This window comes from Helianthus annuus, chromosome 13, assembly GCF_002127325.2.
Source record: "Helianthus annuus cultivar XRQ/B chromosome 13, HanXRQr2.0-SUNRISE, whole genome shotgun sequence".
NCBI classification, from domain to species: domain Eukaryota; kingdom Viridiplantae; phylum Streptophyta; class Magnoliopsida; order Asterales; family Asteraceae; genus Helianthus; species Helianthus annuus.
This window is the reverse complement of record NC_035445.2, coordinates 128,206,947-128,349,540: the sequence shown is the minus strand read 5'-3', so window position 1 is coordinate 128,349,540 and position 142,594 is coordinate 128,206,947. Positions and strand designations below refer to the sequence as shown.

At 37.2% G+C, this 142,594-nt stretch overlaps 1 protein-coding gene, 2 long non-coding RNA genes and 1 other non-coding gene across 12 annotated transcripts; 3 read left to right on the top strand and 1 right to left on the bottom strand.

The window, feature by feature from the left end:
• Window positions 1-25,823: 25,823 nt before the first annotated feature.
• On the top strand, window positions 25,824-33,982 carry LOC110899262. 7 transcript variants are annotated; one of them, XR_004877629.1, is made up of 4 exons: window positions 25,824-25,971; window positions 26,737-31,587; window positions 32,353-32,437; window positions 33,582-33,982. It is a non-coding gene; the product is annotated as an uncharacterized LOC110899262 (long non-coding RNA). The 7 variants fall into 7 exon arrangements; XR_004877628.1 differs by having other exon boundaries at window positions 32,353-33,502; XR_004877626.1 differs by having other exon boundaries at window positions 32,353-33,684; window positions 33,761-33,982.
• Window positions 33,983-43,810: 9,828 nt separating this feature from the next.
• LOC110901647 lies at window positions 43,811-100,087 on the bottom strand. The gene is made up of 19 exons (XM_022148459.2): window positions 100,024-100,087; window positions 98,716-98,895; window positions 98,396-98,584; window positions 98,063-98,299; window positions 97,522-97,945; window positions 97,331-97,427; window positions 91,038-91,182; window positions 89,996-90,693; window positions 89,473-89,869; window positions 50,143-50,264; window positions 47,644-47,934; window positions 46,874-47,161; window positions 46,630-46,803; window positions 46,278-46,562; window positions 45,780-45,902; window positions 45,498-45,695; window positions 45,084-45,337; window positions 44,175-44,688; window positions 43,811-44,098 (listed from the first exon to the last, which is right to left on the bottom strand). The coding sequence occupies exons 1-19, from the start codon at window positions 100,085-100,087 to the stop codon at window positions 43,811-43,813; spliced, it is 4,968 nt and encodes a 1,655-aa protein (XP_022004151.2).
• A 16,737-nt stretch (window positions 100,088-116,824) lies between these two features.
• LOC110898643 lies at window positions 116,825-122,641 on the top strand. Of its 3 annotated transcripts, none has more exons than XR_002569529.2 (7): window positions 116,825-118,805; window positions 118,915-119,345; window positions 119,438-119,549; window positions 119,635-119,732; window positions 120,437-121,698; window positions 121,805-121,964; window positions 122,035-122,641. It is a non-coding gene; the product is annotated as an uncharacterized LOC110898643 (transcript). The 3 variants fall into 3 exon arrangements; XR_002569528.2 differs by having other exon boundaries at window positions 116,826-118,805; window positions 120,437-121,690; XR_002569527.2 differs by having other exon boundaries at window positions 120,437-121,964.
• Window positions 122,642-128,413: 5,772 nt separating this feature from the next.
• On the top strand, window positions 128,414-129,539 carry LOC110902972. The gene is made up of 3 exons (XR_002571561.2): window positions 128,414-128,544; window positions 129,249-129,366; window positions 129,440-129,539. It is a non-coding gene; the product is annotated as an uncharacterized LOC110902972 (long non-coding RNA).
• The last annotated feature ends 13,055 nt before the right edge of the window (window positions 129,540-142,594 follow it).

Sequence of the window (142,594 nt, the reverse complement as noted above, 5' to 3'; positions counted from 1 at the left end):
TCGACGAAACAATGAAGCCGATGAAACACTCAGGAGTTTCGTCAAAGGGAGTTTTGCCAATCAGGAGTTTCGTCAATGCAGGAGTTTCGTCATCATCAAAAGTAGGAGTTTCGTCAACAACAAGATATTCAAGAGTTTCGTCGGACCTTTCAGGAATAACGAGCGCACCTTGATACCTGTAAACAATCAAGCAGGACCATCAAACAACAATCAAGCTCTTGTGGTACAAGTCGATGAAGGTTGTGACTGGTCAATGCAATTAGGCATTGGTGATCAGGATGGAACAGCTTGTTTCGCTGAGGTTGTCAAGGATCTGAGGCACACCAGTGGTGGAGAATCTTCCGCCAGTGGTGGTGAATCTTCTGAAGTTGAAGACAATTCTGGGTATAGTAGAACCTCAGATGAAGAAATCTCAACTTCAGGCGATGATCTTTTAGATGAAGCGTCAAGTGTGACAGTCGATGCATATGATGATGAATTGTTGGGAGGAGCTGAAGCAGGGAATCATAGAAGATCAATCTTGGTGGATGAAGCTGCTTATTCTTCTTCTTCTAATCATTCAGCCTTTATGGCTAATATTGGCGGTTCATCAAACCAGGTATGTGTTGATGATCCAACTTCTGATAAATGTGATAAATGTGTTAATTTAGGTGATAAATTGTCGGACTTGCAAAGCAAATATGATGATTTGCAAAGCAAGTATGACGTGACATATATCCACAATCAAAAGTTGATAGTGGATCTTTCGAAATGCATAGAGGCTAACATGTTTTATGAAAACCATGAAAAAGAGTTTAAAACGGTTGTTGAAAATTTAAGAGAAGATAAAACCGAGTTAACTAAAATGGTTTCAAGAAAACAAAATGACATAAACTGTTATATCAATCGTCTCGAGGACATGCAAAAAGAGTTAGCCTGTGTAAAGTATGAAAGTGAGGCGATCCAGCTTAAGTTAGATAGTTATTCAAATTCTAGGTATGTGCTAGATCACATCATTGACATACAGAAAGAGAAAAAGGTTGTCACGTGCATTGGATATAAGAAGTGTCCACCACCTGTTAGACACAATTATGACGCAATGCCTGATGAGGTGAATAGAACTTATTTTAAGCAATCTGTTCCTTTAGACATTGAGGAATTTGCAACCGTACTTGGATACAAAATGGAAATATCATCAGATTCGGATGTGTCAATAGTTACAAGTATGTCAACAGCTGAACAAAATCAGGATCCTCTAGTTGTTGTTGAGAATGCTGATTCTTCAGATGATGAATCCAAGGACACTAACTCAGCACAGTCTGATGCAGTGATCAAAGAGGACAGACCTCTTGAGAATCATATTCTATGTGATCCTCCCGCAAAACCTGCTAAGACTGTTCTGGTCAAGTCCACTTCCTCACAAGAGTCTGAGAGTGTGAGTTTTCTGTACACTCTTGTTGGTGATGATAAAATCTATTCTGACAAAGATTTTTCGATTAAAAATGTAAATAAATCTTTAATCAGTAAAGTTTTTGAAGATTCGACAGGTAGGTTTTTGGGAACGTCGGGTTCACACGTTGTGGTAACACAGTGCCCTTCGATTCCAAAAGCTGAAGTTCGAAAACAACATGGAAATCAAAGATTGCCAAAAGTGAAAAGCAGCAAAATCATACCAAACCAAAAGGTAAATCAACGACTCAAGGTCGAAAGGAACCGAACCAAAAGAAGAATCAGAGGGTGAACTTTGTAAAATCAAAGGGAACGGATAAATTGGAAACTTTTGCAAATAAATCTAACTTAGATCATGTCAATCAAGTTAATTTTTTTAAAAGAAATGAACAAAACAGTTTAAGACCAAGTACCTCGGGATCACAAAGTTCATCAACAAGACACTCACATGATACTTCGGGGTTTGTAGAATGAAGATCATGTTTCAAGTGTGATAAAGTTGGACATATTATTCGAAAATGTATCTTCATAAACTAAAAGCCAAAGTTGATGATCCCTGTGAACAAAATTACCGAAAGCGATCTGTTTCTTCAAAACAAGATCCCCATCTTGTAAAAGAAAGGGAAAAGAAATAGAAACGCCAACAAGTCAAGGTAATTGAGAAAGCAATTAAAACCGACGTGTTTCACAAACAACCTGTTTCAGTTAAACCAGAAATTTCTAACACTTCTAATGATCACGAAGTTAAGATTTCAAAAATTCAAACTAGTAAAACACAACAGACTTGGAAACCAAAAACGGTTACTAATTCAGGGGGAGCATCATAATTTCCTAACCATCAAGAAATTGAAATAACTTTTGTCGATGAAAATGGAAGACCCAAGACCACAAAGGCTTGGGTCCCCATCTCCAACTAATCATGTGAGTTCATGTGCAGGATGGTCCAGGAGGAACTTTCAGCAGTCATTGGATTGTTGATAGTGGGGCATCCAGGCACATGACCGGCAACATGAAGCTTCTCTACGACGTTAAATCTATTATAGGAGGTTATGTTGCTTTTGCTGGAGATAAAGGCGGATATATTACTAGTGAAGGAATGGTATCTAACGAAGTTGTAAGCTTTGATAAGATCAACTTTGTGCAACAACTTGATCACAATCTTCTCAGCGTTTCACAAATTTGTGATAAGAAGTTTTCAGTACACTTTGATGCAAATGGATGTTATGTGCTGAAACCCAGTTTCAAGATCCCCAAAGACTGGATTCTCTTATCTGCTCCAAGGATTAATGATTTGTATGTCCTTGATATGAGCCAAGCAATTACAACGTCTGCACAAGCAACCTGTTTCGTTTCCAAAGCCACAGAAAAGGATTCAATCTCTTGGCACAGACGGATGGGACACATTCATTTAAGAAAAATGAATCATTTGGTGTCAAATGAATTAGTGACTGGTGTTCCTCTTAAAAATTTCCATCTTCAAGATGTCTGTGTTTCATGCCAGAAAGGGAAGCAAAGAAAGAAGTCGCATCCTACAAAGAAGATCAACACCGTGGCAGTTCCGCTTGAACGTTTGCACATGGATTTGTTCGGTCCTGTCAAGCATAAAAGCATCAGGAATGATCAGTACTGCCTCGTGGTGACTGATGATTATTCAAGATTTTCTTGGGTGGCGTTCATGGCACACAAAAGTGATACTTTCCAAATTATCAAAAACTTGATCACAACGATTGCGAATTTGTATACTTTGAAAGTTAGACGGATACGCAGCGACAATGCAGCTGAATTTAAAAATCATGCAATGGCGGAGTTCTGCACATCCAAAGGTATTCTTCACGAATTCGTGCAAATTACACTCCTCAACAGAATGGCGTCGCTGAGCGTAAAAACCGTACATTGATCGAAAGTGCTAGGACTATGTTGGTAGAGTCCCAGTTCCCCATTCCATTCTGGAGTGAAGCTGTGGCCTCTGCATGTTACACAATGAATCGAGTCCTTACAGTTAAAAGACACAACAAGACCTGCTTTGAGCTTCTTCACAAATAGAAACCAGATTTACAATTTCTTGAACCGTTTGGAGCTCCTTGCACAATGATCGATCCTAATGGAAAGTTCGGGGCAAAAGCAATTGAAGGATACTTTCTTGGGTATGCCACCCCGAACTTAATAGTCTGGAATCTAGAGACAAAGGGTCGAGGAATGGTCTGAAGTCAGAGTACAAAGGCACACATTGCCAGTCAAATGTCCTGGTCTGCCTTGGATGTTTGAGTACGATGACTTTTTCAATTCGATCAATATTGAAGAAGTTGCAGTAGATGCTGCGGCACAAATGTTTTTCGAGAGTGACAATGCAACAGATTCACCGTTGGTTCGTCCAATTATTGTCAACAATCAAGAACCATCTTCAGTTAACAATAATGCTCTCGACAATGAGGATTTTCATGATGCGACTGAACTGACGAATCTTCAGAGGATGATAAATTTCTCGATGCAGACCAAGAAGCTGTTCATGGTACTTCAGAGGCTACACCTCCAGTGGACGCCCCCAAAACAGCTGAAGCTACTGCATCATCCTCTTCGCTAGTTCAGGGTATTGATTTGGTTGTTGATCTCAACTTCAACAATCTGGGTACAAATATTCAAGTTCCAGATAATCCAGAAACAAGAATTCATAATACCCATCCTCAACAAAACATCATTGGTAATGTACAAAGTGGCGTTCAGACAAGAAACCAGTTGCGAAACAACAACAATGCGGGCTTGTATGCAACTATTCGAGAATCGGGTTTGCAGAATGATTGGTCCTTCGCGTGTTATGTTTCACAAGAAGAACCAAAATCTTGGAAAGAAGCTTTGAACGATAATTCTTGGGTGGAAGCTATCAGGAGGAACTGCAACAATTCCAGAAGCTAGGTGTCTGGAAACTCGTTGATAAACCTGATGATTACAAGAAGATTGGTACCCGTTGGGTTTATAAGTGCAAAAAGGATGACCGTGGAGTAGTCATTCGAAACAAAGCAAGGTTAGTCGTTCAAGGTTTTCGTTAGATTGAAGGGATAGACTACAATGAAGTTTATGCACCTGTTGCACGTCCTGAAGCAATTCGAATCTTTCTAGCCTATGCTTCCTTCAAAGGATTCAAGGTTTATCAGATGGACGTGAAAAGTGCATTCTTACATGGTGTGGTTGAAGAAGAGGTGTACGTCGAACAACCTCCAGGTTTTGAAGATCCTATTCACCCTGATCGGGTTTGGTTGCTCAACAAAGCTCTCTACGGATTACATCAAGCACCGAGAGCTTGGTATGCAACCTTATCTAATTATCTGCTGGAGAATGGATTTCGGCGAGGTCTTATCGATTGCACTCTATTCATCAAAGAACAGAATGGAGATCTTCTATTGGTTCAGGTATACGTGGATGATATTATTTTTGGTTCTACTAACGATGTTTTGTGTAGGAACTTTGAGCGTGGTTATGCAAGAGAAATTCGAGATGAGCGCCATGGGGGAAATGACTTTCTTTTTGGGCCTACAAGTGCAACAAACGAAGTTTGGGATATTCATCCATCAGACTAAGTACGTCAGTGACATCTTGAACCGATTCCAGATGTCCGAAACAACGCCCATTGGTACCCCACTTCAGCAAAATCAAGGAACTAATCCGGACTTGTAGGGTGAAGTTGTTAACTCTTCATTTTACCGCGCCATGATCGGATCTCTTATGTATCTCACAGCCTCAAGACCAGATATAGTGTATCCTACGTGCCTACTTGCCCGATATCAAGTCAACCCGAAGGCCTCACATCTTGTAGCTGTGAAAAGGATTTTCCGCTATTTGAAGGGATGCCCAGACACTGGTCTCTGATACCCTAGGGATGATAGCTTTGACTTGACTGCTTTCAGTGATTCTGATTTTGGCGGATGCAAAATCGACGGCAAATCCACAACGGCTGGATGTCAGTTTTTAGGAAATCGCCTAATCACATGGCAGTGCAAGAAGCAGACTTGTGTCGCTACATCAACATGCGAAGCTGAATACATTGCTGCCTCAAGTTGTTACTCCCAAGTCCTATGGATCCAACAACAAATGCGCGATTATGGTTTTGAATTCCTAACTACTCCTATTTTCGTTGATAATTCTGCTGCCTTACAGATCACTAGAAATCCTGTGCAGCATTCAAAGACCAAACACATCGAAATTAAGTATCACTTCATACGTGATTGCTTTGATAAAAGGCTTATCGATGTTGTTAAGGTCCACACCGATGACCAACGTGCCGAACTTTTTACCAAAGCATTTGACAAATCACGATTTGACTTTTTATTATTGGTAAATGGCATTAAGGTTAAGCAAGAGTAAAACCGACATCGAAATATCGTTTTTGTAAATATCTTTGTGTTTTTATTTTATCATAGTTTTTATATTTTAGAGGGGGTAAATCCAAATTTAAAAAATTCAAAAAATTGAAAAATTTCAAAAACACAAAAACAATAGAAAAACAAAAATGAGTTTCCTGGCGAGAAAAAGAGAAAATAATAGTACATCAGTGGTCTGTCGAAACCTCTTTAAACCTAAAATGAAAAACGATAAGCAGCTTTATATAAGATGTATCGGTAGGCTCACAATCATTTTAAAGTGTGCAGGGTGACATAAACTTTAATCGATTGAAGACTGTGTGGGAACCGCTCATTGGCATATGGTCTTAGTACCGAAATTTCGTTTAAGAGATTGTCGAGGTTCTGAGATATGTGGTCTTTATGCTGTTTATCATCTGGGTATCATGGTTGTTTCTTTTACCGAAAAATAACGGAGACGAAGTCTAGATTTTCCATGATACTATACATACGTGTACATATTGCATACGACCTCAATAAGTGATTAACAATCACATGTCCAAACAAAATAAGTGATAATATATCACAACTTTTATGTGGGAGTCAAGTTCGTCTCTTTTTCTGTACGATGGTACTAACCTGTTCACGGACTTGCTCATGTGCCCTCATGCATCTGAAAATCAAGTTCCTCATCAATAAGTGATTCTATCACATAAGGCTTGTTTTCAATAAAAAAATAATTGAGTATCTCACATTTTCATACGTCAAAACAGATGATAAATGGTATACTCACCAGTAAGATGAACTCTCGTGCATACCTTGATACGGGAATGTGTCGTGTGTGGATGAACACCGGTCGGTAAGTATAAATCATACACTAATCGTATCCCCTCGCCGCGATTACATCTGATAAGTTGAGCTTAAGTGGACAACAATACCGATAATCGTTATAGGATGCTTATCTAAATGTTAACTAACTGACTAACAAGAGCGTTTTGGCGTGACCGTACACTGATATGATTCTCTTACCCTCGAAACTCGCAGAAAGAATGTCTGTAAATATTTATTTAATGCTTTCAGTTTCTGCATCTTTGTATATATTTATTTACTGCTTTCTGTCTTTACATTTGATATATTCAAATTTCCAAAAAGAGTTTAAGTGTGTTTTAATATAAACTTTATTAAAATCAAAAAGATTTTATTTCTAACTTATTTTTGATTAACCGATGTTGGAACTCGAGTCTTCGACACCTGAAATCTGAATAAAAACCAAAACAACTGAATCTTCATAAATGGTAGAAATGTGAAAGTTTTGAAAGTTAAAAATCAAAATTGAACAATTTGTTAAACTTTTAAACTGTCGGACGGTAGTTGATTGAAAACTGGTCACATGTGTGTCGTTTGTTTATGTTAACTATATTCCAAGCATGTGTTCTCATTACGTGTTTAACTTTCTTGTATGTGCAGATGCGACATTCAATTCAGCTAAAGACGAAGAGAACGTGTTAGATGAAAGGCTTCGGAATGAAGACACGACATGGAAGTACTCAGCTAAAGACGAAGAGAACGTGTTAGATGAAAGGCTTCGGAATGAAGACACGACATGGAAGTACTCAAAGGATCAAGATGATCGAGTTGCCGCTGACCACTCATCAATGCCACAAGGATCTAAAGTGCTGAAGATCAAAAGATTCACGAGAATCAATTAAGGGGAGTTTGTTGATACACTCCCTGTTTGCGACACGAAAAGACCTTTAAAGATCCGACAATGTGAAGAATGAACCATCACGAGCAGCGTCCAAGGGGGAGTTTGTTGATACACTTTATGTGGACGCGACTCGGTTCGGTTCGACTCGGTTAGGTTCGGCTTAATACCGATGTCGCAACATTCCTCCGTCGTGCGCCCCAAAGATCGACACGCGAAGCACGAAGATCCGCAAGCTGACATCACCATGACATCACCATGATGATGTCACCTAATATCATAATAGAACTTTGCATGTCTACCACATGTACGTAGAACATGTATGTGAGATCATGGGCCAACAGATGTCAACATAGATCTATTTGAGTTTGGGCCATTTGTTTCTGTTGGGCCTGCTACATCATGTGACGAAGTCTGTATGACGAAGACTGATCCCATGTTTACTACTACGAAGTCTCTATTGTGGACGAACACTCCTTTGTTGACGAAGACTCATCATGTGACGAAGATCTTCATGACGAAGGTCAATCTTCGTCAAAGATGTGTATGTGACGAAGGTCCCAATCTTCATCACTTGGATTGTTCGTCAAAGGCTAACGACGAAGAGCCATGATCTTCGTCATCTTGTAGTCTTCGTAGCCATACTTCGTCGCTGCAGGAGGTTCGCCGAACCTGTTGCTATATAAACAACAAACAGAAGGAACATAGAAAGAAGTCTGAACAGACTAGAGAGAGTTTAGTGTGAGAGCTTTATATTGTATAATCTTGTAACCTGAACTCTGCTAATATACAAGTGTGAGACTAGAGAGAAAACACACTGTATGAACACACACACACTGAGAGTTTACAGAGATTGTAAACACTGTTTTGTAACGGATATTTATTAATACATCGAGTGTTAATCGTTGAATTGTGTTTGTGTATTTCGTGTTCTAACTTGGTTTAACTTACCCGTTTGGATTCCGCACTCTCGGGTTCGTCGGAAAACATGGAATAGGTTGTACTCGATCCTCCGGGTGGACCTACACACCCAATTCCAAGTCATGGGTGGTGTAGTTCTTTTCGTGCACCTTCAGTTGACGTGATGCATAGGCAATAACCTTGCCTCTCTGCAAAAGCACACAGCCTATACCCGTGTGCGACGCATCACAATACACGGCAAATTCTTCTATCCCTTCTGGCAATGTCAACATAGGAGCATTGCTTAATTTCTGTTTAAGAACCTCGAAAGATTCTTGTTTTTTGGGGCCCTAATCAAACTTCACATTCTTGCGAGTTAAGGAAGTCAAAGGTGCAGCAATTCTTGAAAAATTTTCGATGATACGCCTGTAGTAACCAGCCGAACCTAAGAAGCTGCGAATTTCTGTGGGCGTCTTAGGTGCTTGCCAATTCATAATTGCTTCTATCTTAGCGGGATCCACCTGGATACCACGCTCACTTACCACATGTCCAAGAAATTGGACTTCTCGAAGCCAGAACTCACATTTAGAGAACTTTGGTAGAGCTTCTCTTGTTGCAAAAGTTTAAGGATGCATCGGAGATGTTTTTCATGATCGGCTTGACTCTTTGAATAAATAAGTATGTCATCAATGAAGAAATGACAAACTTGTCTAGATACGGCTTGCAGACACGGTTCATGAGATCCATGAATGCTGCAGGTGCATTAGTGAGCCCAAAAGGCATCACTAAGTGTCACACCCCGATATTTACACGTTTCACCGGTGGGCCCGGTGGAGGATTATCGTGACGTAGTTGGTAACATTACAGTCAAACAACACAATATGTAAATGCACAGCGGAAGCAAAAGATAGATATATTTCAACCGAATATAATTGTAATATCAAGTATCACAAACAGTTGAAAATAATCCACAGGGGATAAAAAATAAATAGGAAACATTGTTCAACAGTTTGACATCCAAGCTTGCGAGACTTATTGTGGACGCTAGGAGAAAGCCAACCTAGTTCGCATAGTACCTGCACTTAACCTTTTTGGAAAAATACGTCAGTTTACACTGGTAAATACATTCAACCGACACTTTTGAAAAAGGTTTAATAAATTTGATTTGAATGCTCGTGGCACAAAATCTTTATAACTTGGGATAATTATTTGAATATAATACTTGTAAACGAATTACATGTTTCTTATGCGTTCAGTAGCCCGATCCGTAGACCGGGTTAAAGAGCAATAGACACACCACGTTATTTATTTATTTATGCACTGGCGGGTGTACGCCTACACCCCGTGCTCAGGTCGTGGCCATCTCGTAAGATGATGCCAAGGATATCCGGGACATGGTCATTAACCCCCAAAAGGCTTTAAGCAAACAAAACATTTCGAAACGAATCATATCAATGATTTAATCTCTATTCGATTAAAGATTCAATGCTGGACCAAGCGGTATTTTATATACCGTACCCCAAGCCCGTATAAGGGAAATTAAGTTAAAAGTATTTACCTTTGCAAGTATCAATCACAAATAGCAAGTGCGTGTAGCTTTTACCGGGTCTCCTATTCTGGAACGAAGGTTTATAATAACCTATTAGAATCCTAACGGGTCTTTAATTTAGCCTAAGCTTAGACCGGTTAGTTCTTAAAGAAAGATACGGTTCGAACGCAATGATTAAGCGAAGACCGGAATAGAATGTGATTTAGACCCGACAAGTTTGAAGACTTGTATAATATGGGTAATCCAACCACATTCTGGATTTTGAGATAAAAATGACAAGGTTTGACCCGTTTCGGCTAATTTATGTAAACTAGTTACATAAACCGAACCGAACGCGTAATTAGCGTAACGGGTAACCGTAAGAGTCCTATACAGGTTTTCCTAAGTCAATATGCTCTAAATATGTTGTGATATCAGTAGGATACCTTCCATTATGCCCAAAACGAGTTTAATCCCATACTACGCCCCGTAGGGGTATTTTGGTCATTTTAAAGATTATAAAAGCGATTAATTTAACTCCTGTGATTCGGGTCTGAATAAATCAGTAAAATAACTTAATTTATCAGGGTAAATCAGTTGGTGTTAAGTCCTATGTGACAAAATGGTTACAAACCCAAACTATGCGTTTAATACGCGTATAAAGTCGTTTTAAGCGATTTACGGGTTATGCAGGAAATCTGAGTTTTCTGATCAGGTTATAAAGTTCAAAATACTTTATTTATTATTTAAAATCAGTAGCAATTGGGTTTGTGTCAAAATGTTATGTAGAACTCGTTTTATGCCCGAAAAGGGTATAATCGGTATTTACCGAATCAAGGTCATAACCTTGGGTAATGAGCAGGTTAATAATAATTAAAAATCTTTAAAAATCTCAAAATATTATATTACATCAGTGGGCAAAAGGTTTGGTGTCAAAAGTTGGGTTTAGATAGGCTTTATGCTAAGTGCGCCGTTTAATTAAGAAAAGTTTTCTTAAATGCGTTATTTAGCATAACTCCTATTCTAGACCTCTAACTGACATGAGATTTTAGGGACATGTTTATAAATCAGTAGCAAAGATTATTGTCCTCTCACATTTCCAAAATTCTCGTTTTATAGTCAAAAGGGCGTTATGGTCAACATTAAAGCATTTAACGGAAATGTGCAAACGACTCGGACAAACAACGGACCAGTCACAGAGGGTCATACTATCATGTAACGTGGTCCTAAGGGAGTCCTAAGCATTTCTAGATTCTACTAAAACGGGTCAGAACTGAAGTCAAAGCAAAAGTCAAAGTTTTGCGACTTTCGGTTCCGAACCGGGTCAAAACAGAAAATTGTCAGATCAAATAAGCTTAGACCAGTTCTTATACTTATTACCAAGTTATATGAGTGATAAAATAGGTTACAAGCCTTCTACATTGTTAGTTATGCGTTAATCCGAAAATTAAGGTTCTGTTGACTTTTTCTAAACAACTTTGACCCGACATTTGATATAGTTAGAGTGGGAATCAGAGGGTGCTCTTTTGAGGGTTTAATGCCCACATGATTATCAACTTATAACTACCTTTGATTCGACTAATCACTGGACCATTAATGATTAATCATTAAGTCAACCGTTAATTATGACGGTTTGACTTCTAAGCTATAACTAAGCAAAAACTCAACTAAGAAAGGTTAAGCATACTTACTGAAGTCCTATGCACGATTAGGGATGCTTGGGGACTGCTCTTATGCTCCAGGAAGCTCCAAGAAAGCAGAAGAAATGAATGATCAATTGTTACAACATGATTGGCCTTTTATAGTGCTTTTGATCCTTTAAGATCATGACAAACAACTCTACCAACAGTCCCTGATCATCAACACATGTCCCTAGTGCCTAGGAGTCATTTAGGGGTCGCCCATGCTATGAAATTATCATTCTAAGTCGGTTAAAAGGCTGAACAGTGCTGCTGTCAACATTTTCTGTATCTGGGAGTCTGACGCGGCCTGCGTAAGGCCTTAACAAGGCTTACGCGGCCCGCCTGAATCATTCTGACAAATTTCAAATCTTTCAATTATTACACGTTGGCTCTTGGCTTTTTCGAAGGGGTAACTTTGCATTATGAGCCCTTCTTACTTACGTACAAGGGCCTTGAGATTTTTACCCATCTTGTTAAGTCCTCGGTTACTTTGTCATTACCCGAAAAGTCATAATTTTCAACGTTGATGCTTTTAACCCCTCATGTACGAATTTGATCATAACTTTCTCATTTTATAACGAAACTTTATGAAATTTTTATCGTGCATTCTAGTGAGCATAATTTACCGTTATGAAGCTTCGGGTTTGCTAAATGGTCACTCAGAGGTATAACTTAAAAATGTTGACAGATTTAACCACTGTAGTTTGTAATATCTCACTTTCTTGCACATTTAGCTCCGTATGATCCATGATTTATTCGTTTGAAGGTATGAGCATCATGTAGGGTTACTGTAAAGTATATTTATCCCTTGTTGACATTTTGAACCCCTGAATTCATATACTTTCCATGTTTGTCAACTTTAGTCCCTCTAGAGTATTCTTTCTCATGTTCAAGCTTATGACACGTGTCAATACATTATAGGACGTAAATTTTCGAGGTGTTACATCCTCACCCCCTTAAAAGAAATCTCGACCTCGAGATTTACTAAAACAAATGAGGGTACTTTTCTTTCATTGTGGATTCTACCTCCCACGTGTACTCGGGACCTCTACGGGCATCCCATTTAACCTTTACAATTGGTACATACTTCCTTCGAAGCTTTTTAACCTGTCGGTCCTCGATCGACACAGGTTTTTCAACAAACTTCAAGCTCTCTTCTATATGTACATCTGTATGCGGTATGACTAGTGATTCATCAGCGAAACACTTCTTCAGATTGCATATGTGAAATACATTTTGAATACCACTGAGCTCTTCATGTAAGTTTAACTTATAGGCAACTGATCCGACACATTCGATGATCTCGAATGGTCCTATGTATCTCGGGGTTAACTTGCCTTTCTTACCAAATCGCATCACTCCTTTCCAGAGTGATACTTTAAGCAGTACTTTGTCTCCTACCTCGAAGTTAAAAGGTTTACGCTTCAAATCTGCGTAGCTTTTCTGCCTATCGCGGGCAGCTTTCAGACGGTCTCGAATCTGGACAATTTTGTCCGTCGTTTCAAAGATTATTTCGGGTCCTGTCAGTTGGACATCTCCAACTTCCGCCCAGCAAACGGGCGTTCTACACTTTCTACCATACAAGGCTTCGAAAGGAGCAGCTTTAATGCTCGTATGGTAGCTATTGTTATATGAGAACTCGATTAATGGCAGGTGGTTATCCCAACTACCACCTAAGTCAATCACACATGCACGAAGCATGTCTTCCAAAGTCTGGATTATACGCTCACTCTGTCCGTCCGTTTGAGGATGGTAAGCTATACTGAAATTTAAGCGCGTGCCCAAAGATTGTTGGAAACTTTTCCAAAAATGTGACGTGTATCTAGTATCTCTGTCAGAGATAATAGACACAGGCACGCCATGTAGAGATACAATCTTATCTACGTACAATTGGGCTAGCATGTCGGAGCTATAAGTCTCCTTAATGGGTAGGAAATGTGCTGACTTAGTCAACCTATCAACTATTACCCATATCGTATCATTTCCTTTCCTTGTCTTTGGTAACTTGGTGATGAAATCCATTGTCACCATTTCCCACTTCCACGTGGGAAGTTCAGGTTGTTGCAGCAAACCTGACGGCTTCTGATGTTCTGCCTTGACTTGCGCACATGTCAAACATTTAGCTACATAGGTAGCTATAGACTTCTTCAATCCTATCCACCAAAAGTTTGCCTTCAAATCCTGGTACATTTTGTCAGCTCCAGGATGAACGGAGTATTTGGAACTGTGGGCTTCCTGGAGGATAACATCTCGTAGTCCTCCATAAACTGGAACCCATATTCGTCCATTCAACCTTAGAATACCGTCCTTTCCATAGGATAACTGTTCTTCAGTTACTCCTAGCTTTTCATTAGGATAGTTAGCTTCCAGCACAGCTTCCATCTGCGCAGCCAACAACCTTTCATTCAAACTATTCTTTATCTCAATGCTCTTGGCATTGATTCTTATAGGCTTCACCCATTCATTTCGACTCAAGGCATCGACGACTACATTCGCTTTGCCAGGATGGTATCTTATCTCACAATCGTAATCGTTTAGAGTCTCCATCCATCGTCTCTGCCTCATGTTCGAATCCTTTTGGTTAAACAGGTGCTGGAGGCTCTTGTGATCAGAATAGATGACACACTTGATGCCATATAAATAGTGCCTCCATAGCTTTAGTGCAAATACACCGGCACCCAACTCCAAGTCGTGGGTGGTGTAATTCTTTTCATGCACCTTTAACTGTCGAGAAGCATAGGCAATAACCTTGCCCTTCTTCATAAGCACACACCCCATCCCGGTGTGTGATGCATCACAATATACCACAAACTCTTCTATCCCATCAGGCAATGTCAACACAGGTGCATTGCTCAGCTTTTGCTTCAGGATATCAAAGGACTCCTGCTGCTTAGGACCCCAATTAAACTTAACATTCTTTCTAGTCAAAGAAGTTAGGGGTGCAACAATCCTTGAAAAATTTTCAATAAAGCGTCTGTAATAACCTGCCAATCCCAAGAAGCTGCGAATTTCTGTGGGCATCTTCGGCTCTTGCCAATTCATGACAGCTTCCACCTTAGCGAGATCCACTTGGATACCACGCTCACTAACCATATGTCCAAGGAATTGGACTTCTCGAAGCCAGAATTCACATTTAGAGAATTTGGCGTAAAGCTTCTCCTGTTGAAGTAGTGAAAGAATAGATCGAAGATGTCTCTCATGATCAGCTTGATCCTTTGAATAAATCAGAATGTCGTCTATGAAGACGATAACAGATTTGTCCAAGTATGGTTTACAGACACTGTTCATGAGATCCATGAATGCCGCTGGTGCATTAGTGAGCCCAAAAGGCATCACTAGGAGCTCATAATGACCATAACGAGTCCTAAATGCAGTCTTGTGCACGTCTTCATCTCTAACCTTCAGTTGGTGATAGCCTGACCTCAGATCGATCTTAGAGAAGTAGCTTGCCCCTTGAAGTTGATCAAACAGATCGTCGATCCTGGGTAATGGATACCTATTCTTGATAGTGACCTTGTTAAGCTCATGGTAATCGATGCACAGACGCATCGATCCATCTTTCTTCTTGACAAATAGGATTGGTGCGCCCCAAGGAGACGAACTAGGTCTAACGAAACCTTTGGCTAGCAATTCATCCAGTTACGTTCTCAATTCCTTCATCTCTGTTGGTGCCAATCTGTAGGGTGCTCTACCAACAGGTGCTGCTCCAGGGATAATGTCAATTCTGAATTCTACTTGTCTATCTGGTGGTAAACCAGGTAGTTCTTCCGGAAAAACTACAGGGTATTCAGAAATGACAGGGATATCCTCAATCTTGGGTTTCGGCTTATCAATAGTTACTTGTGCCATGTAGATGACACAACCCTTCTTCAAACATCTAGAAGCCTTGAGCATAGTCACTTGCTCAGGCAGTCCATACTGGGTATCTCCCTGAATGGTAAGTGATTCACCAGACGGAGTCTTGATCACCACTTGCTTCATATTACAGATAATCTGGGCCTGGTTATGAGATAACCAGTCCATACCCAAAACTATGTCGAAACCGACTAACTTCAAAGGAAGTAGGGATAGGGGAAAAGAGTGGTTCTTAATGGATATGAAACATCCATCTAATATGGTTGAGGCGGTTTCTAAGGTGCCATCTGCTAACTCCACCTCATACCTCACACTTAATGTTTTAACAGGTAAATTCAGCAATTTGCAAAACTTATTGTCCACAAAAGATTTATCAGCTCCTGAATCAAATAGTACTCGTGCATAAATATCATTTATAAGGAAGGTACCTGTGATCACATTGTCATCCTGCACGGCTTCCTTTACATCCATTCTGTGGACTCTAGCATTGGTCTTCTTTCCTTCATCAGCTTTCTTTGCATACTTTGGGCAATTTGTTTTGATGTGCCCCTTTTTGTTGCAACTGTAGCATGTTGCGTCTTTCAGCTTCTTGCATTCTAGGGTTTTATGTTCCGTGGATTTGCAAATCCCACAAGGCCTTGACTGAGATTGGGATCTTAGGTCAAGTCTGCACTTCCCAAAGTGGTATTTCTGACAAGTCTTACACTTGGGCTTATCTCCAGATTGATGCCCATCCTTCTTTGAACTAAATCCCTTCCTGTGGTCATTGTTTCCTCGGTGCTTCTTATTTGATCGATGTGAGTTGTCATCATCATGCTTCCTTTTCTCGGCATCCTTGTTCCTCAGCGATCTCTGCCTGACCGTGTCCAGTGTGAGGGATAAGGATATATCAGCTGCAGACCTGAAAGTAGCTGGCCGAGAGGCTTTTACACTTGCCTTTATCTCTGGGGCTAAACCCCCGATGAAACGAGCTATTCTTTTGGGTTCCGGGGTCACCAGATAAGGAACCAACCTTAACATTGTATTAAAGCTCGTAAGGTAAGCTTGGCAATCCAGATTCTGCATAACTAATGACAGAAAATCTGACTCAATCTTCTCTACCTCATGCTGAGGGCAGTAGTTCTCTCGGATGAGGGCAACAAATTGTTCCCATGACATACTGTATAGTGGAACCTTCCCTGTAGCCTGAATCAACGATCTCTACCAGGCTAAGGCCTCACCTTTGAACGATTGAGACACAAACTTTACTACATCCTTCTCAACGCACCCGCTGATATCAACCACTGTGTCCATCTCATCCAACCAAGTCATGCAGTCTATTGCTCCTTTCTCCCCCGTAAAATCCCGGGGCTTGCATGAAACAAAGTATTTGTAGGAGCAACCCTTATCACGGGGTCCTTGATTCAGCACGTTTCTTTGAGAGGGGACACTATGATGGTTTGAAGAGTGACGATCGTCATCATCTTTCTTTGGTTCATCTTTCTTGGTGGGAGGCTTGCTATGAGCCTCAGAATGAGTCTTGGGTTTAGAATGCGGTGCGGATAGGGTCCTACTCCGAGTATTGCTCGATTCGCTATACTGCCTATCCAAGGCTTTTGCAACAGCATTGTCAATTAACGCTTGCAGTTCAGCACCCGCTATATTAACCCGAGCATCATTCTGGTTCTCCTTTGGGTGACTATTTATTTCATCCGAATCAACCATTGTATCTTGAACTGTTACATAAGAGATTGGCAACATTTATTTGGGAGTTTATTATGGAATTGTCTTTTTATGGCAATTCATTAACCATGGTAAACACAGATCATATTTGGTTATTTGTTACTCACATTTGTTTAGGATTTTAATAATATTCTAATTACACAACAGTAATAGTATTATTAGCACAAAAGGCCTAGTCACAGGGACATTTCAATTCATAAGCCATGATTTTAGAGAATCAAAGCATTAAGGTTTGAACATAGTTCTTTACCTTTTCTGACAGGGAGTCATAGACTACTACTGTCTCTTGTCTTAGATGACAATGAGTATGGCCCGTAGGCACTACATCACTAATGGATGCTTGACATGTGATCATCTTAACTGATGATTTTTAAAACCAATGATTTATAGATCATTAAGTTAGGTTTAGGAATCTTTTATAGAATCCTTATATAAGAAATGACGTGTGTGATTCTTAACGACTGCCAGGAGTGTTAACATGTTTACAGAGGTTAACAGGAATTTGAACCTTTTAACCAGGTCTTACCATCTTGGCCAGGTCTTATAATGACACGAAGGCTAGGTTATACCGTTAAGATTCTTAATTAATATTTGGTAGGCAGATTATTTTTAAAAGGAATGATTTTGAATTATTTATTTCATATATAACGTATTTGTGCATATAATGACAAAATGAAATTTATAAACTTAGCATTCCAATATATATTAAAAGGGATTACACATTGCCCTAAACGGGACTTTTAAATAGACGAATTACCTATGCAGAGGTTAAACTGAAACACAAGTTCACACAGGGACCAAATACTAAGATAGGTGTCCTCGCAGGGACTGAAAAGACAAGTCCACACAGGGAGTGAAAGACAAGTCCACGCAGGGACTAATACACAAACAAATGTCCACGCAGGGACTTGATTGAAATAGGAAATACAATAATACATATAGGGATTAATGATCCCTCTTCTTCCTTCCTTTTAACAAGCTTGCCAGGCCTTTGAGGAATCCACGGTTGTTCTTACGCTCTTCTTCAAAATCTCGCTCCACCCTGTTTAACCGGTTGAGAATTTCTTCTTGCTTCGGTGGGGAAAAACGTGGTGGCTGCGACGGCTGCTGAATCGGAGGTCTAGCAGGTATTTGATACCCATGAGCTGGGTATCCCACTCCCCAGGGAGTTCCATATGGTCCTTCTAGATGAAGGGCGTTATAGTTGACCACTACCAAGTATGGGTCGGCTTCAGCGTAGTTATAGTTGGTGTGAGTCGGCAGCTCAAACGGGTTATATGCTGTGGAACCGGCGTATGTAGGTATCGGGTTATCATAACCAAATGGTGGTAGCGGTGGTGCAACTGGTGCAGAATTTGCCTCTTGATTTGGGTTTGAAGGTCCACCCATCTGTGGGTCTTCATGCAGTGGCGGATAATGACTGCCACTGGAGTGTCGAGGGGTGCTAAAGTGAAAATCCCCTCTTCGTGCCGATATCCACACGCCTGTTCTCCTACGCCTTGCTGGTTCTGGAGGTGCTAGTTGTACTGGCGGTGGTGGTGGCGTGACTGCCACGAAACGCGAATCCTCGGAGGGATCCTGCTGCTGCTATTGTTGCTGGTGAGGCGATGAATGGTGAGAGGGTGTAAAGTACCACTCACACTGGTTGAACCTTGCTTGGTAACTGTCTGGACCCTGATAGGGTGTTCCATGGAAGGATGATCCATCAGAGATCTCGATGGGATGGTTGGGGGTACCTCTTGCAGGCTCGACGGGATCCGTGTCCTCGTCCATGTCCATTGCATTGTCTTCTGAGAAATGGTCCTCCGGTCCCAACGGGTTAAAACCCACTGGTTCTTGGATAAAGTTTGCCGGGTTGAACCGGCCCTGAAAGACAGGAGTAGGGTCGCCAAAGGAGTGGTGCGAAAGGGATCGCTGGAGAGGTATGTATGAAGGTTGAGGGTTATCGAGCTCGTTTTCCGAGTACGGCCCAAGAGAGTGACGGTAAGAAGGTGTTGAACTGTGTGAGACAGACCGTCTAGCGGGCTCAAAAAGGTTCCTCCTGTTTCTCTGAGGTTCGGCACTCATCGTAGTGGAAGGAGTTCGCAGGTGAGAAGGCCCGGCCTCATGGTCGTTGTGGGTAGTGATTGGCCCCTTGCCTCTTCCTCCTCTTTTGAATCTTGGTGGCATATTTCCTGATTAAACAGTTGAAATGAATAACAAACAATAAATGACAAACTAAAGCAACAATTTGGATTCGTCCTAAGTTGTTGTCTAGACTCGATTATGTGCAATTGTGTCATTGAGATTAAACACAAAAGGCTAGTGTTTAATTCACTCAACGTTGGCTCTGATACCAACCTGTCACACCCCGATATTTACACGTTTCACCGGTGGGCCCGGTGGGGGATTATCGTGATGTAGTTGGTAACATTACAATCAAACAACACAATATATAAATGCACAGTGGAAGCAAAAGATAGATATATTTCAACCGAATATAATTGTAATATCAAGTATCACAAACAGTTGAAAATAATCCACAGGGGATAAAAAATAAATAGGAAACATTGTTCAACAGTTTGACATCCAAGCTTGCGAGACTTATTGTGGACGCTAGGAGAAAGCCAGCCTAGTTCGCATAGTACCTGCACTTAACCTTTTTGGAAAAATACGTCAGTTTACACTGGTAAATACATTCAACCGACACTTTTGAAAAAGGTTTAATAAAATTGATTTGAATGCTCGTGGCACAAACTCTTTATAACTTGGGATAATTATTTGAATATAATACTTGTAAACGAATTACATGTTTCTTATGCGTTCAGTAGCCCGATCCGTAGACCGGGTTAAAGATCAATAGACACACCACATTATTTATTTATTTATGCACTGACGGGTGTACGCCTACACCCCATGCTCAGGTCGTGGCCATCTCGTAAGATGATGCCAAGGATATCCGGGACATGGTCATTAACCCCCAAAGGCTTTAAGCAAACAAAACATTTCGAAACAAAGCATATCAATGATTTAATCTCTATTCGATTAAAGATTCAATGCTGGACCAAGCGGTATTTTATATAACGTACCCCACGCCCGTATAAGGGAAATTAAGTTAAAAGTATTTACCTTTGCAAGTATCAATCACAAATAGCAAGTGCGTGTAGCTTTTACCGGGTCTCCTATTCTGGAACGAAGGTTTATAATAACCTATTAGAATCCTAACGGGTCTTTAATTTAGCCTAAGCTTAGACCGGTTAGTTCTTAAAGAAAGATACGGTTCGAACGCATGATTAAGAGAAGACCGGAATAGAATGTGATTTACACCCAACAAGTTTGAAGACTTGTATAATATGGGTAATCCAACCATATTCTGGATTTTGAGATAAAAACGACAAGGTTTGACCCGTTTCGGCTAATTTATGTAAACTAGTTACATAAACCGAACCGAACGCGTAATTAGCGTAACGGGTAACCGTAAGAGTCCTATACAGGTTTCCTAAGTCAATATGCTCTAAATATGTTGTGATATCAGTAGGATACCTTCCATTATGCCCAAAACGAGTTTAATCCCATACTACGCCCCGTAGGGGTATTTTGGTCATTTTAAAGATTATAAAAGCGATTAATTTAACTCCTGTGATTCGGGTCTGAATAAATCAGTAAAATAACTTAATTTATCAGGGTAAATCAGTTGGTGTTAAGTCCTATGTGACAAAATGGTTACAAACCCAAACTATGCGTTTAATACGCGTATAAAGTCGTTTTAAGCGATTTACGGGTTATGCAGGAAATCTGAGTTTTCTGATCAGGTTATAAAGTTCAAAATACTTTATTTATTATTTAAAATCAGTAGCAATTGGGTTTGTGTCAAAATGTTATGTAGAACTCGTTTATTGCCTGAAAAGGGTATAATCGGTATTTACCGAATCAAGGTCATAACCTTGGGTAATGAGCAGGTTAATAATAATTAAAAATCTTTAAAAATCTCAAAATATTATATTACATCAGTGGGCAAAAGGTTTGGTGTCAAAAGTTGGGTTTAGATAGGCTTTATGCTAAGTGCGCCGTTTAATTAAGAAAAGTTTTCTTAAATGCGTTATTTAGCATAACTCCTATTCTAGACCTCTAACTGACATGAGATTTTAGGGACATGTTTATAAATCAGTAGCAAAGATTATTGTCCTCTCACATTTCCAAAATTCTCGTTTTATAGTCAAAAGGGCGTTATGGTCAACATTAAAGCATTTAACGGAAATGTGCAAACGACTCGGACAAACAACGGACCAGTTACAGAGGGTCATACTATCATGTAACCTGGTCCTCAGGGTGTCCAAAGGCATTTCTAGATTCTACTAAAACGGGTCAGAACTGAAGTCAAAGCAAAAGTCAAAGTTTTGCGACTTTCGGTTCCGAACCGGGTCAAAACAGAAAATTGTCGGATCAAATAAGCTTAGACCAGTTCTTATACTTATTACCAAGTTATATGAGTGATAAAATAGGTTACAAGCCTTCTACATTGTTAACTATGCGTTAATCCGAAAATTAAGGTTCTGTTGACTTTTTCTAAACAACTTTGACCCGACATTTGATCTAGTTAGAGTGGGAATCAGAGGGTGCTCTTTTGAGGGTTTAATGCCCACATGATTACTAACTTATAACTACCTTTGATTCGACTAATCACTGGACCATTAATGATTAATCATTAAGTCAACCGTTAATTATGACGGTTTGACTTCTAAGCTATAACTAAGCAAAAACTCAACTAAGAAAGGTTAAGCATACTTACTGAAGTCCTATGCACGATTAGGGATGCTTGGGGACTGCTCTTATGCTCCAGGAAGCTCCAAGAAAGCAGAAGAAATGAATGATCAATTGTTACAACATGATTGGCCTTTTATAGTGCTTTGATCCTTTAAGATCATGACAAACAACTCTACCAACAGTCCCTGATCATCAACACATGTCCCTAGTGCCTAGGAGTCATTTAGGGGTCGCCCATGCTATGAAATTATCATTCTAAGTCGGTTAAAAGGCTAAACAGTGCTGCTGTCAACATTTTCTGTATCTAGGAGTCTGACGCGGCCCGCGTATGGCCTTAACAAGGCTTACGCGGCCCGCCTGAATCATTCTGACAGATTTCAAATCTTTCAATTATTACACGTTGGCTCTTGGCTTTTTCGAAGGGGTAACTTTGCATTATGAGCCCTTCTTACTTACGTACAAGGGCCTTGAGATTTTTACCCATCTTGTTAAGTCCTCGGTTACTTTGTCATTACCCGAAAAGTCATAATTTTCAACGTTGACGCTTTTAACACCTCATGTACGAATTTGATCATAACTTTCTCATTTTATAATGAAACTTTATGAATTTTTTATCGTGCATTCTAGTGAGCATAATTTACCGTTACGAAGCTTCGGGTTTGCTAAATGGTCACTCAGAGGTATAACTTAAACATGTTGACACATTTAACCCCTGTAGTTTGTAATCTCTCACTTTCTTGCACATTTAGCTCTGTATGATCCATGATTTATTCGTTTGAAGGTATGAGAATCATGTAGGGTTACTGTAGAGTATATTTATCCCTTGTTGACATTTTGAACCCTGAATTCATATACTTTCCATGTTTGTTAACTTTAGTCCCTCTAGAGTATTCTTTCTCACGTTCAAGCTTATGACACGTGTCAATACATTATAGGATGTAAATTTTCGAGGTGTTACACTAAGAATTCGTAATGGTCATATATTGTTCTAAACGCGGTCTTGTGTACATCTTCGGTTCTGACCTTCAATTGATGATACCCCGACCTCAAATCAATCTTTGAAAAGAAACTTGCCCCTTGTAGCTGATCGAACAGATCATCGATCCTTGGCAATGGATATCGATTCTTAATTGTAACTTTGTTCAGCTCAAGATAATCGATGCATAGACGCATTGAGCCATCTTTCTTCTTCACAAATAGAATAGGCGCTCCCCAAGGAGACGAGCTAGGTCGAATAAAACCCTTCTCCAATAAATCATCCAACTGGGTCCTTAATTCTTTCATTTTAGTCGGTGCCAAATGATAAGGAGCTCGGGCGACTGGTGCTGCTCCAGGTATATATAATATCAATTTTGCTAATAGTTTAATATATTAATGGGTGAATATAGTGGATGACTGACATATTCTTGTTAATTCATTTGTGAATGTACTACCACAAGCCTTCTAGGCATAGTCTAGTGTATTTATTGATGTATAGATTATGTAGATCTTGAGTATAGTTTAGTGGATCTCTGGTGAATTCAATATTGAATTATTACTTTAATGTATTCACTACAATATATTAGTTTTTTTAACAAAATTTGGTGCATATACTGTAAATATGTTGTATGTGCATTATTCATATAGTTTAATGTATTCACTCGTACATACACTTTGTCTGGATTTTGACAACTTTAGTGTATTCATGAATACACTATGTGGTGAGCTCTTATTTCAACATAGTCTTTTTTATATCTTATTCATTATTCATTGTTTATTGTTTTCATTGTTCTCTTTTGATTTGTAATCGTTTTTCGTGTTCTTTTTCATTGTGTTTCACCAACGTATGAAACATCTTGAGTTTGACTTACATTTCATTCATGATATGCTGCTCGCACATATTCGTAGTGTTTGATATGTTCCGACTGCAGTTTCGATTGTTGACCTCCTAACCAAGGGGCTATCTTTATCTTGATTTAATACTTTCTTGGCCAAGCTACACATTGATATGATGATATACTTGAGAGGACATTTACAATAGTTTGTTGATAGTCGTATTTTTGTTTAAAACAACAATTTCTTTGCTAGTCAGTTATGTTGTTGATTAACAATTTGTTGGGTTAATCGAGTTTGTTCACGGGTGTCATGGTTCAATTCGGGTCAGCATGTTGATTAAGTGAGCAAATAAATAAGGTGTAAAAGGGTCATTAAGCATGTGTTTTCCATACGTAGTTGAGGCACGAGTAAAGAGCATGACCGAGTAAATTGGAGAAATAAACGTGGGTTATTGAAGAATATAATATTATAAGATCATGGAGGAATGAATATGCTAGAGTTTACGTGGGTTTGTTTCTGTTTATTTTTCCTTCTTTTATGCAAGTAGTATAAACAATAGAAGTTTGTATTGAATCAAGATACTATTCTCATTATTTACAAATCAATATATAGTGGTACAAAAGTGAATACAATAATTACAAGAGCTTGATTCTAGGGAGAGAATTATGCAATGGTTACAAATCTTCTAGGGAGAGAATTATGCAATGGTTACAAATCTTGTTGACTAAGAATAATTGCAATTAATGGTGACTTAATTTGTGGTGTTGATACGCCCCCGGAAGATGGAGGATCCATTGGAGACTCCAATCTTGGACCGAAAAAGTAGGAAAGGTGCCCGTGGAAGCGGTTTGGTGAGGACATCCGCAAGTTGGTCCTTTGAGCTGACATGAAGAACTTTGAGTTGCCCGAAGTTAACTTGTTCCTGTACAAAGTGATAGTCCAGGACGATGTGTTTCATGCGTGAGTGGTAAACAGGATTGGCACATACATAGGTAGCTCCGGTGTTGTCACAGTAAAGCAAAGGAGTGCTCACATTTGGTAGACCCAGTTCACCGAGTAAATTTTTAACCCATGAAAGTTCAGCTGCGGCATTAGCAAGAGCTTTGTACTCAGCTTCGGTGGATGATCTAGAGACCGTTTTTTGTTTTGCAGATTTCCAAGAGATGATATTGGACCCAAGGTATAAAATGTATGCTGTAGTGGATCGTCCCCAATCATTGATACCACCCCAATCTGAGTCCAAGAAGGCTTGTAAGGTAAGGTTGGTATTGCGCTTCAAAAACAACCCGTGATGTACCGTTCCTTTCAAATATCGGAGTACCCGTTTGAGAGCTTGCCAGTGTGATTATTTGGGTGAATGCATGAATTGAGATACTTTATTGATGGCAAAGGAGATGTCTGGACGGGTGAAGGCTAGGTACTGCAGAGTACCTACCAGTTTTCTGTAGGGTGTGGGATCGACTAGAGGAGAGGAATCATTAGAGGAAAGCGGGTCAGAAACGCTTAAAGGAGTGAGAACCTCTTTTGCACCATCCATTTTAAAGGTGGTGAGGACATCTTGAATGTGGCGATGTTGAGAAAGAAATAGACCATTGGGCGTAGGAATGACTTCGATTCCTAGGACGTGATGGAGAGGGCCTAAGTCTTTGATAGAGAATTGTTTGCTTAGGGCTTGAACAAAGGAATCCATGAAGGGATTATGATTTCCCGTATGAACAATGTCATCGACGTACACAAGGAGATAGCAAGTGATATTATTGAGGTTGTAGACAAAGAGAGAGGGATCAGAAAGACATTTTTTTAAAACCAAAGCTAATGAGAAATTTGGTTAGTTCAATGTACCAAGCATGCGGTGCTTGCATAAGGCCGTAGAGATATTTTTTGAGTTTGCAAATGTGTAACGCCCCAAAATTCAAATTATCTAGTTGTTAATATGTTATTACGTTTAAAAGAAGGAGATGCAATAACTAGGTTATCAAACCAAGTTAAATGCTTGGTTTAAACAAATAAGAATAGGAATTGGGTAAATTATGAACAATGGTAAACATGAGGGGTTGATATGGACAAAAGGAAAAGATAGAATATAAAAAAAAAGTAATGATAACCCTTAAACCACACACCTGGGCGTGTGTTCGATCAGAAGAAGAGAAAGAAAGGGGTCAAACACTAGAACACCAAAATCTATCAAATTGAAAGGGGAATTGAAGCCTAGTTGAATGCATGAACTAAGAATGGTGATCATCTAAGCATACCCAACATCAAGTAAGTCGAAATTTGCAATTTTGTGATGTTTGATTTTGTGGGTCTAGTATAATTCGGGTATGTAATGCAGAAATTTGGTATGAGTAATGGTTGCTAGGGTTGTCAAAACATCAAGAGATGTTAAATTTTGAATATGAGCATGGATTAGGCAAAACCCACTTAATCTAGTAGTTTGGTGATCTTGTAGTTCCATAGATTGAATATTATGATGATGAATGTATGAGTACTAGTAAAATTGATGAACTCCTAGGGTTTTACTATGAATGAATTATGTGATTTTGATTGATAAAAGTTGTGAAGACTACTAGAGAAGTTATGCATAAAACACTTGTACTTAGTGCTAAGGTTGTTATATGCACACCAAGTGTTCGATTAAATGCTTGAATGGTTAATTTTATAAATTTTGAATGAATTAGGAAGTCTTGTGTTGTATGTGGAAATTATGGAATTGATCTTTTGTAAAAAGTGTTATGGAATGCAAACTATATGTGAATGCAATAGTTATGTAAGTGAATGGCATAGTTTAAATGAGAGTGGATTATGTATAGGATTGAAGTTAAAAAGGTAAAAGTCGTATGCGAGAAACTATTGCATTATGAACTTGCTAGTTGATGTGTTATGTTCGGTAGTAATAAAGTATGATGATACATATCCCTTATATGCGTTAATAAGCTAACGAAAGTCAAATATTGCATGATTTGAAAGCCGAATGAACGAATGTTTGTAAGCTAACCGTGTTACAATTATGATGACATGTATGGATAGGAGTCATGTCAATAGAGGCACAAATATGGAAGCGCTACGGGTCGAAGGTAAACACGGAAGCTATGTGTAAATTCGGATGCACGAGGTAAGTAAACTCCCCGACTCCTTCCTTAGTAGTAAAAGAGGTTATTTGTATGATAAATGTTAGCAATTATGCAAGATGCTTTATTGACATTGGTAACAAGTAAGGAGCATTACGGACGTGATTTCTGAATCACTTCCTACACCATTTTAGGAAGGCTATATGCGAGTCACTTAAGTATGGTAATCTAAGTTTATTTAGGATTCGGTTATTGGAGGTTATGGTATTCGCTAAGAAGACCGAACGGGTTAAAATAAGAGTATATTAGTGTAGTTTTTATGCATATAAAGATGTGAAAACAATGCAGAATTGTGCAGTAATTTGCTAGAATATTGGTGTAGTTTGTATGCATATCAAGTTGTCAAAATAGCGCGGAATTGTGCTGTTAATTGTTGTTAAAATAGTGCAGTTTTTATGCATTTTGAGCTGCCAAAATAGTGCAGAATTTTCATGTTAATGGTTATTAAAATAGTGCAGTTTTTATGCATTTTGAGCTGCCAAAATAGTGCAGAATTTTCATGTTAATGGTTGTTAAAATAGTGCAGTTTTTATGCATTTTGAGCTGCCAAAATAGTGCAGAATTTTCATGTTAATGGTTGTTAAAATAGTGCAGTTTTTATGCATTTTGAGCTGCCAAAATAGTGCAGAATTTTCATGTTAGTGGTTGTTAAAATAGTGCAGTTTTTATGCAAATTGAGCTGCTAAAATAGTGCAGAATTGTCATGTTTATTGTTGTTAAAATAGTGCAGTTTTTATACATTTTGAGCTGCCAAAATAGTGCAGAATTGTACTGTGTATTGCTATTAAAATAGTGCAGTTTTTATGCGTATCGAGCTATTAAAATAGTGTAGAATTGTGCAGTTTATAATGTATGTACGTGGTCTATTTGTATGGAAGCTTGTAATCAGCATACCTTAGTAAACCTTGGGATGATTTAAGTGATTTATAAGGGTTGTACGTTTGTACGTGGGTACGTAATCACGTGTGGAAGTTCACGTCTATGAATACATGTGTGTTTGTGCCTGCGTTTGAAGTAGGATTCATTGCTTATGAGCGAACGGAACTTGGGTATGTGTTCGTACAACTTAAATAAGTGGAAGCGTTAAGTTACTAAACCGTTGACTTGAGTATGAAGAGGTGATTGCAGGTACTCTATTAATGTCTTTACCAAGGTTAAGGAATTGAAGTGCACGAATGTACATGGAAAGCATATTCGTAAGGATCAGTATGGGAAGAAGGAACGCTGACTGGTTATTGATCATGTGTGTTTTGTTTAGGAATGATGTCATTAAATCTAACCGATGCACATGTATGTGGTGAATGCAGGTTGCGTGGATTTAGCATCATTGTGAAGGATAGAAAGATTGAAGATCGAGTCAAGAGCAATGGATTGTACGGGAAGGATCGGTCACATAGTTTAACAAATGTAGGTCCGAAGTATTAATGTAATGGAACGTGGTAAATCCTTTTTAATGAGTGTATGACATTTGGTATTCGAACTTTCCTGTAAGTACCATGTCTATTAAAGAACGAGATTTTGGGTTCATATTTTCCGCTGTGTTGTATTTTTAAGTTATTACAAGTTAGTCTTACAGGGAATTGTTCATAATAAGAACGGGTCATGCCCGGTTTTTTGTTAAATTATAGTATGATAATATCTCATTTAGGAAGGTATAAAGGTGGGCGTAACAAGTTGGTATCAGAGCCCTGGTTTGAGAGAAATCAAGTATGAGAAGGTAGTACTTTAACTCAAACCTGTGTGCTCGTGTGACAAGGAACCCGTACAATCTAGGACTCGATCAAGATCTAAGGGCAGAAGCGAATGTAAGTATGTATTTATGCATGTGAATGAAGAAACTAACGGTTTTGTATATGCAAGGTAAGCATAAGTGATTGAAGGGGAGGGTCCGTGAATGCAGAATAGGATGAATGCTAAGGCGGGCAAAGATGCAAATAGGCAAATTAACCCCAGGTACACGCTACTAATATGTATGGGTGCCGATGTTAAAAGAAAAAGGAAGAGATTTCCTTGGGAGGGTAATTATTAAACGAAAGACAACGATGTGGTCTTGGGGAAGTTTTAGAAATATGCACGAAACTGAAACCCATTTCTTGGACATAAGGCGATGATTACACGAAGGCACGAAACTAGTACGTGGATTGCGCACCTGGCCAGTACGCAAGAAGCATATGACGTTCGTGAGACCGTGGTAATTATCGCAGGTATGTCTGGTAGAACTGGGTAGCAGGTGGGCGTGCAGGTGGAATGGGTAATAAGACTCTCGGGAAACTGAGGATACTACGTAAGAGTAAAAAGTATAAGTGATGAGAATGAAGAATGTTGAATCCGTAAAAAAAAGAGTACGGATCAACGAGACATGAATGCAAAGTTTGAATCCGCGAGACGGATTCAAGGAATGAAAGATATGAATGATGCAAATCCCTTGCGGATTTGGTTATGCTAAAGAAGGTTATGATAAGCTATGCAAGTCGACTGGTTCAAGTTGAACAAGTCGAGTAAGGATAAGGTACCATCCGTTTAGAACGGGTGGTCATGAATGCAATAACAAATGTATGAAGTTCAACCCGTTATACGGATAGAACGAAAGATTTATGTTGAAAGCAATTAACCCGATGTTACCGGGTCGTAAGTGGTATGCTTGAATCTCATTATGAGAGTATATGCCATTACCCATTTAATTGGGTAATCGAATGCGTAAAAGAAATGAAAGTATATAAGCGAATGGAACTAAAATGTTGGTATTGTAAGCGAAATAAATATTATGACTAACCTTTAAAACGGGAAGGGTAAGTGTTTGCAAGAAAACACTGGAACAGTGAAGCTATGAGATCGTAAGCATGTTTGAATTGAAAAGGAGTACAAACGTGTACTTCGATACGCATGTAGATAATAAGAAATAAGTGGTAGTTGACCTTGAAAAGTCAAACTGCAGAAGCTGAGAAATAATTTAGTTTCAAACTAAGGGAGTGCTAGAGAAGAAAGGAAATGTGTAGTGTAGTACACCAAATGAGTTAAAGAATTACGAAATAATGATTATGTATTTACCCGTCAAGAATGGGTCAAACAATGAGAATGATATATTAAGAAATGGTCATGTATTGACCCGTTGTGAATAGGTCTAACACATTAGTGCTTTAAAAAGAATCTTGAAAGTAGTAATATGTAAACAAGGAGAAGTAATAAACATCATGTTTAAATGAATTTGAATGAAATGTGATAATCCCCAATCTTATAATGAGTATGGCAGATATCATAGTGTGATAAACCTATCAAGGTCAATGAAAGAATGTTCATAAGCGAAAGCTCGTCACACAGATGAACGAGGTCAATACGAAACATGGTATGGATGGTGACGAAGAGGACCGACTCGTTGTTGCATGTTCAAGTACTGCACCAAGGTAGTAAGGTTAGAAAATTATTTAATACATGAATGTACGATGCTCGAATCTCTCAAACCTACGCTCTCGTGAAAGTGTGTTCGTTTCTAAGCGCCACGCAAGTAAGTGATTTAAGGATTTCGAGCTATGCTTTTAGATGAAAACGGAAATGGGTTATGGATAAATTACTATTATAACATGGGTTGGGACGTTATGGGATGTTATGGAAGGTTTCGTGACTGCCCGAGACCATTTCAGGTTGGAAAAAGGACCCGGGAACAAAAATTTTGGTCAAACAGCGTCTGCACACCAGAGAGCCCGTCGGCGACGGCCTTTATGCCGTCGGCGACAACACCCCTCCACCCGACGCGCTAACTGTCTGTCTACGGGCAATGTTCAGCGACGGGACCTTCCCGAGCCCGTCGGCGACGGGACCCCCTTATCTGCTTATGCTGAAATTGTTTGTTTATTAGGCTAAGGTCCTTAATTCAGTTCTAGCATTCATTAAACACTAGGAACACCCCAAGTTGATTATGAAGCTAAGAAATTCAAGACAACTATCATGTTTTAATGATGAATGTGTGGGAAGTTATGTATGCGAACGAATGAAATAAGTAACACATCTAGAATATTTGTAAGGAAAGATTGGATGAGTTTATGAAAATTTTACGCAATCACTGAAAAAGTACCTCCATATGAATAGGTACGATATGTTTAATGTGTACGAGTGAACGAGATTGTATGCGGAAATGAATAAATTAATGATGACTAGGGATGGGTTTTCGCAAGGAAATTTAAAATCTTGATAAGTATAAATAATATGTCAGGATGCTAGTTTCAAATTACGGACTATGGGATGTGTGATTAGCCAATTCCTCACAACATACTTATGTAAGTCGTCCAATGTAACTTGAATGAGTGGACGAACGAAGAATAAGACTAGACGGATTGTAGAAGAAAAGAAAGAGGTTTCGGGACGAAACCTTCTTTAAGGGGGGTAGATTTGTAACGCCCTAAAATTCAAATTATCTAGTTGTTAATATGTTATCACGTTTAAAAGAAGGAGATGCAATAACTAGGTTATCAAACCAAGTTAAATGCTTGGTTTAAACAAATAAGAATAGGAATTGGGTAAATTATGAACAATGGTAAACATGAGGGGTTGATATGGACAAAAGGAAAAGATAGAATATAAAAAAAAAGTAATGATATCCCTTAAACCACACACCTGGGCGTGTGTTCGATCAGAAGAAGAGAAAGAAAAGGGTCAAACCCTAGAACACCAAAATCTATCAAATTGAAAGGGGAATTGAAGCCTAGTTGAATGCATGAACTAAGAATGGTGATCATCTAAGCATACCCAACATCAAGTAAGTCGAAATTTGCAATTTTGTGATGTTTGATTTTGTGGGTCTAGTATAATTCGGGTATGTAATGCAGAAATTTGGTATGAGTAATGGTTGCTAGGGTTGTCAAAACATCAAGAGATGTTAAATTTTGAATATGAGTATGGATTAGGCAAAACCCACTTAATCTAGTAGTTTGGTGATCTTGTAGTTCCATAGATTGAATATTATGATGATGAATGTATGAGTACTAGTAAAATTGATGAACTCCTAGGGTTTTACTATGAATGAATTATGTGATTTTGATTGATAAAAGTTGTGAAGACTACTAGAGAAGTTATGCATAAAACACTTGTACTTAGTGCTAAGGTTGTTATATGCACACCAAGTGTTCGATTAAATGCTTGAATGGTTAATTTTATAAATTTTGAATGAATTAGGAAGTCTTGTGTTGTATGTGGAAATTATGGAATTGATCTTTTGTAAAAAGTGTTATGGAATGCAAACTATATGTGAATGCAATAGTTATGTAAGTGAATGGCATAGTTTAAATGAGAGTGGATTATGTATAGGATTGAAGTTAAAAAGGTAAAAGTCGTATGCGAGAAACTATTGCATTATGAACTTGCTAGTTGATGTGTTATGTTCGGTAGTAATAAAGTATGATGATACATATCCCTTATATGCGTTAATAAGCTAACGAAAGTCAAATATTGCATGATTTGAAAGCCGAATGAACGAATTTTTGTAAGCTAACCGTGTTACAATTATGATGACATGTATGGATAGGAGTCATGTCAATAGAGGCACAAATATGGAAGCGCTACGGGTCGAAGGTAAACACGGAAGCTATGTGTAAATTCGGATGCACGAGGTAAGTAAACTCCCCGACTCCTTCCTTAGTAGTAAAAGAGGTTATTTGTATGATAAATGTTAGCAATTATGCAAGATGCTTTATTGACATTCGTAACAAGTAAGGAGCATTAAGGACGTGATTTCTGAATCACTTCCTACACCATTTTAGGAAGGCTATATGCGAGTCACTTAAGTATGGTAATCTAAGTTTATTTAGGATTCGGTTATTGGAGGTGATGGTATTCGCTAAGAAGACCGAACGGGTTAAAATAAGAGTATATTAGTGTAGTTTTTATGCATATAAAGATGTGAAAACAATGCAGAATTGTGCAGTAATTTGCTAGAATATTGGTGTAGTTTGTATGCATATCAAGTTGTCAAAATAGCGCGGAATTGTGCTGTTAATTGTTATTAAAATAGTGCAGTTTTTATGCATTTTGAGCTGCCAAAATAGTGCAGAATTTTCATGTTAATGGTTGTTAAAATAGTGCAGTGTTTACGCATTTTGAGCTGCCAAAATAGTGCAGAATTTTCATGTTAATGGTTGTTAAAATAGTGCAGTTTTTATGCATTTTGAGCTGCCAAAATAGTGCAGAATTTTCATATTAATGGTTGTTAAAATAGTGCAGTTTTTATGCATTTTGAGCTGCCAAAATAGTGCAGAATTTTCATGTTAATGGTTGTTAAAATAGTGCAGTTTTTATGCAAATTGAGCTGCCAAAATAGTGCAGAATTGTCATGTTTATTGTTGTTAAAATAGTGCAGTTTTTATACATTTTGAGCTGCCAAAATAGTGCAGAATTGTACTGTGTATTGCTATTAAAATAGTGCAGTTTTTATGCGTATCGAGCTGTTAAAATAGTGTAGAATTGTGCAGTTTATAATGTATGTACGTGGTCTATTTGTATGGAAGCTTGTAATCAGCATACCTTAGTAAACCTTGGGATGATTTAAGTGATTTATAAGGGTTGTAAGTTTGTACGTGGGTACGTAATCACGTGTGGAAGTTCACGTCTATGAATACATGTGTGTTTGTGCTTGCGTTTGAAGTAGGATTCATTGCTTATGAGCGAACGGAACTTGGGTATGTGTTCGTACAACTTAAATAAGTGGAAGCGTTAAGTTACTAAACCGTTGACTTGAGTATGAAGAGGTGATTGCAGGTACTCTATTAATGTCTTTACCAAGGTTAAGGAATTGAAGTGCACGAATGTACATGGAAAGCATATTCGTAAGGATCAGTATGGGAAGAAGGAACGCTGACTGGTTATTGATCATGTGTGTTTAGTTTAGGAATGATGTCATTAAATCTAACCGATGCACACGTATGTGGTGAATGCAGGTTGCGTGGATTTAGCATCATTGTGAAGGATAGAAAGATTGAAGATCAAGTCAAGAGCAAAGGATTGTACGGGAAGGATCGGTCACATAGTTTAACAAATGTAGGTCCGAAGTATTAATGTAATGGAACGTGGTAAATCCTTTTTAATGAGTGTATGACATTTGGTATTCGAACTTTCCTGTAAGTACTATGTCTATTAAAGAACGAAATTTTGGGGTCATATTTTCCGTTGTGTTGTATTTTTAAGTTATTACGACTTAGTCTTACAGGGAATTGTTCATAATAAGAACGGGTCATGCCCGATTTTTGTTAAATTTTAGTATGATAATATCTCATTTAGGGAGGTATAAAGGTGGGCGTAACAAAATGTGACGAGGGAATTCTGAATTTGTGAATCCGGGAGGTTGTATCATAAAAACATCTTCATGAAGGGTCCCATGAAGAAACGCATTGTTTGCATCTAGTTGACGTAAAGGCCACCCTTTTGAAAGGGCAATGGAGAGAACGGTGCAAATGGTAACGGGTTTTGTAACAGGGCTAAATGTTTCATGATAGTCTTTTCCATATTGTTGGTGAAACCCTTTAGCAATAAGACGTGCTTTGTATTTGTCAATTGTGCTGTCGGGTTTGCGTCTGATTCGGAATACCCATTTGCAACCAATAGGAGTTTGGGTTGTGTGAGGTACAAGTTCCCATGTGTTGTTATGGATGAGAGCATTGTACTCCAGATCCATGGTGTGGCGCCAATCCGGATCTTTCAAGGCTTGAGTATAAGTGGATGGTTCAAGAGATACGGGTAGAGGATGAATGGTGGTGGAGTTAACGAAACTTGAGTTGTAGTATTTTGAATTGGGTTTGGGTTGTCTGCGAGTTCGTGGAGGATGGTTGTGGGTAGAGTCCATAGGGGAACCGGGTTGGTTTGTTTGGGATTCGGGTGAGATGGGTGTAAGAGATGGGTTGGAGCCGGTTGGTGGAGTGGCCGGTTCATCAGGCTGAGGTAGTGGGCCGTTGTGTGGATCAGCGGCGTCAGTGGGTAATGAGTCGTTTGGAGATACAAGGGGAGGGGAGGATGGTGTAGGTGGCTGTGTATCTGGGCTTGGAGTATTGGAGTTGGGAGTTGGGCCATTGCGATGTAAAGAAGGGTGGGTTGGGCCGTGTATAGGAGGGGTGGCAGCGATTTGGGTTTCGGGTGTGGTGGGCAGTTGGGTAGAGTGTGGATGGTGTGTGGTTGGTTGAATGTTGGGTGGTTGTGGTTGAGAAGGGTGAGTGGTGTTAGGAGAGGGAGGCGTTGGTGAGGAAATTGGAGCCGAGGGTTGTGGTGGTAAGAAAGTGTCGAATGACACATGTTTGGGATTGGAATTGGTGGCTTGAGATGGAAAGATGTGCGGAACAAATTGGACATGGCGAGAGTGGTAGAGTTTGTGATTAAGGGGGTCATAGCATTTGAATGCCGACTTGGAGGATGAGTACCCTAGGAAGATGCACGCCATTGAATGTGAATGTAGTTTGGAAGTGGCGTATGGTCGTAACCATGGGTAGCAAAGGCAACCAAACGGTTTGAGTTTGGAATAACCGGGAGTGGTTTTGAACACATATCATAGGGTGATTTGTTGTGAAGGGTGGGTGTAGGTAAGCGATTGATGAGATGAGTAGCGGTTTGAAAAGCATGAGACCAAAAATGTTGTGGTAAGTGGGAGTAGTGGAGTAATGCGAGTCCGGTTTAAACAACGTGTCGGTGACGTCGTTCGGCAATACCATTTTGTTCAGGTGTGTGAGGTGGTGTCGTGTAATGGGAGATACCTTGAGAGGCAAGATATGGTGAGAGACCCACATATTCACCCACATTATCAGTGAATAACTGATGTAGGGTAAAATATACACATTTGTCCCGTGTAAATTGTATAATTTTTGTACAGTTTTTATTTGCTTTTATTTAGTTTTAGTATATTATTATATTATCTTGTGTTTGGCTAGTTCCTGGTGCAAATGAAGCGAAAAGGAGTAATAAGAAATTAACCAGCCAGTTGGGCAGAGTGAGGCGCCAGTGACTGAATTGAAGTTGCCGCTACTTTCCTTGATTGGGCCGAGGCTACTTATCTCTTGTTATTATTACTGGAGGCCATATATGAATTATCTCTATGTTCAATATATACATATATATTCGAAAAGGAAAAAGGATGCCATATTGTGAATAGTGTGAGATCGATCAGAATAAAAAGGAAACATATTACATTATTGTCTTGGAGATAATTAATATTGAAAGAATGGGAAGGCGGCTGCTGGACGTAATCACATCAGACGAAAATATTAGAGGCACAAACTAAAAAAGACTATTGGTAATTATCATCATATGGGCCGAGCCCATGATTTGAAGGAGGTTTAGCTTTTGTAAGGCCACTTTTTGGGATAAATAATCAACGGCAGCAAGAGAACAAGGGAGATATACGCAACATCGACATTAGATATAAGATCAGAGGCAGTTGGACGAATTTGAAGGAGATCTTTGGCGAAAGAATTCAAGGCTAGGAATCATTGGAAGTTAGCGGGTTTGAAGCTTACGGGTTCTATCTTCTCAGTTTCTTTTGTTTTCTTAGTTCTTTGTTCTTTAATTCAATGAACTCAGTTATGCGACTTTGTTTATTTGTTTTTAAGACCATGATTCTTGGCTAAAATTTTAAGCCACCTAGATTTGATGAATGGATTAACTTGAAGATTTTACCGGTTTTATTAATTGCATGATTGTTATGGGTTGATTGTGTTTAGTAAGCAGTTTGATTTAATGGTTTGATGTGTATGCATACTTTAATTTGGTTTATTATTACTATTTGCTTCATATGATTCTTAGTGACGGTCTATATCACAACATAGAGTCATATTAGGGTTTAGGATTTCGGTGAGTGTCTATATCACGTTAGAAAACCTTAACTCTTTAGGATGAAATTACGCAATAACCCCTAGAAGTAATTGATAATAATTTGCTAAGTCTTAGTGTTCTACTAGTCCTAATACCTGGGAAGTGAGGGGCTATTGGTAGGTCTTACCCGGCGAATTGCTTTAGATAGTCCTTGGAAAAGGTCATGTCTTGGTTTACCTGTCGGTTTTATTAGTCTATCAAGTCAAATTGATTACTTCAAACTACCCTAGATCTATGATTGGAAAAGAGTAGGTCAACATTAGGGTACTTACACAATAATTAGACAACTGGGAAGGCGTCTAATAACCGGTAGGATTAACGGCCTAGGTAGTTCCACAGGTTTCTCCTTGAGAAGGGTCGAGGGGCTTAGTTGGTTCTTAATAGGTTTAGTATCATATGATCCCGGTTCCATAACTCGTGCATTTAACTTAATCGGTAATCTCTTAAAAACGATCCAGTATTCTTGTCTAGGTGGTCTCGCTCTCTATATAAGAAAAGCCCTTAGCCTTCATTCGTCTTTAGTCTAGCTTTAGTTAATTTAGTAGTTTAATATAGATTTCCTTAGTTTTTCCGTAACCCCCCTCCCCCCAATCAACAGTTGGAGTCCGTGTCAGTCTAGGTCTAGATAGAGTCTAATTAGCGTAATCAGAGAGTCTCGTGGGTTCGATACTCGGACTTACTTAGGCTATACTGCATTGACCGGTACACTTGCCGGTGGTGTGGTCTAGGTTTTAGAGAGTCTGTTTTTTATAAATTTAAAACTTAGAGTGTCTAATTTAGGGTTAAAATTAGTTAGTTTAATTAGACCACTTTTAGCACATCAAGTTTTTGGAGCCGTTGCCGGGGACTCTTGGCGATTGCGTTTATTAGCTTTGATTAGACCTAATTGACAAATCTGTGCTATTTGTATAGTTGTGTAATTTTTTTAGTTAGTTTTCTTTTTTTTTCTCTCTACTTTTTTCTGCTCTTTCTACTCTTTTAATGGCAGGTAATCCTATTGACCTGGATGTCTCTGATGATGAGTCTTATCCCACCGAACCAATATGGGATTTGTCAGATGAAGAGGATGAGGAAAGTGAAGATGAGCTGCTTTGGGAGAGAGAATTTGCGGATGAGTTAGAGGGTTTGCCTGTAGATGAAGAAGTAGGTACATTTGATCCGGAGGGGGACCTTGCATATTTAGAAGCTTTACTTGCAAGAAACCCAATGACGGACATCAAAGAAGAAGAAGTGGTGGTAGAAGAGGAAGAACACCACAGCTGGCCCGTGGTACTGATAGCGAATGCAAGTAAAAGTTCAAAATCACGGGAGAAGGCAATGAGAAGAACACCTGGGATCGTGTTTCAGCGGCTCTTGCCAGGTAAGTTCAAATTTTGGCGTTTCAACCCGGTTAAATATTTAAAATTCTTTTATAATTCCACCGTTAAAATTTTAAGTGTTTATGAGGATCGGGTGGAATTAAATGGGTTGGACCGGGTTCAAGTCAAGGAAAAGCCTCCTGATTAAATTTAAGTGTGGGGAGGTTTTGTAGTGTTTGTATAGAGTCGTAGTTTTTGTATATTAAGTCTAATTTAGTTTATCGAGTCGTATTTTGTTTAGAGTCGGTACTGCTTTGGTTTTTGCTTGTTTTTGTTTATGCAGGTTTGAATTGTACCACCCGTACTCAATCTCCATTCGGGTGAGTTTGAAGCTGCTTTTCGAATATCAGGCATTTACCGAGCATGTCAGTTGGAGTTAAAGCCGATCGCGACCGAAATGCTATACGATCGAGCTGGATTGGACAAGAGTTTTGGAGCATATGCGCTAATATAACCAGCTAAGTCCTTTCCGATTTGCCCATTTTTTATTTCTTATTTATTTTTAGTCTTTTGAGTCGGTTTCCATCCTACATTGAGGGCAATGTAGAGTTTAAGTGTGGGGATGAGAAACATCGTTTAGTGTTTAGTTATTGAGTCTTGAGTCATAAAAACTTTAAAAAAATTAAAAAAAATAAAAAAAAAATTGAAAAATCAGAAAATGTCTTTTGAGTAAAGAAGTTTGCAAAATTAATACGGAAAATGATAGAAAAGATGAATTTTTATTCGGGTTCAAATAATAATAATATGAGATTAAATAAATTGAGCTTGTGTCTAGTTAGGGATATGTGGATAGGCCCGGGTTTGGTTTTAAGTCTCTTTGAGCTAATACACCTTAATTGTCGGTCTGCTAGTGGGTTTTCATCTGGGAAATATGGGAAATTCAAACTGACAATAAGAGTATAAGGGACACCGTTATAAGTTACAACCGTTAGAGTTTGTGATCATGCAAAAAAATAAATAGAATAAAAAAGTGAGCTAGAAACTAAATGAAAGTAGTGCATTCCTATGTAGTCTGGGCTGGGGATAGGGACTCTACAGCCGGATTACCGCTAGGGTGTGTGAAATCGACCGTGCAAAGAAAAGGAAAAAAAGTACCGAAGCTTAAGTAATCTGGGTTGGGGATAGTGACTCTACAGCCGGATTGCCTCTTGGTTAGGGAAAGCATCGTCTACGCTCATGAAAGGAAAAAAAAAGAAAGAAAAATGAAAAAAAATAGAAAAAGAAAAAAATTTGATTGTAAATTCTCTTGGTTTTGATATAAGACGGTTGGGAATTGGTCTAGTGATCGTTCCTTTAGTTCTATAAGCTTGAGGCGGGATTAGGTGGACCATAGATCCTAGCGTGAGACCCTAGGTAGATTGACCGCACCTAAACTAAATTCACATGATAAGGGCTTAAGACCGGATTTGGGTTTAAAGGGACAAATATATTTGCAATCGCGGCTAACGCAAGTTTTGATTTTAATAAAATATAAATAAGTTTTTGACCCGAGTAATTATTTATCTATGATTCCGTTGCATAATTCTTTTTCGGGGATGAAAAAAGAGTAAGTGTGGGGATATTTGATGTAGGGTAAAATATACACATTTGTCCCGTGTAAATTGTATAATTTTTGTACAGTTTTTATTTGCTTTTATTTAGTTTTAGTATATTATTATATTATCTTGTGTTTGGCTAGGTTCTGGTGCAAATGAAGCGAAAAGGAGTAATAAGAAATTAACCAGCCAGTTGGGCAGAGTGAGGCGCCAGTAACTGAATTGAAGTTGCTGCTATTTTCCTTGATTGGGCCGAGGCTACTTATCTCTTGTTATTATTACTGGAGGCCATATATGAATTATCTCTATGTTCAATATATACATATATATTCGAAAAGGAAAAAGGATGCCATATTGTGAATAGTGTGACATCGATCAGAATAAAAAGGAAACATATTACATTATTGTCTTGGAGATAATTAATATTGAAAGAATGGGAAGGCGGCTGCTGGACGTAATCACATCAGACGAAAATATTAGAGGCACAAACTAAAAAAGACTATTGGTAATTATCATCATATGGGCCAAGCCCATGATTTGAAGGAGGTTTAGCTTTTGTAAGGCCACTTTTTGGGATAAATAATCAACGGCGGCAACAGAACAAGGGAGATATACGCAACATCGACAATAGATATAAGATAAGAGGCAGTTGGACGAATTTGAAGGAGATCTTTGGCGAAAGAATTCAAGGCTAGGAATCATTGCTAGCGAGCGGGTTTGAAGCTTACGGGTTCTATCTTCTCAGTTTCTTTTGTTTTCTTAGTTCTTTGTTTTTTAAATCAATGAACTCAGTTATGCGACTTTGTTTATTTGTTTTTAAGACCATGATTCTTGGCTAAAATTTTAAGCCACCTAGATTTGATGAATGGATTAACTTGAAGATTTTACCGGTTTTATTAATTGCATGATTGTTATGGGTTGATTGTGTTTAGTAAGCAGTTTGATTTAATGGTTTGATGTGTATGCATACTTTAATTTGGTTTATTATTATTATTTTCTTCATATGATTCTTAGTGACGGTCTATATCACAACATAGAGTCATATTAGGGTTTAGGATTTCGGTGAGTGTCTATATCACGTTAGAAAACCTTAACTCTTTAGGGTGAAATTGCGCAATAACCCCTAGAAGTAATTGATAATAATTTGCTAAGTCTTAGTGTTCTACTAGTCCTAATACCTGGGAAGTGAGGGGCTATTGGTAGGTCTTACCCGGCGAATTGCTTTAGATAGTCCTTGGAAAAGGTCATGTCTTGGTTTACCTTTCGGTTTTATTAGTCTATCAAGTCAAATTGATTACTTCAAACTACCCTAGATCTATGATTGGAAGAGAGTAGGTCAACATTAGGGTACTTACACAATAATTAGACAACTGGGAAGGCGTCTAATAACCGGTAGGATTAACGGCCTAGGTAGTTCCACAGGTTTCTCCTTGAGAAGGGTCGAGGGGCTTAGTTGGTTCTTAATAGGTTTAGTATCATATGATCCCGGTTCCATAACTCGTGCATTTAACTTAATCGGTAATCTCTTAAAAACGATCCAGGATTCTTGTCTAGGTGGTCTCGCTCTCTATATAAGAAAAGCCCTTAGCCTTCATTCGTCTTTAGTCTAGCTTTAGTTAATTTAGTAGTTTAATATAGATTTCCTTAGTTTTTCCGTAACCCCCCCCCCCCCAATCAACAGTTAGAGTCCGTGTCAGTCTAGGTCTAGATAGAGTCTAATTAGCGTAATCAGAGAGTCTCGTGGGTTCGATACTCAGACTTACTTAGGCTATACTGCATTGACCGGTACACTTGCCGGTGGTGTGGTGTGGTTTAGGTTTTAGAGAGTCTGTTTTTTATAAATTTAAAACTTAGAGTGTCTAATTTAGGGTTAAAATTAGTTAGTTTAATTAGACCACTTTTAGCACATCAATAACGCAACAATGTTGGTTTTTAAAAATTTTTCAACAAGAGATTTAGATTGTGGAAAAAGAATTTTGACATCAGATTTTCGTTTTTCGTTTGATTGGGTATAACCAAATGTATTTGGAAAAATAGTCGACAAAAATGACATAGTATTTAAAGCCATCTATTGACGTTTTTATGGGACCCCATACGTCGGAGTAGAGAAGTTGTAGTGGTTGATTAGCAACAAAAGAATTTTTGCCAAAAGGTAGTTTGTGGCTTTTTTTTAGTGAACATGAAGCACAATGAAAAGACTCATGGGTCACCTTATTAGTATGAAGTCCTAATTTAGAAATTAAAGACTTAAACACTTGAAGCGATGGATGTCCAAGTATGTGGTGCCACATGAGAAGAGAGTTTGTTTGGGTGTTGTTGATTTGAGGAGACAAGGAGATTGGTCCATAGTAGACATCATTGATGTTCACTCCCCGCATGAGACGCGCCCCCGTGCTTAGATCCTTGACAAAAAAATGATAGGGAAAAAATTCAACAGAAACACGATTAGTACCACAAACTTTGGCAACGGAAATAAGATTATTTCGAAGATTAGGAGCAATTAAAATGTTATCTAAAAGAAGTGGGCGAGATTGAATAGTTGTTTGAGCAATATGAGTTATAGGGAGAGTTTTACCATCACCTAGCACGATCTTATCGGGTCCTCCGTATTCGGAAAGAACGGGAAATTGTTGGTTGTTGTTCGTGGTGTTGTTGGACGCACCGGTGTCCCACATCCAAGATGAGGTTGTAACCGTTGGGTGAGGGGTGGTGTAGTTAACCACCGGGGTGTTGTTATTTTGAGGCGAGACATTGTGTTCTCGTAGGAAGTGAGTAAGTTTGCGACAATCTTTGGTGTCATGTCCGGGAATGTTACAATAGTAACAATAGGTGTTGTTGTTGCGAGTCGGGCGAGTGTTGGTATTGGCAGTTCTAGATGGCCATTGGTTTCGGGTTGTGGGTGGATTTGGGTTGCGTGTTGGGCGATTGGCATAAGTAGTGGGTTGACGGTTGTGGATGATTGGTTTGGCCATGGTGAATCGAAAGAAAAAAAGGGAAGCGGACAGAAGGTGTCTGTCGAGTTTTGGATCGGAGATGGCTCAAGGGAGCTTTTAGGCTCTTGATACCATATAAACAATAGAAGTTTGTATTGAATCAAGATACTATTCTCATTATTTACAAATCAATATATAGTGGTACAAAAGTGAATACAATAATTACAAGAGCTTGATTCTAGGGAGAGAATTATGCAATGGTTACAAATCTTCTAGGGAGAGAATTATGCAATGGTTACAAATCTTGTTGACTAAGAATAATTGCAATTAATGGTGACTTAATTTGTGGTGTTGATAAGTAGCAGATAGGTTTGTTTCTTTAAAGTTCTTGTTATTAGTTTCCATTATATATACAACAATAGAGTCCGACTCTATTTTTATAAATTTTAGTTTGATATTCTTTTGTCTTACATGATGTGACCCGGCCCACTATGAACTGATATTTTTATACAGCTAGGGGCCTAAAATCTTTGAAAATATTCCGCACCACCAGGAAAAAATTCCTGGGTCCGCCACTGTAGAGTCGTTCTAGTGTGTGTTTTTTTGAATGACAAGGAACTACGTGCCAACTACCGTGACATCGGGCGCTGTGGTCAAGATCGAATACTTGACTGCCGCTAGCCCGTTGGCTCTCCTAGATACGCGGAACCCTGACCTCCATCCTCCCGAAGACACGAAAATAGAATAATCGGTAAAACCTCACCTCCCATCCAAGATGAACTGGCACCACCCGTATTCGCCCTTCACTATGATGTTCTCTCCATATCTTTTACTTTCTATAACTTACAACTCCAAATATATGCAAGGTTAAGTATAAAGAGTTAGTCAAGATATGAGCGTTAATTTGTTTGAAAATTTATAAACAAGGCTAAGAGTGTATGCCGCCATTATTTATGCCCACTGTTTTTGTAACCGCATCTAAGAGTCTACTTGTCACATTAGTCAGTCAGTCTGGTTTTAAAACCGGACAAAGTAATAGTAATTAATTTAAATATAAAATATATTCAACTGACTCGAAACATGATATGAAACAATTTAATCATTTGTTGGAACGGAGTCTGAATAAGTGAATGAATCACTAAATGTGATTCTGAAAGGAAAAAAATAAAATAAGATTGAAACCCAGTCCAACTAATTAACCAGTTTTGTTCACCTGTTCACCCTGTAACCAACCGGTTAAAATGAAGTTGGTTCAAATAGACTCAACTGAGCCGGTCTGGACTGTCGATATGGTTCTGAAAACATTGGTTCTACAATGAAGTCGTCCAACGTCTTTTTTGTTCTTCAAAGCTCCCTAACACAGCTGACTGTTTCCTTCTAACAAGATGATCTGCAAAAATATCATAGCATGATACATGACTAAAACCCTGCAATACTTTAATCCCTTTCTTTTTACGTTTGTTAAATATTATTTCTCCATCTCTAGATAGCTGCCCTTTTGCATAGATGTTCACATGCTTGATTTCGAAAGTAGAATTCAAAACTTTCTGATTGTTGGTAGCGACAATGGCAGCTAAAATCTCCCCCAAGAACATATCCTAAAATTGATTTAAGTGAGAAAATTTGTAACATGAATTGTAGAGGTAGTAAATTAAGGTAGTTCTAATGGCATACCACATGTCGATATAGTTGATGCTTTTGGTGTAAGTGATGAAGCCTCATCAACAAACGTCGAGTGAAACTTGTCTCAGGTGTTGTGCTATTTGATTGCAATCTTTTTATCATCTCTGGAAACGCGTAAACTTTGCGTTGCATATGAAGAGGGATGAGTGTGATCTCTAGTGATGAATCAAATACTGTCTTGGCAGACAAAGGGTCGAGAAACATGTTTAGTTCCGCATATTTGTTTGATGGGACATTGATCACATTTCCTTTCTCTTGGTTGTTTTTGTAGTTGGTATGTCCTCCAAGTATAAACGCTTCCTGTATGATCGAACTAGAATTAAGGTCGGAAAGTAGGATGTTTGCTAAATTTGTTAACGGTCCGTTCGACAAGAATGTAACTCTTGATCCATCATCAATAGACGTCACTAATGATCTCCAAACTTCTAATGCTAATGGTTGTTTAAGCTGAGGGAAATCCGTGTTACCAGGAGCTCCAAACTCAATGGAGCTCGCCGATGTATACCTACAAATGAAGTCACATTTTAAGTTCGAATAGAGGTGACAATATGGGTGGGTGGACATAACGAAATTGAAGCAAAATGTTTAGGTCAAGGATGGATTAAAACAAACCATTTCTGGTTGGGTTAACCAAGAACACCTTGGCATCCATTGTTTTAACTTTAATGAATAAGTAATTACACTATTATTAAAATAGTGGTAAATATGTGGAAAACAACTCATGTGGTTTGCATGCAATAGAAATAGACTGTTAACGAGTTTCAATGTGATTACTTTTGGCAAATCTTTTTGATTTGATAAATTTGACCTATTTTAGATAAAACACAATCCTAGTTACTTGATTTATTATGTAAATGGGTTGAAATTATAACATTTAATTGTTACATTACAAGCGATTACCTTCTTGGGCTCCTTGGTAGATCACGTGCAAGACCATATAGTGTATCGGAGTCCAATCGACCCGCGCTTCCATGTGGTATGGCCTTTGAATGCTTACAGTCGCCAACATTTGGGGTGTGTGGATATGATTGGTTCAAACCAAAAGAATCGCCTAAACCAACATCGATATCATCACGGCCCATCATATGTAACAAATCATACACCACGTCTATTGTTGCCGCGTTTGCCCAACCACTTCCGGTTACTAATATCGCCTAAAATAAAACAAACACCGATTTGTTTACTTATGATGACAAAAATAATATTACTCCACTATATATTTAGATATTTGTAGAAAAACAATTTAATAGGCGGTAATATTTAAAATAGACTGTGGACGACTTTCAAACTGTGTGACTACCAGAATCACATTACCTTGAGATAAATTTCTTCGACGGGTACTTTAAGTAGATAAAAGAGAGCCAAGAAATCTCCCACACTCATATCCATATCAAACACGACGATCTTCCCAAGTTTTTTCCCTTTGAAATCTGGTTTGTAGAAAACTTGTTTGTAATAAGGGAATTCGGATGTGAAATTGAATCGCCCTTTTTGCTGAGCGCGATTTAGTACCTAAAATCATACCAAAACTCGTCGAATTAGTAGTTCAAAACATAGGTCATACATAGGATGAGCTTCATTTTCATATCCACTTACATCGAGAAAACTAACGAAATATTCTCTATCCAAGGAACTCGTATTGTCGTGATTAGGTTTTGCTCGTGTAGCAACTCGTATACGTACTGAATCCGGTCCGGTGACTTCTTCGGTATAACCATCCTATGTAGTTTAAAGGAAACATCATTAGAATGCATTCAAGATCACACCAACATTATTCTCGTGTTCTTGTACCTTTTTTCTCCCAACTATTTATTTTTCTATCACTAGTATAAAATAGGGTATTTGTGATCGAATTTTGCGACAACTCACAAGATAGTGACGCATTTGTGACTGTTGATTTTTCGTTTTAATTTGCCTCTAAAGCGTGACAGAACTTATATTTTTGGCTAGCGTAGTAACATATTAACAACGGATATAATTTCTGTCACTAATTATCAATGTAAGTCCGTCGCTAAAATTGTGACGAAATAGCAACGATAGTTAAATTAAATTTTGTTCTTTTGTGGATTCAACATTTTGCAATTAACTAGTTACCTTACATATCCCTGTCCGATTCTCACGAAGACAAAATGGATCTAGAATGCCTGTTTGGACATGACCACTATGAACTCCATTTTTCAGCAAGTTGAATTTCGGGATCTTATCGTCATCAAAGAGTGTATTCGAGCCATCAGATATCCCATACGGTTCGTTCGATGTAATCACAGTAATATTCATGTACACCATTTCCGCAAATTCATTTTCCTCGTGTTTTTCGTGTATGTTACGCATAGTGGATGTCGCAACACCCGACATAAATGAATCCCACATAAAATAGTTCTGTGAAAACATCAACATTTATAAACTCATCAATGAGCAAAAATGTCAATAATAAATGTTTACATACCTTAAAGGAGTCAAGAGACAAAGTATGAAGGGCCACCTTTAGCGACTTAAAAACGTATTGCGCTTCGTATGTATGCTGATTTTGCTCAAATGCTTCAAAGAAGTCGCGGGTAACGGGAATCGTGTTTGTTGCATCTAATGGAACAAGGGTGATTGGAATCCCGGAATGAATAACCTGCAAACTTGGATTAGATTGACGAAATTCGGGCATTTAGTGACAATTTTTTTTTTTATTTTTTTGTTACCTGGTACGCAGCAAAAGGGTCGCTAAAGATGTTAAATTCGCCGTATGGATTACTTCTATAGGTTGTAAACATGTTACTATTGTGGCTTGTTGGATTATTCAACCTCACAGCACCACCCATGATGTAAATATGATCGATATTTCTCTTTAAACTCGGATTTGTCATAAGAAAAATTCCTAAATTTGTGTGTGCTCCTGCTAGGAGTACGCTAACCGGGTCTTCGGATATTGTCTTGATCAATATTTGTTGTGCAGTCGGTTGTCGAAGAGGAGAGTATCGTCGACTTCCCTAGTAATTAATGAACGCGATAAGAAAAAAATAACTTCAATTGTAGGGGTGTTCAGTGTCCGGTTCATGTTCAAGCAGTGTTGACAAAAATAGGCTAAACCGCTAACTAATGTTCTGGGAAAACGACAAACCAAACCAAGCCAGCCGAGTTGCGTAGGTCTGTGGGCCGACCGGTTTTAGCCGTTTCACGGTTTGAATCTATTTTTTTTTTCTTCTCAAAATTGTTATTTTGTGCCAAAAAGTTTATAATCAAAATTGTGCTTTATGAATTACTTCATATGCATAACTTCATATTTAAAAAATAAAAAATAAATAGGAAAGGCTAACCAGTTGGTTCCAGGTTCCAAACCCTCAATAACCAAACCTTATAAACAAACCGGCCTCTATCCGATTCACTTGTTTCGAATTGCATGTTTTATTGGTTTCAACAGTTATTGAACACTGACCCTAAGGTCTAACGATAACAAAAATGCTCGAAATACCTGTGGAAGAAAGCTTCTTCGCAAGCCGAAATTTGTATCAACATCCAGTCTTCCTCTACCTCCAACCGGAATAGCTTGTCTATATCTACAAGGTCCAGCAGTGCCGTTTTGCTGGTCTATTATCGGAAGATAGCCACCGACATCGGGTAGTATTGTACCATTTTCGAGTATTCCACCCTCGCCTCCTACACCAACATCAATATCATCTCGCCCCATCATGTATAGTATATCATATATATGATTTATTGCATGTCCAGCATTTGTCCATGAATTCGTGTTCAATGTTATCGCCTGAATCATAATGTTATAATAAATATACATACTGTTAGCTGATGTAGAAGTGGTAAAATAACTAGTAATTAATTATCAATCAAACTATCTTTATATAAAACCAAATGGAACTCTAATGAAAAACAAATTAGTATAGTGGAGAGTTCTTCTAAAAAGAAAAACAAGAAATTTCAACCAATAATAATATTTTATTTAATTCATTTAATATAAGTATTAAATGTTACTATAAGTTTACATTGATAAATCTACATAGCTCATTAATTTGTATTCTTCCTCTTTAATAGCTAACTACATTAAATCATTTGTAATTTATCTTCAAAATATATATTTTTTCAAAAACAAAAAAAAAATCTAAAGTGTATGATAAATTACGAGTTGTGTAGGATAAATTTCAACGTGTATTATAAATTTCGAAATATGTAGGATAACTTTTGATGTGTGTAGGCAAAAAAAGTTAGTGTGGAGGATAATAGTCTTTATGACTAATTAATTAGTAAAAAATGATAATAAATGAGATAAGTAAAAAAATTATTTAATGTTTTACAAAATTACCCTTTTCTTTTTCTTCTCAATTAAATTTTTTTCTCAAATGAACCTTCCCCCAATTAGTATATTAAAATGAAGGAAATATATTGTTTTCTCTCGACATTCCGTTATAAGTTTGTTAAAAACAAAGTTGTAATCAAAACAAAGTATTTATTTGATATTATAATATGGTACGGTGATCAACTAGACCGTGCTAACGGGTTGGCTTTCTAAACCACATACTTTAATTTTAAACACATACTTTAATTTTAAATCACGTTTGTTTTACATTATCATTTGCTCGCTTTCAACGCAACGTGCGACATAAAAAAACCCAGTGTTTATAAAACATAACATTGTGAATCTGGCAATCAAAACAACGTAAACGAAAAAAATTCTTAAAACTAATGATACATATAATAATATAATAAAAAATATACATTAATCTTATATAACCTTTTTTCTAAAAAGAAAAAAAGAAATAAACCGTCATTTATTAAATACAACATTTTATTTCATATGGAAAGTTGAAAACCGGGTTTAAAGATTTGGTTGAAAATTTAAAATTAATAATACAGTATAATATATTAAAATACATATGCTTATGGAACAACATACATTAAACCAAACTTTAAATTTAGTATATACGACATATAGTAATTTATTTAACATGGACGAACGAAAGTATAAGTTCTTTTTTTTTTTTTTAAATAAAATCACTAATGAGTAAAATGCTAACTGAGTTAGTGACAATAGAAGTATCAAAATAAATTAAATGTAAAAATAAATTAAAATCGTTAAACAATGAATCCACTTTGAGAAAGCGATAAAATAGTGTTGCAAAAATAAACTTAACAAATTATGTAATTTTACGGTTTTCCACAGAAAATTAAATTATATTATTAACCCGATTGATGCTATCCAATTAAAATGTAAGAATAAAAAAAATTAAACTATCCCACCAGACAAATTTTACCCTTTACAGACATTGCTTTCAATATTTTAATTCGTTAGTGAAACACACAAAGTATTAGTTTATAAAGGTCGTTATGTTTTTCCAATTAAAATACCACCTAGTAAACTAATACTTATTTATAAAAGGCAACAAAATTACCATTACAAAAATCTGTGGTTTAAAAGTTAGACTTAAATAACGAGCCCACACATCCTTATACATAAAAGACATATCAATTTGAAAATGAATGATGTGTATTCATGTTGATCGTATCATCATGTAAAAACGACCACATTTTATAAATCTCATAAAATATATATATGTTATAAACTAAACTAAACTAAAATTTTATAATAAAACTGAAGCTTTGTAAAAACAATGGGTTGATGGATATGACATAGAAGGCTAAAGTTGAATGTACAAAAAGTTTTATAAAATTCAAAATAACTTTTATAAAAAAATATTACATTATAAATATAAATGTTGAATGCAATAACACTAAATTATTATTTGCCATTTAGTACACTACATTGTTAAACAAGTTTTATAAAATTCAAAATAATTTTTTTTCTATGTACTGGGATAACCTTTAACTTTTATGCTCACAAACAAGACATCCTAATTGATATCATAAAGAATAGTGAAGTCAACAATGATGTTCATCAATCACAGAACAAACAGAAAAACAAACTCTTCATAAAAATAAGTTGAAAGCGAATGAATTAAACCTGTAAATTAAATTCAGACCGATTAAGCTTGAGTAGATACAATATAGCAAATAAATCATCAACATCAACGTCGGTATCCAAGAGAATCCGATAAGGAGTGCCCCCATGAACCGTGGATCTAGCTGTTGCAGTTATAGCCATGCATACAGTGCACAGAAATATTGACCATAGCCATAACATCTTCATTTCTCCTTACCACTCACCTACCTTATGGCACCTACAATTTACAAATCAAATCTTGTAGTTAGTAAAATGTTGTCTAGATAAAATGTGTTTTCAGATATGAAATATAAAGAGGTTCTGTTATTTTTTTTAATTGCTGATCAAAGAACAATTTGAATGATATTAAATGCTTGTTTTACCATTTTAAGACAAACGAATAAAGTATTACCTTTTGATGTAGGATTGACTTATAAAAGTTCAAATTACAAAAAAAAAGTTAATTAAATGCTAATATGATTTGAATACCATTCACTTTATTTACAAAACTGTATTTATTATAAAGAATTGAAAACGAAAGCACTAATCAATGAAATATTGCTTTTTTTTTTTGAAAATTAAATTTTATTAAAACAACCTCTGACCCAAACGGGCAAAAGGCCAAACAACCAGCAGCACCCCCGACTCAAACGGACAAAAGACAAGGAAATTACAACATATATAACGGGCATTTACACCATTCTGTCCACCTAATATAATTACATGAAAATCTATTATTTAACCAAGCTATACATAACAATAGTTATTTGTTTAAATAAATAATGAATTATAAACAATCTAATATTACTACTTATAACATTATAAATGATGGCAGAAACACAGATAACTATTACATTAAATTTAAAGTATCACACATACATCAAAATTCTTACGAGGCGAGCAGTAAGTTTCGCTGATTAGTTTCACGAATTTAGGACAACTTAGGTTGTACAGTGCAACCTTGTCTGTGGATTGAATCAATGCCTTCCACCAAGTTAAAGCATCCTCCTTGAAGGATTGGGACACGTATCCTTGGTAGCACAGCTGCTTATGTCAATAACAGTTTCCATCTCATCGAGCAATTTTAAAGCATCAATGGCTCCTTTCTCACCCGTAAAGTCACGGGGTTTACACGAGACGAAATGCATATAGGTGCACCCCTCCTTAGAGTTACGGGGCTCAGTTCTAAGAACATTCTTAACGCTTTGCTCACTCTTAGTCGAGGAGTAGTGAGACTTTTCAGTATTGGAATGAGGTTAAGAAACATATTTTTGCTTTGGTACTAATGGCTCCGACCCTTTAAATGTAGCTATGAATTCAACCATAGCTTTACCGACTTCAACTGCAATAAAGGATCGAAGATTATTCTCGTCAGCCGTACGGTCTCGGTGATCACAGTTTTCACTATCGTTTTTTAGTTATATTGCCAATATTCAGGCTTGCAATTAGTTCAGTCGGGAGCTATATAGCCATCAGTAAGATTTTGAGATATTAGTAGCAGATTAATTAAACAAATGGAAAAGAAACTTGAAATTGGATTTCATTAAATCGACAGATTACAATAATTGTCCTATAAGGACTTTTGGAATTGAAGATACAAAAATTGTCGATAGGTGGACTTTTTGGAAAACAAAATTCAGTAATGAAAAAGAGTCTTCAGTGGTCCCTTTTGTCATTCTCGCTAGTCCTCTTCTTGTTTCACCTTGCTTGGCGAAGTGAAGGGTTTAGCGATTGGTTAGACTTTTCTAGGTGAGGATTTGTCAAAGAAGCAGACCTAGCGGGTTCCAATGATAGTGAATAGTAACGGTCATGAATTGTAAATTGGCTCGTGCATGTAAGGTTCGAAATTTTGAAGTTAGGAGGTAGAAAGTATGGATCGTCAATGTCCACTGATATAGGTTTTGATGTCCGGTTTGAAGGTTTATCGGTTTGGGGTTCTATAGGGGAAACAATATACTGGTCGTAGGAGGAGGGTAAAGAGCTCATCCTCACGCCCGGTCATACTGACATCCTCGGTGCGAAGCTCCCGTTGTTGTGGCTTCGTCTAGAATTTTTTCGTGAAAGGAAAAAGTATGGGATTAACATCAGCAGTCTCCTTTCCGAGAGGCATCTTCCTGAAAATTTTATAAAATCGATAACTATATTTATATAATGAGAGGAGTAGTCCTAAGTTCAGGTCTAGAACTCGGAATAGTCTTATAGAATCTGCATTTGTGATATTTGGGTTTAGACACAAAAGGCTAGTGTCTAATTCACTTAATTTGTAGCTCGGATACCAACCTGTCACACCCCGATTTCCAGTGGGCCCGGATGAGTAGGGTTTAAGCGTGACGATTGGATAACAGTATCACAATTTATAATGCAACGCAAGTATTGGAGTAAAAATATTCATTCAATAATTGAATATAAATAAAATTTATACAAGTGTTCAAGCGCAAGCCAACAGGCAGGATCTAAAAAAAGAGCTTTAGACATCATAGGCCTTAAGCTAGGAGTTGCAAATTCCATAACCTTTATCATAGCTGGCCCAGATTCCTAGCCTAACATCAAGGTTCGGTACCTGCAGTTCAATTATCTTTTGAAAATACGTCAGCGATAAATATAATTAACTGACTCATTTTGAAAACAGTTTTTCAAAAAGGATTTTTTATACATAGAGAAAACCCGTAGGTAATCATTTAATATTTCTTGGGATTTTATCTTGTCACCAGATTTACATACTTGTCATACAATGGGAACCGGAGATCAAAGCCAGTCATTTTTAGTGTTATGATTAAGGTACACACCAAAGTTAAATAAACGTGTCTTACAGTCGATATGCCTACCCCTGCACGTTATTCCGTATGGCCATTATAGTTCATGAGTCCGGATGCCCTGATACGGTACCAATAACCCCCAATTGTTTCAGTTGTCAAGTAAAACAGATTAAACATAGTTCTTATATTTATGAGCAAATCATAGGTGGCTCATTTATATAACTAGGTTTAAAGAAGTTCGGCGAGTTGCGGCGAATTTCTTTTGTTATTTAGTCTGTGTTTACATGTGTTTTGAAATCACTACGAGCGTGTTGCGAACAGAACTGCTGACAAGAATAAATAGAAAATGTAGAAAAAAACACTAAAAGATAACAGAAAGAAAATCAACCAAAAAGTTGTATGGTAACGATGTTGTTCGTATGAAACCCGTGGTCAGAGATGAGCAAATTGTTCTAGGTACCGTTATCAAATTTGCCGAACCGAAAGATCTTAAGTACCAATTCGGTACCGACTTTTGGCATTCCTGGTACCGGTTCACTACCGTTTTTTACCTTCATATACCGGTACTGTAACCGGTATTTTCGGTATCAGTGCCGATTCTGTATCGGTTGTCACCGAGCTCATCCCTACCCCTGAAACTAAAAAAAGAAAAAATTAAAAGTTGAAGAAAATCAACAAAAAAAAGTTGTACGATACCGTTGTTCGTACGGTAACCGTGATCAGGGATGAGCAAATGGTACCGGGTAGCAGCACTGAATTTCCCGAACCAAAAGATTTCCAATATCAATTCGGCACCAACTTTTGACGTTTTCGGTATTAGTGTCGGATTTTACCTTCATGTACTGATACCGAACAGGACCGTCCCAGTATTTTCGATACCAATACTGGTTTGATACCGGTTGACACCAAGCTTATCCCAACCCCTGATATGAAAAAAAAAAGATTAAAGTTAAAAAGTAAAGAAAATAACTAATATTATAATAATAAAATAATAAAAGTATTAAAAAAAACTATACATTATTATAATATTAAAATCACTATTCATTTCATTTCCTTTAGTAATATATAGTAATAATAGTAATAATACCCGCTCCAAGTGGCGTATTCGCCATACCCAAAGTTTTAAAACAAAAAAGTTATGACTATTTACCTTTTTGCTAGCTTCCAACCGATAATGGTTTTAATATAGCAAAAGCCGTAGGCCAAAGTATTAAAACTCAAGTCCGAATTTTTGGGGGGTTTTATAGTCCGAAGTGAACAAAATAAGTTATCTGTTAGAATGTATACGAGTCATAGGTTAGTTCCTTAGACACGATCCGTTAGTTAAGAATATGATCAGTTCGCTAGATTCAGCGTAGACCGGATAGAATGTGGTTTATACATATTCGAGTGTAGGACTCATTGGATAAAAGTTCATTAAACCAACATTCTAATTTTGAAAGGTTTTGAGAGATTTTGACCCGTTACGTCACTAGTGGCATCCACACTAAATGCATCAACAACTTTCAAAATTTTAAAAAGAGTTAATTACTGTTTTCGTCCCTATGGTTTGTCAAAAATCACTATTTCAGTCCATTAGTTTAAAAATTGCGATTTCAGTCCCTGTGGTTTCACTTTCGTAACCATTTCAGTCCACCTTATAACCATTTCAGTCCCTGTACTAACAGAATAAATGGATTGAAATGGTTACGAAAGTGAAACCATAGGACTGAAATGGTTACAAAAGTGAGACCACAGGGACTAAAATCGCAATTTTTAAACTAATGGACTGAAAGAGTGATTTTTGACAAACCACAGGGACGAAAACAGTAATTAACTCTTTTAAAAAACTTACCTTTTTTAAAAAAATCTAATTTTACACTATAAATACAACCCACTTATTCATTTTTAAATTACAAACTCCACCACTTCACCCAAAAAAAAAAAAAAAACCGAGGATCGCAGCCGTTGCATGGACCAAAGAAGAAGATATTGCACTTTGCGAGTCATGGGTCGAAGCTTTGAGCCACCACACGCTGGGTAGGCGCTCGAGCAGTCCTTTTTGGAGGACAATCCGACAACACTTTCAAGCCTATATGGGTGAGAACAACCGAACCGTCGACTCCCTCTCGTCTTGTTTTAGGACGATCCGTCTTGATTGCGAAAGATTCGAGACGATCCACACCGTCGTGATGATAGATTTGCAAAGTTGAATGGAATAAGTGATCTTGCGCGTCTTATGGTTGAAATGGAAACACATAGTTCTTGTCCTTTGGTTTATCGGGTAGTGGAGCTAGCTTTTGTTTTACCAGTTGCAACCGCAACCGTTGAAAGATGTTTTTCTAAATTGAAGCTTGTCAAAACGGATTTATGCAATCAAATGGGCCCAGAATTTTCGAACAATGTCATGTGTAACATCCGTCAAAATGGGTTCCCGAAATCCGACCCGTTTTGAAATTCGGATCCCGACTTTGAAACCTCAGAATTTTCGTGAAATAAATAACCGTCGAATTAATTATTCTCTAATTTAATTCCGTATCGATTTAACTATTTACTATTTAATTACTGGTTTAGTTTATTTAACTGATATTTCAATTAAAACTATAAGCACGGTAATATAACCTGGTTAGTTCGGTTGAGTCTCAAAGAAAAGCTTTAAGGTAAATAAGTTGTTAGTCAAATTGGAGGAACTATTTATGTATTTACTTGAAAGTATAAAGGAAACTTGGCTTCAAAAATGAAATATGAACAACGGGGACTTGTTTGTAAAATTAGTCAAGTATGTAAAACAAATCTTATATTCTTGTTACATTGAGTCTTGATTTTAAAAACAACTTGCCGCCAAATACATAGACAACTGTGCCTTCTTCTCGGGACTCAGTATCATTTACACGTTTCTTGTTTTTCAAGAACCTCATAAATTCAGCCAAACCCCTTTATGCCTTTCAAACCATACCATAAACCTCCTTTTTGCACAACAATCCCACACCCTCATAACCATTCGCATAGCTCTCACCTCTCTGCTTCGTTAACGACTCGCCGGAGAAACCACAAACCATCGGATCTCAACCGGAGTTCACCGGAGCCGCCCGAAGTTCGCGACGGTATCACGACGTCCATTGTTCGGCAACGAAGAAGATGATGACTATTATCGATCCGTTTCTATTCGGAAAGTTTAACAACTTCGCTTTTTATAAGAAACCCGAGATTGTATTCTAAAGTTCTAATAAATATCCTTTTCTTCACACTCGAAGACATCTACTGAGGAAACAAGACTTCTGGAACAAGAACCATCTCGCCGGAGATACGAGAACGTCGCCGAAGGAGATCGGAGCTTACGAAGGAACAATACTCGACTTGTTTCGGTATAGCCTCTGTTTATCCTTTTTATTTTGCTTTGTGTTCGGTATATGTTTCTTATTCCTTTTGTGTGACATCTGTGCTTGTAATCATTGTAAACAGTTCAGTTATCAATGAAATAAAGTTATTTGATCCCTATGTTTGTTTGTTTATGTTTGATGTTTTTCATGTTTTGACTTTTATTCGATTTCAAACTCTATATCGCTTTCTGGAGAATTATACACAAACTGGTGCGTAAACGTAATCAGTTAAACACGACAAATACTCCGGAACATCAATTTATGCTTAACATACCTTAAATAACCTTTACATAACTTAGAAATAAGTTTTGAAGGCTTTGGTATGGCAAAATCCAGTTAATTCGCTTACATGGACTAAAATTGACAAACTGCGAAAGTATGCCGATTTGAACTGTAACGAACATTCCGGAACATGATCATAAGTTAAACACACCCTAAATATCCTTTACATAGCTTAGAAATAGGCTTTGAGGGGTTCGGTGTGCTAAAATAAACTTTTGGGTCATTCAGGGACTAAAAGCGTCAAAAAGTGCATAAGTTTGCATTTTCGCGCATAATTTACGTTCTGAATACATCCGGACATCCAAAAATTTATGTAAGCATTAAAATATTATGTTTTAATGTTTGGCATGAGAAAAATCCATTCGTCTCGCAATTTGGATCGTTTTTCGCGCTTATGCGCATTCCGTCGTAATTAAGCAAACATCGCGATCGTACGGCCAAAGGAACCGACATCCGAGATATTTTTGAGCACATTTTAAGTTCCCTATACTTTAACTTCATTTTTGAGCTTTGAAATGGGGTTAACGGGGCTTAAACGTGTCAAAAATGGGCCGAAATGCATGTTTCTCAAGTGCATGGACCATTTTGCAATTTCTGGAAAGTATCAGACCTGCAAGGTCCTTACGGACCGTAAGACCTACTCCATACGATCTGTAAGCAGGTCCCAGTTCAGCAGAAATCGTTTTTAATAAAACCCAGCTGCTCCTTGGTTTTGCAAATGGTTTTAAGGTTCCTATGGGCTGGTTTTAAGGTCCCATGGTTTCATAAATCAGTGGGCATGAGGTGTATGGCTAAGATTGAAGCTCGGTTTTCGATAAACGATCCTAACGGTTGTGCGAAAACTATAAATACCCCCACCCATTTCATTCTTTCCCCACTTGAATTCTGAGATTTTCTCTAAGTTGAAGTGTAGAACACTTCATACCTGAGAAATACTTGGAATATCAATCTTGCGGGGACCTCCTGTAAGTATTCTTTCGCGTTTTTCGTTCGTTTTAGCGTTAAAGTCAAACTGCGTTTGACTTTCTGCATTGACCAGTTTATGGTCAATGCGAGGTTCGTTTGAACTTCATAACGTGAGCGTAATCACGATGGTTATAGTCCCTAGCGACTATACCTACTGATTACCACGTTATCTAGGCTCAGTGACGAGTCGTAGTTTCGGCCAAAATGCGTTTTCTCACGTATTTTGTAACCAAACTACTCTAGGGTATTAAAACCATTTGTTTTAATACCAAACCTGTTTTCTAACTTTACTAAACATGTTCTAGCATGTTTAGCTCGTCGCTTTTAGATTTGTGCTTGTTTAGGGTCGTAAAGGTAAGCGATCTAATCAATCGCTTATGCTTACGAACCCGACCCATTTGGTCGATCATTAGGATCCGACCAAACATTTTAGGTGACCATAGTTGTGTAGGGAATAACCTTCCGAGGTTATACCTTATGGTCACGACGTTTAAGTAGTTGTATGATAAGTAGTTCTTATGCCTTAGGTAAATTACCAAAATACCCTCTTTGCGCCAAAATTCATTTTAAGCCTATGTAACATAAATTTTGACATCTAAACTGATTTAGCAACAATATTAAGCATGTTAAGGCATAACTTGCTTGTCATAGGACTAGTTAAGCATTCCGAACGCGTTTTACGCGAGCGACGCGTTAAAGTAGCATAAGCTACCTAAACGGGTCGTAACGGGTCAAAAGCACTTAGGATAGGTTTCGTTTTAGTACGTAGGCTTTGTTAAACCATGTTACATAAGTTCCCCTACTTATTTGGTTTACGAACCCTCGTACTACCCGATCCTCCGATAGGTCCGTTTATTAATGTAGATACCTATATAGGTGCCGTTTGATTCCGTGATCTTCTAGCATTGCTTGGTGGTTATCCTACGACTTCTAAGCAATCACAAGTGAGTACATAGACCCCTCTTTTACTGTTTTTCAAACATTTTGGGGTGAAACACATGTGCCTACTTGTTACTTTCATACTTTCCATGTTTTCACAACTTATACTTGCTATGTTCATTAGTACACTATTAGTACATGATTTCATTATGTTTTGCTATGTATGTTTACTTAACATGCTAGCACATTGATTTACATTACATTACTTTGCGATATATGTTCACATGGCATATTAGCACATTGCTTTTCATGACTTTTCTGCTTTGTATGTTTACTTAGCATACTTAGTACATTGTTTTCACATAACTTGTTTACATTTGGTATAACATTTGGTTTGCATAAACGGTTCTTTACTACATTCATTAACATTAGCTACGCCGCTCGGTAGTAAGTAATGGTACCATAGGACTTGACAAATCCCGTTCCTAACATCCTGGGTTGGTTTGGATGAAAGGAATGACTGAATCCGAAAACATTTTACTTTGATAACCTTTACTCTAAGGTTATCCTGCTGTCTCAAGGCTTGAATGTAATGCGTTAACTTACCACATAAATGTTTGTATCAATAAAACAAGCTTTTACTTGGCAAAACATAACTTTTTGATTTATTCAAAATAATTTGTTTTGTTCCTTTTTACTTATGGTTAAGTATTCTCATTTTGTTACTTACCATACATAACTTTTGTTTACACTTAACTACATGACTACATTTTGGGTTTTAAACATTGACAATGGTTTAGACAAGAACATTTGATGATTGGTTTGAACATGAACTATATGCTTTGGTGGTTTGTTTAAGTGACTTAAGTAACGATATGTGTGTAGTATGCTACAAGCATGGTGGATACGCCGCTGGTACTTCCTATATATAAGTGCTTGTATTATATTACATGACATACCGTTATTTAAATCATTCAATTTTGGACTTATACATTTTTGCAAATAACATATTTTTCACAAGACTTTGTTTTACAAAATAATTTATTCCATACAACTTATTTTTACTTGGTTATTCTTTTAACCATACATCATTCTTTTATACATACATATTAACTGATTTGTTATCGCTTTTCAAACATTTTATAAGCAAACACTTAAACTAGATTCATGACAAGTTTTCATTAAACATTTTCTTAAACCTAAGTCACGAATCCTATTTTCATAAAACCTATGTTACTCACAGGAATTTTTATGCTGACGTACCTATTTTCACATGTGTTTCAGGAGCTAATGCATAGGATGATCGTGACACGCTAGGGTGGACTTGGGCCTTAGTGACATAAAACAGAGCTAGACTTAGTTTAATTACGTTATGTACTCCTTAAATTCTGTGGTTTTAAGACAATGTAACATGTTGGTTCTTGTTTCGAACGATGTATTCCACCCTTGGGTGATGAATAAAATATTATTTTAATTACCTTGGTTGTGGAACAATAATTCTGTTACAACACTCCCCGACGTTTCCGCCACGATTTGATGTTTTACGTGGTCGGGGTGTGACAGAAGAGTTGGTATCAGAGCCAATGGTTATAGGGAATTAGGTTATTAGTAATGCTTTGACCTAGACTATAACCTTTCTAGGACCCCAACACAAGTTGTCTTGTGTTTAGATCTTAAAACATGCACTTCACCTATCCTTAGGTGATCACCAAAACAAGAACCCAGTTTTCTAAAACGATTTTTGAAAAACAATCCTCTGTTTTCAAATGATTTATTATATGGTTTTGAACCCTTTTGATTTTTCAAATTGATTTTGAAATTTTATCATTTGTTTTTGAATTATTCTTTTGGGCCTTGTGCCTTCCAAGTTTTCAAAATCTCGTCAAAGTTTTGGGTTCTAAATAGTGTGAACACGTGCAAACTGGAAGGGTGAATGCCTGTACCCTGGGTTTTCTGTCTAAGGTTAGAGTGTTCGTACAAATCCACATAATCGGACCAGTCACTCTTACCTGGGAACCCTTGGGGTGAGTGTTCACTTATAGGCGAGCATGTCTTCGCTAAGCATTATTTATGGACCCATTTACTTTGATTAGTCACTGTGTGTCATTTGTTTGGTTTGTGATACGGATGAATGACCACCATCCTTGCTTTGTTGATTTTGTTTCGTCTCGTTCTTTTCATCTAATCATCTCACTCGTTTCCTCTCATGTTTTCCTCTTTTTAGCATGCCTCCTCGACGCGAAAATCAGCTACCGAATGCCGAACTGGCAGAAATCATCGCACAGCATATGGCTGCTGCGTTCCCGAATCTTATTGCTCAGTTTAACCAAGCCAACATCAATCAGAACGCTCCTTGTAACTTCAAGAGCTTCAATTCGGCTAAACCACTCAAGTTCAGTGGTACTGAGGGGGCAACTGGGCTCCTTCAATGGTTTGAGAGCATTGAGAATACTTTTCGTCATGTTCAGTGTCCTTATAATCGCAAAGTCGAGTTTGCTTCTAGTGTTTTTCAGAAGAGGGCGTTGACATGGTGGAACGGGGTCATGAGGGATCGTGGTGCTGAAATTGCTTTAGCACAGACATGGGCTGAGTTGAGGACTCTCATGATGAGTGAGTTTTGTCCTCGTCATGAACTGCGAGCATTGGAAAGGGAGTTCGATGATCTGAAACAAGTAAGTGGTGAGCACCAGGGGTATACTGATAGGTACGAAGAGTTGAGTTTGTTATGCCCAACGATGGTTACCCCACTTGATAAGGCTATCGAAAGATACATCGATGGTCTACCTGACTCTGTGCAAGACATAGTTACTGGTAGTAAACCTACCACTGTTCGTCAGGCAATCGAACTATCTGCAACGTTGACTGAGTCGCAGATTCGAAAGGGTAAGTTGCACAGGAAGGGTGACAAGAAGGGTAAGAAGCAGGAGTCTGACAAGAAGGATAGCAAGAAAGGTAAAAGCAAGAAGGGGAGTGATGCAGGTTCTTCGAAGGGTTCTAGGAAGCGGAAGGCTTCCCAGAGCTATGCCGTTACTACTCAGGCTCAAGCTGCTCAAAATCAGCCTGCGCAACCTCTTGTCAAGAAACCATACTTTGGCAATGCACCTCTGTGCAATAAGTGTAACGGACATCATCAACCACACCACCAGTGCCGTCAATGCACCAACTGCGGAAGACCTGGTCATCTTGCTGCTACATGCCGCATTCCTGTCAATCAGAATCGGGCAGCTCAGAACCCGGCTCAACAGGTTGCTCAGCCTCTTGCTCAGCAACAAGGTCAAGCAGCACGACCTCACTTCCCACCAGGCTCTTGTTAAAACTGTGGGGATCTGACCCACTACCGTAACCAATGTCCAAGGTTGATAAATGCAAACCCGGTTCAAGCTCAGGCTCGTGGACGAGCTTTTAACATGAATGCTGTTGAGGCGCAAGCAGAGAACGAAGTGGTAAACGGTACGTTCTTTGTTAATAATCAACCTGCGTCTGTTCTTTTTGATTCAGGGGCCGATAAGAGTTTTGTGTCGTTATCTTTTGAGCCCTTGCTTCGCGTGTCTAGAACGAAACTAGGTAAGCCTTTGACAGTAGAAGTTGCGAGTGGTGAACCCATTGTTCTTGATTCTGTTCTTCGCAACTGCCAGTTGAACCTTAACGACCATCTTTTTCCTATTGACCTCACGCCTATGCAACTTGGAAGCTTCGACATTATTGTGGGTATGGATTGGTTAGCCAAGCATCGCGCAGAGGTAGTGTGTTTTGAGAAGATCGTTCGTGTGCCGCTTTCGTTAGGTGAGATACTACAGGTTCGTGGTGAGAAACCTGCTAGTAGCCTCAAGCTTATGTCTTGTTTTCAAGCTCGGAAGTATCTACGAAAGAACTATGTGGCCTTCTTGGCACATGTTACAGTAGATAAAGACCAAGGTAAGTCTATGCAAGATATCCCTGTTGTTCGGGATTATCCGGAGCTGTTTCCTGAAGAGTTACCTGGTCTACCCCCAGCACGCCAAGTCGAGTTCCGTATTGATCTTATACCTGGTGCAAATCCTATTGCCAGGGCTCCATATCGTCTTGCACCGTCTGAGATGCAAGAGTTGTCTAAGCAGCTTCAGGAGCTTTCTGACAAAGGTTTTATCCGTCCTAGCTTTTCACCTTGGGGTGCTCCCGTTCTCTTTGTCAAAAAGAAGGATGGATCCTTCAGAATGTGTATCGATTATCGTGAGCTGAATAAGCTTACCATCAAGAATCGATATCCCCTACCTCGCATTGATGATCTCTTTGACCAGTTACAGGGTGCTACTTGCTTTTCGAAGATTGACCTTTGTTCTGGGTATCATCAACTTCGTGTGCATGAAGAGGATATTCCCAAAACAGCATTCCGCACTCGATATGGGCATTATGAGTTCACAGTCATGCCATTCGGTTTGACCAATGCTCCTGCTGTTTTCATGGACTTAATGAATAGGGTCTGCAAGCCTTATTTGGATAAGTTCATCATCGTTTTCATTGATGACATCTTGATTTACTCTAAGACGCGAGCTGATCACGAGCGCCATCTTCGTCTTACTCTGGAACTCCTAAAGAAACAACAACTTTTTGCCAAGTTCTCCAAGTGTGAATTTTGGCTTAAGGAAGTTCAATTTTTAGGACATATTGTCAACGAACAAGGTATTCATGTAGATCCCTCCAAGATCAGTGCGATTAAGGATTGGGATACGCCTACTACTCCTACTGAGGTTCGTTCTTTTTTGGTCTTGCGGGTTATTACCGCCGCTTCATCGAGAACTTCTCAAAGATTGCAGTTCCTCTAACTGCTCTAATTCAGAAGAATAAACCCTTTGAATGGGGTTTTAAGCAAGAAGAAGCATTTCAGACCTTGAAGCAGAAGCTTTGTGATGCACCTATTCTGACTTTGCCTGAGGGCAAAGATGATTTTGTTGTTTACTGTGATGCATCGAAATTGGGTCTTGGCTGTGTTCTGATGCAAAGGAACAAAGTCATAGCCTACGCATCAAGGCAATTGAAGGTACATGAGAGAAACTACACCACTCATGATCTTGAGTTGGGTGCAGTTGTCTTCGCTCTCAAAATCTGGAGACACTATTTGTATGGCACAAAATGTGTGGTTTTCACTGACCACAAAAGTCTCCAGCATATCTTCAACCAGAAAGAACTCAACATGAGGCAAAGATGTTGGGTCGAACTCCTAAATGACTATGATTGCGAAATTCGCTACCATCCTGGTAAAGCGAACGTTGTGGCTGACGCATTAAGTCGTAAGGAACGTACTGTGCTTCATTGTGCTCGTGTTCAATCTGCTATTCAAGCTCGATCTGATATCCAAGCACGCATTACTCAGGCTCAACAGGCTTATGTTTCACAAGACATGATGGGTAAGGAATTACCCTATCACATTAAGCCTGATCTTGTGCTGAAGGAAGATGGATCGTATTATTTCATGGACCGTTTTGGGTCCCAAGCCAAGATGATCTTCGCACTTTGCTTATGGATGAGGCCCATAAGTCTCGTTATTCTATTCATCCTGGCTCAGATAAAATGTATAAGGATCTTCGTACTCAGTATTGGTGGCCTTGTATGAAGAAAGACATTGCCTTGTACGTTTCCAAATGCCTTACGTGTCTCAAGGTTAAGGCTGAACACCAACATCCTTATTTTCTTTTGGAGCAACCTGAGATCCCAGTTTGGAAATGGGAAAACATTGCTATGGATCTCATTACTAAACTTCCGCGCACTAAGAAAGGTCACGATGCCATTTGGGTAGTTGTTGATCGTCTTACAAAGTCAGCGCATTTCCTGCCGATCCGTGAGAATCTATCTGCTGAAGATCTGGCTAAAATCTATGTGGATGAAATTGTATCTCGACATGGTGTTCCTTTGAACATTATTTCTGATAGAGATGCTCGCTTCTCTTCTCGATTTTGGAGAACCATGCAATCTGCTATGGGGACCCAACTCAATCTGAGCATAGCTTATCATCCACAAACAGATGGCCAAACTGAAAGAACAATCCAGACTTTGGAGGATATGCTTAGAGCTTGTGTGATCGATTTTGGTGGTAGTTGGGATTCACATCTTCCATTGATTGAATTCTCCTACAACAATAGTTATCACTCCAGCATCAACATGGCTCCTTTCGAGGCTCTCTATGGTCGAAAATGTCGTTCACCGGTCTGCTGGAATGAAATAGGTGAGGCTCAGCTTACTGGACCTGACCTCATTCTAAAGACAACTGACAAGGTTAAGAAAGTTCGTGATAACTTACAGGCAGCTCGAAGCCGTCAAAAGAGTTACGCGGACCAACGACGCAAGCCCTTAGAATTCCAAGTCGGTGATCGTGTATTACTTAAGGTCTCACCTTGGAAAGGTGTGATCAGATTTGGAAAGAAAGGAAAACTTGCACCTAGATACGTTGGACCATTCAAGATCGTTGAAAGAATCGGTAAGGTAGCCTACAGACTTGCATTACCTCCCAAACTTGGAAATATTCATCCAACTTTCCACATATCCAATCTCAAAAAGTGTTTAGCTGATGAGAACCTCCACATACCACTTGACGAAATCCGTGTTGATAAAACACTACATTTTGTTGAGAAACCTGTGGAAATTATGGATCGTGAAGTCAAATGGCTTAAACGCAAGCGCATTCCGTTGGTTAAAGTTCGCTGGGAATCTAAACGTGGACCTGAGTTTACTTGGGAACGTGAAGATCAAATGAAGGCGAAGTATCCACATCTATTCTCACGAGTTTCCTCTAAACAAATTTCGGGACGAAATTTCCACAAGTAGGGGAGACTGTGACATCTGTGCTTGTAATCATTGTAAACAGTTCAGTTATCAATGAAATAAAGTTATTTGATCCCTATGTTTGTTTGTTTATGTTTGATGTTTTTCATGTTTTGACTTTTATTCGATTTCAAACTCTATATCGCTTTCTGGAGAATTATACACAAACTGGTGCACAAACGTAATCAGTTAAACACGACAAATACTCCGGAACATCAATTTATGCTTTACATACCTTAAATAACCTTTACATAACTTAGAAATAAGTTTTGAAGGCTTTGGTATGGCAAAATCCAGTTAATTCGCTTATAGGGACTAAAATTGACAAACTGCGAAAGTATGCCGATTTGAACTGTAATGAACATTCCGGAACATGATCATAAGTTAAATACACCCTAAATATCCTTTACATAGCTTAGAAATAGGCTTTGAGGGGTTCGGTGTGCTAAAATAAACTTTTGGGTCATTCAGGGACTAAAAGCGTCAAAAAGTGTATAAGTTTGCATTTTCGCGCATAATTTACGTTCTGAATACATCCGGACATCCAAAAATTTATGTAAGCATTAAAATATTATGTTTTAATGTTTGGCATGAGAAAAATCCATTCGTCTCGCAATTTGGATCGTTTTTCGCGCTTATGCGCATTCCGTCGTAATTAAGCAAACATCGCGATCGTACGGCCAAAGGAACCGACATCCGAGATATTTTTGAGCACATTTTAAGTTCCCTATACTTTAACTTCATTTTTGAGCTTTGAAATGGGGTTAACGGGGCTTAAACGTGTCAAAAAATGGGCCGAAATGCATGTTTCTCAAGTGCATGGACCATTTTGCAATTTCTGGAAAGTATCAGACCTGCAAGGTCCTTACGGACCGTAAGACCTACTCCATACGGTCTGTAAGCAGGTCCCAGTTCAGCAGAAATCGTTTTTAATAAAACCCAGCTGCTCCTTGGTTTTGCAAATGGTTTTAAGGTTCCTATGGGCTGGTTTTAAGGTCCCATGGTTTCATAAATCAGTGGGCATGAGGTGTATGGCTAAGATTGAAGCTCGGTTTTCGATAAACGATCCTAACGGTTGTGCGAAAACTATAAATACCCCCACCCATTTCATTCTTTCCCCACTTGAATTCTGAGATTTTCTCTAAGTTGAAGTGTAGAATACTTCATACCTGAGAAATACTTGGAATATCAATCTTGCGGGGACCTCCTGTAAGTATTCTTTCGCGTTTTTCGTTCGTTTTAGCGTTAAAGTCAAACTGCGTTTGACTTTCTGCATTGACCAGTTTATGGTCAATGCGAAGTTCGTTTGAACTTCATAACATGAGCGTAATCACGATGGTTATAGTCCCTAGCGACTATACCTACTGATTACCACGTTATCTAGGCTCAGTGACGAGTCGTAGTTTCGGCCAAAATACGTTTTCTCACGTATTTTGTAACCAAACTACTCTAGGGTATTAAAACCGTTTGTTTTAATACCAAACCTGTTTTCTAACTTTACTAAACATGTTCTAGCATGTTTAGCTCGTCGCTTTTAGATTTGTGCTTGTTTAGGGTCGTAAAGGTAAGCAATCTGTCACACCCTGGCTTTGCGGAAGCGTGGTTAATTTGGTGTGACTTCTTAATACCATAGCTTAATCATAACCAAGCTATATGAATTAAAAATATGCAAGATCATCCATTAAAATAAAATTACCATAACATTGTCTTAACGGGATAACACCCTAACAATCATAAACTTGTCCAAACATTACAAACACCAAACATAACATAAACATGGTTTAAGGACTGTGACTTGTCCAGGAAAGAGTCACATTCCCTAAACCCTGGATGACCTCGGTGACTAATGCAGCGGAAAACATGCCATACCGTGCCAGATCTTTAATTCCCTGAAATACATGTAAGTTGAAAAATCAACAATAATGTTGAGCGAGTTCATGCGAAAGTGAGTAAATAAACCATTGTATTTATCAAAAACCCTGGTATGTAGCAAATAAGGAAAAAGAGATCACCAATGGTTTGCAAGGCCATTGATATGTGTGAAGTGCAAGTAGGGAGACTCAAACCTAGCGGATTTATGTGTCGGGCACTAAGTCACCCCGAGGTCCGTTATGCTGGACCTGGGGCTGGGCTCGCTACACCCAGATAGATCTACCGCTCCTGTCCCTCGGTCCTACCATGAGGATTAATGGCCTCAAGTTTCCGCCTACCCACTCACATGATCTTAAGTACCAAACCTCCTTACGCTAACCATACCATGTATAAAGTATTCATAATCAATGTAACATGTATTTCACCCCCGTAGTTTAGAAAACTGAAAACAGTTAAGAGAAAAGGGGAACATGAACTCACAGTCAGTGCGTCGCTATACCAAGTACTCCGAATGTCGGGCAGCTGTGCAACGACCTACATGTGTTAATACTATTAGACGGATGGCCGTGCCTTAGCTTTATAGTTTAGGTTTTTGGGAAATAGTTAGACAACTATTTCGTGTTTATATTTTGCATGTACTTGGTAGTTAATCTCCTTCCCAAGGATGGGGGATTTAATACATGTGTATTTGTATTATATCATTAAGTCCCACTTAATATATTTTTACTTCTTCTTTCAAAATATAAATATTTTTCTCAAAAATATTATATTTTCACTTCTAATAATATTCCCAAAATAATGCGTCGACAAAATACGCGTTCATGAATATTTTCGTATAATGCGTAAGTTACGTTTTAACGATTAAGTGGTAATAATAATTACCGGTGTAACTTATATGTTTGTCGAGTAAGCGTTTGTATTATTTTGGAGCTGTTATCGTTCGAAATATTATTTTCACTCTAAAAATAATATTTATGTATTTTCACAAAATAATCATAAACAGTGTGGTGAAAAATATATTTACCAAATATATATTTATCACGTTTAGTTTTGTGAAAATCCCACCTCCGAATATTTGTAAATAAAGTCGTGGCGAAAAATATTTTGAAAACATATCAAAATAATTCTAACACTTGTAAATAATCTAAGTGTTAGGTTTTTAGAAAAATTTCGCCAGAGTTTCCTCTGTAACTGGAGGTGGCCACGCTTTCTAGCGTATCATTTTCTTTTACAAAATCACTTCAACACTTCTTTAAATCAATCAATCAATTTCCGACACATCAAACTAGTCGGCAAGTATGTAAAATCGCATAATCACATGAACTTGTAGTTTTTCCGAAAACTACAGTGTAGATCCCGTTATATTTTGTGGATCTATGTGTAAAGTAATTAAATCTTGTAAAAACCTCGTTTTTAGTATAAATCATCCTTTACAACTTCCCGTCATCTTTCTCAAAGATTGTTATTTTGTCGAAACTTTTCATTTCACAAGTGTTTATACACTTGTGGTTTGTAAAATCATATTTGTTAGTGTGTCATCCGACTTTTTATAAAACATGATTTTCTCGACACTTGGTTCTACGAAAATACCACTTGTACATACGTAGATCCGCTAGTTTTAAACACTATTTTACAAGTAAAAACACTTTTACACAAGTTCATGTGTCCCGTGTGGTAGAGTTTCACCTTTTAACCCTTGTACCGATAGAAACAAGCTTATGTCAAGATTTATGATCTTAACAAAGTCGGGTTAAACGATGATCCGAGCCACCACAACGTAGATCGGGCCTAAATAATCACCATATTTGAACACTACAACTTTTACACAACTTATGATCTTTTAACCAACAAGATTCATGTTTTAGTAAACTTTAAAGATTCAAAAGATAAGTTTCCGACTTTTAACCGTTACAATTCTTATTAACCACTTTAGATATGTTCAAGAATGAGTTTTAAGCATTATACCTCTAGCTCGGGGCTAGGGAAGAATCTAGGCAAAAATGTGATGGATAAAAGCAAGATGATGAGGTCCTTCCGCTTCCGTTTGCTCCAAGACTCCTAATACGTGACCTTGAACACTTGTATGTGCTTGGAATGAAGAGAGTGGAAGTCGAAAATGGATGGATGGCAAGAGGGGTGTTCGGCCGAGAGTTGGGAGGAGAGGAGAGAGTAGAGTGTGTTGGTGAAGTGTGGTGATAAATCTTGTGTGTTTAGTGTGGATTTTATAGACAAAAATTCAAGTTCTTCGTCCAACGGATTTCGTGTCCCCTTGATATTAAACATACGCATTATAATATTCAAGGAGTGTACTCTTGTGTCTCCTCTTAGTTGGCCGATCCTAATGGGGGGGGGGGGTCATTTGGTTCGATTTTAACCATGTAGTTAGAGTTTGGTTACTTTAAACCAAGTTTAGATTAGGGGTTAACTCGGTTAGTTAAGTGTTGCGCTTTAACGCGGGTGTTAGGGTAATCAGGGACCCTAACTGGCTCAGAAAAAGACCAATAATATTTTTGGCAATATTTTCATGTTCCGGGTTTAGTCCGGTTGTTCGTTTGGATAGAAATCCGTTAAAGAGCTTAAGTAAGCTTTTAAGCGTCGTTAATAATATTTTTAGTGACACAATTTATTTGTAAAAGTGTCAGGAATACTTCCCCATGTTTTGGCACTTTATCAGTTAGCCAGAAGCTAGTATGTAAATAAAAGTGATGTGTTTCGTGCTTAGAGTACGTTTTAGGCACATCCAGTCATTATATCTTATTCCTAGAGACGCAGTTCTACAACCCTTGTATCCCTACACTCACTATGGGTGTCGTAAAATATTTCTGGCTCATACAGGCCCTTAGAGGCAGTGTCTGCCTGATGCTGGCTTTATCAGCATGTTCAATAGGTTATCCGTTCTAATGCTACTGTGCTTTAGTGCATCATGTTTGTCACTAAGGTTCAACTTGTAAATAATGTAGTGACGGAAATCAAAGTATGATGCAGGAATATACAAGTACTAGAAATCAAGTAGCAGTTCGTTAGCAATTTCAGTTAAGCACAGTAATTAAGCAGCAATTAATAATTAATTAAGTCGTACGGATACTTGGTTTAGTGAGGGTTGTCACATTCTCCCCCCATTAGAAAAATTTCGTCCCGAAATTTTAAGCTCTGCTTGTAGAAGCAGGGTTCTCAGGAAATAAGTGGGGGTATTTCTCTTTCATTCGGTCCTCACGCTCCCAGGTGAATTCAGGACCATGTCTAGCATTCGAACGAACTTTGACGAGCTTGACACTGCTCCGGCGGGTCTTGTTAACTTTCCAATCCGTGACCTCAACAGGTTCTTCAACGAAATGGAGCGTGTCGTCAACATGAATTTCGTCGGTAGGAATGGCAACGGTATCTTGAGTTGGACTTTTCTTCAGATTGGATACATGAAATGTATCGTGAACACCATTTAGTTCGGCAGGTAGGTCCAACTTGTATGCTACTAACCCGATTCTCTCCAAGATCTTGAATGGTCCAATATACCTCGGGTTCAACTTTCCACGTTTCCCAAAGCGTGCCACACCCTTCCAGGGTGATACCTTCAACAAAACCATATCACCAACCTCGAACTCTAGAGGTTTCCTGCTTCGATCCGCGTAGGCTTTCTGCCTGTCACGAGCCGCACTGATGCGGTCTCGTATCTGTGCGATCTTATCTGTGGTTTCCTGTACCATTTCAGGACCAACCAACTGTCTATCACCTGCGTCAGCCCAACAAAGCGGCGATCTGCACTTGCGCCCATATAAAGCTTCGAATGGCGCGGCACCAATACTGGTGTGGTAGCTGTTGTTGTATGAAAACTCAACCAAAGGCAAATGCTTATCCCAGCTACCGCCCAAATCCATCACACATGCTCTCAGCATGTCTTCTAACGTCTGAATCGTCCGCTCGCTTTGGCCGTCGGTCTGCGGGTGAAAAGCAGTGCTCAGATTCAACTTTGAGCCAAAAGCTTCCTGGAAGGATTGCCATATCCTTGACACGAACCTTCCGTCTCTATCAGAGATAATCGAGAGAGGTACTCCATGGCGTGTAACAATCTCTCTCATGTAAATTTCGGCCAGTTTGCTCGTATTATCCTTTTCTCGGATAGGCAGGAAGTGTGCTGACTTCGTTAAGCGATCCACTATTACCCAAATAGTGTCATGGCCTCTTGGCGTTCTTGGCAACTTCGTAATAAAATCCATAGAGATTTGTTCCCACTTCCACTTGGGAATCTCTGGTTGCTGCAGAAGTCCTGAAGGCTTCTGGTATTCCGCTTTAACCTTGGCGCAAGTTAAACATTTGCTCACATAAATAGCCACATCGCCTTTCATCCTAGGCCACCAATAATAATCTTTAAGATCCTGGTACATCTTATCCGCTCCAGGGTGGATAGAGTACCGCGATTTGTGAGCTTCATCGAAAATAACCTTCCTTAAACCACCAAACAGAGGAACCCAAATCCTTTTCTCAAAACACAATGTTCCTTCCCTGTTTGGTACCAATAACTTCTCCATCCCACGGAGATACTCTTCTTCAAGGTTTCTTTCCTTGAGAGCTTCTTTCTGCGCTGCACGAACGCGTAAGGAAAGATCGGTCTGAATAATCATTTCCAAAGCCCTAACCCTTATGGGCTTGATCCTCTCTTTTCGACTTAGGGCATCGGCGACCACATTCGCCTTCCCTGGATGATACTTAATCTCGCAGTCGTAGTCATTCAACAGTTCTACCCATCGTCTTTGCCTCATATTCAACTCCTTCTGGTTGAATATGTGTTGGAGGCTCTTGTGATCTGTGAAAATTGTGCACTTCGTACCATAAAGGTAGTGTCTCCAGATCTTAAAAGCGAAAACTACTGCGCCTAACTCCAAATCATGTGTGGTATAGTTCTTTTCATGTACCTTCAACTGGCGTGACGCGTAGGCAATAACCTTTTGGCGTTGCATCAACACACAACCCAAACCTTGACGCGATGCGTCGCAGTATACCACAAAATCATCTGTACCTTCCGGTAGAGCTAAGATTGGCGCGTTGCAAAGCTTATCCTTCAATATCTGAAATGCTTCCTCCTGTTTGATTCCCCAATCAAACTTCTTGTCCTTCTGAGTGAGGAGCGTCAATGGTTGGGCGATCTTTGAAAAGTTCTCAATGAACCTTCGATAATAGCCAGCCAAACCCAAGAATTGCCGAATCTCGGTTGGCGTCTTTGGCGTTTCCCAATCTTTGATCGCCTCGATCTTGGTTGGATCCACGTGGATTCCATCTCCATTCACCACGTGCCCAAGGAATTGCACTTCTCTTAGCCAAAACTCGCACTTAGAGAACTTGGCGTACAACTGTTCCTTCTTTAGCAGCTCCAGAATGGCTCTTAAATGCTGTTCGTGCTCAGCCTTCGTCTTTGAATAAATCAAAATATCATCGATGAACACAATCACGAACTTATCCAAGTACGGCTTACAAACTCGATTCATCAAATCCATGAATACTGCAGGTGCGTTTGTCAGACCAAACGGCATAACGAGAAACTCGTAGTGTCCATATCGAGTTCTGAAGGCTGTCTTTGGGATACTTTCCTCCTGTATCCGTAGCTGATGGTATCCAGATCGAAGATCGATCTTTGAATAGAAGCTTGAACCTTGAAGTTGGTCAAACAGATCATCGATTCTTGGCAGGGGATACCTATTCTTGATCGTCAGCTTGTTCAACTCTCTGTAATCAATGCACATACGGAAACTACCGTCCTTCTTCTTGACAAACAAAACTGGAGCTCCCCAAGGCGAGAAGCTTGGTCGGATAAATCCCTTGTCTAACAACTCTTGAAGTTGTGTCGACAGTTCCTGCATCTCAGACGGAGCAAGTCTGTAGGGTGCCTTAGCCACAGGCGCGGCGCCTGGAACTAAGTCAATGCGAAACTCCACTTGTCTTTGAGGCGGCAAGCCAGGCAAATCTTCTGGAAAGACTTCTGGGTATTCCCTCACGACAGGGATGTCTTCGATCTTTGGCTCAGCAGCCTTCTTATCTACAATGTGTGCCAGAAAGGCAGCACATCCCTTTTGCAAACACTTTCTTGCCTTCAGGCAGCTAATAATCCTCAACGGCGTCTCACGCTTCTCTCCGTGAACGATAATGGTCTCACCATCATCGGTTGGGATACGAACGACCTTCTCATGACAAACTATCTCGGCCTTGTTACTTGATAACCAATCCATCCCTACTACCACGTCAAAGCTTCCCAACTGGACTGGTAGTAGATCTAGAGCGAACTCATGCTCTCCCAATTCGATTACGCAGCCTCGAATCACTTCATTAGCCTCTACTAACTTCCCATTCGCTAATTTGATTGAGTACGGAACATCTAACTTACTAGCGGCTAAACCAAGCATATTCTTAAATTCTAACGACACGAAGCTATAATCGGCGCCAGTATCAAATAAAATGGATGCATAGCGTTGGTTTACAGGGAACGTACCAGTGACAACATTGGGATCCTGGCGCGCCTCCCTTGCTTCTATGTTGAAAACCCTTCCGCGGGCTTGGTTCAATTCCGGGCAATTCCTCTTGTAATGCCCAACATCACCGCAGTTGAAACATCCGGGCCTTTGCCCGTTCCCACCAACATTTCCAGCTTGATTGTTTCCCTGATTTCGATTCATGGCGCTCGCTTGGTTTGCATGATTGACCCGATTTCCATCACCTCCACGGTTTCCTTGGGGGCGGTTCCCATTACCACCACGGTTATTCCTATTCCCAGATCCTCCCTGGCCTCCCCGGCCAGCACTAGCCCAACAAAAATCCTTCGTATGACCAGTCTTCCCACATGATTCACAAACTCTTAGGCTGCAACGACCAGAGTGATGTCGTTGGCACGAGTTGCACTTGGGTTGTGCACCCATATATCCCTTTCCTTTCTTCCTACCAACTGTATCTTGAGCTGGCGCGTTCTGCTCTCCTTTCTTAACCACCACCCTGGTGCCCTGCTTGAAGTTTGAAAACTTCCTCTTGTTTCCTCCAGATGACTCCACATGAGTCTCCTTCTTCTTAGGCTCCGCTTCATCAAACTTGTTTAAACGAATCGCCTCCTCCGTAAGAGCCACACTCAAATCAATGGCTTCAGTGATAGTTGCAGGTTTGGAGGAGGTCACCATACTGATGATTTGAGGAGCTAATCCCCAAATGAAGCGTTCAATTCTCTTGAACTCAGGTGTAACCATGTAGGGTACCACATGCGACAAATCGTGGAACCTTTGAACATACTCAGCTATCTTAGGACCTTCCATTTTTAGATGCCAAAACTCGGTCTCCAATCTCTGAATTTCAGCGCGAGAACAGTACTTCTTGTGCATGAGTTCTTTCAGCTCGGTCCAAGTCAGTGCGTAAGCAGCTGCTTCGCCAAGTGTTTGGACTTGTAGATTCCACCATGATAGGGCTCCATCCAAAAATAGCCCTGAGATGTAAGTGACTTGTTGATCCAGCGCGCATTTGCTCATGCGAAGTACGGATTCGGTTTTCTCAGCCCAGCGGACGAAAGCAACAGCACCACCTGTGCCATCGAAGTTTACGGGCTTGCAGTCCAAGAACTGTTTGTAGGTGCACCCTGCACATACATTATAACGCATGATTGGCATTAGCACTCTTGCTAAGGAAATCCATTTAGGTCATGGTATGTCTTAATGACTTAGGGTTACCATGAGGTGGATTGTTGTTGTTGCCAGTGTTGCCAGAGTTGCTTCCACTCATTCCTCCTTGAGAGGCAGCATATTGAGCAATAGCAGCAGCAATGACTTGCTGTAGTTCGTCCTGAGTCGTAGGCATTGGCTGAGGTTGACGTCTTGGCGGCATCTTCTAAAGATGTGTTTACGTCGGTCAGGCCATAGTAACGTGTACGTATATAGTAATAGTAATAGCACATAACATCTCATGTTATCAATACTTCACAAATACTAATCACACAACATCCCATGTCACAAATATTATGCACACAACATCCCATGTTACAAATATTATACACACAACATCCCATGTTACAAAAATATACACACAACATCCCATGTCATAAAAATGTAAATAAGAAATCAGGCGAATCAAATATGATGAGAATACTGCGATTGCCATATATATCGAGACCACAACGTAAGTGTATCAGTACATCACTGTGTCATACAATCATCAATCAACTAGGGGCTACATCACCCCTGTCCAAAAGCTATATCAAATCAGTGTCAAATACATCAAATACATCAAGTATGTGTCAAAAGTCAGTATCATCATGTAGTCTCCAAAATGCTATGCAACCAAAAGCAATCGCGGTCCTCTCACCAACGTCTACACAAGCAGTACTGATGAGCTCTATACAGATGGCGGCGGAGGAGGGGGAAAGTAAGTGTAAAGCAAGCGGCGTAGCTGAAGCCAGTCCTCCTCCATAGCCTGCTGAGTGCGAATGACAGAGGCAACCTGCTGCTCTAGTGTAAAGAGACGAGCAGCAAAATCTGGGGGTAATGATCGACATGGCTGAAGAGGGGAGTGTATCTGACCATGGCATGAACATGGTGGCAACTGAGCTCTCTCGAGCTCCTGGAGGCGCTGCATGTGTGACTCATGCTGATGAACGAAGGACATCAAAACGTCCTCTATAGTGTGTCCCGGATGGCATGGATCAGTAGGTGGCATGGCTGGTGGCGTCGACCAAAGCAAAGGCTCACTGGTGGGGTCAAATGGTGCCACATGAAATGGTGAAGTAGAGGGTGGAACAGATGACATCTGGGGCATGAAGGGAATAGACATCGGTACGTGCCCAAAAGGATGGGCTGAAGAGCCCTCTCCAGGCCTCGCTGGAGGTACAAACTGAGGAACCTGAAAAGTAAAATCAACAGGTCGTGTAACAGGGATCTATGGGGGCAAGGGTGGAACGTCCTCGTCAGCAGGTATCCAACCGTGCTGAGCATCCTCATCGGGTGGATCCATGTGGTCAGCAAACAGTGTGTGCTCAGGCTCAAGTGGAATGGGATCAAATGGAGGAACAATGACAGGGTCAACTGGTGCAATATGATCAACAGGGAGGTCAACCGGTATATCAGCAACAAAAAGTGGATCAACATGATCGGCGGCAATGACCTGCTCCCCCAAAGGAACATCTATAGGAAGATCACCAACAGGTGGGTCAGCTAAAACGGGCTCAACTGTGATGCCAGCATGTACGGGGTCATGCTCGGGCATAGGATCTAGAGCAGCTGCCTGCTCAGGAGCCAAGGCAGGCTCATGGTCATCAAAAGCCATATCAAAGTCGAACTCAGGATCAATAGGGTCAACTGGATCAGCGGGATCCTCCATGAGCTGGTCCATCGGGATAAACTCGATATCATGATCCGGGTCGAATCCCGGAGGAAAAATGGGATCAGAATCCTCTATGTCGTAATGCTCAAATGCAAAGCTCGGAATAGGTGCTGCTGAGGATGCCTGGTCAGGATCCGAGTCGTGTGCAAAGTTCTGTGCGCTCACCTCGTGAGAAGGTGCGGAAGCCACAGACTCAAAGGAGTCTGGGACCGGTGAATGTGCGGGTGAGTCCTCAGCAGGGGCATCAGCGATCATCAGAAGATCGCCAGCGGGAAGAAGGGCTGCGTCCGGGATCTCATCCTCTATAGGCTCATCCTCAAACAAATCGATATCGCCGTCAGCCTCGGCGTCAAGTAGTAAGTCATATGCGGGATAGACGGCTAAAGGAATAGGAGCCGGAATCACAACTAGGGGTAAGTACTCAGCAGGGGGGACATCCGCAGGCTCATCAGCACCCTCGGGTAGTGCGAAGGGCTGGAAGTCGTCGTCATCTGTGCTGGTGGAATCAGATGTATGCACCTCATGCTCCGAAGATGGGAGGTCATCAGATACGATAGGTAGGGGTCCGGTGGTGTCCGAGTCATATACGCATAAACACGTCGCATGGCACAGGTGACTCATAATGTCAGTAACATAAACACAAATATGCACAAATAATCAGTCATACAATCAGGTAATCACATAAGTCACCAAGTAAAATATCACATAATTCTCCTAGTCCCACTAGCTTCCCAGCCTCCCAGACTGCTTTTCCTAGTCCCACTAGCCAATTTTTCCCAGCCTCCCAGACTGCTCTTCCTAGTCCCACTAGCCTCCGAGTCTCTCAGACTGCTCTTCCTAGTCCCACTAGCCTCCCAGTCTCTCAGACTGACTCCGTAGTCCCACTAGTCAATTCTCCCAGCCTCCCAGACTGACTCCCTAGTCCCACTAGACAACTACCTCGATCCATTAGATCGAGCCTCGGCCTCCCAGACCGAGCCTCAGTCTCCCAGACCGAGCCTCAGTCTCCCAGACTGAGCCTAAAAATAATAAATAAAATGCGCTCAACATTTGTTTATAAAAAGGTTTTGGATCTGGACTTAGGTGGTATGCAGTAAAAATGTTTTCGTGAGAGCCCTAGTGATCATAGTCTAGACTCGAGAAGGAATCCTAGTTCGCTATGATCAGAGCTCTGATACCAAGCTGTCACACCCTGGCTTTGCGGAAGCGTGGTTAATTTGGTGTGACTTCTTAATACCATAGCTTAATCATAACCAAGCTATATGAATTAAAAATATGCAAGATCATCCATTAAAATAAAATTACCATAACATTGTCTTAACGGGATAACACCCTAACAATCATAAACTTGTCCAAACATTACAAACACCAAACATAACATAAACATGGTTTAAGGACTGTGACTTGTCCAGGAAAGAGTCACATTCCCCAAACCCTGGATGACCTCGGTGACTAATGCAGCGGAAAACATGCCATACCGTGCCAGATCTTTAATTCCCTGAAATACATGTAAGTTGAAAAATCAACAATAATGTTGAGCGAGTTCATGCGAAAGTGAGTAAATAAACCATTGTATTTATCAAAAACCCTGGTATGTAGCAAATAAGGAAAAAGAGATCACCAATGGTTTGCAAGGCCATTGATATGTGTGAAGTGCAAGTAGGGAGACTCAAACCTAGCGGATTTATGCGTCGGGCACTAAGTCACCCCGAGGTCCGTTATGCTGGACCTGGGGCTGGGCTCGCTACACCCAGATAGATCTACCGCTCCTGTCCCTCGGTCCTACCATGAGGATTAATGGCCTCAAGTTTCCGCCTACCCACTCACATGATCTTAAGTACCAAACCTCCTTACGCTAACCATACCATGTATAAAGTATTCATAATCAATGTAACATGTATTTCACCCCCGCAGTTTAGAAAACTGAAAACAGTTAAGAGAAAAGGGGAACATGAACTCACAATCAGTGCGTCGCTATACCAAGTACTCCGAATGTCGGGCAGCTGTGCAACGACCTACATGTGCTAATACTATTAGACGGATGGCCGTGCCTTAGCTTTATAGTTTAGGTTTTTGGGAAATAGTTAGACAACTATTTCGTGTTTATATTTTGCATGTACTTGGTAGTTAATCTCCTTCCCAAGGATGGGGGATTTAATACATGTGTATTTGTATTATATCATTAAGTCCCACTTAATATATTTTTACTTCTTCTTTCAAAATATAAATATTTTTCTCAAAAATATTATATTTTCACTTCACATAATATTCCCAAAATAATGCGTCGACAAAATACGCGTTCATGAATATTTTCGTATAATGCGTAAGTTACGTTTTAACGATTAAGTGGTAATAATAATTACCGGTGTAACTTATATGTTTGTCGAGTAAGCGTTTGTATTATTTTGGAGCTGTTATCGTTCGAAATATTATTTTCACTCTAAAAATAATATTTATGTATTTTCACAAAATAATCATAAACAGTGTGGTGAAAAATATATTTACCAAATATATATTTATCACGTTTAGTTTTGTGAAAATCCCACCTCCGAATATTTGTAAATAAAGTCGTGGCGAAAAATATTTTGAAAACATATCAAAATAATTCTAACACTTGTAAATAATCTAAGTGTTAGGTTTTTAGAAAAATTTCGCCAGAGTTTCCTCTGTAACTGGAGGTGGCCACGCTTTCTAGCGTATCATTTTCTTTTACAAAATCACTTCAACACTTCTTTAAATCAATCAATCAATTTCCGACACATCAAACTAGTCGGCAAGTATGTAAAATCGCATAATCACATGAACTTGTAGTTTTTCCGAAAACTACAGTGTAGATCCCGTTATATTTTGTGGATCTATGTGTAAAGTAATTAAATCTTGTAAAAACCTCGTTTTTAGTATAAATCATCCTTTACAACTTCCCGTCATCTTTCTCAAAGATTGTTATTTTGTCGAAACTTTTCATTTCACAAGTGTTTATACACTTGTGGTTTGTAAAATCATATTTGTTAGTGTGTCATCCGACTTTTTATAAAACATGATTTTCTCGACACTTGGTTCTACGAAAATACCACTTGTACATACGTAGATCCGCTAGTTTTAAACACTATTTTACAAGTAAAAACACTTTTACACAAGTTCATGTTTCCCGTGTGGTAGAGTTTCACCTTTTAACCCTTGTACCGATAGAAACAAGCTTATGTCAAGATTTATGATCTTAACAAAGTCGGGTTAAACGATGATCCGAGCCACCACAACGTAGATCGGGCCTAAATAATCACCATATTTGAACACTACAACTTTTACACAACTTATGATCTTTTAACCAACAAGATTCATGTTTTAGTAAACTTTAAAGATTCAAAAGATAAGTTTCCGACTTTTAACCGTTACAATTCTTATTAACCACTTTAGATATGTTCAAGAATGAGTTTTAAGCATTATACCTCTAGCTCGGGGCTAGGGAAGAATCTAGGCAAAAATGTGATGGATAAAAGCAAGATGATGAGGTCCTTCCGCTTCCGTTTGCTCCAAGACTCCTAATACGTGACCTTGAACACTTGTATGTGCTTGGAATGAAGAGAGTGGAAGTCGAAAATGGATGGATGGCAAGAGGGGTGTTCGGCCGAGAGTTGGGAGGAGATGAAAGAGTAGAGTGTGTTGGTGAAGTGTGGTGATAAATCTTGTGTGTTTAGTGTGGATTTTATAGACAAAAATTCAAGTTCTTCGTCCAACGGATTTCGTGTCCCCTTGATATTAAACATAAGCATTATAATATTCAAGGAGTGTACTCTTGTGTCTCCTCTTAGTTGGCCGATCCTAATGGGGGGGGGGTCATTTGGTTCGATTTTAACCATGTAGTTAGAGTTTGGTTACTTTAAACCAAGTTTAGATTAGGGGTTAACTCGGTTAGTTAAGTGTTGCGCTTTAACGCGGGTGTTAGGGTAATCAGGGACCCTAACTGGCTCAGAAAAAGACCAATAATATTTTTGGCAATATTTTCATGTTCCGGGTTTAGTCCGGTTGTTCGTTTGGATACAAATCCGTTAAAGAGCTTAAGTAAGCTTTTAAGCGTCGTTAATAATATTTTTAGTGACACAATTTATTTGTAAAAGTGTCAGGAATACTTCCCCATGTTTTGGCACTTTATCAGTTAGCCAGAAGCTAGTATGTAAATAAAAGTGCTGTGTTTCGTGCTTAGAGTACGTTTTAGGCACATCCAGTCATTATATCTTATTCCTAGAGACGCAGTTCTACAACCCTTGTATCCCTACACTCACTATGGGTGTAGTAAAATATTTCTGGCTCATACAGGCCCTTAGAGGCAGTGTCTGCCTGATGCTGGCTTTATCAGCATGTTCAATAGGTTATCCGTTCTAATGCTACTGTGCTTTAGTGCATCATGTTTGTCACTAAGGTTCAACTTGTAAATAATGTAGTGACTGAAATCAAAGTATGATGCAGGAATATACAAGTACTAGAAATCAAGTAGCAGTTCGTCAGCAATTTCAGTTAAGCACAGTAATTAAGCAGCAATTAATAATTAATTAAGTCGTACGGATACCTGGTTTAGTGAGGGTTGTCACACGATCTAATCAATTGCTTATGCTTACGAACCCGACCCATTTGGTCGATCATTAGGATCCGACCAAACATTTTAGGTGACCATAGTTGTGTAGGGAATAACCTTCCGAGGTTATACCTTATGGTTACGACGTTTAAGTAGTTGTATGATAAGTAGTTCTTATGCCTTAGGTAAATTACCAAAATACCTTCTTTGCGCCAAAATTCATTTTAAGCCTATGTAACATAAATTTTGACATCTAAACTGATTTAGCAACAATATTAAGCATGTTAAGGCATAACTTGCTTGTCATAGGACTAGTTAAGCATCCCGAACGCGTTTTATGCGAGCGACGCGTTAAAGTAGCATAAGCTACCTAAACGGGTCGTAACGGGTCAAAAGCACTTAGGATAGGTTTCGTTTTAGTACGTAGGCTTTGTTAAACCATGTTACATAAGTCCCCTACTTATTTGGTTTACGAACCCTCGTACTACCCGATCCTCCGATAGGTCCGTTTATTAATGTAGATACCTATATAGGTGCCGTTTGATTCCGTGATCTTCTAGCATTGCTTGGTGGTTATCCTACGACTTCTAAGCAATCACAAGTGAGTACATAGACCCCTCTTTTACTGTTTTTCAAACATTTTGGGGTGAAACACATGTGCCTACTTGTTACTTTCATACTTTCCATGTTTTCACAACTTATACTTGCTATGTTCATTAGTACACTATTAGTACATGATTTCATTATGTTTTGCTATGTATGTTTACTTAACATGCTAGCACATTGATTTACATTACATTACTTTGCGATATATGTTCACATGGCATATTAGCACATTGCTTTTCATGACTTTTCTGCTTTGTATGTTTACTTAGCATACTTAGTACATTGTTTTCACATAACTTGTTTACATTTGGTATAACATTTGGTTTGCATAAATGGTTCTTTACTACATTCATTAACATTAGCTACGCCGCTCGGTAGTAAGTAATGGTACCATAGGACTTGACAAATCCCGTTCCTAACATCCTGGGTTGGTTTGGATGAAAGGAATGACTGAATCCGAAAACATTTTACTTTGATAACCTTTACTCTAAGGTTATCCTGCTGTCTCAAGGCTTGAATGTAATGCGTTAACTTACCACATAAATGTTTGTATCAATAAAACAAGCTTTTACTTGGCAAAACATAACTTTTTGATTTATTCAAAATACTTTGTTTTGTTCCTTTTTACTTATGGTTAAGTATTCTCATTTTGTTACTTACCATACATAACTTTTGTTTACACTTAACTACATGACTACATTTTGGGTTTTAAACATTGACAATGGTTTAGACAAGAACATTTGATGATTGGTTTGAACATGAACTATATGCTTTGGTGGTTTGTTTAAGTGACTTAAGTAACGATATGTGTGTAGTATGCTACAAGCATGGTGGATACGCCGCTTGTACTTCCTATATATAAGTGCTTGTATTATATTACATGACATACCGTTATTTAAATCATTCAATTTTGGACTTATACATTTTTGCAAATAACATATTTTTCACAAGACTTTGTTTTACAAAATAATTTATTCCATACAACTTATTTTTACTTGGTTATTCTTTTAACCATACATCATTCTTTTATACATAAATATTAACTGATTTGTTATCGCTTTTCAAACATTTTATAAGCAAACACTTAAACTAGATTCATGACAAGTTTTCATTTAACATTTTCTTAAACCTAAGTCATGAATCCTATTTTCATAAAACCTATGTTACTCACAGGCATTTTTATGCTGACGTACCTATTTTCACATGTGTTTCAGGAGCTAATGCATAGGATGATCGTGACACGCTAGGGTGGACTTGGGCCTTAGTGACATAAAACAGAGCTAGACTTAGTTTAATTACGTTATGTACTCCTTAAATTCTGTGGTTTTAAGACAATGTAACATGTTGGTTCTTGTTTCGAACGATGTATTCCACCCTTGGGTGATGAATAAAATATTATTTTAATTACCTTGGTTGTGGAACAATAATTCTGTTACAACACTCCCCGACGTTTCCGGCATGATTTGATGTTTTACGTGGTCGGGGTGTGACATTTTGTTCACTCGTTTAAATCTCTGTGAGAGATTATGCTTTTAATTAATCAAATCAACTAAACTATATATAACAGTTTTGTTTGTGAGTTTTATAAATGGTGATAAGCTACTGTCAAAGTAAAAAAAAAAAAAAAAAAAAAAAAAAAAAAAAAACTAAACACTTTCAAAGATGATGAGGGATGTTGTTGTTGGTTAAAGTAAAATAAAAATCCAATTCTCTTTTCATTTGTTTCAGTAACATATATATTTATTATTATTATTATTATTATTATTATTATTATTATTATTATTATTATTATTATTATTATTTACTTACTCAAATGTTAGTCTTTTATATCTATTAACATAAGAGTCAGTGGGGGGAATGTCAATAAAATTCTACTTATCTCCTATTTTCCTCGTAAATTTATTGTGAAATGTTATTTAATTACATCTTGATAATCATCAAAACCCGGCATCCCGAATTGTTCGCTGCCTTCATGCTTTTATTTTTATTAAAGCTGCTTATAATAGGTCCTGTTACCAATTTGTATTACAAAATTATTACTATTATTAAATAGTTACTAATATTGTTATTTCCATTTTGTTAAAGTATTAGTATTTTTAGTTATTATTATTACAACTGTTATGATCATCATTATTAATTATTATTATTATGATTAATATTGTTATCATTAATACAATACACATTTTACCAACTATGTTTACAATTGTTACTTTACTAATTTATTACCACAACTTTATATAAATATAATTAACAAGTATTGGAACATGTATTTATAAATTAGATTAAATAATTTATAAAACATATCAAGTCAACACACTTCAAATCAATAAGCAATAACGAGATCGTATGTGAAATTTTAATTATCTAGGTCAAGCACTCTCGTTCGTTCTCTTGAATTGTTCCAATCTTTACTCGTGCGTTATTTTACTAGGAGTCGCAATCGCAACCACTCCTAATCTCGAGACTTCGACGTTCCTTCCTCCTAATCTCTTACCCTCGTCAACATTTGGATAATCGGAAAGCTTATGCAAATTATGTGAGTATACTCGCAACCCCCTTTTTATGTTTACCACTTTTTGGGGTGTAACATGTTTTACTATTAAACTACACTTAAACTTATTCTTTATGCAATGCACAAAACAATCCTTATACATGAATACTATGTTATGATACTTGATGCTTACGTGGACCATACTTATGTGATATGTTTTAGTCATTAGCTCTCACGAGCCTCCCTTCGACATGTATAGCGCTATAGGAGTAACGCACCGCCCCCCTTAAACTTGGGTCATGTTGAATTAATTAAACTTTCTTGCGTAAACAGAGGTTGGCTAGAAATATTGCATGCCGCGTTAGGTTGATCTTGTATAGACTAAGTTGCCATGTGGATTCGTTTTAAACTTTTATCCTTATACTTATACTTATGCTTAAACTTGTATACTAGCCTTTGCTTTTGTATTGAATTGTATTTTAAACATGTTACAGGTTGAGGATTGATGATACTATGAAAACGGACTAGCAAAGATGCCTAGATACTCACGTAGACGTCTTAGGTCAAATACGTTGTATAAATTTCATATTTGTTGTTGTATTATTTTCTTGTATTTTTAATGTATTGTAACATTTATTCATGAATAAAATCAATTTATCTTTAATTCTATTGTCACAATTAGCGTTATGAGTGATGAGCAATCTTTCTTCGTCTCACTCCGATGTTTCCGCCATCGGTTGGGGTGTGACAGATTGGTATCAGAGCCATAACTATAGGGAATTAGGTAGAATTACCATGCCTTTTTACCTAGTCTATAGTTCTAGAGCCTTATTCTTATGTTTTGCTTGAATCACTTGCATGATACATTGTTTACTCTTTATTTATTTGCTTTTGGCCTTTTAAACATATATGTCACTTTTGTGTTAATACTTGCTTTTTTGTTAATACTTGTTGTATCATTCCATCCTTTATGTGCTATCCTTGAAATGTCTTTTACGTATTATTTCTTGAAATGCTTATTATGCTTATACTTGTTATTATTATTTTGAACATACGTCTTTTACTCGTTTATACTAAAATCAAAACCACTCGTAATACACAAACGAGACAACTTCACCAAGCTAGGCGTGAAACCCACAATTTGGTGAACAACTCTCGACCCATCTACTTTTTTTTTTACATGAAATTCACCATCAAGTTAGGAGTGAAATCCTCACCTTGATGGAGAAATTCAAATTTCAAATTCTAGTGGACCCTCGTCGAGTGTTGAAATTAAATTTTGACCCGACGAGTACCAACCACACTTAGGATACGAAATCGTCAAGTTAGGGGTGAAACCCGCACCTTGTCGACTAGTTCCACTCCTGGATTTTTTCATAAATCCCGCCAAGTCTCGAAATTTCGATTGATTTGGGACATGTAGTAACCGGAAGGGTAAATACCGTTTAACCGACTTGTCGGCGAGAGTATTTCACCTATTAGGCCAAAGCATGCTCCTCAAACTCGAAAGACTTTTCGACCACTTTGGTTAGTCAAAGTTCCATTTTGGAACCATCCCAAATTTCAATCAAACATGTGTTCTACTATTTATCTTATACGATGCAATTTTTCAAATTCAGTTTTACTTTCGATATTTTCTTCTCACACACACAACATATTAAATCTTTTTCATACATTTATACATATGCATGATTTCAAAACGTCACTCAATTTTGTTTACATTCTTTGTAACGCCAAAATGGAGGCATACCATCAAGATAGGAGTGATTTCCTTACCTTAACGATCAGCTCCACTTCTTCTTTTCTTAAAACGGCCTCACCGACGAGTTAGGGTGATTCCCTTACCTAGGTGATCGTTACCAAAAATTTTCTTTCAAAAGAGAATTCATTATACAACACGATCAAGTTTTATATTTAAGTCGTTTTTTTTTCATTTGTTAAAACCCCTACTTATGCAAATTTAAAAAAAAAAATTGTTGTTTTTATCAAACGTATTTCTTACCCTACAATTATTTTAAATAAACCACATAGACGAGATTCTTAAACATACCATAAACGTTTTGTTTCCCGATTTTCAAACTTTACGAAATGCTACCCACCAACTTAACCGGTCTAATGAATATCTTGCCCACAAATTTCATGCTTAACGTAATCACTAAAACGCGCTCACATTATATCATTGTACTATCTTATAGATATTATAAGATCACTTTACTAAAACACTTTTCACAATCAGTAAATCAATCTACAAAAAAAAAAACACTTTTCAACGATCGCTAAGTTCATTACGCTAAATTTCTTTTAAGAATCAACATTTTCACAGGAACTTTCAAATTTCAAATTTCTTATTTTAATGCAAGATCCTTTAAAATGCTGTAAGCACACTATTTTCAAGAACCTTTTCATACACCACTCACTATATCATTTAAATTCAAAACACGTGGGCAAGGAAACTTCATTGGAACCGACAATTTTCAACCTACGTAAATTCCTTTTAAAACAAGAGTAGCATTCTGTTCTTTTACAAAGTACACCTCACATAATCAATGGATGCCTTACATACTTTTGACATTCACTAACTAGATTCTACGTTACAAGTCAAACTCAATCTATTTTATTTGATAAACTCAACGTTATGCTCAAACAACCATGCATGCATACCTTCGTACATGTTTTTAGTCAAATCTCACGACGACTTCGTTTATATCATTCGTTTTACATACTCAAATTTCTCAAACGTTTTCATACACTTAAATTCGTTACGTTTCAACATATACTATATATACGCAATAAATATTATTCGTACTTACACACATACTCATATTCATAACAATACGTTTTATGCCTATACTTATACTCATATTCATATTCATACTCATACGTTTTATGTTTATACTTATACTTACATGCATATTCATACTTAAACTTGTAATTATACTCATGGTTATACTTTCATTCATACTCATGATTCTTACATTCGTACCCATATGCGAGCGTAATCCGAGGGATTCGCTTACGCGTGTCCCATACATACTTAAGCATGGACTTGCTTATATACTATATTCTTATATGTACACGTTCTTATTTTTAAATTATGTATACCCTGATTCATACACAACTAGTACAAGCTATGCGGATCATGCAACGATCAAAATAATCGCGGGTGCACACGGGATTATAGTGATAGACGTATGAAAACCATAGAGTGTACTACTGTGTATGGTAAGACACGGAACGTAACATGACACCGAATAACGAGACGGACGTAACATGGTCAAAACATGGTGGATACGCCGCTGGTACTTCCTATATATAAGTGTTTTCATCATGTTACCAAACTTTTGTAAGACGTGCCATGAGAAAGTCAGTGTTTTGCATACCTTTTAGACCTAATTCAAACTTTAAACTACCCACAAACGTATTCAATCCGATTATCCATGACGAGACTTCATTCTTAACACATCACTTTCGTCTATCCAATACTTATGCCACTCTTATACTCGCATACATTTATTAAAGGTCAATCATTCACTTTTATACTCCCATTATTCTCCTTTATTCTTTGTCTTTTATACGAACCTTGTTCGCGAGTAAGTCTCATCTATTCTCTTTCGAATCTTTGGATGTCATCTTTTCAAAAGTCTTCCTCTTAGATTTCGAGGACGAAATCTCCTAAAGTAGGGGAGACTGTAACATCCGTCAAAATGGGTTCCCGAAATCCGACTCGTTTTGAAATTCGGATCCCGACTTTGAAACCTCAGAATTTTCGTGAAATAAATAACCGTCGAATGAATTATTCTCTAATTTAATTCCGTATCAATTTAACTATTTACTATTTAATTACTGGTTTAGTTTATTTAATTGATATTTCAATTAAACCTATAAGCACGGTAATATAACCCGGTTAGTTCGGTTGAGTCTCAAAGAAAAGCTTTAAGGTAAATAAGTTGTTAGTCAAATTTGAGGAACTATTTATGTATTTACTTGAAAGTATAAAGGAAACTTGGCTTCAAAAATGAAATATGAACAACGGGGACTTGTTTGTAAAATTAGTCAAGTATGTAAAACAAATCTTATATTCTTGTTACATTGAGTCTTGATTTTTAAAACAACTTGCCGCCAAAACTGTACATAGACAACTGTGCCTTCTTCTCGGGACTCGGTATCACTTACACGTTTCTTGTTTTTCAAGAACCTGGTCATAAATTCAGCCAAACCCCTTTATGCCTTTCAAACCATACCATAAACCTCCTTTTTGCACAACAATCCCACACCCTCATAACCATTCGCATAGCTCTCACCTCTCTGCTTCGTTAACGACTCGCCGGAGAAACCACAAACCATCGGATCTCAACCGGAGTTCACCGGAGCCGCCCGAAGTTCGCAACGGTATCACGACGTCCACTGTTCGGCAACGAAGAAGATGATGACTATTATCGATCCGTTTCTATTCGGAAAGTTTAACAACTTCGCTTTTTATAAGAAACCCGAGATTGTTTTCTAAAGTTCTAATAAATATCCTTTTCTTCACACTCGAAGACATCTACTGAGGAAACAAGACTTCTGGAACAAGAACCATCTCGCCGGAGATACGAGAACGTCGCCGAAGGAGATCGGAGCTTACGAAGGAACAATACTCGACTTGTTTCGGTATAGCCTCTGTTTATCCTTTTTATTTTGCTTTGTGTTCGGTATATGTTTCTTATTCCTTTTGTTCACCCGTTTAAATCTCTGTGAGAGATTATGCTTTTAATTAATCAAATCAACTAAACTATATATAACAGTTTTGTTCGTGAGTTTTATAAATGGTGATAAGCTACTGTCAAAGTAAAAAAAAAAAAATAACTAAACACTTTCAAAGATGATGAGGGATGTTGTTGTTGGTTAAAGTAAAATAAAAATCCAATTCTCTTTTCATTTGTTTCAGTAACATATATCTTTATTATTATTATTATTATTATTATTATTATTATTATTATTATTATTATTATTTACTTACTCAAATGTTAGTCTTTTATATCTATTAACACTAGTCTAAGTACCCGTGTAATACACGGGTGGCTAAACAACAAATAAATTATATTTTGAAACGTAAATTCTTTATTACAGGTTTGTTTCGAATATTATGATGTATTTTAATCTACATAAATGTAAAGTTAGTACCTCAGAATATTATGATCAATGATGCGTAGTGATAATACCCGCGAATATCGCGTTGTTGAACAATGATATGTTTCTTACTTTTTCAATACAAAGTACGTTGTTATTATATCAATTTGAATTTAAAATATAAAAAAAAATTCATCGTACTACAAATGTAAAAAAAGGGGATCGATGATGTGTATGTAAAACCTGTTAAAAAATCAGAACCACATATAAATTTAATGGTAAATTTTTAGTAACCGTAACAAAAACATAATATGAAATTTTTAATTTTACTTGAAACACGATGATACTTTGAGAATCTATACAGAAAATCATCTGTCATATACTTCCATGTGCTTTCCCAGACTACTTCAGGTCTAGATAAAGTGCTTGACAGTAACATGGTGGCGAATAAATTGCGAATATAACCTGCGCTACCTGATATATTTGCTTCTTTGATGGTCTCAATGTACTCCGAGTCGTCATCCAACAAACCAAGCGCATAGCAAGCATCTCTAAAAGTATCGTACACTCGACCATTAACTGTTTTAATATCATCAAACGATGTTGGTCCTTTAACTTTGTTAAGAAGAATTCTTAAATAGTACGCTTCACCGGTAGACGGAGAAACGGAATGAATTCTTCCAATTGTTTTTCCTTTTATTCTCGGAACCCATATACGCTGGTCAAGCTTCCACACATAAAAACGTGGAAACTATACATATGTTAGTGTACGTGCAACAGTGTCGTTAGGATCTTGATTACGTTGCATCCAAGACAAAAACATTGATGAGTTCATAGATGGCTTGTTTAGCACCTGATTAATATCTTCATCAGGACCGAAACAAACTATTTGTTGTCCAGGAAGATGGAAAGGCAACCTCATAATAGAAGGACTCCTATAATTAACTTCATTGGAAAAAATCCTCCAAGAGGCTTCACAAGCCGATATATACCTACAATCATAATACTCTTTAATTTCATCATTTTCTGCTTGCTCGTTTTCATTATTGCTCGGAACCACAGCAACTGTTGCTCTATCAGGACCTTTATTAATATATTTGAACAAATACTTTATTGACGCCGCTTGGTTGCACCATTCAACGTTTATATGCGCCTGATATCTTTTCAAAAGTTTTTTGTTGTAAGGTACAACACTTCTGTTGTCTAACTCAATTCTATTTTTTAAAACGAAGGAACCGTCATCTCTTCTTCTGTATAAGGGAAATCCGTTACAATCCAAGGTTGAGTGATCTTGAAATTTCTTGGGAAAACCTTTCAAACATTTTCTATCAACCATACATGGAGAACTCATTCTAGCGTTAACACATGGACCATGAATCATATGGTCTTTCACAAGCGTATATAGTTCCGGGTCTTGGTTTATATCAGGGATTTCTGCAGAAATAAACTGATCAACATGGTCTACAGTTGGAAGTTTGTAATCATTCTCCATGAATAAGCACATATGCGCATGAGGCAATCCTCGCTTCTGAAACTCAATAGTGTAAACAACTACAAAAAAACGTAAAAAACTGTTACTTATCATTGAGATCATGTTCAAAAAAGTAAATTTAATAACATACCAGCTGAAGATTTTCCAAACAAATGACGGTCTTTCAAATCTTTACAAATTGCATCCAGCTTTATTTTAAAGATTCACGATAAAATATCAGGCCTATCCTCCGGATTAAGATTTGTGTCCTTAAGAAACCTTTGAACCTCCGGCCACTTGGGATTGCAAGTAATGGTTATAAAAAAGTCGGGATAACCATACCATTTACAAATGGCCATAGCGTCTAGATAGTTTTGCATCATATATCGTGACCCGCCTGTAAACGAAGATGGAAGGAAAATACGTTTTCCAACCTTAGACAAATCTTGTTGGCCATTATATCTTAGTTTTCGGATATTCTCATATGTATCAGACCTGAGATCTTGTTGCTGAAATCTTATAAAGTTAAGTCGCTCGCTCTCAACCATCGTATAAGCATCAACCAAGAACTGTTGGAATAACCGTTGAGAATTTAGAATCAATGAAAACTGGTTACTACGATCTTGTACACGATACGTGATGTAGGGTGTGAATCTTGTGCGTTAATGTGGGTATAATACGTGTTTTATTATATATTAAGTGATAATGTGCCTTGAATATGTTAACTACGAGTACTTGTGGTTTTACAGGTAAAACGCGTAATAAGGCGAAGTTAAAGAGCTTAGTGATGAATCGGGAGTTGTCCGGGTCAGGAGATACCACAATTGTGCGAAACATGTTATGAAATAAAGTTTAGGGACTTGGGTGTAGGTTTTGTTTTGAGAAATAAAATCATCATAAAACATTATCATGACTACACTCACATGCAGAGGGGGCGGCTAACATAGAACATTGGGAGCTGAAATACAAGGTTTTAAAAAGTCTACAATTTACATCATCACGTGACATGCAGATTTTAAGTGTTTGGGATTGGTTTGATGGGGCCGAGAGATACATGTATGTTTTGAGGGTTTTGACTTTAAAAAAAAAGAGAATAATCATCACGTGGCTTTTGATGGGTTTCGAGATTTTTGGGTTTTAATATATCAAATCATCATCACAACAATGGAGACAGTGGGTCGATTCTTTTGGGAATTAAATGGAGCCCACTATTGTTTTAATAAAACACTGAATTATCATCATAAGTGGGCCGAAATAAAAATATGAGAGGACAACTCAAGTGGACTTCTATTTTGGACGGCACATGGGTATCATAAGAGACTTTTGGACTTTGTTTCTTTTGGGATTGGGCCAACACATCAACGCACACAAGGTAAAAGGAGGGGGATCGAAACATCACAGGTTATCACATCTTCGACGGCAGACAAGGGGGACGATGACCGAAGCTATTGAAGATCATCTCACCGTCATGAGCGGCTAGTGTTTTATGGTTTTCTCCGGATGGAGGGTTTTTGTAAGTTAATTGAAACTATGTGTTTGTGACAATCGTTTTACTTGGTGATCTAAGCATTCGATGCTTTTCACCTTGATTTGATTTGATTTATTGGTTGTAAAGAATTGCATTTATTTAAACCTTAATTTCTAAGCATTCAGTTCCCGAGAGTTCTAGTAATTGGGATATATTTGACATGGGGTTAGGGTTTGTAATTGTAATTGATAATCATTCGATAACCTCCCGTTATGTATTGACCGGAGTACTTAGTCGTTGGTTATCACAACTGGTTAATTAGATTCAACACTTATGTCTATGTAAGTGTTTCGATTAAACACATAACTGAATCTGGCTGCAAAACCTGAAATTTGGAGGAACCATTGTTTCTCTATTGATTTAAACTTCACTTTTTAGTTTGTAATCTTAGATAATCAATCAACTCACAACAAAGCTTTATTTTTTTCGTCTTAGTTAATCAACACTTAACCTTATAACACTTTCCACAATCCTCCTCTGGTTCGATATCCGACTTATCCTATCTACATAGTTTAGTTGGTTTTTGCATGTCCATAACGACAGACATCAAAATGGCGCCGTTGCCGGGGAGGCGTGCGCAAAGTGTTTAGTGTTAAGTTTTAGTTTAAAAAAAATAAAAAAAATAATAAAAATCCAAAAATAGTGTCAGTTTTGTTTTGTTTTGTTCAGATTTATGCGTGGTGCTGGTGATTTTTTGGTTTGTGCAGGATGACAGATCTTACAATATTATGCACCTCTCTTAGATGCATTTTGTGTAGGGAACCACTTCACCCGTGTATCGGTTGCCACGAGGCCCGATTTAGACGGGAAAGAGCGAAAGTGGCAGAACCACCGATGCCTTGCTATGATAATCCTTCCCCTCCACCATATTTTTATGATTATGATACAACGGTGGAGGATGGTTATTACTCTGATGGATGGGATCGGGACGAGGATACTTATTATGAGCCAAGGACGGATGGACGATGTTTCTGTTGCGGTCGTTATCATACTTCTTATGATGAGGATGTGTGCGCGGTGTATTTGGAAAATCCAGAGTATTGGAATAAAAAAATGATGGATGCATACATCTCAACACCGTATCAGGGATACCGACAGTATCATCCCGAGGAATATCCTGAGCCCGAGGGTGTCTATACTTATCAGACCGAGGAGGAGAAAAAGCTTGCTACGTTGGAAGCGAGTTTGTCCAAACTCGAATAGTATTTATTAGCACCCAACCTTTCCGATGAAGATCGAATCAGCTGCCTAGTTTCCAAGTGTTAGAAGTTAAAAATGAAGATAGAAATAGAAGAGCGTCTCTCACCATTACCTGATGATATTAGTGATTATTCTCACATGGAGGAGGAGGTTGTGGAGGATAATACCACACCAATGAATCCTTTATCTGATGAAGAGTCACTGGTGGATCTGATGGTGTGTGAGGATGATGAGGCAGAGCAGTCTGATGAGATGAGTATGTGTACCGAACCTCTTCCCATATCAATCATTCAAATTAACAAGTGTGGGGAAGAGGGTTCGAGAAAGAAGATGAAAAGGGTGAAGCTACAAGACATCGGTGTATATCTCATGAAGTGGGTTAGCGAATCCCGCATGTGCTTTCTGAACATGCCAATTATACTTACGAACCTATGGAGATGGCATGTAAATTTCCGGGCATTCGTTGGAAATGTTAGGGGTAAATGTGCACTGAGACCACCGTAACGCATATCAGGTACGGTCTGGCTGAAGACCTTTAAACTTAGCGCTCTCGGGAGGCAGCCCGAGGATGTAGAGTATTGTATTTTGGTTTGGTTGTGTTTTGGTGTGTTGTGTTTTGACAGGTTCCTACGATTCTATCTTCACGGATGCAATGAATCAAGTGTGGGGATGTTTGGCAACATCCCCGGTGAGATCTCAAAGAATCTATGAGGGGCGTACGTTCCGGTTAGATCGCAGCAGCTACACCACTACAAACACTCACTTGTTTTCTAATCAGGTGCATGTGTTTATCTATCCCGTGTTTTATTTTGTTTTTGTATACTTGATGGTGTGAAATTTCTGTGTTGGGAGTGGTTTTATGTGTCGAGTCGTTTAGTTATTAGCCGTTCATGGTTTGTGGGTGGTATCTCTCGAGTCTAGATTATAAATTGTACCATACATTGGGGACAATGTATCCCAAGTGTGGGGATGCGGTAACTCGAGAGAGGGTTGGTATAATTGATGATCTTAAATGCTTGAAGGGTTGAATTTGCTTAAAATTGATAAATTTTGAAATTTTTTGTTTCTCAAGTATGTTTTAACTACATGAAAACCAACATTTTCAATCGCTAAAGGGTTTCTTGCTGATATTAAACTAACTTAGATCCCTAGTCATGGTTGTCCCTTTAAGTTTCATGAGAGTATTTCTGACAGGTTTTTATAAAATAGTTGAAAAGAGATGCCTAACTAGGGGTAACATGCTTTAGGAATTACACATGCTATATGTCGATAACCCATATTCCTTCTATTCGGTGAGATATTTGAGCCTACTAGATTGTTAGTTTAAATTGCAATGAATGTTCATTTGCTGAGTGTAGGCCATATGTTGCTTTGTGTTAGAACTTGTGTGGTTTGATACGTGCCGAGACTGTGGTTTAACGTATGCACATAAATGATAAAGGCATTAGGATCCCTTCCATTGTGTTATTTGTTTATCCACCCACCGTAGTTAACCATGTTGAGCCTTTTACCCTTCGTTTGTTACACCTTATTTGTCCCGTTTGATTACCAACCATGAATGACTAACTGTGTTAGTATGTTATAAAAAAAAGAAAGAAAAAAAAACGATAAAAAAAGAAAAGAAAAAAAAAGAGAAAAGAAAGAAAAAAAATTATTACTATGTTCGTGTTAAATAAAAGGGTCGAAAAATAACCCAAAGTGTTAGTATCATTGTGAATAAGTTATCATGGTTTGGTATATTCGTTTGTGTTCGCCATATAAATACAAAAAAAAAAAACCAAAAATATTACCTTACCTTTACCTTTAACCCAAAACCCGAAAGTCCTTTTGATATGTGCTACGTTATTTGATACAGTGGAGGTGTGATTGCTATACAAGCTTATGATTGCAAAGTAGCATATTTGGTTTTGAGCGAATTATATACTAGCACATTACACGCTAGTCTTGATTAAACCGAGAGGAGTGATTATTGTGAGGGGTGTGTGGTATGTGTGTAGTAATATAAGCATGTTAGTTTTAGTTAGGCAAGTCTTGAAATGTTTTAAATGCGTATTACTTATTTGTCAGATTGTCAATCTCGATTGTGTCAGTCTATGGGACGGGTATGACTTGGGACCTTAAATTTCTAAGTCGGTATGGAATTTAATAGTGATTTGTTAATAAGGTGAGTAATGTGTATGATGATTGCTTGAGGACAATCAAAGTCAAGTGTGGGGATGTGATGTAGGGTGTGAATCTTGTGCGTTAATGTGGGTATAATACGTGTTTTATTATATATTAAGTGATAATGTGCCTTGAATATGTTAACTACGAGTACTTGTGGTTTTACAGGTAAAACGCGTAATAAGGCGAAGTTAAAGAGCTTAGTGATGAATCGGGAGTTGTCCGGGTCAGGAGATACCACAATTGTGCGAAACATGTTATGAAATAAAGTTTAGGGACTTGGGTGTAGGTTTTGTTTTGAGAAATAAAATCATCATAAAACATTATCATGACTACACTCACATGCAGAGGGGGCGGCTAACATAGAACATTGGGAGCTGAAATACAAGGTTTTAAAAAGTCTACAATTTACATCATCACGTGACATGCAGATTTTAAGTGTTTGGGATTGGTTTGATGGGGCCGAGAGATACATGTATGTTTTGAGGGTTTTGACTTTAAAAAAAAAGAGAATAATCATCACGTGGCTTTTGATGGGTTTCGAGATTTTTGGGTTTTAATATATCAAATCATCATCACAACAATGGAGACAGTGGGTCGATTCTTTTGGGAATTAAATGGAGCCCACTATTGTTTTAATAAAACACTGAATTATCATCATAAGTGGGCCGAAATAAAAATATGAGAGGACAACTCAAGTGGACTTCTATTTTGGACGGCACATGGGTATCATAAGAGACTTTTGGACTTTGTTTCTTTTGGGATTGGGCCAACACATCAACGCACACAAGGTAAAAGGAGGGGGATCGAAACATCACAGGTTATCACATCTTCGACGGCAGACAAGGGGGACGATGACCGAAGCTATTGAAGATCATCTCACCGTCATGAGCGGCTAGTGTTTTATGGTTTTCTCCGGATGGAGGGTTTTTGTAAGTTAATTGAAACTATGTGTTTGTGACAATCGTTTTACTTGGTGATCTAAGCATTCGATGCTTTTCACCTTGATTTGATTTGATTTATTGGTTGTAAAGAATTGCATTTATTTAAACCTTAATTTCTAAGCATTCAGTTCCCGAGAGTTCTAGTAATTGGGATATATTTGACATGGGGTTAAGGTTTGTAATTGTAATTGATAATCATTCGATAACCTCCCGTTATGTATTGACCGGAGTACTTAGTCGTTGGTTATCACAACTGGTTAATTAGATTCAACACTTATGTCTATGTAAGTGTTTCGATTAAACACATAACTGAATCTGGCTGCAAAACCTGAAATCTGGAGGAACCATTGTTTCTCTATTGATTTAAACTTCACTTTTTAGTTTGTAATCTTAGATAATCAATCAACTCACAACAAAGCTTTATTTTTTTCGTCTTAGTTAATCAACACTTAACCTTATAACACTTTCCACAATCCTCCTCTGGTTCGATATCCGACTTATCCTATCTACATAGTTTAGTTGGTTTTTGCATGTCCATAACGACAGACATCAATACGCAAAAAACTCTCTCATTGTACAATTCGGACGTTTCTTGTTAGTAACATCAATGACACCCCTATGGGGTATGTTAATTCTGTAACCGTCGTCTCCATATGGGAACAAAATAGGATACTGAAGTGCAATATAGGAAGGATGCAATTCACTTATTCTTTTTAATGACCCTGTTTATGTCTCGACAACGATATCTCTATTCTCAAGAGCGTTATTAATATCTCCAACAATAAGAGCAGCAACCTCGGAGGAAGTAGGTAAGTTATAAGTCCGACCATCTTGTTCTCTTTTCCCAATAAATTTTCACATAATTTTCACATAAATTTTCACAAGCACATTGTTGGCATCCAACATTGCTTTGATTTGTTGTATCAGCTTATTATCAGTTTCGTCTGAAGAGGTTGATGAGGAAGCATTGTCTGAAGACCTGTTTCATAAAATTGAAATAGTAAGTAAATATATACTTAAAATAAATGTTATTAAAAAAATTAGTTCATGCATGGTACCTAAAAACTGATTGCCTGTTTGCCAACTCATTTTCAGTATCGTATATGTATAACTGACAAAATTTAGGTTTCCCTCCGTTTTCTGGCACAAGACTACCAATAGAATGATAATTTTCACCACTAATTCTGTAGCAAAAATGAGCATTACCAGTATTAACGGTCTGGTCAACCTTACCACCCATTGACGTAAACGCAAACATAGAATTGTAACGTCGAATGTTCTTCAAAAAGTGCCTGCTTTCATTGCCATTGGACATGAATAGACTTTTATAATAAGGTGTCACAGATTTGTAATCAGGTAACACAACTTTGGCATAACCACAACATAACATATGACATATTTTGCCACCCTCTTTTCTTCCGCTTCCTTTCTTTGCATCCCATAACTTTGCATAACAAACTTCACAAGTAATAACTTGATCACCATGATCCAAATAATCTGTTAAAACATACAACATTAGAGTTATATATACAACATTCATTACAATAATAAGATATACGTATTTAAGACTTGGTATTTTTACACTATGTAGCACTACTTATCACCAAACCTAACCTGTGGAAACACCTTTATAAGGATCTCGTTCGACGGTTTCCTCTGTGGTCAAGTCGATCATTGGTATAGGAGATGAAATACGTGGTTTGGATACCAACTTACGTTTCCCAGATGATAGCCTTTGCAAATTACAGTTCAATGATGATGTGCAGGTGGTTGATGTGATGCCAGTTGAAATATTAATTCCAAAACCATTTTCTCTCGTTGTCCGATTGCTGGTACTACAAATAATGTTACCTACTACAATTGACAAAAAGCATACTCAAAATATCGATGCAAAACAATACAAACATAAAAAAAAATATAAAAACATTAAATTAAAAAATTACTTACTTGTTACCATACTTGACGGACTTGGAGTAACATTATTAGCCACATCAGGAGTGGATTCAAAATTGTGACAACCAATTTTGTTGACTATGTTATCCGATGTAACACCTATGGTAGTAGATCTTCTTTTGTCAATAATAGATCTAGGTAATCGCATGCTATCTCTATCCTTGTTTTGTAGAATCAGAGTCACTAATAGAAAATATTAAAGCACCCCAAATAAATTAGTTGTCACGTATTTATAAAAAAGTTAATTATTTCTAAATGTAACTAAAATAATATACAAAAAATTAAACAAATGTATAGCGTCTAAAATAACATACCATCAGGTGAAACTGGACGATGTTGTGTAACACACGGAGTGGAAGTGGAATTAATATTGGTGGATACAATATTGAGGGATGACGATGTAGTTCCCCCATTTGATCTCTTATTATCCAAGTATAATTTTCTTAATTTTCTTCTATGAGTTGCCTCGTCTCGAGTAACAATTGGGAGGACAGCTAACAGAAAATCGTAGACATATTGACAAAAATTATAATGAACAAACAATAACAAATCAAAATAGTTAGTTGTAGATAAGGAAAAAATAATTTTCAGTTTGTTATAAAAATATATAGTTAAAATAATACCATTCGTTATGCTTGATAAAGGTCTTCTGCCTCGTCGAACTTTCAAGAGTCATAAATAAAAAAATGGAAGAATTAATAAACAATTCGAGCATAATAGTTAGCTAACTAAGTAGGTGTAAAATAATATAAATGGACAATGAAATAATTAGTGTTATACCGTTAACAATGTCGGAGGATGTGTTTCCATTTCGGTGAACTGCGGATAATATATATTTATATATATATAGGGGAAGGTTCAAATGAAAACCACTTTTTATTGTGAAAACTCGAAAACTAATTAAAAAAAGCAAAAAAAAACATACAAATTTTTTTTTTATTTTTTTTTTGCAAACCAAAATTCGCAGGTTTTTTTATATAAATTTTTTTTTGTGTAGTGCACATGTGTAATACTACACATGTGTATGTGTACTACACATGTGTATTATTACACATGTGCACTACACAAATTTTTTTTTTTTTGAAAAAAAGTTTTTTTTATATATATAAAAACCAGCGATTTTTATAAAAAAATTGAAAAAAAAAATTTTTTTGTGTGATTTTTAGGCTTTTTTTAATTAGTTTTCGAGTTTTCACAATAAAAGTAGTTTTCATTTGAACCATCCCCTATATATATATATATATATATATATATATATATAGGGTAGGGATCCTAAGAGAAGTCCATCTTATTTGAGAAACTTGAGAAACATTCTGGACCACACGTTTCCCTAAGCTTTTCGTAATATACACATATGTATAGTTTAAAATCGACTATATACATATATGTATATTGTCAAATCTTGAATTATACACATATGTAAACAGTCGATTTTAGACTATACATATGTGTATAGTACGAAAAGCTTCGAGAAAATGTGTGGTCTAGAATGCTTCTCAAGTTTCTCAATTAGCCTAGTGCTTCTCACACGATCCTAATCCTATATATATATATATATATATATATATATATAATCAAATAGTTGAGAAGGAAAAAAAACCGTAAAACTTTAAATAACTTACCATCCTGAGTGTTTTCTTTATCAATCTCATTGTATACGGAGTCAATCTTTGGTCGTTTAGGCATTGCTAGGAATTTAAAAAAAAAAAGTGTTACATTACAGAGTTGGTATGTTGAATCACATGTTAAGTAATATTTAATCAATCAAGATTCATATATAAACTGTAACAAACCATTATGGTGGTAACTGTGTACATCGATCTATATTTTATACGGACTCATAAATCATAAAATTTATGTAAACGGATATAAACAAAAAGCAGTTGCACAACAGTGTATATCAACAATAGAATGAATTCACATTAATGAACAAAAAATAATACGAAAAAAATAATAATTTCTAAAAACAAAATAAAACAAATAAATTATATAATAAAGTGAGTACTTGGGAACAATAAAAACAGTACCAAAACAAATTATATAACTTCTAACTAAAAGGAGAAATAATAGTCTCTATAAATAACGCTCCATTAACTCCGTTAAATGTATCAATATCTTGTAAATAATGTAACTCTTCGTCCGTTACTTTAACGGTAACCATATGTCCCCAATCACTAATTAAAATCCATGTGTTGTACTCCATTATATGTGGTTGGTGCCGCCTACTTTGGAAAGAAACTGTTTGAGAATTCTGAAAAGATAAAACCTTATGCCATACTTCACCTTCGAGTTTGAAGAGTTCAACAATAAGCTCTTCAGGTTCGGAAACAACAAACATTTGAATATTCCGTTTTAATGTGATAAGATGCCCTTGGCTAAGGAATAAGATCTTTAGTCAAAGGAAAATTAATAAGTTTGAATGTTTCAAATAAAACATCAAAAGCAACTATAAACTTCTTTCCAATTACCCACCAAGATTGTGAAACAATGAAGTATACAGTCTTAGCGGAGAGTGTTCCAGCAGACAACGCATAATAACTTGAACCAAAGTTAGTTGTATTGATGAATTCGACATCTCTCCATATACCAAAAAGTCGAGAATAGACACTTGCAAATACATTATTGTATCGACGCTTGATGTGGAGTACTATAAGGTCGTTAGATTGGTCGTAGTACAAAGTGAAGTCTCGATAGGAAAAGATATACTTTTCGTTGAACCAAACTCAATCTTGCCGCAGATAACGTTATCAACATCTATTGACATATCATTCAAAGATATTAGCTTCCGATTTTTAGATTTATTAAGGCATACACAATGCAAAATGGCAAACTGATTAGTTGATAATTCTGCACACCATGCTTTACTAACACATTTGAATTGACAAATTGATTTTGAAGGGAGCCTAGACAAAACTTCCACGACTAAGGTGTCAAAATCAATAACTTCCATGATCTGAACTACATCGGAACAAAAAAAATATGAAATACATAACAATTATGATTTGTGTATTATATATGTATACATATATTACTATAAAGATACATTATAATGACAGCATGCAACTTAAGTGAATGATACTATGCGAAAACAAATATTGTGAAAAAAAATACATACAGGTTCAAATAAGATGGTAAATCATTAAATAACAATAGATTAAAATACAAAGTGAACAAACTAACCGAGTTCAAAAGTTGAATACCCAGGAGCAAATTAGCAACGGAAGATAAGTGTTTTGATCAATTCTTATTGAATCAGCCAATACGAAATGAAAGGGGGATATAGAACTAACAAATTGGAACAAATCTATATCAATATATAGAGATAGAATATACAAAAAATGGAAAGATATTTATGTAATATGTTACTTTTGGAAGTGATTAAATTGTAATATAGATTTCCATAAATGAATTTGCTTACCTTATATTCAATATTTTTTTTAGGAAAATGAGATTGATCACATCTTTCCAATTAAATAAAAAAATGTATTATGGAAATATGAAGATTGTAACTATTTACTATAATAGACATATCAAACACTAACAACATTAAAAACCTATTACAAAATAAGTTATTGGTATCATTACAAAACATCTAAATAAACTAAACAATAGGAAAGTACGCAAAGTTTTCATGTTCATCACCACAACCACCAAAATGTATCTATTTAAAAGACTAACAAACAACTTACCAAACCATAGCTGTTTTAAACACACTTTATAGCAGTCTTCGTTAGATTGAAGTTACATCATTCAACACAATCTTCCTCTGTGAAGTTACATATGTGAAGTGCAACATCTATCCAAACTGCAACTGGTTATCATCCATGAATTTCCTCCATCGATCAACAGCGTAACGTAACGTACCACTGTTTAACTCTGTCTTTGTTTCATAAACTTCAATATCACCATTCATGTTTTGCACAGATATAGGTTGCAAGCTTTCAGACAGGCCGGCTCTATTAACAACCTCAACAGGAAACCGCTAAATGCGTCGAAAGAAAGCAAAATATAAGCAAATATAAAAAATTATAAATTTTTTTATGGTTGATCATGTAAAAAAAAAATAGTACCAGCCTATACTCAGCTTTACGGCTAAAGTTGAAGAATTCTGGATCCATGCCGAGACCGGAAACTTTGTTTGCATTCCTTGTAACCTTCTTTCGATGCTACATATTTTGAACAGCAGTTAACCGTTTCTTTGCCTTTTTTTAAGGAAAATACATATATAGAGGTAGTTAACAACAAATATAGTATATATTTTACAATTAAAGTTATCTTGTACAAAGCCTATTTATGAAATTGGATAACATACTCATTTGGCTGAAAAACAAATAGTTTACTTAAAGATTTTTACACATAATATATACACTTTGTAAGACTTAAAAACAATTAAGAACATTGATTCTACTTGAACATGAATCTCAACATATTCAATACGACCACAAAGAAATAAAATACGAAGAATTCAATAATTTAAATTTTAAACTTGTTATTCAGCAACAATTATCAATTTTCTATCAAACCTTATGAATATAACTAAGAAAATAATGACAATACAAACAGATATTAGTAAACTTAAAATAAAATGCATAAAATATTTAATACCTTGACAGTTTGAGCAGATGTTGTAGAACGTTTTCGGCCTTTGCATTGTTTGTTGAAATTATCGACTGTGACGGATTGATCGACAAAAAGTTTACTTTTTCCCTTTCCTTTAACCTGTTGTGAAAGAATAGAGTTAGCACATGAAATATTTTACATCTTATATGTTTTATAAATTTAAAGCTAAAATTATTCTGCAACAATTTACATATACAAAATGTACTATATTTTGAGAAAAAAAAAGGCTAACATACATCCTAGACTGTCTTTCAATTTGATCTAATAAAGTTGGAGGTTATTTTTCTAATATACTAAAGTTATTAAATTAATTGTACAATGTCATCATTATTTAATTAATATTTGACTGGTAAACCTAGGAAATAAACAATGTAGTTGTTAAACATCTAATACAACTAATATGAGCGTTGAAACTATTTCATGTACCTTACTTAAAAAGCAAATTGATTAAACAATGTGTTTGTACAAACAAACAAAAAAAAACAGCCTATAAAAGTAATGATATAGATGAAACCGTAGGTTTAAAATCAGTACTAATGTTGGTATGGGTTAATTGAAGCTTGAATTCATAAACATGAGTTATAATACGCAATTATCATAACTAAATTAATATAAATATATAATAGTGGTTGTAAACTTACATCTTGGCTTGTCTTGAAACGTAAACCATCACCTACTTTCAACGTCTCTTTAACATGAACCTTCTTCGGTGTACTTGACGTGACTGTTCCTGATGGACTTTTATCAGAAGTGGGCTGGTTATCATCTTCCTCTATGTCCTGCAAACATAATATTTAAAAAAAACTTAAAAGAAGGATAAAAATGGATACAAAATTTAATACTTAATAGATTCGAACCTTAAAAAGCGCTTTATCATAATCGGCCTTAGAGATCTGAATTACATCATCATCATCATCATCATCATCATCAGACTCAACCTTCTTGCTCAACCTTATCTCAACCTCGTCTCGATACACGGTTAAGCCAAACATAACAGCATTAAGTTTTTCAAAAACCAGTAAATCATCTTCTTGAATGCCAAGATCGTTGCAAAGTTGAGCCCAACCTTGTGAAAATACATAGTTTGAATTAACCTTACTTGTTGACACTGTCCACGGAGAACCCTTATAATTAATTTCATATGAGCCAACCACTACATTGTCTCCAAAACATTGTTGAACAAAAGAATCTTCAATGATCTACATAATATGAAACATAACACATTGAATGTTGGCTATGTACGTTAGATTATAAAAAAGTGAAAAACATGTTAAAGATAAATTGTAATGAAAATGAAATGAAATTACGTACCGTAAAACCCATTCTTAGATGACGATTAATTGTGAAATAAGATTGACGACATACGCCATTAACATAAGATGAAAGATGGAGACCAAAATGGTTCAATGGAAGAAATGTAAGCAGACAATCCTTTTGAAGTTCAAGCTCTGAAACAACTGTTTCCCAGCCGTCAGTCAAGACCGGCATACCTTTTACTCGTTTCAACATTACGACCCATTTTTTCCCACTTGAGTGATATATACGCAGCTTCCTATCGGCCCAATCCTCTCCATAGAATTGAGTAACAAAGGAGATCGGTACATCCTGTATATATAATAGTGTTGACTATATTTTAGTATTATAAGTTTCAAAAATCAAAATACTAAAAAATATTACTAAAAAAACTGAATTATAGGTAACATATAGAATGCTTACTATACTCAATGATGATGGCTTCAGAAGATACTTTACAAATGAAGTATACATTTTCAAACCTGCAACAACAAAAATGCTAAGACGAATGATTTCAAAAAACAAATAATTTCACATTCTCATACTTTACCGAACAGTAATATATACAGTATAGAAAAAAAACACTACAGACAGAACACTGATTGGACTAACAATACTGAAGATTCAAATCATGAAAACACAAACTTATGTGGTTGAATAATCCAAAATTTCTATGACCTTACAGACATTATTATAACTAATTTTAATGATTCTGAAATTTAAAGTTCTTATACCCGTATCTATCAAATTTAAAGTGAATTATTAAATAAAGAATCATAACCTAACGTTTATGTATAAAGTATACTCGGTATATAAACAAAAGTTGAACATAGGATAACAAAAATAAATTACAAACACTAATTTCTACCAATTAAAGTCTCGATCTTACGGAAAACAACAACATAAACGGTTAAGATTCGAAGTATATCAATGTATAGGTAAAAGATCAAAGATAGAAAGGATTATATCAAAAATTCATCAATAATCTAAAGGAACTTAATGTTGTTACCTACAAATCAAGATGCCAAGTACTAATTCCGGAGTCGATCAGCTTAATAGAGATGATTCCGGCGATAATCGTAGCAGTAGTTCCGGTCGGCGATTCACTTTAACATTGGGATGATGAAGTTTTGATATGATGGTTGCGTATGGTAAGGAATCTAAAACATAATTACAACCGTCATTTGAAATGTTACATAAACATCCCCTATCCTTTGAACATTGACGCCAATACAATGGATTTAACCATAAATTACAACAACACCCTTTTAGTTCCACTAATGGTTAATAAATATTGAAGAAAGTGTTAAAATATTAGTATTTTTAAATCATGTATATCTAACCACAAAGAATTTCCTTACAATGTCTAACCACAAGGAGTTTATTTAAAAACGTTAAATTCTGTATATTTAAAGTTTTTAAATTTAAAAACGGATTGTATTATTTAAATTTTGTATTACTTAAAACGTTATTTTTTTTTTTTAAAATAGTATGAAATACATTATATAACCTGATTAATATATATGTTTAGAATAAATTATGGTAACTGTTTATAAAAGAAATTGATAACGTATTTTGTACATTACTTAAATACATTACATCTATAATTAAATTGCTCATAAATTTAGAAAGGATCATGAAATTGATTTATCGTTACAAATTTAATAAAATAGTATGAATATTTTAAAGTTACATATAACACAAAAATATATAATTAAAGTTTTATATAACAAAAAAAATTTATAATAAAAGTCAAACTTTATAAATAAAGACTTTGAAAATTCAAAATATGACGCTTTTACTAGGACGGAAAGAGTAACATTATTTTTTTAAAAACGGATTGTATTAAAAATGATTCTGATTAATATATATGTTTATATTAAATTATACGTTTTTTAAATAATGTAGAGTATATATAATAAAAAAAAGTAGAATAATCATGAAATATATATAAGAAAAAAAAGTATAATTAACAACAATTAGCAAACAAAAAAATTGTTTTTCGAAATAAACAGCTAAACCATGAAACAATCACGTTCATATAAAATAACCACACGAGTCAAACCATTGTCAAATTTCGAAAAAACCCAACAAAAATAACCAAAAAATGAACACAAAACAAACGATGATATCAAATGTTTGAATTATAGATGACTAAGTTTCTTTCTTTGGAATTAGAAGCACTTCATCGACACCACTGTCTTTGCGCATCTTTGATGAAGACTGGGAAGAAACATCATCCACGTCATACACGGTATCCAAATTGCGCTTCAAGTCACGTTCGCCTGTTTGTATCCAAGTCAGCATCCTTCTAATCAAACGATGTTGTAAAGCCAACTTTAAAAACATTTGAGCAAGGGGTTACATCGTCTTCCGTTTGGGATATAGAATCCTATAAAAATAAAATAAATAAATAGGGATGAGTTATAAATATTCATTTAACAGATAATGAGTAAAACTTAAATGATATATAAGGTAAAGGATAGTAAACCTTAACAGGCAAATCATCATTATGATTTGAATCGGATGGTTCGACATTGACGGCTTCGTCATCAATAGGCTGAATTTTTTTTAAAAAAATTAAACAAACAAAAATGATAATAATTAATAGTTAAACATTGTTGGCAAATTGTAATAATAGTACAAAGGTGAATTGGAATAAATATACCTGAATAGTGTCAAAATGTTTATCAAGCTCGGATAAAACCACCGGGTTATTAGTCATCTTGGAGACTGAGTAGTCATCAGACTTCTTGCTAATGTTAAAAGAAGAAACAACAATCTTGAACGCAAACTTCATATTGAGTAAAGAATTTAGCTCCTTTGGAAAGCTTCCTTCGTTTGCTAACTATTGAAAAACAAAATATACTTTACTGTTGTATAATAACCAAAAATATGATAAAAAGGAATTATTTAGTACTTACTTCAATGTTGTTGTCTAAAAGCTGATTGGCATTAACCTTCAAAAGCTTTGTCACCTCACGCTCAAACAATGTCAGACTAACAATACCAGTACAATCTTGCACACGTATATAAAGCCTAATTCTGCAAAATATATTAATGAGATTTACTTTTTTTGACAAACAAAACTTAACATGGATAATATTTACCTTGGAATTGATGAAACGTTCTTTATATTACAAACATCAGTCTTGCATTCCAAAACAGTAACCTCTTCAAAACCATCAGTACCATCCTGCTTTTCTTTAACAACAGTAATGGTTGAAACCTTTTTGTTGCAGGTTGTTCACGCGTTGTAAAACCAATCATTGTTCGATGCAAAACTCTTGATAGTCCCAACAATGACAACAAACTTCGTCTGTGTTTAAGATATAGATAATGTATAACAAAATAGATAAAGGAAAACATATTAAAACAATTTTTATCCGTGTTACCGTATCTATTGAGTTTAACGACCAAATGGGATAAAAAGTCAAGTTAGATAGGAACTCTTCAGTGGCAGACTTCACAACAGAAGAACTTAAGCCAGAATAACTGGAAGAAATTCCGGGAGAAAGTTTCTCGATAAATCTAATAAAAAATGAAAAATAATTATTTTATAATCACAGAGCTGCCTACAAAATTATAAAAACATATTAGGATAGTGAACCTTTGTTTAAACTCAGCAACTTCATCAATATCACTGTTAATTAAGACTCGGGTGACGGTATACAAATTAGAAACAGACAAATGCCCTGTACATAATTATAAATTTTTTTTAAATTAATTTAAACAACTATTTAAAGTGAAACCGTAAAGAAAAAACACAATATATTTAAAGTAATACAATACCTCCCCAGAATCTGTATTTCCCAAACTGAATGATTACGACGACATTTTTTTCACCTCGATTGCTGCTCTCGTACTCCATTATTTGATCCGCATAACCATCCCAAAGTGTCACAAATATCTGCTTATTGCTGGAAATTAAAAAATTTAACAATAAAAGTACATAACATACAAAAAGATAATATTATAAGGAATAAAAGTGAAGAAAAAATAAATAAATACTTCAAGTCTTCAAGCATAAAGGTGACTTTCTTCTAGTTTTTTCCATTATTAGTTTCCATGTCTACCTCGAAGGGAAAACTTTTCACCACAAAACCAATTACATCTGGGGAAAAAAAGTAAAAAGTGTCAACAAAAAAAATGTGTTATGTTGTATTATATAGTTTTAATTGGTATATGATACCAATTGGACTTTTAAAGAACTTGTTGTCAGCTGTTGGATCCTCCACAACAGAATCAAACGGAGTAAAATCAAAACCCCATTCAGAACCAATAGCCTCGTGGCATTCCTCAACAACGGTGTTGTTATTAAGGTTAATCTTCAAACCACCGTTAGCGTACTTGACCTTCTGACGATTCTCACCCAAGGAAGGATTTCGAATCGTCAAACAACGCTTTTCTTCTAAAATATGTTGATATCCAGATGCGTTTTTAGCCAAAACAAAAGCTTGCATTTTTGTTCCCTGACAAACAACAGCATTATTTTATACAAAAAATAGGTACTGTAAGAATTAACAGTATATAAAATTAAATTAAAACATAAGTGTATGAACGCTTACCTCACTGTCCATGACTATCATATCATAACAATAAACTTTTCTAGCGTTATTGAAATCAGCTCTTGTCCACAAACGAACAATGCGTATTCTGATGGTGTAGTTATCAACGTTGAGGTCCAAATTATTCAACAGTGTGATTGCAGCTTGTTCCATTTCTGCATATAATTCAAAGAAAGGATTAGAAAAAAAAACAATATATACTAACACATTGTAATAAATCATCAATCAATATCTTATAGAACAGTCAATGGTATTCTTACCAACGCTTATGAAAAATGATAGACAAATTTCTGAGTAGAGAAGATTGATTTCAATGTGAAATGTTTAAAGAATATTTATAATAGATAGACAAAGTTAATTAAGTAAACATTGTATATTATACAAAATTAAAATATCGAATAAATAAATTATAATAAACTATGAACATGGAAATATGTAATAGAAAGGTATTTTCTAAAAATACAGTCAATCAATCTAAATGTCCAAAAATAGGTTAATATGTCAAAAAAATGATAAATTGAAATGTAACTAACCACCTTATTAAACGGATTTGAAATATTAAATTCCTTCTTTAGCTTTAATTGAAAATGAAACTTTCCAACATTATACAACCTTAGCAGTTATAAACTCAGCACTGGCAACCTTCTTCGACACGCATACTGAAATGGAGATACAAAATATGTTCTCGAGGCTTGTATAGCATTGCAAAACAATACCTAAAATATGATATATCACACATTCAGGAGCATATCCATATAATGTGTATCAATATATATACTATATTTCTTTACTTTTTCGGCTAATTATAGGTCTGTAAATGAATCAACTGGAAAAAAAATATGGGGCATATTATCAATTTCCATAATTATCTATTTGAAATTGCAAAGTAAGGAGGGAATTTTTATGATTAATAAGTTTCAAAGTAATTAAAAAATTTAGGATTTGCAACCTATTAAGTTAAAATTGAGTTTTTTTAATTAAAAATAATATAAAATCTATAATTCAAGGTTTATAAAAAGTTTATAATGGAACAACATAGTGTTATAGTGTTATATTGTATATATAATACTAAGTTCATAATACTATTTTATGAATACCTTAATATTATCTGAATACCTTAATATTAAAATCTTTATATATGCAAAATTAGTTTATATATCGTTTTTTGATATATAATATGTGTAGATTTATTAGATATATATAACACATTGAACAGTGACTTTATAAACACTATATTTAGTTGTAAACAATAATCAGCAATGTTAATATGCGAATATATCAAATTAATTTTATCCATAAAAGTAGTTTGTATATCGTTTTTGATCTATCATAAAATGTTATAGTGGGAATAAAAGTTACTAAAATAATATATTAAACTTTTAAGTCATGGCATATAGTGGTTAAAATAAGAATTAAGATGAAAATTATATAAAAACTTGAAATTCTAGAACAAAACCAATGTTAAAACCAAAAAACTTGAAAGGCAAAAAACATGCCATACTTGTCATATAACTAATTACTACCGCTAACATAAGGTACAACCCTCTCAACACTCAAAACCTGCTCATTTTCATCAAAAGAATAGTGAACCTGGTCACGGACCTTAATTCGAGCGGCTTTCATGAACTTCTTCCAAGAGGTTAAAGCGTATCGAAAACCACGACCATTGGTTCTTCTTTCACGTCTGGTACCGTTGGTAATCTGCAGAGGCGGATCCAGATGCAAAAATCTTATGGTCAAATCTTTTAAACCTTCATCAAGCTTAGCCATGCGTGAAACAGGATCAGGAATTCTATGTATTGAAATAAAATTAATAATAAAAGTTAATGTTTATTAAGTAAAAAAAACATAAAACTTGTTTATATCAGTTTTTAAAATGATATCCAAACTTACAAAATAATCTTCACCAGCCATACGAACAAACCGAGTAACACCACCATGTATTTGTTCTTCAACTTCATTTTTAGCGTCTACAGGTGCAACTTCAGTCTGCAAATTAATATATATAAAATGTATTACATTATGATATGTATAAAATTTATAATTAACTACCAATATTGAATTTACCTCATCAAGATCTACGTCAGGATAAGTTATTTCAACACCGTTTTTCCCAAAGACTTTTAAATAGAAAAAATTACCAAAACCTTTGGTGAATAAGAAATAACTACCAACCTCCAACTGAAACAGACTAACAATTACATCCATACCAACGGTAAAACCGACTTTGCCGTCAAACGTTACAATGGAAACGTTAAACGTTTGGTTATCTATCATTACAGTAGAGATTACATCATTTGACGAATAATCGTAACTCTTTGGCAAAATACATTGAGGAATGACCTGTAGGATGATAAAAAAAACAAAGTGAAAAAGGTTAGTATTAATATATCTAAAGTAATAATTAAATACATTAGGAAAAATAAAATCATATTTATCTTACATAAAAGTTACATGATGGAGGGAGCATATATGTCCAGAAAGAGCCACGACTAACCCCATCAACGAAACTTGTTAATTTAAAGGTAGTAGGATCTACAGGATTAAATACTACCAAACATCCTTCGGTTAGACCCAAGTGTTCTACAACATTGGACCAACCATGAAAGAAAAATAACTTCCCTTTAGAAGCGCTTAAAAAAACATTAAAGACACGGCCATCTTCAGTGTGTATCATAACATTAGTAGGGCCTTTGTCAACACCCCATAGTTTGGAAGCAGCATCCTCGGGAATGGACTAATAAAACAATGAAATGGAAAATGAATTATAATTATAGTCAAAAGATTAAAACAATACAATAATAATAAACTGTATTTAATAAGAAGAAAAAGAAAAGAACACAAATAACTAAAGTAATAATTATTCATTTACCAGAATAAGTTGGTCTGCTCGATTCATTACCCTACAGAACCAGGGTCCTCTGTAACTGAATTACATAATACAATGTTAACAAAATAGAACATGTTAAGGTTATTGTTAGAAAATAATAAAAAAGCCACAAAATACCTTGATGAACTTTCACCCACCCATAGTGAATACCTACAATAACGGGATACATAAACAAACGACATCAAATCAAATATTATGCAATCAAAATAATTAACAAACAAAGGTTTCATGAATAAGTTGAATCAGGATTTGTATAACTTAAAAATAACAAAAATAACAAATTGAAAAAATTTTATAAAAATATTAATTCATAATTAATAAAAATATATATTACATAACAATCGATAAACTGATTTTCGTTTCAATAAGTTGAATCGGGATTTGTATATCAATTGTATTTAGAACAACTGTAAAGAGAGATTAGGGTTTATGATATCGATAACAATTAACATATATCCGTTACAATCAACTACAACATACAAATCAAACAACTTAATTGTGGTTTTATAATAAAAAATAAAAATCAATAACAGAGGTGCAATATACTTACCGATGCTTGTATTTGGATGTCTGATGATGAACAAAAAAAAAGAGCACACTTCTCAAGTGAACGATTGAAACATTATATTAAAAAAAAATTTTGTATATATGCAATACAAATGGAAACGGTTCCAAAATTACCTAAAATAAATTATGATTATTTAATAAGATTGAAACCTTCCATATATAATGAAAATAAGGCGGTTAAAAAATTGAAGGGAATATAGAGGAGATCTGTGGTGAGAAAAATAAACACTCTGTTGATGAAGCAACCAGTGAGAGAAATTTGATGGAATTTTTTTGAGGGGTCGTTGACATTGCCGAGAAGCCTAAGGAAATGATATAACTTAGCATTTCATGAGACTCCTTGACAACATCAACGACACCTCCATGTTCCAAGCAAAACACTTTCACTGTATTTTTCTTCAACTGAAGGATTCTTCTGATTACCTTTAATATGTATCATCTAAAATGTATAATACAATAAGTTAGTGAATAATAAAAACAAAACGATACCTTAATGAAGAAGTCCCAGGCAAATTAGAAACCTACAAAAAAAAAGGTTTGAATGACAAAAAAAAAAAAAAAAATCAGATCATATATTGTAAATCATCCGTAATGTTAATACTAAAAAATAAACAGATCTTGAGAGAAAATCAGATAAAGGGTTAAATTAAAATAAAAATGATCAAAAAACAAACAAATGAAACACATTTAAAAATATTACATTCAAATAATTTAGGGTTCATAGAATACAGATTCAATCAAATTAAAACAATTTTTTCATGAAATTCAGATTTAGCGATTTGAATCAATGTAACATCAAATTCAATAACAAAAACATACAGAACGGGAGTATGAATAAACATTATATTCAATAACAATAACATAATGGTAATAAACAAAAAACACATATCTAGAATTACATTCGGAGTTAGGGTTTATACAACAGAACAATACTTCTTCAAAAAATTAATCAAAAAACAAAACAAAAGTTATTAAAAACACAGATCTGGATAATAAACATAAACAACAAATCTATAATGACAACCGGAGATAGGGTTTCTTGGATAATAAAAATTAATCATAAACAAAACAAAAGGTAGTATACATTACAATCGGTTTAGGGTTATGAGTAAACATCAAATTCTATGCCAATAAAATACAGATCTTGAGAGAAAATCAGATACAGGCTTAAATTAAAATAAAAATGATCAATAAACCAACCAATCAAACACATTTAAAAATAATAGATTCAATTAATTTAGGGTTCATACAATACAGATTCAATCAAAATTAAACATTTTTTTAATTAAATTCAGATTTAGGGATTTGACTAAATGTAACATCAAATTCAATAAGAATAACATACAGATCTGGAGTATGAATAAACATCAAATTTAATAACAATAAAATAATGTTAATAAACATTAAACACAGATCTGGAATTACAATAGGACTTAGGGTTTCTATAACATAACAATATTTCTTAAAAAAATTTATCAAAAATAGAAGAAAAGGGATTATACACACATATATGGATAGATAACATTAACATACGAAATAAAAGATATTATACATTACAATCGATTCAGGGATATGAGTAAACATCAAAATCTATAACATAAACATAAAGATAATAAACATAAACAACAGATTTATAATGACAATCGGAGCTAGGGTTTCTTGAACAGAAGAATAGTTTTTCAAAAAGTAAATCAAATTCCGAACAAAAAAAAAGAATGATTAAACTAAGAAATTAACAATCTACACTTACAGCTTTTGATATGGATCAAAGAACTATTTCAGAAATCGATTGAAGAAGATGAAGAAAAGGACGAAGTATAGATTGAAGAGAGAAGGCGGTGATATTCGAGAGAATTGAAGAGAGAAGGCGGTGAAGGTTTTTGTGTATTTAATAGCATTGAAGGAAATGAAGGAAATATGTATAATATGAGAATGGCGCCCAATTTCACAATTCTCTGGCCAAAGAGAATTGCCACATCATGGTCAAATAGTCAACCATTATTTTGCTTTAGTATAATAGATAGATAAGAGTCAGTGGGGGGAATGCCAATAAAATTCTACTTATCCCCTATTTTCCTCGTAAATTTATTGTGAAATGTTATTTAATTACATCTTGATAATCATCAAAACCCGGCATCCCGAATTGTTCGCTGCCTTCATGCTTTTATTTTTATTAAAGCTGCTTATAATAGTTGGATACCCCTCTCCTGTTACCAATTTGTATTACAAAATTATTACTATTATTAAATAGTTACTAATATTGTTATTTCCATTTTGTTAAAGTATTAGTATTTTTAGTTATTATTATTACAACTGTTATGATCATCATTATTAATTATTATTATTATGATTAATATTGTTATCATTAATACAATACACATTTTACCAACTATGTTTACAATTGTTACTTTACTAATTTATTACCACAACTTTATATAAATATAATTAACAAGTATTGGAACATGTATTTATAAATTAGATTAAATAATTTATAAAACATATCAAGTCAACACACTTCAAATCAATAAGCAATAACGAGATCGTATGTGAAATTTTAATTATCTAGGTCAAGCACTCTCGTTCATTCTCTTGCATTGTTCCAATCTTTACTCGTGCGTTATTTTACTAGGAGTCGCAATCGCAACCACTCCTAATCTCGAGACTTCGATGTTCCTTCCTCCTAATCTCTTACCCTCGTCAACATTTGGATAATCGGAAAGCTTATGCAAATTATGTGAGTATACTCGCAACCCCCTTTTTATGTTTACCACCTTTTGGGGTGTAACATATTTTACTATTAAACTACACTTAAACTGATTCTTTATGCAATGCACAAAACAATCCTTATACATGAATACTATGTTATGATACTTGATGCTTACATGGACCATACTTATGTGATATGTTTTAGTCATTAGCTCTCACGAGCCTCCCTTCGACATGTATAGCGCTATAGGAGTAACGCACCGCCCCCCTTAAACTTGGGTCATGTTGAATTAATTAAACTTTCTTGCGTAAACAGAGGTTGGCTAGAAATATTGCATGCCGCGTTAGGTTGATCTCGTATATACTAAGTTGCCATGTGGATTCGTTTTAAACTTTTATACTTATACTTATACTTATGCTTAAACTTGTATACTCGCCTTTGCTTTTGCATTGAATTGTATTTTAAACATGTTACAGGTTGAGGATTAATGATGCTATGAAAACGGACTAGCAAAGATGCCTAGATACTCACGTAGACGTCTTAGGTCAAATACGTTGTATAAATTTCATATTTGTTGTTGTATTATTTTCTTGTATTTTTAATGTATTGTAACATTTATCTTTAATTCTATTGTCACAATTAGCGTTATGAGTGATGAGCAATCTTTCTTCGTCTCACTCCGATGTTTCCGCCATCGGTTGGGGTGTGACATCATGGTTTGTGTGGTCGAAAAGGATTTTCTTCACAAAGTAAAAGACGACGAGGTGATGGAACGATTTCAACTATGAAAAAATAAGTGAACAAAGCTATTACGTATTTGTTTTACTTTATTTATTTATTTTCATTTTTTAATATTGTATGATTGCACGACAGTTTTTATTTTTTGGGATACCCCTGATTTAATGGGCTAGTTCCGCCATTACGTGTTGTGGTTTTCCTTCATATACCACCGGTAACGATGTTGTTCGTATGAAACCCGTGGTCAGAGATGAGCAAATTGTTCTGGGTACCATTACCAAATTTGCCGAACTGAAAGATTTTAAGTACCAATTCTGTACCGACTTTTGGCATTCCTGGTACCGGTTCATTACCGTTTTTACCTTCATATACCGGTACCGTAACCGGTATTTTCGGTATCAGTACCGATTCGGTATCGGTTGGCACCGAGCTCATCCCTACCCCTGAAACTCAAAAAAGAAAAAATTAAAAGTTGAAGAATATAAACAAAAAAAAGTTGTACGATACCGTTATTCGTACGGTAACCGTGATCAGGGATGAGAAATGGTAACGGGTAGCAGCACTGAATTTCCCGAACCAAAAGATTTCCAATATCAATTCGGCACCAACTTTTGACGTTTTCGGTATTAGTGTCGGATTTTACCTTCATGTACTATTGCCGAAAAGGATCGTCCCGGTATTTTCGATACCGATACCAATACTGGTTTGATACCGGTTGACACCAAATTTATCCCAACCCCTGATATGAAAAAAAAAAGATTAAAGTTAAAAAGTAAAGAAAATAACTAATATTATAATAATAAAATGAGTAAACTGCCATTTTGCTCACTGAGGTTTGGTCACTTTTGTCATTTTGGTCCAAAAGCAAAATAAGATTAGATTTCTCAGAAAAAAAAACTTGGCTTTTTGTCATTTTCCTCAAGTTAGTAAAGGGTATTTTGATCATTACAAGTTTTGTTGTAATAACTTTTAAATTAAAATAATAAAATAAAATTATATCTCATCTTCTTCCCCAAATTATATCTCTGCTATAACCACCTCCCCAAGCTCTCTCTTTCTTTTTCTCACACATCAACCATCCTTCCCCACCACCGTGCACCACCACTACCATCGCCATTTACCACCACATCCATCCACCATACCACAACCAGCTCCATCTCATTCCACCAATAACCGTCGCTTTCTCCTTCATCCTAACCCTAACCTTCTGCTTCCGCAAGTGCACTACACGCAAACGCACCGTCCCCTCCTCCAAACCACCTCACAACCTCCCCTACTCCGCCCAAGCGCCGCCACCGCCTCCTTCTCCGGCTCCAACCGTCTCAGCCAAGGCGGCTTCGGCTCTGTCTACCACGGAACCCTAACTAACAACCAAAACGTCGCCGGTTCTCTCCATGGTCCATAAAGAGTACGGGTTTGACAAGGGTGATGTGCTTAAATCTCCATAAACACCACCTAAACTTTGGTAAGCCAATGTCAAAACTGTACTCCATGACTGTTTCTGTACACAAAAGATAAGTTTTTCAAATGGGTGTTTTTAATTTGTATTTTGGCAAATTACAACATACCCATCTCACCTTTTGATGATTTTGATGAATACAAGATTCCAGATCCATTATAAGTTGCTTCAGATTAATAAAATTTCCTGCTTTAACTGATGACTCAATGAAGAAAAGTAATAAAATTGGGTGGTAATTAATTAAGTAGAATGCATTCACTCCGGTAAAAGAATATATACAGATTAAAATATATATATGTACTCTGATAGATAATCTGGGTGCTTAGCACCAAGACTCGATAATAACATCAATGGATGGAGAAAATGTGTTGTTTAATGTGAGAAAGTGGTAAGATGGCAGTTGAAGTATGACGAAAACAAGTGCGAAATTGGAGCCTAAAAACTGTATTATTATAATAATTGGGTGTGACGTTGAGCGGTGGTGGAGGTGGAGATAGATGGTGGCGGTGGTGGAGATTGATGGTGGTGGATGTGTTGATGGATGGTGGTTGTTATGTAGAGGAAACACTACGCCAAAATAGGGCTACGACCACACTTTTGACAAAACCGCCCTGCCACACATTTGAAAAAATATGTGGCGAAAGGTCCTTTATAACATTTTAAAACACTTTTAGCCACACATTTTATTATTAATGTGACCATTGCACAATAGTTCAAAACCTTTAGCCACATTTTTCAAAAAAAATGTGACATTGACTTGCCACAACTCTAAAAGTGTGGCGAAATGTGACCTACCGCCACAATATTTGTTTGATTTTCTAATTCATGTGACAGTAACACATCTTTTTGAAACCTTTAGTCACACTTTCAATAAAAAAAATGTGACAATCACTAGCCATATTAGAAAAATGTGGCTAAATGTTACTAACCGATACAATAGGCTTTTAATAATGTGGCTAAAAGATAATAAATATAGCCACTTATAAGTTTTTGTGACTAAAAAACATTTTTTATTAGTCACTAATATCATTTTATGTGTAACTAATTAAAAGTTTTGAAAAAAACGTGACTAAAAGTGATCTATTGCCACACTTTAAGTAATTTACGTGACCATCCATTTTCACTCTTTTATCTCCATTTCTTCCATCCCCACCAAGCAAAAACCATAATCCCCAATTACCATTTTCACCCAAAATTCGACATAATAAACCATCTATTGGAGGTCGTTTCGAGGTGTCGGAATGGTGGTAATATGGTTGTTGATGTTTCTTATGGTGGTGATAGTTTGAATTTGTGCTCTCAGAGAGTGGGAGGTTTGTGTCTAGGTGGAATAATGGTGATGGTTTTCCGGGTAAACTTACCCCATTCCACCGGTGCTGCTCCAGTCCACGCTCTCTTCGTGCAAATTCAATTTTCAAACTCCAAAACCGTGTTTTAATCTCTATCACCACCGGTCGCCGCCGCGTCGCCGCCGTCACACACTCTCTCTACACTCCGGCGACACTAATCCTCCTCACATCTCAACAATGACATCAACCGACATTGCAAATTTCGATCTCAGGGTACACTATCTCATCTCTTAAATTCAATTTCATCTTCAATTGTTTGTAATTTCTCATGAATTTTACCTGTTTTTCGTGAATTTGTTTGCTCGATCTGTAACCGACACAGTCCAGCTATGGCGCGTTTTCGATAACGCGTTCACGCGGTGGTCCAAATGGACGCCGTTAACATTTTCCGAAAGCGTTAACTACTTCACTACTGATATGAAAATCGGATTCTACGCCGGAGAACACGGCGATGGTGAGGAGTTTGACGGTGTGTTGGGAACGTTAGCTCACGCGTTTGCACCGCCTAGAGGCTTGTTGCATCTAGACAGTGACGAAACGTGGATTGTTGGTGATATATTTGGTTCTGGGTCTGGAACAGGAACAGAAATGGATCTGGAATCAGTGGCGGTGCATGAGATCAGGCATTTGTTAGGGCTAGGACACTTGTCGGTGGAAAATGCGATTATGTTTCTAATTTCTCATGAATTTTACCTGTTTTTCGTGAATTTGTTTGCTCGATCTGTAACCGACACAGTCCAGCTATGGCGCGAGGTACAATTTAATCGTTTTTTCACTTTTTCGCTACGAGTTGGGGTATCGAATTTGTTCGAATTTTGTAAGATTTGTTCTGTACGGTTGTGCAGTGAGTATACATTTGCTGCCGTGGATAATCTGGACCATTGTATGAAGTATTTGAACCAGACGCTAGTCACATTTGGATTTCCGGCTTCTCTGGATTTGTTTGCAACTGATCTGGTTTGAGAATTTTGAGTTTGTGTTATGATTTTGACATTTTGTTGTTTTAGTTTGTGTTTATTTTTTGTTTATGGGTTATGTTTAGGTTTCGGTTGCGCGAACTTGCAATTGCATATACTCGTTGTTGCAGCAGAGGCAACGCGATATTGAGTTTCGAGAGTCGACTAATGATAAGAGGCAACGGTGAGGTTTTTGTTGTTAGAAGTAGTTTAGTTTACTTGAGGCATTTGGTTAGTTAAGTATCTCACCGCTTCTGCGCATTCGGTACCGATACCCGGTACCAAATGAAGTCCATCGTGACGTACAATCCTCAAAATGTGTGTTTTTTAGTGCAGTTTTAATTCTATAACCATATGGAGATTTAAAGCATTCACTTACAAGGTTTTATAGATGTTCATTTGTTATTTAATGGTTTAACTAAAAATAAGTAGGTTTATACTTGAAAGATATATCAAACGGTGCATTAAAAGATATATCTTTTTGGTCATCGTCAACTGTCAACTGTACTGTATGTCGAAATAGTGACATACGGTTGACTATGACCAAAAACTATAACCATCAAAAACTGTATCCATCAGATTCTTACAGTACAGTTGACCATGACCAGTAAGATATATCAACTGCATGTCGCTCTTTCAACTTTCAAGATATATCAACTTAGGCAAGTATGAGAGATATATCAAACAGTACACTAAAAGATATATCAACTGAAAAAAGTAGGTTAATAGTGCTGTTATTTAGGTTGTCAGCACACAAAGATATATCAACTTAATTTCGTCTTTTAAATCTTAAATTGTTATTTAGTCGTTTAAACCGTGATGTTATTAAGGTAACTATTGTTACAATCCTTCACAGAACGCTCACCTAACCAACTTCTTCTTTGACAGTAATCAAGACATGAGCATCGCTCTGTTGAAGGAGATAGCAACCTCTACCCATCGATTCAATCGTCGAAGCATCGAGACGGCTGCCTCGCTTGCCATTGTGGCGTTCACGAGTTTGAAAGCTAAAAACCAAGGTGGTAATGTTTTCGTGTTATCTTAAACAACTGAAACACATTTTATCCCACAGTTAACAATTTATTTGACCCGTTCAGGTTAAAAATGCAGAAGTTGTTATACAAGAGTGTCGTGAATACGCTTTAGATGCATTAGGATAACTATAGTACTAAACTCGATATTATACGCTTTAATTCCTTCAGCAACTGTTTCAATAGGCGAATCTGATGGTTACTGTTACTTTTTTCGTCCGATAGCTTTCATTCTGTTAGTGACCTCAGCTAACTGAAAAATTAAAACGTCAGGATGAGGCAAGTGGCTGATGGTTTGAATGGGTAATTTCATAGGCCGCTCAAAACGTGCAGGGTCGTATTGAGCTGGCCGCGCCACTACTTGCCCAGGTTTTTTGTATTTTCTGAATATTTAATGTTGGAACTATATTAACGAGAGCTTTAGCACTGAAATGATAATATTTTTTTTTAATAGAACGATTTTGGTCGTAGTGAACATATGAGTACAAATAAGACTCATTTTGACCTGTTTAGCCCCTGACCCATTTTGTCTTTGCTTAAATTATATAATTTACCCACTTCAACAGGTAGAATACAACCTAGGTTGTTGATAGCTCGTCAATATGTTTTATTTTACAATAATTTATTAATTTACAAGTAGGGGTGTAAACGAGCCCGAGCCTGAGCCGAATCGAACCCTATTAGTTGAACCCGGTATGGACACGAACCGTAGGGTTGAAATCTGTTCGTAACCCATACTTTCAAACCAGTCATAACCCTGGTTTCAAACCGGTCAAACCCAATCCCGAACTGGTTTGGACAAAAACCTGATTTGACCATCTTTGATCCAACCTGAACTGGTTTCAACACCAACCGGTTTGGGCTCAGAATCGATTTCTGCATGACTGCACCTGTAGTCAGAGCGCTATGTTAACTGTGGGGCCACATTCACTTATTAGATGTTGTAACCGGACAATATAAACTAAAAACAGTTGCTATTATTATAGTTTTTGAACAAATGCTCTTCCTTGCGAGTTAAATCTTGATTAGTTATTAAGTTATTCCAGCTGAAGTTATGAAGTCCTTGAACATTCCCAAGGAAGTAAGACGTAAGAGCATTGAACACTCATAGGTAAGTAGGTAACCTCCTTTCACTTTTTTAGGCTTTATTTCATCAAAATTTTGTTCTACTTTTAATTTTTCGGATCATTAATTTATTAATTTATGGCGGCTAATGTGGAAAAAGGATAATATAAATGGATATCAAGTCAAAATGAACTTTGTTTATTACAAGCTGTGGTGTATTATGGAGAATGAAAATCGAGTATACAGCCTCAAAAGAGAGCTTGGAAAGTATGGAGCATCTAATTTCTTCAATTCGTAGACTTCTTCTATCGCTTGTTAAGGTGATCATCCTTTACCTTAATCTATTGTAATGATTTAACATGATTCGTGTTAAAATTGCCACCTACTCAGGTGAAAGAATAGGTTCCAGCTGAAGATACGCTCACACTTGCTGGCAGGAAATCATAAATTAAAGAGAATGTTGTTACAGAAGCAAAACTTCTAAAGAATGCACTCGGTAGCACGCTTCCTATAAGCATACTTCATATGAAACTTCAATTCTCATATTTGGTCTTGTAGTCGCTTTTATAATTGAAAATGAGATTTATATGGGAAGATGGGGAATCTTTTCGACCCGAATTGTTTCGACACGAACCGTTTCAACCCGTACAGTTCCCACACGAACTGCTTTAACGGATCAAAATAAGTAAATCATTTGTGAAAAAAGCATCATGGCTTAACGTAGAACAGAAAACGCAACAGCCGCGGCTGTTGACTTCTGGTGAGGCGGCTAAAAAGCGAGTCTGAAGCGGCATTACTAACTGAAGTGTACGAGCAGCATAGCGCCTTAAGGTGAGGCGGCTAAAAAGCGAGTCTGACGCGGCATTACTAACTGAAGTGTAAGAGCAGTATAGCGCCTTAAGGCGAGGCGGCTAAAAAGCGAGTCTTTTACCATCCCTTGTTTCTGCACATGCAAAAAAATATATTAATAAAGTAAAATAGGGATGTCTATATTTTATGATGGTTACTGTGGTGTTCTTTTTTAATTATTATCACTTATAAAATTATAGATAACTTGCAAGTAAACTAACCATTGTCCTGCCTTTAAGAATCTGATGCATTTGTGAACTTTAGTATCAATGGGTCATTTTGGTTTAGCCTATCACCAAATTACCAATCAGATTACTTAACTTATCCAGCGAATCCATGACCAAACAAATTCGTTATCAGTTAACACACTCATCATGATATTCTCATTTGCTCAATGAGGCCACCAATTATATAAAACTTAATCAATCAATTCAACTAGTGCGTTCAATATAGTCGGTTAATGAAGCTCACACGATTTAGTATAAAAGGAATTAAAATCAAATATTACATTGGGTTAGACACTTGTCCTAGTGCAAGGGACGGGTGCACACGAACTTAAGGTCACGGGTTCGATCCTCATTTATGTCCGGTTTTTGGCGATTTTTTTTTATTTTAATTCCTTTAATTTGCTCTTAAATTTTGCTATTCTTTTTGTCAAGTTTAATTCATATAAATATATATATATATATATATATATATATATATATATATATATATATATATATATATATATAAATCTTTTTTCTTTTTTACATTATCTATAACAATTAATTATTTTTCTTTTTTTATATAATTAAAATTTTAAATCTAATCATAGATAAATAACAAATTCTTAAGAAAAATTATTACATATAAATAACTGATTTATAAACATTTTGGTTTATGTATTCTTTGATTGGATTATGTGTTACTTGGATTTTCTTTTAAATGGGAAATTAATAAATATTGGACTATTACATAGTATGTCGTGAGCTTTGTATCAATCAATCATGCCCCTGATCACCTTGTCCACTGCGGGGGTCGGGGTGTGACAGATTTCCTACCTTAGCTTTTCTATTGGTGGGATTTACCGAGTATGATGATGATGATGATGATACAAGACACTTAGAACAAGAAATCATATATGGCTTAATGGACGATATTGGGCCTTATTGGATAACAATGGCCACTAGTATGTCATAGAGTTGCATAAATCCGTTAATTTCAATAATCTGTTCGGTTAGTTGGTATAACCGGCCAATTAGAACCAGTCAATTAGGCCCAATGATGGTTATTTGGGTTCTTAAAGGTCAATTACGCCTAATGAAGGTCAGTTAGGGTTGCTGAGCTTAATGATTGTCAATTAGGCACAATTGTGACAACCCGTAATTTCGAGGTATAAATCGTTCGTTTCGCTCTTGCGAATAAATAGATATACTTATATATTTCTGACAAATTAAATTTATACTCGTTTATTTATTGTGTGCAAACTTGTAGTCAAAACCAAGCTCATTTGGTGATGAACCTACCTGAACCATTTGAACCATGACCTAAATCGCATAACTCGAACTTTTGAGGCCCGAACCCTTAGCGTGAATATTTTACGTTTATGTGAGTTGGTTAATAGTTATCATTATTAGTTACCCAAGTAATTTAATCCAAATCAAACTCCCTGTGTAAATATTCGGCCCAATCAACACAGTGTTGTGACAGCCTAATTCGAGCCCTTAATCTCTACATGTTTCAGCGCTACTAGTTGGGCTTGAGCCCATTATCGGTCAAATAGGAATGACCGCCAATTATGTAATATTAATGTGCACGTAACATTAATATTCATTTATCTCATATTCATAAATTAAACCCTACTTTCCCCAAGATTACGTGCGGCAGTAGATACCCCCCCCCCCCCCCCCCCCCAAATCGAAGTCTCCTGTTCTTCTCATCCAAGATAACAGAAGCCCTCTAAACTCCTTGGTTAGTATACCATCAATGTTTTGTTTGGATCTAGTTGCATACTTAGTTGTATCAGTATATGAAATTTGTTAACAAAGTGCTGTGTGTGAATACATTATGGTTGTGTCGTGATGATTATTTATGAACAAATGTGTGGATAATTATTTTGATATATATTGTGTTCGATGTAAATGATTGGTTGTTTGAATCGACTAGGATGTAGTACTAATGAACAAATTAGGTTGCATGCCAATATGAGTGCCGTATTGGGCTAATAAGTTGTCGTTTGCCTTGTGTGATTGTGGTATGAAGTTTGCATGAGGATACAGTTCACACCCAATACAAAATATATAGTGATTATATAGGTGCATTAAGGAACCGATACGTATATAATAATAAACTGTAGACGAGTTGGAGTGCTTGTATGCTTGACCTCATGATGGTGATTATGCTTGAAAAATTATGACTGTTACCTGTTGAGCGAATATTGGTGTGGTATATACTAACATCTAATGTTTCTAATTGTTGAGTTCTTGCAAGAGTACAACGGATTATGCGTAATGTACAACCTGGTTATGCATGTAGGAATGTTAATATGAAAGTGATGTTAATGGTGTTTTATTTGGTGTCATGGGTGTCATGAAACTGGTGAAGGATTGGCACGGTTAGGGATGGCTAAATATGTTAATGATGTTAGTTGCCATGATAATAATTGAAGTCCATTTAAATCGAAGAAGATGAATCTGTGTGTTAGTGTAGACATGAAGGGCTATGTATGGATTATCTCTAGCGATAAAGTCGAATGTGTGAATGTCGATATGATATTCAGTACTGATTTCATGATAACGACACTTAGAACCGTCGTAGGATACATGAAAAACAATTTAAAACAAGTAATGCTTCATTCAGCGATTTTCTGCAGAAAATACGCCAACTTCCGGAGTCTTTTTCGGGACTTAAACTTATCGAAACTCTATGTTTTCTGGGCCTAAAATCAAGTATTCGGAAGTAGCTTTCAAACCGCAGCGATTTCATATTGTTCGGACAGGTCTAACTATTTTTAACGAATTAAATCGCAAAACTGCTCTAAGCTGTCATTTTCTGCAGAAAACGCAGCTCATGTTTCGTGTCATAACTTGGTATGTGTTTACTGTTTAGACTTGAAAATTTTACTGTAGATGCTCTTAAGTATCGGTGCAAACCTCCAACTGGAATTTTGTTAATCAGATAAACGTATATTTTTAAATAAGTTTTTCGGCAAACCTGGCCAGATTATGTCAAACCTGATCATGGTTTGGCGCATGATTTTTATCGAAAAATCCATAAGGAATTTGGTCACCAAATTTTAATGCAATGGTCTTTGGTTCGATTGGAACGTTCTGTAATTCTTCAGGAACTATCCGGTTCCCGAACGGTCCCGATTAACGCACCGCAAATTGTCTGAAATGCACTTAAAAGCTGAAATTTTGTGACAAGATTTATTATGTGATTTGTGATGAATTGTGGTCGCTATAATTTGAATAGCGACACTTTGCATGCATGTGTACATATATACATTATAATATTTTACTGTATTATAATATTTTACGTGCAACATGTTAGAATACGTGTAGAACTATGTGTGTTACTTGAATATGAACCTGACTTGTATGGTAATCATACTAGGACGTGACTGACCAACCCTGAGTGTTAGCTATTTTAAGAGTTCAACCGAGCAACCAAAGGTGAGTTCACACTTTCCACAAGGCATGGGATTCCCAAGGTTTGGGAATGGTAAAGGATTTAAACTGAAACTGCGTGATCTCCTGGTTTGGGACACGTACACACCCTCTTTATTGAAGGGTGACAACACGTACTAAGAACTTAATCGGAACCTGCGTAGTCTCCTGGTTTGGGGATTGCGTACACACCCTCTTTATTGAAGGGTGACAACACGGATACTAGACCAAAACTCTCTATCATGAAGTCCCTCCTTTTTATATCGACTTAATCGCCGGGCCAATGGTGAGCGGGTCATTAGTTAGATAGCGCTATTTAGGTTTGACAAGCCTCACACCGTGCCTCAGAGGACGGGCGTGAACTAATGGATCTGGGCACTAGTCATAGACATTGACGTCAGGGCACCAACTTACTTTAGTCAGTGGTCGATATGGTAAACGGGTCTAGTGGTTAACATGGGGAAGCCCCCACCAACTATGGATATGTTTGGGAAACAGGGTGAACAGATTAACTTACAACTTACAAATGAACTCCTGGTTTTGAAACAACTTAATAATGAACACCAACTATGAACTCGCTCAACTTTGTTGTTGACTCGTTGTTACATGCCTTGCAGGTCGTTAGGTGCATAGATGGAGCTTGCACGAGGAGGAGAGGTCGTTGTGGGACATGGACTGTTGAGTTCCATGTTAAACTTATGAACTTTTAACTTATGTTTTGGGTTTTAAACTTTATGCTTCCGCTGATAACTTTAACTTGGTTGAATGGTTTTGACACCAATTATATTGATTGGATTGGACTTTTATTTACTTAATTTATATTGTTCAATATGATTGGTGGCTGGATCTTGGTCAGTCATGCCTCCATACGGTGATACTCCGTGTGTGGATTTTGGGGGTGTGACAACAATGACAGTCAATTAGACCCAACGATGGTAAACTAGGTTCAATGAAGGTCAGTTAGAGTTGTTGAGACTCAATGATGGCCAATTAAGCCCAGTGGTGATCAAATAGACCCAACGATGCTCATTTAGGCCAAATGATGGTTAATTACGGTTTTTGAGCTCAATGATGGCCCATTAGGCCCAATGGAAGTCAACAAGGTCTAATGATTGTCAGTTAGCTTCAATGATAGCTAGTTGAGCTTAATAAAGGTCAATTAGGCCTAATGAAGGCTAGTTAGGGTTGTTAAGCTCAATGATGGTCGTTTACGCCCAATGACGGTCAATTAGACCCAACGATGGTAAACTAGGTTCAATGAAGGTCAGTTAGAGTTGTTGAGGCTCAGTGATGGCCAGTTAAGCCCAGTGGTGATCAAATAGACCTAATGATGGTCATTTAGGCCAAATGATGGTTAATTACGGTTTTTGAGCTCAATGACGGTCAATTAGGCCCAATGAAAGTCAACTAGGTCTGATGATTGTCAGCTAGCTTCAATGATAGTTAGTTGGGCTTAATAAAGGTCAATTAGGCCTAATGAAGGCCAGTTAGGGTTGTTAAGCTCAGTGATGGTCAATTAGGCCCAGTGAATGTCAGTTAGGGTTGTTGACCTAAATGACGATTAATCAGGGCCAACGAAGGTGAATTAGTTGTTAGAATGCTATAGTGAGTAGAGTGTGAATTCTAACACGACCCGAAAAATAACACGAACCTAACACGAAATTTACGGGTTTGAATTTAGTCTAAACGGGTTTGGGTCAGTTTCAGGTTGAACCCGTGGACCCATTCAACTCAAGAGGTTGGGTTCAGGTTAAACCGGTCGGGTTATCGGGTTGACTTGTTTAACTCATTTATATTATATTATATATTTTTACAATATATTTTATGTTATAAAATAATTTGGGTGTGTATTTTATGCTATAATTATAACTTAAAAGAGAAATTAACATAAGATTGTATAACTTAAAATCCAGTCGGGTCGTGTTCGGATTCATATTTATGACATGATTTTCATACACAACACAAATCTTTCAAACGTAACATAAATATAATTTTTTATTATTATTTTATGTAATATACGAAAAGTATTACTTTAATTTTCATTTCCCACCATTTCCTAAAAAAAATTCTAATTTCCCTCTCCTTTCTCTTGTATCTCCCTACTAAACATGTTCATTTTTACTTTTCCCCCTATTTTCCTTTTAACCCTAAATGATTCCCCTCCCAAAATTCATCCCCAGATCTCGTACTGATACCCCCTCTTCTCTTTTTGTTTAATCAGCTTGTTTTGGCATTACGATAAAGAGAGAAAGAAACCGGACACACAACATCTCCATTGAATCCATCTAATCTCTCCTCTGATTGAACGCGAACCAAAGGAAGAAGAACATAAATCGGAAGCCATCCGATTCTAGACCTTAATCGGAGCGCTGAAACCCAATTAAGGACTAACGTGATTAAGGTAAGTGCAAGAACCCTATTTTCTTCGCATTTATTCAAAAAGCGTTTTGTGGTTGTTTATTCAGACCCTGTAAGCAGTAATCTGCAAGTTCATGTTTTTTTTGTGGATATAGTAAACTGAAAATGCTTCAAGATTTAAACTTTATTGATAAAACTCCACAGATTTGTGAAAATTATGACATTGGTCCCGAAGTTCATGTGTTTGTTTGTTGATTTGTAGTGATTTGTTATGATCGGTTTTTGTTAATTTTAGTTCTAGTTAGCTAATTAGGTGAAAATTTGTAGTTAGTTTCAGATTTGTAGTGATTCATAATGCTCGTTTGTTGTTAATTTTAGTTCTAGTTAGTTGATTAGGTGAAAATTTCAAGTTATACGTGAATATGTTTGACATGAGTTATAATTGGTTGTGTGATTGTTTCTGAGAATCATTTGAAATTGTGATAATGATCGAGGTTTACTATGCATTATGTCTTCTTTCAGTTTCAGTTATTGGTTTTTTTGTTCATTATTGTGTTTGCTTGGAAGTTATTTTGTAATTCTCTTAGATTACTGTCCTCTGAAACCAGAAAGGGTGGTTTACTACTTTAAAATCAAATCTTAATACCTCATAAAATCAAATCAAAACTCCGCTATGAGATACTTACTTTCTCTTATTGGTATGTTTGCGGTATGTTGATTATTTTGTCATATACTTTTGAATCATAGAAGGAAGAAACTATGCCTGGCAGCATTGGGTGAATGGAGGTAGAAACAGAGGAAACTGAAAATGGTAATAATGATGTATCTCGTCCCTAAAGAGGCTAATGATCAGCCGAAGGAACTAGTAAGTAACTGATCTTGCACTAAAAGTTTATGCAACTCAAGTGTTATATTATTGGCATTTTTTTAAATGGCAGCTATACTAGAAACAAGCTTCTAAAAGGCTATTGCAGAATGGGATACGGGTACTGATGCGGGTCCTCTTGTAACTAGGCCTAGGCATATTCGGTTTGAATCTCTTCATAAAGGTATATAGGGGTGCTAAACGGGTCATGTTCACGGGTTTGCGGTTTGAATCTCTTCATGAAGGTATATAGGGGTGCTAAACGGGTCATGTTCACGGGTTTGCGGGTCAACCCGACCCGGACCCGAAAATTTTAGACTGATGCGAACCCGAAAATCATGCCGTACATATGAACCCGAACCTGACCCGAATATTCGCATACAGACCGAACCCGACCCGTTCAACCCGAATTTTTTTTAATTTTTTTCAGCAAATTAATATATTAAAATTAACACTACAATAAAAAAACAGAAATTTATATAATCAAATTACATTAAAATCATATAAATTTATGTCAACTTCCATTTTTAAGTTATATTTATAGCATAAAATATACACCCAATTTAATTTATGACATAAAACATATTTTTAAAAATATAATATAATAGAAATGGGTTAAACGGGTCAACCTGCCAACCCGACCGGGTTGACCCGAACCTGACCCGTTTAGCTAAACGGGTTCGTGGGTTCAATCTGAAACTGGCCTGAACCCGTTTAGACTAAACCTAAACCCACGAATTTCGTGTTAGGTTCGTATCATGTTTTCGGATCGTGTCAAAAATTCACACCCCTAAAGATATATGCAAAATATTTTACATCTCTTGATGTGGGTCATGTTCTTTGTCACACCCTGGCTTTGCGGAAGCGTGGTTAATTTGGTGTGACTTCTTAATACCATAGCTTAATCATAACAAGCTATATGAATAAAAAAATATGCAAGATCATCCATTGATAAAAATATTAAACATTGTCTTAACGGGTTATCACCCAACAACCATAACTTGTCTAAACATTACAAATGCAAACTTAAAGTAAACATGGTTCAGGGACTGTGACTTGTCCAGGAAACAGTCACAAGCCTCGAACCCTGGATGACCTCGGGCCTAATGCAGCGGAAAACAAGCCATACCGCGCCAGATCGTTAATTTCCTGAAATACATGTAAGTTGAAAAATCAACAATAATGTTGAGCGAGTTCATGCGATAGTGAGTAAATAAACCTTTATCTTTATCAAAAACCTGGTATGTAGCAAATAAGGAAAAAGAGATCACAAATGGTTTGCAAGGCCATTGATATGTGTGAAGTGCAAGTAGGGATGACTCAAACCTAGCGGATTTATGCGTCGGGCACTAAGTCACCCCGAGGTCCGTTCAGCTGGACCTGGGGCTGGGCTCGCTACACCCAGATAGATCTACCGCTCCTGTCCCTCGGTCCTACTATGAGGATTAATGGCCTCAAGTTTCCGCCTACCCACTCACATGATCTAAGTAACAAACCTCCTTACGCTAACCATACCATGTATAAACATATTCATAATCATTGTAACATGTATTTCACCCCCGCAGTTTAGAAAACTGAAAACAGTTAAGAGAAAAGGGGGACATGAACTCACAGTCAGTGCGTAGCTAAATCAAGCACTCAAAATGTCCGAAAGCTGTGCAACGACCTACATGTGCTAATTCTATTAGACGGATGGCCATGCTTTAGCTTCATAGTTTAATTTTCGGGAAACAGTTAGACAACTGTTCCTTGTACATATTTGGTAGTAAATCTCCTTCCCAAGGATGGGGGAATTAATACATGTGCGTTTATAATATTAAGTCTCACTTAATATATTTTACTTCTCATTCCAAAATATAATTATTTTTCTCAAAAATAATATATTTTCTCTTCGTATAATACTTTCCAAAATAATACGTTGACAATATCCGCATCTATGAATATTTCCGGATAAAGCGTAAGTTACGTTTTGGCGATTTAGCAGTAATAGTAATTACCGTTGTAACTTATATGTTTGTCATGTAGGCGTTGGTATTATTTTGGGTTCGACAAAGTTTGTAAATATTATTTTTACTCTAAAAATAATATTTATATATTTTCACAAAATAATCATAAACAGTGTGGTGAAAAATATATTTATCGAATAAATATTTACCACGTTTAGTTTTTGTGAAAATCCCACCTCCGATTGTTTAATAAATAAAGTCATGGCGAAATATATTTTGAAAACATTTCAAAATAGTTTAACACTTGTAAATAATCCTAAGTGTTAGATTTTTAGAAAAATTTCGCCAGAGTTTCCCCTGTAACTGGAGGTGGCCACGCTTTCAAGCGTATCATTTTCTTTTACAAAATCATTCCAACAATTTCTTTAATCAACCAATCAAGTTCCGATACTTCAAACCAGTTTCAATACATTAAACTTGTAGACTAGTATGTAAAATCGCATTATTACATGAACTTGTAATTTTTCCGAAAGTCATAGTGTAGATCACCTTATTTTTAGTGGATCTATGTATAAAATAGTTTAGTCTTTTAAAAACCCCGTTTTTGGAACAAATCATTCTTTACAACTTCCCAACAATTTTTGTAAAAATTGTTATTTTGTCGGATCTTTTCGTTTCACAAGTGTTTATACACTTGCAGTTTGTAAAAATCATATTTATTAACATGTCATCCAACTTTTATAAAACATGATTTTCTCGACACTTGGTTCTACGAATATACCACTTGCACATACGTAGATCGGCTCGTTTTAACTACTATTTTACAAGTCAAAATACTTTTACCCAAGTTCATGTTTCTCGTGTGGTGGAGTTTCACCTTTTAACCCTTGTACCGATAGAAACAAGCGTATGTCAAGATTCGTGATCTTAACAAATTCGGGTTAAACGATGATAAGAGCCACCACATCGTAGATCGGGCCTCAATAACCAACATATTCGAATACTACGACTTTTACACGCGTTATAAACTTTTAACCAACAATATTCGAGTTTTAGTAGCCTTTAAAGATTCAAAACGCATGATTCCAACTTTTAACCGTTAAAATCATATTAACCACTTTAGATACGATCAAGAGCGAGTTTTAAACATTATACCTCTAGCTCGGGGCTAGGGAAGAATCTAGTCGGAAATGGCGTGGATAAAAGCAAATGAACGAGGTCCTTCAACTTCCGCTTGCTTCAAGCTTCCTTATACGTGATCCTCGACACTTGTATAAGCTTGGAATGGCAAGATCAAAAACGGGCAATGGAGGTGTGGTGGGGGTGGGTTACGGCAGAGAAGAGAGCAAGAGGGAGAGAGTAGAAAATGTTGGTGATATGTGGATGACAAGTCTTGTGGGTTATGTGTGAATTTTATAGACAAAACTTGGTTCATCCTCCAACGGATTTTTATGCTCTCTAGATATCCACAATCAACAATAAAATAATCAAAAAGTGTACTCCTAGTTCCATGAGGATGGAACCGGCCCAAAGGGGGGGGGTATCCGGTTGGATCTCGATTGTTCAGTTAGTGCTCAGTTACATTAAGTTGGTTACTTTTAGAGATTAACCCCGTTAGTTGCGTGACGCGTTATAAAGCGGGTGTTAGGGTAATCAGGGACCCTAACTGGCTCAGAAAAAGGCTAATAATATTTCTGGCAATATTTTTATGTTCCGGGTATAGTCCGGTTGTTCGGTTGGATAGTAATCCGTTAAAGTGCTTAAGTAATCCTTTAAGCGTCGTAAATAATATTTTTAGCGACACAATTTATTCTGCAAAGTGTCGGGAATATTTCCTCATGTTTTGGCACTTTATTAATTAGCTAGAAGCTAGTATGTTGATAAAAGTGCTGTGTTTCGTGCTTAGAGTACGTTTTAGGCACATCCAATCTCTGTATCTTATTCCTAAAGACGCAGTTATACAACCCTTGTATCCCTACACACACTATGGGTGTAGTAAAATATTTCTGGCTCATTCAGGCCTTTAGAGGCAGTGCTTGCCTGATGCTGGCTATATCAGCATGTTCACTAGGTTATCCGTTCAAATGCTACTGTGCTTTTGTGCATCATGTTTGTCACTAGAGTCCAGTAAGTAAATAATGTAGTGACGGAAAAATCAAAGTATGATGCAGATATGTACAAGTATCAACAATCAAGTAGCAGTTTATCAGAAATCTCAGTTAAGCACAGTAATTAGGCAACAATTAATAGTTAATTAAGTCGTACGGATACCTGGTTTTGTGAGGGTTGTCACATTCTCCCCCCGTTAAATAAATTTCGTCCCGAAATTTTAAATTCTGCTTGTAGAAGCAGGGTCCTTAGGAAATAAGTGGGGGTATTTCTCTTTCATTCGGTCTTCACGCTCCCAGGTGAATTCAGGACCATGTCTAGCATTCCAACGAACTTTGACGAGCTTGACACTGCTCCGGCGGGTCTTGTTAACTTTCCAATCCGTGACCTCGACAGGTTCTTCAACGAAGTGGAGCGTGTCATCAATATGAATTTCGTCGGTAGGAATAGCAACGTTAACTTGAGTTGGGCTTCTCTTCAGATTGGATACATGAAATGTATCGTGAACATTATTCAGTTCGGCAGGTAGATCCAACTTGTATGCTACGGTCCCAATTCTTTCCAAAACCTTGAAAGGACCAATGTAGCGTGGATTCAACTTCCCACGTTTCCCAAATCGTGCCACACCCTTCCAGGGTGATACCTTCAACAAAACCATATCCCCAACCTCAAACTCCTGAGGTTTCCTTTTCAGATCTGCGTAGGTCTTCTGACGGTCACGAGCCGCTCTCATGCGATCTCGGATTTGCGCGATCTTATCTGTAGTTTCCTGAACTACATCGGGACCTACCAATTGTCTATCACCTGCGTCAGACCAACAGAGCGGCGACCTGCACTTGCGCCCATATAAAGCTTCGAATGGCGCGGCACCAATACTGGTGTGGTCGCTGTTGTTGTATGAAAACCCAACCAGGGGTAAATGCTTATCCCAGCTACCGCCTAAATCCATCACACATGCTCTCAGCATGTCCTCCAACGTCTGAATCGTCCGCTCACTTTGACCGTCGGTCTGCGGGTGAAAAGCTGTGCTCATATTCAGCTTTGAGCCAAAAGCTTCCTGGAAGGATTGCCATATCCTCGATACGAACCTCCCATCTCTATCAGAAATAATCGAGAGAGGTACTCCATGGCGTGTAACAATCTCTCTCATGTAGATTTCAGCCAATTTGCTTGTATGGTCCTTCTCGCGGATAGGCAAGAAGTGTGCTGACTTTGTTAAGCGATCCACTATCACCCAGATAGTGTCATGGCCTTTTGGCGTTCTTGGCAACTTCGTAATAAAATCCATGGAGATTTCTTCCCACTTCCACTGGGGAATTTTTGGTTGCTGCAGAAGTCCCGAAGGCTTCTGGTATTCCGCCTTAACTTTGGCGCAAGTTAAACATTTGCTCACGTAAATAGCAACATCGCCCTTCATCCTGGGCCACCAGTAATAATCTTTAAGATCCTGGTACATCTTATCCGCTCCAGGGTGGATAGAGTACCGCGACTTGTGAGCTTCGTCAAAGATAACCTCTCTTAAACCACCAAACAGAGGAACCCAAATCCTTTTCTCAAAACACAACGTTCCTTCCCTGTTTGGCACCAAAATCTTCTCCATCCCACGGAGATATTCTTCCTCAAGGTTTCCCTTCTTGAGAGCTTCCTTCTGTGCTGCACGAACGCGTGAGGAAAGGTCGGTTTGAATTATCATTTCCATAGCCCTAACCCTTATGGGCTTGATTCTCTCCTTACGACTTAGGGCGTCAGCGACCACATTCGCCTTCCCTGGATGATACTTGATCTCGCAGTCGTAATCGTTCAACAACTCGACCCATCGCCTTTGCCTCATATTCAACTCCTTCTGATTGAATATATGCTGGAGGCTCTTGTGATCTGTGAAGATTGTGCACCTTGTACCGTAAAGGTAGTGTCTCCAGATCTTCAAGGCAAAAACCACTGCACCAAGCTCCAAATCATGTGTGGTATAGTTCTTTTCATGCACCTTCAGTTGGCGTGATGTGTAGGCTATAACCTTTTGACGTTGCATCAACACACAACCCAATCCTTGACGCGATGCGTCGCAGTATACCACGAAATCATCAGTACCTTCTGGTAGAGCTAATATTGGTGCGTTGCAAAGCTTATCCTTCAATGTCTGAAACGCTTCATCCTGTTTGATTCCCCAATCAAACTTCTTATCTTTCTGTGTGAGGAGTGTCAACGGTTGAGCGATCTTTGAAAAGTTCTCGATGAACCTTCGATAATAGCCAGCCAAACCCAAGAATTGCCGAATCTCGGTTGGCGTCTTTGGCGTTTCCCAATCTTTGATCGCTTCGATCTTGGTCGGGTCCACATGGATTCCATCACCGTTCACCACGTGCCCAAGGAATTGCACTTCCCTTAGCCAAAACTCGCACTTAGAGAATTTGGCGTACAACTGTTCTTTCTTCAGCAGCTCCAGAATAGCTCTAAGATGCTGCTCGTGCTCAACCCTTGTCTTCGAATAAATCAAGATGTCGTCGATGAATACAATCACGAACTTATCCAAGTACGGCTTACAAACTCGGTTCATCAAATCCATGAACACTGCAGGTGCGTTTGTCAAACCAAACGGCATAACGAGAAACTCGTAGTGTCCATATCGAGTTCTGAAGGCTGTCTTCGGGATACTTTCCTCCTGTATCCGTAGCTGATGGTATCCAGATCGAAGATCGATCTTTGAATAGAAGCTTGAACCTTGAAGCTGGTCGAACAGATCATCGATTCTTGGCAGGGGATACCTATTCTTGATCGTCAGCTTGTTCAACTCTCTGTAGTCAATGCACATACGGAAACTACCGTCCTTCTTCTTGACAAACAAGACTGGAGCTCCCCAAGGCGAGAAGCTTGGTCGGATAAAACCCTTGTCTAACAACTCTTGAAGTTGTGTCGACAGTTCTTGCATCTCAGACGGAGCAAGTCTATAAGGTGCCTTAGCCACAGGCGCGGCGCCTGGAACTAAGTCGATGCGAAACTCCACTTGCCTTTGAGGTGGCAAGCCAGGCAAGTCTTCTGGAAAGACTTCTGGGTACTCCCTCACGACAGGGATGTCTTCGATCTTCGGCTCAGCAGCCTTTTTATCCACAATGTGTGCCAGAAAAGCAACACATCCTTTCTGCAAACACTTCCTTGCTTTCAGGCAGCTAATCATCCTTAACGGCGTCTCACGCTTCTCCCCATGAACAACAATGGTCTCACCATCATCGGTCGGGATACGAATAATCTTCTCGTGGCAAACTATCTCTGCCTTGTTACTCGATAACCAATCCATCCCTACTACCACGTCGAAGCTTCCCAACTGGACTGGTAGTAGATCGAGAGCAAACTCACGCTCTCCCAGTTCGATTACACAACCTCGAATCACCTCGTTAGCTTCTACTAACTTCCCATTCGCTAATTCGATCGAGTAAGGAATATCTAACTTACTAGCGGCTAAACCAAGCATGTTTCTAAATTCTAGCGATACGAAGCTATAATCGGCACCAGTATCAAACAAAACGGATGCATAGCGTTGGTTTACAGGGAACGTACCAGTGACAACATTGGGATCCTGGCGCGCTTCCCTGGCTTCCATGTTAAATACTCTTCCGCGTGCCTGGGTTAATTCTGGGCAATTCCTCTTGTAATGCCCTTGATCTCCACAATTGAAACATCCGGGCCTCTGCCCGTTTCCACCATTGTTTCCAGCTTGATGGTTTCCCTGGTTCCGATTCATGGCGCCCGCTTGGTTAGCATTATTGGCACGGTTCCCATCACCTCCCTGGTTTCCTTGTGGGCGGTTCCCATTACCACCACGGTTAATCCTATTCCCAGATCCTCCCTGGCCTCCCCGGCCAGCACTAGCCCAACAAAAGTCCTTCGTATGACCAGTCTTCCCACATGATTCACAAACTCTTAGGCTGCAACGACCAGAGTGATGTCGTTGGCATGAGTTGCACTTGGGTTGTGCACCCATGCATCCCTTCCCTTTCTTTTTACCACCAGCTGTATCTTGAGCTGGCGCATTCTGCTCTCCTTTCTTAACCACCATCCCGGTGCCCTGCTTGAAATTCGAAAATTTTCGCTTGTTTCCACCTGACGACTCTACATGAGTCTCTTTCTTCTTCGGCTCGACTTCATCGAACTTGTTCAACCGAATTGCCTCTTCGGTGAGAGCCACACTCAGATCAATGGCTTCAGTGATAGTCGCTGGTTTGGAAGAGGTCACCATGCTGATTATTTGAGGAGCTAGTCCCCAAATGAAGCGTTCAATCCTCTTGAACTCCGGTGTAACCATGTAGGGTACCACATGCGACAAATCGTGGAACCTCTGAACATACTCAGCTATCTTGGGACCTTCCATCTTCAGGTGCCAGAATTCGGTCTCTAACCTCTGGATTTCTGCGCGAGAACAGTACTTTTTGCGCATAAGTTCTTTCAACTCAGTCCACGTCAGTGCGTAAGCTGCGGCTTCTCCAAGGGTCTGGACCTGTAGATTCCACCAGGATAGGGCCCCATCCACAAATAGCCCTGAGATGTAAGTGACTTGTTGATCCAGCGCGCATTTGCTCATGCGAAGTACGGACTCGGTTTTCTCAGCCCAGCGGACGAAAGCAACAGCACCACCTGTGCCATCGAAGTTTATGGGCTTGCAGTCCAAGAATTGTTTGTAAGTACACCCATGCGGTGGATTGTTGTTGTTGCCCGTGTTGCCAGAATTGCTTCCGCTCATTCCTCCCTGAGAGGCAGCATATTGAGCAATAGCAGCAGCAATGACTTGCTGTAATTCGTCCTGAGTAGTAGGCATCGGCTGAGGTTGTCGTCGTGGCGCCATCTTCTAAAGATGTGTACGTTGGTCAGGCCATAATAAAGCGTACGTATATAGTAATAATAATAGCACATAACATCTCATGTTATCAATATATCACACACAACATCCCATGTCCCAACATCCCATGTCGCAAAATATCATACATACAACATCCCATGTCCCAACATCCCATGTTGCAAATATCATACATGCAACATCCCATGTCCCAACATCCCATGTGGCAAATATCATACATACAACATCCCATGTCCCAACATCCCATGTTGCAAAAATATAAATAAGAAATCAAGTACATCAGATATGGTGAGAATACCGCGATTGCTACATATATCGAGACCATAAAGTGTAGTAAGTGTGTCATACAACCATCAATCAAATAGGGGCTATATCACCCCTGTACAAAACTATATCATATCAGTATCACATACATCAGGTACATCAAATAGGTATCAACAAAAGTCAGAACCCTATTTTCTTCGCATTTATTCAAAAAGCGTTTTGTGGTTGTTTATTCAGACCCTGTAAGCAGTAATCTGCAAGTTCATGTTTTTTTGTGGATATAGTAAACTGAAAATGCTTCAAGATTTAAACTTTATTGATAAAACTCCACAGATTTGTGAAAATTATGACATTGGTCCCGAAGTTCATGTGTTTGTTTGTTGATTTGTAGTGATTTGTTATGATCGGTTTTTGTTAATTTTAGTTCTAGTTAGCTAATTAGGTGAAAATTTGTAGTTAGTTTCAGATTTGTAGTGATTCATAATGCTCGTTTGTTGTTAATTTTAGTTCTAGTTAGTTGATTAGGTGAAAATTTCAAGTTATACGTGAATATGTTTGACATGAGTTATAATTGGTTGTGTGATTGTTTCTGAGAATCATTTGAAATTGTGATAATGATCGAGGTTTACTATGCATTATGTCTTCTTTCAGTTTCAGTTATTGGTTTTTTTGTTCATTATTGTGTTTGCTTGGAAGTTATTTTGTAATTCTCTTAGATTACTGTCCTCTGAAACCAGAAAGGGTGGTTTACTACTTTAAAATCAAATCTTAATACCTCATAAAATCAAATCAAAACTCCGCTATGAGATACTTACTTTCTCTTATTGGTATGTTTGCGGTATGTTGATTATTTTGTCATATACTTTTGAATCATAGAAGGAAGAAACTATGCCTGGCAGCATTGGGTGAATGGAGGTAGAAACAGAGGAAACTGAAAATGGTAATAATGATGTATCTCGTCCCTAAAGAGGCTAATGATCAGCCGAAGGAACTAGTAAGTAACTGATCTTGCACTAAAAGTTTATGCAACTCAAGTGTTATATTATTGGCATTTTTTTAAATGGCAGCTATACTAGAAACAAGCTTCTAAAAGGCTATTGCAGAATGGGATACGGGTACTGATGCGGGTCCTCTTGTAACTAGGCCTAGGCATATTCGGTTTGAATCTCTTCATAAAGGTATATAGGGGTGCTAAACGGGTCATGTTCACGGGTTTGCGGTTTGAATCTCTTCATGAAGGTATATAGGGGTGCTAAACGGGTCATGTTCACGGGTTTGCGGGTCAACCCGACCCGGACCCGAAAATTTTGGACTGATGCGAACCCGAAAATCATGCCGTACATATGAACCCGAACCTGACCCGAATATTCGCATACAGACCGAACCCGACCCGTTCAACCCGAATTTTTTTTTAATTTTTTTCAGCAAATTAATATATTAAAATTAACACTACAATAAAAAAACAGAAATTTATATAATCAAATTACATTAAAATCATATAAATTTATGTCAACTTCCATTTTTAAGTTATATTTATAGCATAAAATTTACACCCAATTTAATTTATGACATAAAACATATTTTTAAAAATATAATATAATAGAAATGGGTTAAACGGGTCAACCTGCCAACCCGACCGGGTTGACCCGAACCTGACCCGTTTAGCTAAACGGGTTCGTGGGTTCAATCTGAAACTGGCCTGAACCCGTTTAGACTAAACCTAAACCCACGAATTTCGTGTTAGGTTCGTATCATGTTTTCGGATCGTGTCAAAAATTCACACCCCTAAAGATATATGCAAAATATTTTACATCTCTTGATGTGGGTCATGTTCTTTGTCACACCCTGGCTTTGCGGAAGCGTGGTTAATTTGGTGTGACTTCTTAATACCATAGCTTAATCATAACAAGCTATATGAATAAAAAAATATGCAAGATCATCCATTGATAAAAATATTAAACATTGTCTTAACGGGTTATCACCCAACAACCATAACTTGTCTAAACATTACAAATGCAAACTTAAAGTAAACATGGTTCAGGGACTGTGACTTGTCCAGGAAAGAGTCACAAGCCTCGAACCCTGGATGACCTCGGGCCTAATGCAGCGGAAAACAAGCCATACCGCGCCAGATCGTTAATTTCCTGAAATACATGTAAGTTGAAAAATCAACAATAATGTTGAGCGAGTTCATGCGATAGTGAGTAAATAAACCTTTATCTTTATCGAAAACCTGGTATGTAGCAAATAAGGAAAAAGAGATCACCAATGGTTTGCAAGGCCATTGATATGTGTGAAGTGCAAGTAGGGATGACTCAAACCTAGCGGATTTATGCGTCGGGCACTAAGTCACCCCGAGGTCCGTTCAGCTGGACCTGGGGCTGGGCTCGCTACACCCAGATAGATCTACCGCTCCTGTCCCTCGGTCCTACTATGAGGATTAATGGCCTCAAGTTTCCGCCTACCCACTCACATGATCTAAGTAACAAACCTCCTTACGCTAACCATACCATGTATAAACATATTCATAATCATTGTAACATGTATTTCACCCCCGCAGTTTAGAAAACTGAAAACAGTTAAGAGAAAAGGGGGACATGAACTCACAGTCAGTGCGTAGCTAAATCAAGCACTCCAAATGTCCGAAAGCTGTGCAACGACCTACATGTGCTAATTCTATTAGACGGATGGCCATGCTTTAGCTTCATAGTTTAATTTTCGGGAAACAGTTAGACAACTGTTCCTTGTACATATTTGGTAGTAAATCTCCTTCCCAAGGATGGGGGAATTAATACATGTGCGTTTATAATATTAAGTCTCACTTAATATATTTTACTTCTCATTCCAAAATATAATTATTTTTCTCAAAAATAATATATTTTCTCTTCGTATAATACTTTCCAAAATAATACGTTGACAATTTCCGCATCTATGAATATTGTGACAACTCGAGTTTCTGACTTTCACTTTCGCATTAAATGCGCGTTGACTTTGACTGTTTAGTTGTTTGGATTGTGGACTTGAAATTGTACGCGTTGTGTTTTAATGAAACGTATTGTCGTTTTGCCTATATGTGATTACTTGCTGTGGTAGAAAATAATATTAGAATTATTATTAAAACACTTAGTCCAGGTCACGAAACATGACATACAGATCGAAGGATCACGAAAGATAACCTTAGGTTCGAAGGATCTCGAAACATACCCTTCGAGCAAAGATAGGATCCTTCGACATCTTTCGGCCCGAAGGATCACGAAACATATCCTTCGACATCTTTCGGCCCAGTCTTTCGGATGGGCTTGGCCCATTCCTGTGATACGATTTAAATACGTGAATGCATGTAAGTCGACAGTTAGTTTCAAAAAAACCCTAGTTCTATTGTGTGTGTGTGACGGCATAGCAGACCCATTCTCTGTTCGAAGGATTTCATTCCGTAATCCAGATTTTCGGTTAGTGTCTACATTGATTTGTGATTATGTGTTTTTGATTTATCGAGTATGAATGTGTGAATCGAACATGAGCCTATTAGATGTAGCCGGCCGAACATGTTTGATTGATCAGCCGGACATATAATCAGATTTGCTTAATCGGCCGGATTGTTTGTATGATGTTAACCTGTTTAATCGATTATGTATGTGATGCATTCGAACGGTTCAGTTAGCATGATTGGTTGTCTATACTTGAGGTTTTGATGTTGTTTTAATAGAATCGCATGATAGTGAATTAGGGCCGGTTCGATTATGTTATTATTGTTCATGTGGCTAAGTTAGGGTTCATGAGGTTTAATATGAAAACTCCCTGTTTGATCGATTCTGAGGTAACTGAATACTTGAATTTGTGTTAATTGATAATCACGGATAAACTTGGAAACTTTGAGAAAACGTAACTGATATCTATCGAAAGATGGTAGTTATTCGAAACATAGTTGTGACCGAAAGATACTTGTTAGTCGAAACATAGTTGTTGTGACCGAAAGGTACTTGTCCTTCGAACCATAGTAGCATTGACCGAAGGATAGCATTGACCGAAACATAATTAGGTTGACCGAAAGATGACAGTTGGT

Coding starts and splice junctions, on each gene's coding strand:
- LOC110901647 (XM_022148459.2), bottom strand. CDS start 100,087: ATGCCTAAACGACCAAAGATTGACTCCGTATACAATGAGATTGATAAA. Junction 98,896..100,023: donor TAAAGAAAACACTCAGGATG/GTAAGTTATTTA, acceptor ATTTTCTGTTAG/CTGTCCTCCCAATTGTTACT. Junction 46,563..46,629: donor TGTCTCTTGACTCCTTTAAG/GTATGTAAACAT, acceptor ATGTTTTCACAG/AACTATTTTATGTGGGATTC.